This window comes from Phalangium opilio, unplaced genomic scaffold (assembly GCF_054372755.1).
Source record: "Phalangium opilio isolate 3A_F unplaced genomic scaffold, DU_Popi_V2 ptg000011l_1, whole genome shotgun sequence".
In the NCBI taxonomy this organism is placed as follows: domain Eukaryota; kingdom Metazoa; phylum Arthropoda; class Arachnida; order Opiliones; family Phalangiidae; genus Phalangium; species Phalangium opilio.
The window spans coordinates 9,933,395-10,052,493 of record NW_028324147.1 but is presented as its reverse complement, the minus strand read 5'-3'; the positions used below and the strand labels follow the sequence as shown (position 1 = coordinate 10,052,493).

The window sequence follows — 119,099 nt, the reverse complement described above, 5'->3', positions numbered from 1 at the left end:
GGCGGAGAAAAAAATCGGTTTAAGTTGGATGCGAGCTTTGACTAAAGCGAAGTTTACACGAGACACTTTGAAACCGTTTTAAACCGTTTTGGAATGTACAAAAAATAATATTAAGCTCATAAAACCAGAGATCTTTCACGAGAAAATGCAAATATTATTTTTAAAAAGTGTTAGGCCTTTCCAAAACGGTTGAAAACGGTTCCAAAGTGTCTCGTGTAAACGCAGCTTAAATAAAGCTTAGTTTCTATTAGTCCAAGATGCAAGCCTCTTCGACGGGACTAAGAGAAAAACATGGGGGGTAAAAATTTGACTTCCATCTCGCTTTTTAGCGCCAGCGCTATAGGCTAAAGGGATTTTTAGAGTGCGAAGAGGAAGGCGGCAATAATTCAACCACCCGTTGTACGTCCCGACTCCGAGGGTTGCGGCGGTTGCCTACTCCCGTTTTGTTACGTCGAAGCTAGTTACAACGCTAAGCCTAACCCACGTGGTCGTACCGCATTGCTAGGGTAAAAATGGCGAGCCGCCAGGCAAGAATGAAGCCAATACGCGCTAATCGCGATACAATAGGTCAAACGGCTAACCTTAAATTACGCGACAATTCACCATTTACCACTACAACTTAGAATCCTTCCCATAATTAATGCTAATAAAACCTTGGGAATTCCGTATTTTATCAACTAATAAACTAATTAAGTTTACCAAAATCATGGTTTTAAATTCAAATTAAATACAAAAATTACCCTACTTACGATCATAAAATATTGATGGAGAAAACCTTGAGTTTGGACGTTGGACGTTGAATGAAATTTCTATAACGTATTTCTTACGAGTTGTAGGAATCGACCGCCAGGGGGCAAAGTGGCGCACAAAGGAAAAATAGACAATAGACCTAATAGCGTCAATAGGCCAAAAAAGGCGTGAAAGCCATATTTTTTGGGAGAAGGAATGGGGAACGCGTCATGTTTCCGCCAATTCAAAACCTTGGAGAAAAGAAGTGAGATGGAGTTAATACATAATCCTCCCAGCGTTTCGGTAGGGTCGTGCGGTACAAAAACGCCAACGATGCCCCCTAAAAATCGCCTACAGAAGGTTAGCGGCGTGCGTTATAAACACTGGGAGACATTAATTGCCGCTGACAGCGTATCACCATTACAACTCCAGCTCACCTCTTTCCTCTCTGGTGTCATTTTTTGGCGTCACCAATATAATTAGTAGAAGACTCGATAAAAAGCACTTCATTTTATTTTTTACCCTCCCTTTAAAACATATATTGAAGATACGATTAATTTATATAGGTGGGTTGAGGTGTACGATCGAGTTCCTTTTAAGCTAAAACAAGATGGGCCAGCCCATAATTAAGCCACATCGTTTACGTACTCTCTCTATCCCTACTGTAAAAAATATGCTTCTAGTGAAATATCCCCAAATATACCGGTCAGGGGAATAATTTTTCAATGGATGCTTTGAAACGTGAATCACATGTCGCCAACGCCTTCAACAGGCTTCGGTCATTATGTAATCCAATTTCTGAAATCATTACCATGTTTACATTAGCAAAGATTCTCCAACGTTACCACATGCTGGTTGTATTGTTTGCTATTTCAACATTGGTTTCGTCTAACTTGTTATGAATTTTTTCGGTATTTGATTTAATTACTCGTATACAAGCCAAAGTAGAGGATCATATACTTCAATATCGTAATTGGTAGATAATATTTACGTTACGGCAAACCTTTTTGCAACATTTCGATGTTCGCATTCGTTTATCTACTGTATTTGCTTTTATTAGCGTTTGTATTTGATTTAATTACTCAAATTCAAGCAAACCTAGACCACATCATTTATAAACTCCATAGGAATAATTGTGACGGTCCAATAATTCTACGAAATTAAAAAGTAAATAATTCTACGAAATTAAAAAGTAAATAATTCTACGAAATTAAAAAGTAAATAATCCTAAGAAATTAAAAAGTAAATAATCCTAAGAAATTAAAATGTAAATAATTCTAAGAAATTAAAATGTAAATAATTCTAAGAAATTAAAATGTAAATAATTCTAAGAAATTAAAAAGTAAATAATTCTACGAAATTAAAAAGTAAATAATTCTACGAAATTAAAAAGTAAATAATTCTAAGATAGTAAAAAGTAAATAATTCTACGAAATTAAAAAGTAAATAATTCTACGAAATTTAAAAGTAAATGATTCTACGAAATTAAAAACTAAATAATTCTACGAAATTAAAAAGTAAATAATTCTAAGAAATTAAAAAGTAAATAATTCTACGAAATTCAAAAGTAAATAACTATACGACATTATAAAGTAAGCACAACCTGCATTTAGTAGGGAACAGTGTTCAAAAATGATTAAATAAAATGAAATTAAAATAAATTAGGTAATTATTAGGTAAAATATTACGCAAACGTCCTGATTTGGACTATAGTCGAAAAAAGAAACGATAAAGAGTGAAGTTTATCAATTGACTGAAATATCAGATATTGAATTTTTTATTTTAATACTTTTAATTAGTTTCAACTTTGATCGCTACCTATTTCAAGCAACGAATTTCTTTTCTTATTGATTTATTCCCTCACAATTATTTTAAAAAATACTTATCTCCGCTTTTTCAAGAATTCCATTTTCCGAAAACATTTTTTCATTAAATTAATTATTTCGAAGGTATTTCGTGTAAGTATAAACTAGACGGATAAAGTTTCTCTGGCTTGACAAATTTCCCAGTTTCCATCTCTCAACTATATATATATATATATATATATATATATATATATATATTTAAGTGCATATTTTGAGCTCGGTTTTGAGCGTATTTTCTTGCTCTGGTTTAAAAACATCAATAAATATTATCGAAGAAAAGAACAATGAGGTCAAGGGAGAAAAATACCTTTTTTAGAAAAACATGATCTATAAACAGAAAGGGCTAAAGAAAAATTTCCAACAGCAAAGAAATTAAAAATACCACAACAAGATGTTTTCATCGATTATTTGTTGTTAAAGCGACTGATATTCAAGGTAATATGACAAACAATAATTGATTATGTACGGATTAATTCATAAAATTCGAAATAATTTAATGACAAAATGTAGAGATGGCCGATACCCGGCTTAACCCGATATCGATCGATACAGGGGCAATCCGGAACCGATACCGATATTTACTCACTATGACCCAAAAACCCGATACTTTAACCGATACCGATATTTTCAGTAGGACAGTTCCATTTACACATGTATCAAAAATACTAGGAAATAATTTAAAGAGTAATTTCAATGTTTAGAGGAATTTCCAAAATAATTAGCCATATCGTAGTATACGATAGGCTCTTAGTTTGACCCGAGCCGTCCGTAGTAGTAGTAGTAGTAGTAGTGGCCGGGGTTGTCGCTTCGTTATCGTCAGATTTTAGCTTAAAAGGAACTTTATATTACCACAACCCACCCATAGGGGTTACTGGGCTCGGTTAGAGATTTAATTTTAATTAAAATTTTTTCAGGTCAGACCCGGGAATCGAACCCGGGTCGCTGGCGTAGTAGACAGCCATTCTACCAATGAACCATAGAGACTTGATAGAAACCTTGAGTTTTTTATTATTTATTCTTATCTCTAAAATGTCGGGTTGATGTGGGATGTATACCTCTTAATCTGTGGGGTCGGAAACTTTTGAATTTTTATCTGTGGGGTCGGATACTTATGAATTTGTATGTTTGGGGTTTTTATATTTATTTTCTTTTTATGTATGTGCTAATTAAATAGATAACGATTTTCCCCGTTTTCTACCGCGCTCCTCATGCGTCCTCATGTGTTTCGTTCTCGTTCGGTAGCTATCGTCATCTATGTTATGTTTGACTGGAACGTTTTGGCGGTTAATTCAAATGTGGGTTTAGATAGAGCTAACATAGTGTTAAATGAGCGTTATGCGTTTGATCATTTTAGCATTGCTAAAGGTAATTCATGGGGATAATCACTAAAATGCGTAATCACTATAACTAAACTTTCTCTTTCAAAAGTTTCTGGGCATAAGTCCTTGTTAGAAATTTATAAGATGCGATAAGTGTGCATCGGCATAAGTCTATGTTGTAAACTCATCGAGGGGATTATCACTAAAAACTATCTGTTCTTCGATTCGCCGGAATATCAGAATTACAGCATAAGTAAATTTATACGGTTATAATTTAATCACTGTTTAGAGTAGGGAATCGAGGGGCTATTCACTCTGATTTTATGCACGGTAAATCATTTAAGCATTGAAAAAGATAGTGCTATTCACTCATTAGGGTAAGGTATAGAGGGGTTATCCACTCATTAGGGTAGGGTATAGAGGGGCTATTCACTCGTACGATATGGCTACTATTACGAGCCCTTGGGCCGTCTTGTTTAACTAGTATATGCTGAGAGGCCCTTTTATCCTTATACTTCTAGTAACTGTTAGTTGGTTTACCTTTGAAGTATTGAAAGCAAAACATAAAACTAATTCAACATTTAAAAAATATTTGCGAAATTAACTTTTAGTTTTTTCTTGTCATTTCAAAACATGGTGATATAAAATATTTCTTTGTATTTTTATCAACAGTTTCATAGCTATTTTTGCTTAATAGTTATTAGATAAACTAAATTCAGGTACTTTTTATATAAATGAGAACTCACCACGATTGCCATTCATAGAAATAAGATATTATCACCATCAATACATTACAGAAAGAACTAAAAATGTCATATAGCGCATTTTAAACGAGTATCGGTGTAGTATCAAATTAAACCAACCGATCCGATACCATCCTGAAACCCCGAGCATCAGTGCCGATACCGATATGGTATCGGTATCGGTTCATTAAAATGTTTTCGGAAAATTTAATTTTCTTTGAAAAGCGGAGATAAGTACTTTTTCAAATAATTGAGAGGGAATAAATCGATTGTTAACGCGTCATTTGCGGCATAACAGAGGATGGCTAGCACATCCGAACCGTGACGTACTCCATTTATCATTTTGACATTTTAAAAATGACTTTATTGACAACGATTTTTATTTTGGCCAATGGCGCCCAATGTTTATCGTTTTGAATAGGTGACATAGTTAAATGATAATGATTGGCGAAACCCCAAAACCAAGCTATTCTTATTCTTACGATTTAAAAATCCCTAGAATGAATAGCTTTTTAAATTCTGACAATATCGATTAATATCATTCAAAACTCTTATGCCGCATCGGTGGAATTGATGATATAAAAATGAAAAATCTGTCAATATTGTGTATAAAAGGATATTGGTTTTACGTTATTAGCCACATTGTATGATGAACATCTACGATGTGGGATTTAGTTTGACCTGCGATGTTGTTGTTGTCGGTGGGGGCGGAGGAGGCGTTGTAGTAGTGTCAGAATATCCCACCTTTGGCACATTGGCAGTACAAAATGTTTCGTTCGTCATTGAAGGGAGAGTGAATGGGAAAGAATTGGGGTGAGGTGATATTTTAAGAGGAAGGGTATTCTAATAATAAGTATTAGCATTGCATTTAATTGTACTAGTAAGGTTAAGCATTGTTGAATTGTGTTTACGGTTTACTCGATATATTTAAAGCGAGAAAGAGGATTATATTAATGCCTTAATTTTAAATCCAAGCTTTAATACTCCCTTTAAAATTTCTGTCAGCCGTCGACAATAAGGGTTTCACGCTTTCAATCCCGCTCCCCTATTTCAACATTCAAAGAAATCAAGGGAAATTTTAAAAGCAAAGGAAATATATACTGCTGTTATTTTTAGAATGGTCTTAAGACGGAATTTATTATTGGAAGTTACATAAATGGAAAAACATTTGTAGCAAAGGAAAATATGTACTAGCTTGTGAACCCGGGATATTACAATTAAAACATAACTAAACTTATTGAAATAACACTTATGGCCAATCATTTTACCACTGTATAGAGAATTTTAAATACCAAGCGCATCGAGAGGCTAATCACTGTAAAATATAGCGCAGGGAGAGGCTAATCACTCAAATTTTCGTATTTCTATGAAGTTAGAATTACGGGTTCTGGTACAGTTAATAGTAGCGCATCGAGGGGCTATTCACTCAAATTTTCTGTACGCCTGTTTAGTACGGTACGATGTTGCTACTATTACGAGCACAGCCCTTTGATCGTCTTGTTTGTTTACCTATCTTAGGCACAAGGCAAAAGAGAAAATATCGACTTTTCGGGATATATGTCATACTATAGAAAGTATGATCGATCTACTTACGTCAAGAAATCTAAGCTAAATTTTCTTTACACAAAATTTATCAAACCATTGAAAAATATTTGCCAGAAAATATAGATTCGCATTCTTTGTTCAAGTATAATAGTATTTTCTATGAACATATTGTTACGAATCCATAATTACTTACGCTAGACGATTTTTCGTTAGTTGAAGTTGAAAACTTTTCATTCACTAGGGGAGTTGATGGTACATCAGGAGACGATTTCAGATGCATCTCCGTTAGTTAACCTTTTGCGTCAGAGTTATTAGGCACCCATCTTCGACTAACGAAAAATGGTTAAGTCCAACTGGAAAACTATCGCCCGAAATAAAGGGCCCGTTTGTCCTTCTTTTCCAACTAAGAAGCATAAATATAGAATTGCTCCCTTAAAAATTATTCAACTAATCTTCGCCTTAGTTTGTTTAGTCGGATTTCTAACTCAAATATGGATGTTTAGCGAGCTATATTTCCAATACCCTGTTCGTATGGAAATAGAAACTGATTTCTTAACTGGTCCAGAAATACCCGCTATTACAGTTTGCAATTCAAATGGGTGAATATCTATTTACTTAATTATAGTTTAGCCAGGGATAGATTTAATTTTAGGAGTAGGAATGGAGAAAGGTTAGTATTTACTTCAGTCCGACTCATAGCCCCTCCCTCCAACACTTAACGAAACGTTTAAATTATCTTATTGGCTCACTTAAACTACGCTTTGATGACGTTGCTGACGGGGACGGCGAAAAATACGTAATTCCTCTGTCGTTTCGACCCAACTCTTCTTTCATACTCTTCCGTCCCGGGAAGGGGGTCCGGGACTATGACGCGCGCCCAGATTACTCTGTTTTGCATTCCTACTTCTAAAATTAAATCTATCCCTGGTTTAGCATAAAATACGTTAATCGTAAGACATTGTTATATAGCTTCAGAAAGAGCAAAATTTGTGGCTTCGTAGTTAAAAAATGTCCTGAATTAACCAGAGAGAACTATCACAAGGTAAGAATAGCCATTTATGACGGTTTTATAAATAATAGCTCTGATAATCTTCGTAGCTCAGATCATTTCGATTGGGACTTTACAAAACGACAACATTCGCCCAAAAACTGAAAGCTGGACACCAATATAGACAATTAGTGGCCCAATGCACTCCAATGAATGTTTGCTTGTAAATAATTTTAAATATTTTCCAATAATGCAATGTCAGTTATTTTTGAAAAATACCTTTTCGAAGTTTGAAAGATCCAATGATGTCTTATTCGTTCTACACTGGAAATTGTTTCACAATAAACGGAAACTTCACGGGCAGAGAATATGGTTCTGTTGTCAAGGAGACCTCAGCTGGTGGTTTATTTATCGATGTTAAACCAAATGGTAACTGTTTATATACAGAACACAAAAAATCTACGTTAAGGCGCTAAAGGCCCAATGAAATGGAAGGACAATCTTTTTCAATAAAGTTGAAGTAAAAAAGTTGTTTCTAGAGATGGCCCATACCCGGCTTAACCCGATACCGATCGACACCGGCGCAATCAGGAAGCGATACCGATTATTTACTCACTAAGATCTAAAAACCCGATACTTCAACCGATGCCGATATTTTTAGTAGGACAGTGCCATTAACATATGTATTAAAAACATTAGGAAATAATTTAAATAGTAATTTCATGAATTATACTACTAAGAGCAATGTTTAGAGGTATTTCCAAAATAATATCACGGCTTGTCTTTTTTACGCTGAGAGGCCCTTATCCTTATACTTCTAGTAACTGTTAGTTAATTTATCATTGAAATATTGAAAGCAAAAAACTAAATTAATTGAAAACTTGAAAAATATTTGCGAAACAAACTTTTAATTTTTTTGTCATTGCAAAATGTGGTAATATAAAGTATTTATTTTTATTAACAATTTTATAGCTATTTTTGCTTTATGTTATTCGATAAACTAAATTCAGGTACTTTTTATACAGGGTGTTTCTGAAAAGTCCATCACAAATTAAGGGGCGTGTTTATGGGACCAAACTGAGCGGAAAGTACCAAAGAACATGGGGTGTACAACATTTTGTTACGGAGATATGGCCTTCCAAACATTCGCCCCTAAAACAAGGAAATATCCAAAAATGAGGAGTAACACTTAAGACCGACTAACCAGCTTGTTTAAAATTACTAGACAATTTCAATAGCCTTTAATCGAACAATTGATTTCTACCTTTACTAATCAGAAGCGTATAAATGAGTAGAAGTATGCCTACGGTGGTAATGTAAAATTAATCCCAAGTGACATGATGTTTCAAGATCTTCCCAGCACCAAGTAAAATGGTTCTGATTGAAGGGACTTTTATTAGCACAGCGTAAACAACGTTATTTTCAGGAATTAGTCCAAATGTCCACGGGCGGCATTACAAAAACGAGGCAGTCTTTCGAATGATACTTGGACATGTTGGAAGATCCCTGGCTTGTTCCTGTTATCTCAAACCGTAAAAAGCTACGCAAATCTTCATCATCACGGACAACACTCTTGTACGTTAGGTATGACCTTGAGAAAACCTAAAAGGACATCTCGAATGTATTTGAAAAACCCATCTCCAATTAAGGGGCGTGTTGTTTGTTTCCAACAGAGTAAACTCGCCCAGAGAACAATTACAATGCAGAGCCACGTTTCGGCGTTAATGGCCCACAAAGGTGGTCCCAAACAAAAGAACAAACTTTAATTTGTTTCGTTCAGTAAGTGTTTCATGTGTCATAGATAAAACGCCATGATTAATGCACGAAGAAAATGAATTTATTGACAAGTTTTAACATTTAATTGCAACTAGTTACAAAAATTGTTCAAAGTGTTCACCACCCGCGTTAAGGCACACATTAGCACGTCTTACAAATGATTCCCTTACACGTTGAAAAATGCCTGGAGTTTCGCGAATTGTTTGACAGCCGTGAATTATTCGTCGACGTAGCTCTTCAACATCGGGCACTTCAGTCTGATAAACTAAGTCTTTCAGGTGGCCCCAAAGAAAGAAATCACAAGGGTTCAGATCGGGTGATCGAGCAGGCCACTCCACAGGTCCACCTCGACTTAACCACCGCAAAGGGAAGGTCGCGTTAAGATAATTTCGGACCGCGATGCTGAAATGTGGTGGTGCACCATCGTGCATGAACCACATTCTGTTTACCAAACCTAAGGGTACGTCTTCGAGTAGTTCCGGTAAATCGTCCCGTAAGAACTGCAAGTAAGCCACACCGTTTAACCTGGGCTCTAGGAAATTTGGCCCAATTAAATTGTCACCCACAATACCACACCACACGTTTAAACTGAATTGTACTTGGTGACTTCTAACGCAAGTTGCGTGGGGGTTTAGCTGGGACCATTGATGTTTATTATGTAAGTTAATAATACCATCCCGTGAAAAGTTAGCTTCGTCAGTAACCAACAAATCCCGTGGGAAATCGATATCGTTTACTTTAGCCAGAAACCACTGACAAAACGCCGTGCGTCGTGGGTAGTCCGCTGGATTCAAACCTTGAACTTTTTGAACATGGAAAGGATGAAACCGGTGGCTTCTGAGGATTTTCCACACGAGCGTGTGGTTTACGCCTAATCGGCGACCAACTTGGCGGGTACTTGATTCAGGCTCGTCCTCGAAAATGGTGAGAACTTCGTCTTCTACGGCCTCTGGGATGGCTCTCGCTCTAGGTTGAGGTCCAGCCGGTTGGATTCGTCCATCTTGCCTCAAACGTCTGTCCACAGCCTCGAACGTCAGTCGATTTGGTAGTCGCCTCTGCGGAAATCTTTCCTGATACAAGCGTACAGCTGCAGCGGCATTCCCCTCGGCTAGTCCATACATTAGGTGCATATCCGCATATTCGGCATTTGTGAAGAAAGGCATTGTAACAGACTTCGTTGAATTATGAGTTTAATAAAACAAACACATGTACGTGAAACCTCTTTTATTCCTTTCTTAAAAAACATAGTGCTCTGTTTTAGTGCTCTGTTTTTTAAGAATAGGCGAAGTTCTCACTATTTTCGAGGACGATCCAAAAACAAGCAGCCGCCAATTGGTTTGCTGATTAAGAAAAAACCACACGCAACTTGCGTTAGAATTCACAAAGTACAATTCAGCTTAAACGTGTGGTGTAGTATTGTGGGTGACAATTTAATTGGGCCATATTTCCTAGAGCCCAGGTTAAACGGTGTGGCTTACTTGTAGTTCTTACGGGACGATTTACCAGAACTACTCGAAGACGTACCCTTAGGTTTAATAAACAGAATGTGGTTCATGCACGATGGTGCACCACCACATTTCAGCATCGCGGTCCGAAAACTTGTCAATAACATTTTCTTTGTGCATTAATCATGGCGTTTTATCTATGACACATGAAACACTTACTGAACGAAACAAATTAAAGTTTGTTCTTTTGTTTGGGACCACCTTTGTGGGCCATTAACGCCGAAACGTGGCTCTGCATTGTAATTGTTCTCTGGGCGAGTTTACTCTGTTGGAAACAAACAACACGCCCCTTAATTGGAGATGGGTTTTTCAAATACATTCGAGATGTCCTTTTAGGTTTTCTCAAGGTCATACCTAACGTACAAGAGTGTTGTCCGTGATGATGAAGATTTGCGTAGCTTTTTACGGTTTGAGATAACAGGAACAAGCCAGGGATCTTCCAACATGTCCAAGTATCATTCGAAAGACTGCCTCGTTTTTGTAATGCCGCCCGTGGACATTTGGACTAATTCCTGAAAATAACGTTGTTTACGCTGTGCTAATAAAAGTCCCTTCAATCAGAACCATTTTACTTGGTGCTGGGAAGATCTTGAAACATCATGTCACTTGGGATTAATTTTACATTACCACCGTAGGCATACTTCTACTCATTTATACGCTTCTGATTAGTAAAGGTAGAAATCAATTGTTCGATTAAAGGCTATTGAAATTGTCTAGTAATTTTAAACAAGCTGGTTAGTCGGTCTTAAGTGTTATTCCTCATTTTTGGATATTTCCTTGTTTTAGGGGCGAATGTTTGGAAGGCCATATCTCCGTAACAAAATGTTGTACACCCCATGTTCTTTGGTACTTTCCGCTCAGTTTGGTCCCATAAACACGCCCCTTAATTTGTGATGGACTTTTCAGAAACACCCTGTATAAATGAGAACTCATCAGGATTGAGTCGATTGACATTCATAGAAATAGGAAATTATCACCATCAATACATTACTGAAAGACCTAAAAATGTCCTGTTTCACCATAAAACTCCTTTTAAACGAGTATCGGTAAAGTATCATAATAAACCAACCGATCCGATACTATCAGGAAACCCTGAGTATCATTGCCGATACCGATATGGTATCGGTACCGGTTCATCCCCAGATGTTTCATAAAAAAGTTCTTCAAGATGTACACACAGAATGGCCAGTAATAAGGAGTAGTTGACGGGTCTCTCAACTTCCCATCGAAAACTACTAGATGTTCGATTCTTTTTAATATCTTAGTGCTGACGTTATCATTCAACACCGAGAGTGAAGAATATCTAAGTGAGGAGGAAGATAGCGTCAAAGTTCAAATTCACAATGGTTACGATATTCCAATGCACATTGAAACCGCGTTTCAACTCGATAAGGGATTTTTCTATCAAATGTACATAACAAAGGTAATTTTAACTCAACACTAAGGGCCGCGAGCCTCTTTATATAGCTCGTCATTTTCGGCCTGGCGTTGAAAGTTGTGAAAATGCAATAGACCATTTCGACAGTAAAAAAAGGATTATACATAAAAAAAATCCAGTTTTAGGCAGCGATTAATCGTCTTTTGACATTTATAATATTAATAAAATACAATTTTCCAGATAACTAACAAGTATTTGCCACCGCCTTACGCTACAAGATGTTACGATTATCGAAAAGCTTTTGCGGAAAATGGCTGGAATGGGCCACTATCCTCTCAGGTACTGTTTTATAAAAAGTTACATTATAAAAGAATTACAATTAATCCTTTGCAGGCTTGTGTCTATCACTGCATTCACAAAACTACCAGAAATTGCGGCTACAACACCATTATGAGAGCCAATTACCCTGTTTTGGTCGAAGACTTGCAACTCGTTTTGTCGCAGTTGGATGAAAAAATGAATGCCTCAGTTCGTAATTGCCGGAGTGTGAAAATCGATCCCGTTTGCGAGGCTTGCGCAGCCGAATGTCCTCGACCTTGCGAGTGAGTTTTATTTGAAATCATCTCTCTCTCTCTCTTTGTAATTTTAAACTTATAATAACATGTTTTAAGGTATTCTTATTTTACATCCGAGATTCAAAAACAGATTTTCAAAGCTAGAGCGGCCCCTATGGTAAGAGTTAATATTTTCATTAATAAAATTACGAACTCTAGAGGCAGGTACCTGAACTCTTATTACGAAAATTGTTTTCGGTTTCACTCCTTTTAGTAGTGGTCGGCATTTGGAAAGGATAATATCTGTTTGTTTTATCTTTATTCATAATTTGAAATTATCCACGGGAAGTCTATGATTAATGCAATGTAATTACGAATAATTATCTGATTATTATTCATGAATAACTGATTAACCAAAATTCTGTGGATTATCTTGTCCAAACGCCGACCACTACCATTTAGTCCAAATAAAATGAAATCAATATAGGCGAAACCTAGAATTAATTTGGATAAGTTGAATTTTTCAAGAATGATACGACTGTAGTTAAACAAAATCGCAAAACCGCCCATCATTCCGAGCGCCCCTCCCACTGTTACATGATCGGAACGATATGGGATAGAAAGGAAAATCAGCACCCCTCTGTCATGTTACAATACTGTACATTTTATTACACTATGAGGAATATGCAGCTCAAATTATTTAAATAGAATTAGCCGTTTAGTGATTAGCCTCCATAAGCGTTACCTGAAACGGTCTCCCTCTAAATAACTAGCCAATTAACACGTAAGGTGGAATCGGTGTACATTCATGGACACGTAGCCCATAATACCGTATAACAAGTCACGAAAATTCTTTCGTATTAGCTAGGTGTGGTTGTGGTTATATGCTAACGTAGTATTATAGGCTTTCTAAATCGCTAAAACCAGAAGCGCATGACATACGAAGTGATTTTCTATTATGCATAACATAGCGGCCGTCTTATACGGAAAGCTTTTACCATCAAGGGGGGGAAAATGTCAGCCCCTTTCCAACACTATTTTTCCTCTCGCGCCGAGAAATCCAAGCGGGTGGGGTTCGGGTGGCGTTTGTAGGAGCAGCCAAAACATTTCAGCCAATAGGCGTATCTCACCGCCTAGAAATAGTTCCCCTTATTCTCGCCAGACGGCAACCCTAATAAATCGATGCAGTTTTTGTCAGTATCCCCCCATAGGTGGCTAGTGCCGACTCAAATAAAAATCTTTCCGTATGAGACGGGTCTACCAAAGAGTCTAGAAAATCACTTCGTATGTCATGCGCTTCTGCTAAAACCAAAAACGGATTTATGTACTAAGAACGTCGGATCATAGCTTTAGCCTCTGGTACCATCCTCGCATACAATATTGAGACACTTCGTCTGCTTATATTTTGACTCCACCCACAAATTTTGTATATAGCGACTTCTAGTGGTCGAAAAAGTCATTGTCATCTCTATTTTCGTGGTAAACAATTTTTTTTCGAAATTGCGCCGGTAGTAAAAAAGCAAATTGGACAACAATGCGATATGCGATATAACTCCCGATTTAGTGGAATTAGGTTTTTATGTTAAGAATATATTTAATTGATGTTTCTTTAAATATTTTCTTTGAGTATCTGGATTTTCTTTCTTTGTACAAAAATTATTATTGTAGTACATTTATAAGTTGTTATTATTATTTACTTTACTTATGCAGTATCTCTATTTAAAGCCCAAAATATAAGAGAATAATGCCGATAGATGGCGAGCGCGAGTTTTGAAATTATAAGCCACTCCCATCACAACATACAAAGTAGTCGAGGGTGGGTAGGGAATTTGCTACGTTCAACGTTCTTCCTACATAAATCCAATTTTGCTAAAACGAGATGGTCCAATAGTTGGTGTATATGAAGTTCTAATAAGTAGGCTATTACTCTAAGAATTATATTTACAATTAATATTTAAAAAATAATCAGTATAAGACGTCCATTACTAAAATTATTTTAAGGAAATGTTACGTACATAAAACAAATATAGACCAAATGTTGTAATAGGCAACCTGATAAGAAAAACAATGTAGCCTATTTTACATCTACTAGATATCTATCGTTATCTCCCACCAACCGAGTCAACCTAGAGACGAGTCAACCTCGGGACGATAGGCATTCCAGTTCCACTCCTCGGCCTGAACACAACTATTGTACGCGAATACTGTCTCGAATATTCAAACAATAAACTGTTAGTCTTAGCAAGAATTAATTCACTATAAGAATGCCTAAGTCACTCGATTTTACGCTTCTACTCTTACGCCGGTGTTGGTGGACAAGTAAGCCCCGCCCCTTTCATGTCCGTCATTGCTCTGCGCATTCCTATTGGATCCCGTGGGGATAGGTCATACAGACGCAAATGACGTATTCCGACTAGATAAAAAACCTCGAGCAAAGTAAACAAAAAAAGGAGGCTGCCAGCGGTGCTGAAACGGTACGCGAATGGTTTTTAATTGCCATCAACAAGTTAGTTAAATGTTTTGAACCTAACTTAATGGATTTTGAATACATGTCTCTACGTGAAAATTGTTCTTTCTATAATTGTTTCTAAATCAAATCAAGTGTACTATACTTATGATTTCGTGAGTTCCAAAAAACCAAACCAAGGCTTAACGAGAAGGGAAAAGAGATAGCTGGTGGAAAATAATGTGTAAGATAAAATATTAAGTCCCGCCTCCGTTTTCAGCCTCCCCCCCCCCACCCATGAGGGGGGATTGTCGACTATCACGCGCGCACCGGACGCCTTTTTAGGCCTTCTTATAGTAAATTCCTTCTTGGTCTTAGTTAAATCTGTTGGTTCACTTATTGCACAAGAACACAACAGGAAACAACTTAGATAAAAGCTTTTAAAGAAAGAATCATTGGTGTTGAGGTTCCATATACATTTATTTTTAGTACACGATTTGTAAGGCCATGTTTCAAGGTACATTGGAAATGGTGAGGAACAAGAATACACGAGCTAAACGAAATTTGTATATACTGTGGTGATACTATAGTTAAGAGAATAAGTTAACCTAAGCCGTTACTATCTGTCAGATAATTCGAGATAAGTGAATGGAAGTGTATTCCCGTCATTCATAACGCTGACTGTTAAGTGGATATGGTTAAATGGAATGCGATTATGCGTAATATTAGACGACCGTTCGTTCAAGTCGATGGTAAAGTTCAACTCAATCAGTCATAGGCACATTATCCCCGCAGTTTATTTTTTGTTGCAGGGTCCCTTACGTTAGCATCACGAAATAATAATAATAATAATAATAATAATAGACTTTTATTATGGATCAATCTTTAAGTCGAAACTTGTTTACAAAGATGTCCAGAGGGACTTAAGTTAAAAATAAAGTGGTGTAGTATAACGAGAATAAATAGTAAATATATGAATATATAAATGTATAAAAGTGGTATAAAATCACTAGGTGTTAGAGTTCGATCAACCTTGGTTCGATGATGTATGTAGTTAAGATGGTCATTGGTTAAGATAGAGTCTCGTTTATGTATCCTTTGATTCTGTTTTTAAAGAGAGTTATTGACGTTAGTGATTTCATATTATTATCGAGGGAGTTCCATTGCGAGACTCCATTAAATTTGGTACTTTTGGTTCGGAATCTCGTTGTGAAAGATTCCACGAAAAAGTTATTCGTATTTCTGGTTCGATGATTGTGTTCTGGTTCAGAGAACCAGTTTAGGACACTCGGTGGAGCTTGGTTATGTTTTATGCGGTACACGAAGGCTAATAAATTCTGTAGGTACGTCTGTCTTGGAGAGTCTATCTTCGAGTTTTCTATGAAAAACGAAAATGATTGCGTTACAGAAAACCGATACTAGAAAATTATATTTAATAGGTGGTTCCTAAAGTTATTTATGTTCAAATTTTACTGTTTCGTTTTCTTGGAAACCGGTAATCGTGTTTCCTGAAATTCACGATCAACTAAGGAAATAGTAGGACGTGTTGTTCATAGCGATCAGTGAAGCAAACCAGTCACTCGTACTCTGACATAACCAAATTCTTAGGTAACTGCACTGAACGAGCCTACGTTACGATCACGAAAATAGTAAAACAACCTGTGAGGTTCCAAAACAATTTTATGAATCATCTATGAAACATTCATATATAACCATGAGTGAATCATATACTAGCTCCCTATAAGTTACTCAGCCACACTGGCCTAATGTATCCAGCATTTTCTTCCCGCCAAAAATGTGTTACCTATATGCGACCCCCAGTAAGAGAAAATAACACTACTCTCGGCGCTTGCGTATTTCCGGTAAAAGGGGATCAACCAATGAAACTTTGAACTGAAAGGTAGTTAGTATAAGCAGACGACGTTTAAGAAACGTTTTGATTGCTTGCGGACGGTTCACAGTCGTATTTTATCTTTGAAATTATTTTAATGGATTAAGGTTGGCGCAATAGGAATTTTTATTTTTTCGCATTAAAATGGCAGAATTTTGGATATTTTTTGACAAAGCCCAAATGAAAACTGCTCATTTAAATTCAGAGCGTTGCCTACGGAATAAGAATTTTTATTCCGTAGGCGACGTTCAGAGCATGTTCAGAGGCAGGAACTATTTATGGTGAGATAACCAAACTTTATCAAAAAATAACAAAAACAACAACTTAATAGTTATCTCGAAAACCATAATAAACTTTTTAATAATGGGTCTAAAGAACTAATAGAAAAACTTAAAGAAAGGCCCAACCCGTTTTTAACGAAGCCTGTTGTGAGACCCAAATTATTTTTAAATAAGCAAAAGAATGAATGTGACGCAAAGAAACCAAAACCTCCAAAACCGTTAATACCATTTGGAACTATCGTCACTTTCAAGTTCACGATATATTAATTTCAAAGCCCTAAAAGAGGGCGCCGACTACTATCACTTTCACCCGCCTCCCCTCCTCTCGACTACTATTCGGAAGAAAATGCTGGATACATTAGGCCAGTGTGACTGAGTAACTTATAGGGAGCTAGTATATGATTCACTCATGATATAACCAAACACTCAAAGTTATTACTGAGTGGCAACTTTCCTAGGTTAATCTTCTACTCCTCTTGCTGTTCTCGCTCTAGAACTGAGGATGCTGATAATATAAAAACCAAAAATTTAGAGTTAAGTAGCGCAATGACAAAAGATCAAACGTGCGATCTTGTTAGAAGGGCTGTTGTGGTAAATAGGCCTACAATAAATTGAAACTTCATATGTTAGAATATTCTCTACAACATCTCACATGTAAGATCATAACCCTCTAAAGACAATGGACGTAAACTCTTTATTTATAATGAAAATGAGTATGAGTATGAAAAATTTTAAATCCGGATTAAGATGTGGAGGGGTAAATGCATACTCGCGAAATCTGTTTCATCCCCCTCGCCTATTCACCACGTACCTAAGATAGTTTGTGATATTGCGTGTGAAGAAATAGTGCGGTTTTATTTTAGATTAGCTGCTTTTGTCTGAGGCTAACCGTGGCCACTGCAGTTTATCGCCCCAATTTAATTTGATGATATTCATGATTGTATTAATTTAGTTTGATATTATTGATATTATTTACTAATATTAAAACGTTTTAGCTTATAATGACAACCCAGGGCCTAAGTTTAAACGAAATTCAAAAGGATTTTAACGAAGAGCTTTTTGAATTGAATGATGATTTCAAGAACATCTGCGGCATTTTTTTATTTAATTTCGGCGTGCTAACGTTTTAAACAAACTTGAACGTCGTTCAAACGCGAAAATAACACTAAAGAAAATAAAACAAAGCGCGGAGGTCCGAGGTTGTGACTCTTTTCCCTGAGACCCTGGAGATACGCCTATGCCAAATTCTCCCGTTTGGTGGCGTACGAGTGTTATTTTCGGGAAGAATGACATCATCAACTACAAATCTGATTGGCTGATACCATTTTAAACACCTGTCGCGCGCTTGAGCGTCTCGAAATGCATGTCAAGCTAAGGCAAAGGCAGCCTGGAAAATATGGCAGTCCGACACTTTCCCCTATTAATTTTTGGTATTACTATCATGAGATCCACCGACACGCGAATTACTAGCATGAGATCTACGGACAAGCGTATTACTAGCATCAGATCTAAAAACCTGTGTATTACGAGCATGAGATCCACCGACACGCGAATTACTAGCATGAGATCTACGGACAAGCGTATTACTAGCATCAGATCTAAAAACCTGTGTATTACGAGCATAAGATCTATAAACACGTGTATTACTATCATGAGATCCACCGACACGCGAATTACCAGCATGAGGTCTACGGACAAGCGTATTACTAGCATGGGATCTATAAACACGTGTATTACGAGCATAAGATCTATAAACATGTGCATTACGAGCATGAGATCTATAAACACGTGCATTACGAGCATGAGATCTATAAACACGTGTATTACGAGCATAAGATCTATAAACATGTGCATTACGAGCATGAGATCTATAAACACGTGTATTACGAGCATAAGATCTATAAACATGTGCATTACGAGCATGAGATCTATAAACACGTGCATTACGAGCATGAGATCTATAAACACGTGCATTACGAGCATGAGATCTATAAACACGTGCATTACGAGCATGAGATCTATAAACACGTGCATTACGAGCATGGGATCTATAAACACGTGTATTACGAGCATGAGATCTATAAACACGTGCATTACGAGCATGAGATCTATAAACACGAGCATTACGAGCATGAGATCTATAAACATGTGCATTACGAGCATAAGATCTATAAACATGTGCATTACGAGCATGAGATCTAAAAGCATGTGTATTACTAGCATGAGATCTATAAACATGTGTATTACTAGCATGATATCTAAAGGCATGTGTATTACTAGCATGAAATCTATAAACATGTGTATTACTAGCATGAGATCTAAAAACATGTGTATTACGAGCATGAGATCTATAAGCATGTGTATTACTTGCTTCAGATCTACGGACACGAGTATTACTATCATGAGATCTACTAGCCTGCAATCTATTTACAAACTATTGTTGAAGTTCGAATTTTTGTTGCATTGGGATTGTGAAATTCTTCCTCGTTGGACGTTGATTCGGATTTTGCCTACCTGCCCCAACAATAACATTAACTATACAATATAAAAATGCACAAAATTTTTCAGTTTGTATCGGAAATTTGGACAGGCAATGAATCCTCTAAGTAAGTAAATTTCCTTATGAAAATTTATTTTATAAATTGGACATTGGATCATAATTTTTAAACATTGTTCAAATCAAGACGTTGTAATCACAATATGATGCCAAATTTAAAAAATATATATAATAAAACAGCTGAAAAAAAAATAAAAAGCCAATGAAAATTTTCAAAAGAATGTGATCTTCTGAAATCGCAATTAAATCTCAATTTGGTGTTTTTTTTTAAGATTTGATCAATTCCTGATCCAATGTTCATCCATGTGTTTGGTTAAACTTTTTTAAAAACATAGTCAAATTAAATCCGTACTAGGCATATTAGTATTCCTGCCACAGATGTTAGACTAAGGATCGTCTACAAAACTCTGGAACATCGAGTTTATGTCGTCAACCCTCAATTTCAGCCTGTTGAAATATTTTCTTTCATCGGAGGCTATTTAGGAGTATGGCTTGGAGTTTCTCTTTGGTCTTTCCCCGTAGAATGTTTTCGCATTTACCACTGGCTTAAAGAAACCAAGCACGGTTGAAGGTGGCCAATAAACCCTTTAATGTTGGAAGATTAATAATACCAGGAATTTATACCCCTCCTTGGAACGCTGAGATGCGTGGCGTAAAAGAAAGTAAGGGTCTAATCTCGCTCTAAGCGGGGATCTAGGCCAATAGGTGCCAGGACGTTACCTATTTTAAAGTCATCTAATTGGGTTATAGAAACTCCTAAGGTAGCTTCAAAGCATATTATACCTCCTGTTGTTGCCATGGCGAAAGAGATTTTCGTATGACACTGTTGTTGCCATGGCGAAAGAGATTTTCATATGACACTTGTTGCCATGGCGACAGAGATTTTCGTATGGCACTGTTGTTGCCATGGTGAAAGAGATTTTCGTATGACACTGTTGTTGCCATGGCGAAAGAGATTTTCGTATGACACTGTTGTTGCCATGGCGACAGAGATTTTCGTATGACACAACATTTTTCATAAAAAATGGATGCCTCCAATGAGTCCAAAGGGGAGCCGTTGAATGATATTTCTTTAGTTTCTAGTGAATTCCCCTCGTTGATAATAAAAAACAAGGTGTGCAAATTAAAATTTTACCGTTGTTAATTTTCACAAGAGTGATAACTTATGGAAAGGGTTAAACTGGTCGATAAGTTATCGCTAGCTTTATAACTAAAGACGGTAAAATTTAACTTGACCACCTTGTGTTTTAGCACGATGGGAATTCACGAGACATCCGCCGCTTTTCGTTCAAGGTTTGATGACACCTATGACTAATCACCTATTTAGATATCACGCTACCATAGACGGAACGAGGTTGGTACCAACCCTTTAGACGATAGTTATCACTAGCGATAACTCGCTTAAAAAGTTTGAGAATTGCCCCCTTTTTCTAATTACCGTATACACAGAGCAGTCACAGCCATCCTTCTAAAAAATACAATCAAAACAATCCCGACCGAGAAACGTTGCCTGCAGTAGTACAGTTTCTACTGTTGGGGCAAAATGCAGCATAACCACTTCTCGTGACACGATAAACGACTTTTTAATACGTTGTTTCGCCCATCCCCTTTCTACCCAGACATCACTTCAGAGACTGGCCTATTTGTGCCTTCCAACGATGGGTATGACTTCCTAATAATACAGTATACTACTTTTTAAATGATACGATGTATAATGTTTAACTACTTGATTTTTGCCTTGATCATGCACTCAAGATTACAGTTTATAGCTGTAGGAGAAATGAATTGAACCCTTCAACAATATAACACATTTCAAATATTATTTCAATAATGCACATTAATCTAAGATCTGAAAGACACCAGAAAAATAATTATGTAGTAACTATATCCATATTTCGTTGTGTAAAAATATGCTAAAAAGTGTGTAACATTGAGCCATAAACTAAAATGCCCAGCATGCACGAAGAATAAAATAAACCCTGCTTCAATCTAAGATTCATATATATAAAAAACTTTTAATGCTCGATATGTAGTATTAATGAGAGCAAGCTAGGGTCGTGAACCAGGTGCTTGAACCATTGCCGGAATAGTTTATCCAAAATTTTTTCCTTGTTACTTCTCCAGTGTAGTTGTATGTCAATTAAGTGTTTTCTTTTCAAACTATGACGTGCTATTTTAGTCCCTAAAGTAAGAAAAGCAAGACTTAAGCTAGGTTCCCACTTGACGGAAACCAACAACCGAAAACTTTAGCGCTCGAGGAAATACTACTGTCGGCCGTTGAAAAATGAGAGCGGCATGGGAGTCATGACACAATGAACTTTCAAAATCAGAGTGAAATTTATGTCGTAAGACTATATTTTGTACTTCTTCATTAGCCGAAATTAACATACGTTTGCTAAATTATGTTCATTATATAATTTAATAGCTTCAAAAAAGTCCATCTTATGACTTTCGAATATTGTCCTACAAGTAGCAATTAAATTAAGTTACAATTACGTTCGAAGAGAAATGCGTGAATGTTCACAAATTAAAATTTCCTTCCTGACAGATTGTCGAGGCAAATCATTTCAACTAGGCTCACTACAGAAACATTTAATATAAACGCGTGGCATCAATATTCCTTAATTGACAGGACAAGCGACCTTCATAAACACTACATTCTTCATCAAAATAAAAAATCTCATATTTTTATACGCCTCTGCTTTTGCCTTTTTATCGAGTTTGCCTGCGCAGAACTATAACGGGTATTCATTCTCGCTTGGGCAATAATTGAAATTACAGAGAAGATTACTTGAAATTAAAGGATCGTTATAAGTAATCTGCCGTGCTTGTGTACGCCGACACCATGTTCGCCAACCTCCACGTTTCCTGGTAAGAATATGAAGTATATTTACAATCTGGCTTCAATAAAAAGATTTCAATCTGCGAACTCACCGTAATTGTCGCATAGTTTATGGGAGTTTCATTCGTGTACCTGTGATAATTGAGGTATTTTTAAAATCAGCAAGTTATATTATAGATTTATAATTTTAAATCGTACCTGTATTTAAAATAGCGATCATTGCCAAGATATTCAAATTCATTTTTTGCCATCTCTCAATTTTCAACTGATAAATAAAATCTCCTTGGTGAAATTAACAATATCCAATCCGTTATGTCATGAATTTATTTATTAACATGAATATATATGTGTATCATTAGCCTTTCTATCATGTTATTCAGGGATGGGAGGGACCTTTCTATTACATACGCGTTTAACGTCATCGCGGTAGCCAATCAAAATCGAGACACCTGGAAGTTCGAACAGCAGACGACCAGTTTAACAAAATTGTATGAGGGATACAATTATCCGTTAGGTTCACCAAACTGCGTCAACTGAATATTAAAAATGATCGCCAATACGTGAATAAATATCTCAACACGATGTCCGAAAGTGATAGTGATCTTTTAAAGGAAATTATATTAAGTGCCTGCAATGTTTTTCCTAATCTGAAACTGAAAACTGTTGGTAAAGTGCTAAGCCTTGGCCATTATGAAAATTAATGTAACGGTTGAAAGTAAACTACTAACATTTTAAATCGTGAGAATTGATGATGCTGGTTTTTTTCTGCTGTTGGAGGTAAAATTAATGCGGTAGTTGATCAATTTACAAGCATAATTAGCCTTCCGCGTGACAAGAGCTTTAGCTTTAAAAACAAACCGACAGAAATCCTCTGACGTCACTCAAACTAAGCCCCTCCCATCCCTGAATATGTAGTTTAACTAGTCAATGCAGATATATATTCATGTTAATAAATAAATTCATGGTTATGTCAAATCTAGAATACGCTTACTTCTACATTCGAAAGTTTATAAAGAATATTTAGCGCGACTATAAGAGTTAGATAATATAAGAAGGATGACACTCTGTTTCCACTTAATACATTAGTTTTGCAACATGATTCTTCCCTGGCTCACCCATTTTGTTTGCTCTCCTGCTCAACAAACTTCAGATGGGCATCGTACCGTGAGGTAAAGTTTATAACAGTTTGGTACTAAATCCTCAGCAATCAACCCACAAACCTTGATTGTCCTAACTTGTGACAAAAATTCACTAACGCGACGTGGCAAATAGTTAAGCGCTTATGGAGTAATGATGAGGGAACTATTTATCGCGTATGAGATTTGGTTTAGTTACCTTGCTCCAAATTATGTGATGTTGGAAAGAATCAAGTTACAATTACCACGTTTTCTGGTACTCTTCTTTAGAAGACATGTATTATATACTTCTGCTTATATATAACATTTCGCGAACATGTGTTGCACGAAACGTAACAACAGGGCAATCTTCAAATAACAGCGTGCTTTCTGGTTTATGTCATTGAATCGGAACTATGTATTACAAATTCGTTTGGTTCGAGACCCTTCTTGGAAAATGGTAGGCTGAAGAATTAGTAAACACAAAATCACCCTTTATTGCGGAAGGTTCGAAGTAGGAGCTGACCGTTCAATTAGTTTTTCCGAAATACGAAACTTTTAATGACTTTAGTTTGTAAGCGATCGTAAGCTCGTGACGCTATTTCTAAGATTATGCACGTCAAAAGCAAACATACAAGGAATTACGTAAATTGCTTGTGAAGAAAAGCAATTACGGTACATTGTGGATACGCATTATTATTATCAAATTATATACTTAGCTTTAATTGTTCTTTTTTAGTTTCAAAACAATTACTTACTTACTTCATGCTCTAGTAAATATATTTATTAGAAGCAATTTATCGCTAAGCCTAAACTGTTTCTTATACCAGGAAAGCATACACCCAATAAGAATCATTGCGTACACGTTTTCTCAACGTTCTTTGCAGATTATGTATGACGAATTTTACCTCGCGAATATTCTATCTCGTTGCACCAGGCACCTTGCACGCGCCTAGGAACTCGTCACACTCGTATTCCAAACCAACCAATTAAAAGCTTCAGAGTTATGAGGGGTGATGGATAGTACTCAAGCCCGGTCCGTAAAATCCGTATAAAAAGTAACATGGGAGGTATGGGGACAATGATACCTCAGCTGTATTATACTTAGAATAGAGTGGCACTGAGAGGGAGTTACGGGGACTTGGCGTCAATATTGGTAGTCTTAAATCGCTGAAATGTATGACCTGAGCTGACGACTTCCAATATGGTCGCCAAAAACGAGGTAACAGATAGGAGAGTTTGACGTCACGAGAAAGTTCATAGTAGCAGACTATTTACTAGTGCATATTGATATGGTATAATTTAATGTTGTTGTTTAATGATGTTAAGTGGAGCTTCGCTGTAAATTGGTTTCCATCTCGCAAAGTAAACAACACCTCCTGACTAAATGCAGAGAAGTGAAAACCGACTCACTCAACTCATTGTAAAATCACATTTGCGAAATCACTTCACACACGATAAACACCAAGGATATAAGGTGTCCAATTAAGTAGCTGACAAAGATCACAAGTCCTTCATTCAAATAAAAGACGACTTCCTTTTCCTTAAATGGTTGCCATATGAAACGGTTATATTTTAATTTAGGTTTTATGGACTGCTCATGGAAAAACGATGCCGTTTCAAATATTCGATACAATCTAGATATAAATTCTCAGTGTGAGATATGATTTCAATCATTTGTTAAAAATTTAAGGAGAAACCAGTTAAAAACCAACTAAATGGAGATCACCTAAATTTCAGCATGGAAACTTATCAAAAACATTCATCTCTTGGAGCTAGAGCTATTCTCTATTCCGAAAACGAGTGAAAGTGTACCATTAAATGAGTGAAAGTGTACCATTAAATGAGTGAAAGTGTACCATTAAATGAGCGAAAGTGTACCATTAAATGCGCGAAAGTGTACCATTAAATGAGTGAAAGTGTACCATTAAATGAGTGAAAGTGTACCATTAAATGAGTGAAAGTGTACCATTAAATGAGTGAAAGTGTACCATTAAATGAGTGAAAGTGTACCATTAAATGAGTGGAAGTGTACCATTAAATGAGTGAAAGTGTACCATTAAACGAGTGGAAGTGTACCATTAAACGAGTGAAAGTGTACCATTAAACGAGTGAAAGTGTACCATTAAATGAGTGAAAGTGTACCATTAAATGAGTGAAAGTGTACCATTAAATGAGTGAAAGTGTACCATTAAATGAGCGAAAGTGTACCATTAAATGAGTGGAAGTGTACCATTAAATGAGTGGAAGTGTACCATTAAATGAGTGGAAGTGTACCATTAAATGAGTGGAAGTGTACCATTAAATGAGTGGAAGTGTACCATTAAATGAGTGGAAGTGTGCTAAAGCGGGTTAAGTGAAGCTTATTCAAAGTCACTTCTGCTAGATAAAGGTTCAGTAACTTTCTTAGATTGAAAGATATTGAAATTGTTCTTCTAATCAAACTGGGAAGGCATGTCGCAGATCCCATTTTCTTTTTTAATTTCCACTCGATTGAACTTACTAGAGTTGATTTTATATACATTTTCAAAGTTTCAAAAGTGGACGTGTTACGTCCATCGTTGATTTCCGATATAATTATCCTCTAACCAATAACAGCGCAAGCCGATTTAGCAGATTGCACTAACACACTTACCCAGCATTTAATATTTCAGCACAGTTGCTTGAAACCCTGTGACTAATTGGGATGGCCATAAAAGTTTCAAGCACAGTTTCTTTCCCAAAATACATCTTTTCAGTTTTAGTGAAGAATGGAAATGTCATTTCATCTGGATTGATGTTGTAATCAAAAGGGTCGCAAAACGTTTTGACAAATTTCGAGGATTTAGTGTGAACTTCTTCAACTTCAAAAAGGAACGTATAATTTCCCTTTAGATCGAATGCTTTATCGTAGACCTTTCTTCTGACATCTCTTTCTTGGAAACTCTGAAAAAAAATTAGAAATATAATTCAAACTGGTGAGTTGCGATTATTGCCAGGTGTCAATTGAGATGTATTGCAAACGAGGCCCCTTTGACGAGGCTGTGATGGTTGAAAGTTCTCGCGTTAACAACTGTCGTGCGGATCAAACAACAATACTTTTAGATATTCAGTAGAATAATGTGCTTCTCTGAAAATGGGTATCAGGTCTTTCTTAGCTACGACATCTTCGAGGCTGTCGATGGTGTCCCATTCCATAGGAAAGTCCGATTGCATATCGCTCATAAAAGCAAATGATACGTAGACAACGCATATCAGCCATAAGGCGTAAATGAATCTGCTCAGACTTCTTCCCATTCGCAGAGAACTTTCTGAATAATTAATGAAATGTTTATTTAGTTAACGAGAAACTTGTCTAAGTTTAATTCAACAATATTAACTGAGGAAAATCACCTTGGAGAAAAATGTTAGGTAAAAGTTTCCATAGCATGTTCAAAATTAAATATCTAAAGTTGTTGGAACGCTTTCTTCTTTTAGCTTGATATGTTAACTTTCTACGTCTTCCATCATGTACCAAATGTATATACTTTTCAATTGCCAAAAGCATCGAGACCATCAGATACAGAAACACAACAAAAGTGCACACCTAATGTAAAACATAAGGCAAAACTGCCATAAGTGTTCGTTAAAAGTCGTAAGAGAAAGCCGCGCAGTTGAACTTCGACATGTGACAACTGAACGGAGTATACATGAACCAGTTAATTAACGTTAAATAATCATTGGTTTTCATTCCATTCTTGTCTCGTTCAAGATGTAATCATGGAACTAACTAACGCTTTAGTTAGTTAGTTCCATGATGTAATGAACCAAATCTAAATATAAACTTACACCCGAATCGATTGAGAAAAGTTTGGCATTGAGAGTGGCATCAATTGGTTTTGGATTAGTGCTTAGAAGGGTAATTTTTTCGACGTAGAAAAAGCTTGTAAATCTTCTGTCACGTAACTTCTCCTCAGTTACAGCGGTACCGTGAACCAACATATCGTAACCCTGCAAATTGGAACCATTTAAAACATTTTAAGAGGAAGTAGACTAATGATGTATATGTATAAATATTTCTACGGATACGTTAGTATCTATACATATCCATGGTCTAATCTCTTCAATCCTGTATCGCTTTTGGGGTAAGATACCCAAAAGTTCAAAGGGCTGTGAAATGACCCTGCTCTATGATCTTTAACATCATCTCAGCTTTCTTACGAATCTACCTCTTCTCCTAGTTGATTTAACCATTTTCCCCACGATTCACCTATGTCGGCTTCGTAATGCAATGCAACACTATCGGCAAACAAAAAAGAGAAACACGATATTATGAACAGTTTTCGTTAAAGATTTTTGTTTTGTAAATTATTATTTCAAGGGTATATAGTAGTAGCAGGAATGTATGGAAGGGTTAAACAAGGGAGTTTTCGGAAAATTTTCATTGCCAACACAGGTCACAGAATAAAGCATTGCCCTTGTAACTCCTATCAAAAACGAATTTATGTAGGAAGAACGTTGAACTTAGCAAATTCGCTACCCATCAAAGTATGCGAGTATGGTACCAGAGGCTGAAACTATGATCCGACGTTCTTAGTACATAAATCCGTTTTTGCTCCTATATATTAAACTACAGGTTACATTCATAAATCATCGGGTTTGGATTATAACAAAGTCTCGAACAATAATTAAATATTATACTACATAGACACTTTGTGATATTTACCTTGTGTTACAGCGTTTAAATAAATGAAGAATTCTCTCAACCCACAATTTATACTCCGGTGCATTATCATAGTTATTCTGCAAGTTATTTGAAATGTTATCTCCGAATTCATCATTAAATGGTTTTGTTCTTAATCATTATTTATTATTACCGCATTTATAGCTATTTTCGTAAATGTAGAATAATTATAAATAGCCTTCATGACGTGTAAAAATCCAAATTTTACAGTGATCTAGAATTTGAAATAATACAGTAAAACATTTCGTTTCTACCAACTAAATTGGACTTATTCACCTATTATTATTCATATATTGCCAAAAGCGGATAAGGCTTGACACGGGATAAGGCTTTTGGATATTACGTACAGACCACGTTTCAGACTAATATGATAACTCTTCCAGAATGATGTGGACGCACGAAGCATTCGTGGCTTATTCTGAATTGTTGGATTCCTTCAGCGCAAAGCGATATACCTTAAGGGATACACCGGATTAGAATTGTTCTTTTTCTAATCGAAAGAGCTCCAAAGATAATGATTATATCAATTGAAACCATGTTTTCATGTACAATATCAAAGAACATGCAAGCAATTAAGTTTCCATAATGTAATGAACACTACGCGTGGGGCTTATCCGCGAAGCACCAAGGACTACCCCCTTTGAACAAAGCCGTCAGGTGTTACTTGCAGTCAATTAGGGGTACATCGCAGTGCTTTGCGGAGAACTGTGGCAAAAAAGGCAAACTTTGAACAAGCGCTGATATCGCTAATTAAATCATTTCAATTTTGGCCGTTTTTTAGCACATCGTTTGATGTACATCTAACGATGGGGATATTAGTTTGGCTTGGTCTGAAGAAGAAGATGCTAAAGAAGTATCGTTCGTCTTTTTTAAAGGGAGAGTGAAAAAGGAATTTTTGATTTTCAAAGGGTGGAGATTATGATTTTTCTATAACAATGCAATGCGAAAGTATTTAATGTTAATGAACGCACTTGGAATGAAAGGGATAAATTGGGTTAAGGTGATATTTTTCATTAATTGGTGATTTTAAAGGGGGAAAGGCTTATGATCCATCTCTAACAGTACAATGCGGATGCAGTGTGAAAATATTAATGAACAAACAGTAATATCTGTAGTCTTTTATGAACACGCAAATTTATCATATTGCCTCACCTAAAACGAGAAATTTCATTCTCTCATACATCAAGCCATGACTTTTCTAAGAATCCGAACTTTCTATACAATTAAAAGTTCGGGGTCTACACAAAGAATGAACTCAAGTTGGGTGTTTTACCGATTTTTTTCTCTTTCAAACGCTTCTGGTCATAAGTCCATGTTATAAATTTATAAGACGCGATGCGTCCGCATAAGTCTATTTTGTCAACTCATCGAGAGGCTAAACTGGTCTAAAACTAACAAATTTATAAAATGCGATAAGTGTGCGTTGGCATAAGTTTATGTTGTAAAGTTAAATGAGCGTTATGCGTTTGATCATTTTAGCATTGCTAAATATAACTCATCGAGGGGATAATCACTATAATTAAACTTTCTCCTTCAAAAGGTTCAGGGCCTAAGTCCATGTTAGAAATTTATAAGATACGATAAGTGTGCATCGGCATAAATCTATGTTGTAAACTCATGTATACTAATGAATATCTTTTTTTACGATTGCGTACTAACTACAGTGTTTCACAAGTGAAACGTTCTCGATTGCTGGAGCCTTACAAACGATGGGGCTCTAATCTGGCCGGGGCCATCTTGTTGTGTTACATTTTGATGCCCTTCGTTTGCGCCGAAATATCGTTTCCATCTTTGATACAGTCACGAAAATTCAATTTAATCCTAAATGTTCATGTAACATTTTGTGTTCTGAACTTTTGCAGCTGGTCAAATGCAACTTAGTTTTGATTTAAGCTTGTTAATGTTTATGACGTCAGTATAAATTTCAACGCAAAGAGGTTCAACGTCAATATTGACATTTCAACACGAACGGAGTCAGCGTCAATATATATAAGAAATTGAACCGTACTTATAAAGGTAAAGATAACATTATAGGAAATTGATATTATGACTATCAATGATTTAACACTGTGGATTGATTCGCTAAAATTGTAGCTTATTTGTGAAAAAATCCATAACACCATGAAACTTTAAATATTCAGTTCAAATAGGTAAGCTACGTTTTCAAACAAATGTGCTTATAGTGTGCTTTTCTATTAAGAAAAATTACCACAAATATTTCCTTTAAATGCACAAACCGGATCTGATGGTATAATTCCATGTGGGAGACGCAGATTTGAATTCATTCCACGTTAATAATTAAAGTATTTAATTAAACTTTAAACGTACCTACAAACTGCCGTCTCACTTAGGAACCAGCCTGTTCCGACTTGCCCTTAAAAATATCGACGTGTGACAATATCACGTGACAATGAGAACAATGGCAAAAACGTGTTGGTTTCTTATTTACAGACTCTCGTGTCCGGAAATGTTTATTTGGTCAGTAAGTCGATATTGACAATACGGCCATAAGTATATAATTTATTCTATAAGTCACCGAAAAGTTATAGAATCTATATGGGACTCTCAAATCCTTAGAACAAATGATATACAGATTACAGAGATATATTGGATATCTGCCTGTGTGTAGTTTTTGTTCTTGTCATTAATTGTGTTGATATGGGGTACAAATATCGATATTTTAAAAAGTATCGAAATAGCAAATCGATACTTGTAGCATGTCGATAAAAGTAGCGTTGTTCTGATTCTTAACGTCAGAGATCTCATAAAAAGTACCAAAAAAATCTGACCGACATATATGCCCAGCGAACATGTCAAGGTTTTAACACTGTGTAGTTAAAAAAGGATGAAAATGACACCCGCTGATATTGATAGAAATTACCAAGTTTTGGTTGAGAGTACTCTATCGAAGATGAACGTCAAGTAAATAGCCAGAATTTAAATTGACTCGCAAATATTAACTGGTTTTTTATTTATTTAGTTATACTGGTGTATTGACGGAAAGTGAAATGGATTATAGTCAAAGTTTACGGACCTGGAAAAGGCACTAGCGTACTTGGAATATTGTTAAGAGAAGTATGCCTTCGTTCGTTGAGACGGAAAACTAAACCTAATCATTCAGTTAATTGATTTAGGAGGATAACATACCATTCACTGGAGTCATTGAAACCTTCGACTATCTCGACTTCACAAACGTGGCACTGGTATATGAATGGGTTATCGTTAGTTCCGCTCAGCCTGTGGGTTACCAATCAACAGCGTCATTTCTCAGTGTCTTTGACGCAAAAGTAAGCGCACGAGGCTTAATTACGAGCTAAACCTTCTTGTTATGTCATACGTCCTTCAAGACATTTCGCTTAAGCGTCCGTTCAGCTGGGAAAAATAAAACTTCTAACCCCTTCCGCTTCTAAGTAGAAGCAAAATTCGTATTTTTTATTCTCTCTGCGCGTGGGCGAAATTTGTTTATAGTTCTATCGTAATCGTTTCGTGACCTATCGTTTCCGCCTCAATTTACAGTCGTCTCACGAGTGGCTGGTTTTTGGCCTAATTGGAAATCTATAATACGTTGGTTAGTATCAGTTAGTATTATAAAAAAACGTCTTGGTTTGGACCAAGGCCGAAAAAACAAACGATATGTCTGAGGTTTATCAGTTGACTGAAGTTTCAGATATTGCAATTTCTTTTTAAATTACTTTTATTCCTTTAATCCTTAATCAATATTTAATTCAATCAACTTATTTTTACTGTTAATCGATCTATTCCCTCTAAATTAATTTCAAAAATTACATATCTACGCTTTTTCAAGAATAATTCCATTTTCCGAAAACATTTTATCATGAAATTAATTATTTTGAAGGGAGTACGTGTTGGGTGACGAATATTGAATATTTGAAATATTATACGAAGTGTCTAAAAAGAGCAAGCGATCTTTGATATAACTCGAAAGGAAAATGTAAATATTTGATAGTGGATGCATATATTGGGGACGCGAATTTATACATTTAACTTCGAATATCGAAATGTTACATTTTTTTGTCGCGACTATGAAGGAAAGGTTGCACTGCAGTTTCCCTCTCCGAACTTCAAAGCTTCTTGGCCATAACTCAATCTAGATTTGGAACGTCATCACCCCTTACTACATTGTTGGCGTTACTTGTACACAGGCCCGTAGCCAGAAAAGTTACGCAGAGGGGGCAGTATCTTTCTGTGAGGGGGCATGGCAAATGGAATTTTTTTTATAGAATAACATAAATATCAAAATGTCAGACAATAAATATTTAAGCAGGTATTTCATTATTGACACTCATTTAACATTTGAAAATCAAACTTTTTTTAAAAAGTTTAAAAATAAATAAATTGTTAATAAACAATTCTAAATCTAAATTTCTAGTCAGATCTTTTTCGTAGGCTAGGGAAGTTAAGTTTCACTTTCTTTCAAGTGACATAGCTCGTCGTTAAAGTGAAAATACGCCAGTAGGGCAGGAAAAGTTTGCCTCGCAACTTCGCAAGTCGCTGTTGAGGCGTCAAATGTAAGTCTGTACCCCGAGGGGTCGGTCATTCATGAACTCCCGTACGCTACCCGTGAAATCCAACTTAAGAAATCCGAAATCAATGCTGATTTCGAAATCAAATAAAAAATCCGAAATCAGCAAAGAAATCACAAAACATTAAAGAAATCATAAAATCAGAAAAAAAAACAAAAAATCAACAAAGAAATCACGAAATCAACATAAAAATCACGAAATCAGAAGCGAAATCACAAAATTAGAAACAAAATCAGTAAAGAAATCGTGAAATCCATTACAAAATTCACGAAATCCAAAATCCAAAGAAATCGCAAAATCCGTCGAAATCACGGGAAAAATCTCAAAATTCGATGAAATTCATTGGATTTTATCGAATTCTGAAATCAAACGAAATCCGACGGAATCCGAAGAAATCAAATTGGATTTCAAAATCCCGAACACTTTTTCCAAAACGTCCGACCCCTCACTGTACCCCGACATAATATTTTGGTCCTGGATGACAAAACCAGCGATATATATCAAGGATAACCACAAAAAGCTAAAAATTCCAGTGTATCAGGGATACATATCAAAAGTGAATTTAAAACATACAAATGAATCAGGGATATATCAAGTAAAAAAATCCAAGTGTATCAGGAATATACACAAGTAAAGACAATAAAGTCTAAAATATGTTGATATACATTCTAAATAGCTTGAATATTTGTGTATCAAAATGAAAATATTCATTACAGGGGCAAAGTTAGTTTGATAAGAAGGCATTGGAAAATTTTGAGGGGGCATTTAGGGGCAAACCGAAATCTTATTTGAGGGGGCAGGATATATTTTTGAGGGGGCATTGCCCCCTGGTGCCCCCCCCCCCGTGGCTACGGGCCTGCTTGTACACCGGTTACGTATTACGCGGAATGATTTTATCAGGCGTAGAGACCATTTCCGAAAACACACAGGGGCGAGGAGACCATTGGGGTATTCTTCCTTGCACCAAGGGCCATCGTCAGACGGTGCCAAAGTTCACTACAGGCGGGAGGAAAGTCAACTCGCACTGCCTCTAGCGGTGCTTCTAGGCGAGAGGGAGAAGACCCCAATGGCGGCATCGCCCCAGTGTTTTAGTTTCTCCTTATGTAATTTGTGTACGATCGGTCCATGGCAGTTCTGGTAAGGTATGATGTGTTCAACCATTTTATTTCCTCAGGAAATAACAAGTCATCGGAACTGAGAAGTATTTCTTTTTATGTAAACTTTACCCTTTCCTTTGGTTATATTTACACCGATATCATATTTTTCCAGTGCATAAAAGGAGAGCTACCTACTAAAAGAAACAAGACAGGACCGAGGTTGTTGCTTTGTCTTAAGTAGACAACATAAGTTTATAAATTAGTTTGAGCAAAATAAATTCTTTATCATAATTTCTTGACATCAGTCTTCCCAGCAACTTACAACAGATTTAAACTTTTTTGGTGCAAACTTGAAAATTTGTCAAGGCAACAAGAATTAAAACTGTGCTTCCAACTTAGTAATCATCGACACGAAATCCCTTCAAAATAATTAATTTCATGATAAAATGTTTTCGGAAAATGGAATTATTCTTGAAAAAGCGTAGATGTGTAATTTTTGAAATTAATTTAGAGGGAATAGATCGATTAACAGTAAAAATAAGTTGATTGAATTAAATATTGATTAAGGATTAAAGGAATAAAAGTAATTTAAAAAGAAATTGCAATATCTGAAACTTCAGTCAACTGATAAACCTCAGACATATCGTTTGTTTTTTCGGCCTTGGTCCAAACCAAGACGTTTTTTTATAATATCTGTCCCTTCAGTCTTAATGTAATTAAAATTTGAATAATTTCATGTTTTTTGTACCGACATACATTTGGGGTTGATCTATTTCTAATAGCTTAAAGAAGTACTTAAGTATAGTTAATTATATGAACTCATATCCAATAACATAGTTTTCGAAAAGCATATAATGTTGTACTTTATATATGAAGTTAGTTCAAAAATGACAGTATTTGAAATGTAGAATAAATTTTTTTATTTGTTGTGTACACTCTAAACATATATCAATGAGAATTTTTGAGGAAATGCATCATGAGTAGAAGAGCTTGAAGACGATGTCTATATAAGCATATTGTGTTGTACTTTATTTATGAAAAGTTTAAAAACGACGGTATTTGAAATATGGAAGAAAAATATTTGTTTCGTACACTGTATACATATACAGTGTTGTCGAGATCAGACCAACAGCTTCCTTTATGTACAACCCCCAATACTGCCAACGGGTGATGTCGTGCTAAATTATACAGGGTGTAAATAAATGTTTAGAATTCATGTTTTATTGTATTTAAGTGACAACGAGTGGCAAGATACACAAAGAATACAGGAGAATATGCGTGAATGCAACAAAATATTTTAAAGCACAGTCCTACGATTAGTCTTAGAACCTGGGCCTCAAATTGCAACCTCTAAACTGTTTAGTAAACAACTCAACGTAAATATTCGAAGTGTCTACCATTGTGGTTGAGGCACTCTTCCAGATGACTGTCCGTGTCTTGCATTACATTTGCAACCACTAAACTCATGACGCATGGCAAGACTAATGGTATTGCCGTCTTAGGTACTTCTCGTCCGTTAAGGCTTGATGTAGGGGGATATGATTATGCCTGTAGTAATGCCCTTGTAAACTGGCACGAACAGTAGAATGGCTTAGTGCAACTTCTTGTTCCACCGCTCTACTACAAGCATGAGATTGGCTTCAAAACTTTCTACGATGTCAAAGTCTGTATCCTCATTACAGACTATACAGTCTCTTCTACGTTCACGATCTTGCACTATCGAAATGACGAAAGTCCTCGCACCCAAATGTCGGTGTGGAGACCGTTCGGCATAAAGCACTACCTTTAGTTGAACCAGAGAGAATTTTACACATGTGTAAAATTCTCTATGGTTGAATGTTACCGCGACCTTCACCCAAAATAAACTTGCTGCCCAATTTTTCCTGGTTAGAATAAGTTGGCATTTTGCTAGGAAACGAGACCAACTACTGTAATTCTACTACTTAGCGACACTGAAAGCCCCTTTATATCTAAAAAGACCGGAAGTTCCTCAAAGTTGAGTTTTCAAAGATTGTCAGCTTGAGCAGCAGGTCATAGTATGTATAGTGGTGAAGGTCGCTTTAACATTCGACACGTGACACCACGGTATGTTTGGTCCTCCAATGTCCTGACCCTATAGGTCCAAACAATTACCATCCAGTTTTTCGGCTCAGCGTTGCGGTATTACCGGTCCCATTTGAAATACAATTTCTGTAGTGTTACAATTTTAACAATACGCCTGTTAAAAAGGCACAAATACCGAAAAAAGAAACCATTGTAATAAAGGTTGGCCCCCTAACCTTAAACTATGAACAAAATAAAGAAAACATAAAGGTTTCTTTGGGAATGACTTTGAAGCAGAAGGTCCGAGTTGTCTGAGGAACCGAGAAAAAAGGCCGTAGTGAAAACTAATCGTCGTTACGTAGCAGTTAGGACCGAATTTAATTAGTTAGTCTCGTCTTTTAGCAAAATGCCAGTGTATTCAAACCAGGGAAAATTGAACATGATGTTTACGAGGATTACCCAAAACGGCAAAACCTTTGCGTGAACTAATTGAAGCCGATCCATTATTTTTAGAAAGGTACTGTTCTCTGACGAGGCTATTTAAGGATGGTACCTTAAACCTTCATAACGTGCATTTTTGGGAGGGCATTCTTGGAAACCAAATTATCGGACCCTTTTTCTTGATAAGAAAATCTCTGAAGGCATTTACTTGGACTTCCTGCGTCATGAGTTCGTTGCTTGTAAAGTAATTGAAAGACATGGACAGATGAAGAGTGCCTGCACCACAATGGTAATCACATTGAACATTTACGTTGACGTTGATGTGTACCAAACGGATTCGATTAGAGGTTGTAATTTGAGGCCCAAATTCCAAGACTTATCGTAAGACTGTGCTTTAAAATTTTCTGTTGCTCCCCCCACTTGACTGGTATGCTAGGTGGTATTTCAGTAGAAGAAAATTTATTGAATTAGGGATAGCGAGAGATGGCTAGTGATATGGCTTAGTTATGGGCTAGACGCCCTTGTTTTATTGGCAACATTATTACATTGAATGTTGCCAGATTAAATTGTTGCTGGTGATTTGGCGAACTATGCTAATGATATATTAAAATTTAAATGGAAAAGTTTCATTTTGACACATTCCTTACCCTAAAATTTTGTGTTTGGAGCCTATTAATGCATTATAGTGATAATGTAATTAATTTTAGTGTTAAATAGGAAAACATTTAGGCTGAAAGAACAACTGGCGTAGTTTAATCTTATTTTGTTATTTCAGTTAAGGGTTATCTATAGTTACCCAAAAAAAACCTGTTGTTTTCGATTAATTTTAATTAAATATGATCATTAAGTTGAAATTAACGGCTTATCTTCTTTTACTAGTGTTATTTCAGTTTATTATACGAGTTTGAACAAGAAATTCTGCAAACTTTAGAGGAGTGACTGTTTGACTCTTGCAGAACAATCACTACTTTGCCCCAAAACTTTTAAATATCACGCCTTTTCAATGGCTCTCTTTTCAAAATGGGGAAAAAAGCTTTTAAATGACAATTTAATTAATCGTAAGAATTAAACAGGAAAATGGAGGCTGGGTGAAAGATTTGTTAGTTTAATTATAAGGTATCCATGAATTTACCCAAAACACGAATCTTTCACATTCTGGGAGCACTGCCGTGCTCCCAGCCAAGTCGAGCACTGACATCCTTTTCTCGAAGCAACTCGTGGCACTTTTAAGCCCACTGTAACTTCGTGATGGGTATAGGTGAAAGTCTGAAATTTTGCTTGCCGCGAGGACTGTCAATCCTAGCTATTGTTTCCAAATTTCAAGTTCCTACCCTATATGCTTTTCGAAATATCGCAGGTGAAATTTACCTTATTTTGTCACTCACTCACTCACTCACCGATCATCAAAATTCTAAGGTACTTCTAGAGGAGATAGAAACTTAAAATTCAGGATTTAGTTTTCATTTATTTTATAAAGCACAGAAAAATTAAAACATCCCGAATTTTTTATAAAATTGTTCTTTAGTTCTTTATTTTAAAACTAGATGGCGCTGCCGTCTTTTCAACAGAAATAGTGTGTGTTCTTGATGAAAGGACGTAATGGTCCAAAGTTAACCGAAAGTTAAATATATATTAAAGCTAATAGGAGTAGTAGTTTAATAGAAATGTGTCGTAACTGATGCTACATTCTTTTATTAGGATATCGCGTACAATCTTTATTGCATATTCTCTGCGGGTCGAAAGGGGTAATTCAGCGTAAATATGGACAAACGTTAGCGATTATATTGGCAAACGAAGTACCACGAGAGGGTCTTGATTTAATATAACTACCGAAGTATAACGAGAGGGTCTACAAAAAGAAGTGAGATCCTAAGAAAAACATTAACATGTACAAAAATGGGCCAAGCCTCGCTTCGTGCCCTCTCCGCCGTAAAAGTTCTGAAATCCCATGTAGAGCCAAGTCTGCCTTTTGGTCTCATTCAATCGCCAATTGAACAATTATGTTATAAATTAAGTACTTTTCCTAATTAATAACCAATATTCTTTGACTCTATCATTATTATACATCTTTGTTCGTATCAAAAATATCGTGACTTGGCAAGCGCAGGTGTACATAAGGTTATGCATAACTCGCCTTATAAACTTGTAAATAGGGTTATGCATAACTCACCATATAATTTGTACATAGGGTTGTGCATGACTCATCTTATAAACTTGTACATATCCCCTCGACCATAAACGATTTAGTGAATATCCCTTCGACTTCCTTTTAATATTACTTACTTGCGATTGCCAAGTCACGATATTTTTGATACGAACAAAGATGTATAATAATGATAGAGTCAAAGAAGATTGGTTATTAATTAGGAAAAGGACTTAATTTATAACATAATTGTTCAATTGGCGATTGAATGAGAACAAAAGGCAGACTTGGCTCTACATGGGATCTCAGAACTTTTTAGGGCGGAGAGGGCACGAAGCGAGGCTTGGCCCATTTTTGTACATGTTAATGTTTTTCTTAGGTTAATTATACTTGATTGAGTTTAATTTAACGGCTTATCTTGTTTATCTTGTGTGGATTTATTTTATAATAAAAGTTTCAATAAAATATTAACTTAAATTGCAATTACCCTAAAATTTTAATGTATGCGCTTTTGATGTATTTTAATGATCATTTAGATTAATTTGAAAGTGAAATAGGAAACTACTGTGGCTGTACGAAAAACTTGTGATGTTTTAATCTTAATTTGAGCGTGGTTCGTGGGAGTGGATTAAGCTTAAAATTTATTTGAATTTTTTACCCTATTTGCAATGTTTAGTGCAGTTTAATATTTTTGCCATATATTCATCATTATGGTACCCTAAACTTTTGGGTAGTTTAAACAGTTTATTTAAAAGTTATTTGAGCTTTTATCCAAAAATGTATATTTTGGTTTAATTTCACGTTAATTATATTTAATTGAGTTAAAATTAACGTAGGATTGTGTTTTGGCAGTGTACATTTAGGCTATAAAATGAGTTTAAATGTATACTTCACCTTAATTGCAATTTTTAGTGGAGTTTTCGATTCTTATTTTACCCTAAACTTTTGAATTTCGCGCCTATTAAGGTGCTTTCGAGATAATTTAAATTAGCTTAAGTGTGAAAGAGAAAACATGGGGCTTTACCAACGGCTTGGTTAGATACAATCTTAATCAAGGACATCATTTAAGAGTTATCTGAGTTTTCATCCAAAAAAAAAATGTACATTCGGGGTTTAATTTCACGTTAATTACACTTAATTACGTTGAAATTAACTTGTCGTCAGTGCTCATTAAGCTTATAAAATGACTTTTAATAAATAATTCACCTTAACTCTAATGTTTAGAGGAGTTTTTTATTATTTCCAACACATTGCGTTAAATTTTTATCATATCCTGTGCTAGGTTTGTGGTAAAGATTATCTATACAATATGTTAATGAATGATGTTATTCTATAGTTTAGCTTGAATACCAGTAATTAAATCAAATACCTATACAATTCATAGCAATTTAAACCAATAAACAAACGGCAACGTGGACTGTGGAAATAGCAAACAACGTAACCCTCCGTTTCTAACGTGGTTACGTTGAGAGAATCTGTGATGTAAACATGAAAATTATTTGACTAATTAAATTATATAACGACACTGTCCTCCTGGATTAACCAGCACCACTGTTACTTATGAATTAAACAATCCACTGTTGGTAACAAATAGTTTATAAAATGATAACGTAACATCACAGTATAACTGATCCAATAGGACCAAAATTGTTTTAACGAATAATCTGGTCCTCTACATTGGTTTAGTTTTAAGGAATTATATCACACACCTTCACAATTAGTAGCATTTTAGTGAGATTAACAAATAATGAAACCGCGTATACCTGTCCTCAAATGAGAATGTTGAGTGAACTGCGCTAACCAGTAACCTATACACCACTCTTTTAACTGCCGTAGGAAAACACATTGAACATTTTGTGATCTTTCCTGTAATATTTTGAAGTTGAATTCTTCACAGGGTGAAAACACTACCGTTGATTTCTAAACCATTAACAAATAATGAAACCCAGTATACCTCATACGTAACTCTCCGTTTCCAACGTGGTTACGTTGAGAGAATCTGTGCTGATGTAAACATGGAAATTCCTCTACATTGGTTTAGTTTAAGGAAATATATCACACACCTTCACAATTAGTAGCATTTTGGTGAGATTAACAAATAATGAAACCCTGTATACCTCAGTCCTCATATATTTGTTTGTAGCAGGAAACGAAGCAGACTGCGTATTTTTGGAATACAGAGCTGGAAATGAGCTTTTTTTATCTTGAAAGGGGAAAGACTATATAAATACTATATTACATAGACAAACTAAAATACAACTTAAGCCTTGACCGTAAAGAACGTTCAAAAACTTACTTTAAATGATATAAAAACCTCTGTTAACTGTAATTATTTACCTGAATTACTTTTCTAGACGAAAATTCGACCTGATAACGACCTATTTCTTATTAAGGGTGCTACAGTTAATTAGAAAATACATATAAAGGTGCTCAAGCTCGGATGAAATAGTAAAGTAATCTGTCAGCGTCTACTGCTAGATAGTCTGACTCAAAAGTAATTTTGACGTACTTTCAGAATTAACTAAAATTAACATACTTAGAGTTAATTGATTTAAATTAAACTAGCCGATAGCACACCTTGAATACATAATTGTTAAATTAAGAGTATTCCGAAAAGTAACTTCGCTCTAGTTTTTCAGTTAGAGGTGGCTAAATATCACGAAAAACCCCATGTTAATCTCCATAGGAAAAATGGTAAAAGCATGTGAATTTTGCTTTAACGTTACAAAAGAGTATCAAGTCATATCTACAAGAGCCTACCGGCCCTGTAGAATTTACTCGTAACCATGGTGTAATATATTGATGGCAAGCGGAGCACGAGGACATCCTTAAACTTATTTTAATAATCTTATTTTTAGTATACTATGAGACCTTTCTTAGAGAAAGCTAGTGCATTGCGAGTTAAGGTTTCGTCTATAAATTAATCGATTTCTTAATTGGACTCCAGCAAAATTATACTTTCAAAAACACGTGGAAAAATTCGAATATTTTCTGCAACAGGTGCTTTCGTATTATTATCTACGTTCGTACCTGACCACGCGTTGTAGAAAATTACATAGCGTCGAGAAGCTATTCACTAATGACAATTTTCGTTCAGTGGGGATTTTCATTGGTTATTTTACAGGGATTTAGATTTAAGGGCTAGATAGAGGTTACGTGTCGTCATCTTAGTACCATTAAGTTGGCACGTCGAGGGGCTACTCACTAAATAACATTGGCGATTTTAATTGAATTGAGATTATGGATCATTTAGAGGTTCAGTCTAATCATTTTAGAGCGTCGAGGAGCTACTCACAAATGAAAATTTCGTTCATTGTTGACTTTCATTGACTATTTTAAAATGGAAGGGAATTAAATGTTGCGTCTGCATTATGGGTATTCATCGAGGGGCTACTCACTAAAACCTTGTTGGAGGTTTTATACGGAATTATAAATAACACCGGAAGGCGCTCTTTCATTTCATCAGTGTTACCAGATGAACTTTCGCTATAATGTGTGCTAGCATGGTACCAGAAGCCCATATCGTCAATGAATTCTTGCTAGTAGCCGCTGTAGTTTCAGTTACTTTTACAATAATTTGGGAATGCAAGTAATTATACACTCATGCTAATATCAGCATTGCCACAAAATGTAATGAAATTGTAATTTATAATAATATTCCATTAACTACTAATATATTATGTAGATGGAGAAGCTTACTGCATCGATCAATTTTGAATTTCGGCTCGATAAAGTTGAAGTTAGAAATGTGAACGTTAAAGTAGCCTTTAAAAACTGTATTTACCAAGTAAATTAGCACTTTAAATTACTGTTTTCTCGATAATTTGTAGTTATTTTTGTTGTTGCTGTTTATTATTTCATACTACTCTTAGGTGGCAGATCTTTCGCATCAAAGGCGTCATACTCACGCAATTGTAACTTATGGAAATGTTACAGACAATGTCAAGCTACAGAGTTGGTTCACTCGATGAGAGTTGAGCGATTTGAGTGCGGCTTTCATAGGCACAAGTAATTTTAGACAGCCACTCGAAAATGTAGAAACAGGACCAAATAAAATTGACGCTCAACTGAACGTTAAATCCTCCGAGTAAAATTGGACAGCGTTTCCCCTCGTGAACTCGATTACTAAAAGGCGAGACATATCTAGGAGGATATAAGGGTGAAGGAGTCTTCGACTGCCCGTTTTCCATTGAAACGCGCTTACAGATTATCGTCCGTTCTGGGAGATTCGTAGCCGCGCACCTTGTTCCGCGCTCATCGTCATCGGGCGTCGTCTGTTCGTTTGTTTTAATTTTTGTTAAAGGCGCTGCATTTTTTAGTGCTTTAACGGAACATTTATCATTATTTTATTTTTTATTACCTCTCCGTGTGACGTAGTCCAGGAGAGGTTCTGTAACGGCCGTGTCTGTGTGTGTGTCTGTCTGTCTGTCTGTCCGTTGTTACACCCACGTGACCGTGTTCGCAGTTTGCGTATCGGAGCAAACGTGTTCGCCATTTCCGAACTGCTTTCACAGTCACGGAAATGGCTCCTCTACTTGAGTTCTCACACCACCATTTTCTGGTCTTTGTCCATCCCACACGGACACTAGCCTGTTCTTAGTGGCTTCTAATCACCACCATCTTCTGGTCTTCGTCCATTCCACTTGGACACCAGTCTGTACATACTGGCTTCTAATCACCACCATCTTCTGTTCTTTGTCAATCCCACATTGACACCCGTCTCCACTTACACTGGCTTCTAACACCACCATCCACTGGTCTTCCGTCTATTCCACATAGACACCAATCTGTATCATTGGCTTCTACTTACTCCATTATCATCGTTTGGTTTTAGGATATACGCGACGATCAGCTAGGGTTACAAGAAACGTCTAGCCTCCCTAAGGTAGGATCGCTACCAAAGGTTTTCGCAATTGCGCTTTTTCCTTACTATTATCATAGCTATTATAATGGAAACGAATCGTATATATACCCCAAAATTTCAAGAATGCGGGAAGAGGGGTACCCTTCACTTTAAACGTCAATATTAGCAAAGTTTGAGAAGATAATAGGTATAACTTTATATAAAACGATTTAACTATTATTAATGTTAATTATTGAAGATTAAAATAATTAAAAATAATTATATTTATTTAAATATTAAAGATAAACCTCTCGTGCAAAGAGAGAGATTATCATTGCCTCCTATATCTACCAAGGCCCGTGCATGCGATATATTTCCTTCATTGCCTCCTATATCTATCAAGGCCCATGCATTGTGATATATTTCATTCATTGCCTCCTATATCTATCAAGGCACGTGCATTGTGATATATTTCATTCATTGCCTCCTATATCTATCATTGCGATATATTTTTCAAAACAACAACAAAAATGGGAAACTCCTCTCAGAAACATAATAATTTCTTTTCTCTGTATATGAAATGAAAATATGGATAATATTGCGCTCCTTTAATGGTATGAATCCTTGCCTGTCTATTAATATTTTACGTAGGAGTAATACGTTTTTTGCGAAGTTTAGAGAGGATAAACATAAGCGAGATTGTTTCGGAAAAAAAAACTGCTTCCACTAATGGGTTTTTACTCCTTGTTACTGTTGTATAGAGTAATCATGATAAAAGCTTAAAAAATTACGAGAGGACAGACCTTTTTTATCCTCATTCAAAAATATTTTTTGGTGCTAAGATTGCTTTAAAAAAATCCAAACGGTTAGGCGTTGGTAAAAAAGACAATTGATATTTTTCAGATCTAATGAGATAACGCCCACCTAGTTGAAAATTGCCCTTTTTTATCCGCGGGAGCCATTCTTAATGAGAATTTCGATGCTAGTAGGTTGTCAATTAAACTACCGGTATATTATTATTGTTGTTGGAAATTGGATATTAAGTCAAATTAAGTGGTTGTAAAGAGCCAGCAGGTTTTTGCCACTTCTTTTTGTGAGTATTTGAATTTTGTATGTAAAATGGAGGAAGATAATGTTGAGAGTAAGGATGAAATGTGGAAGCGCAAAGCGCGGGAAAGGATGAGGGCAAAAAGGTCGACGTTTTCATTGGATACTTAAGTTTATATAATCTTCTCGACACGGAGAGGTAATATTTTCGTTTTCCCAACTTGTTAATAGTAAATTATGGTTCTTAGATAAAACTGAAGTAAAGGTAACGGTTTTTTACTCTTTCCCAACACCAAAAACTCTACTAGATAAGTGTTTAAAGTGGATTAAAGCCTGAGGGTCGAATTAACGCCCGATAAAATTAAAAAATATCTCTACATGTGCAGTGAACACGTAAAATAGGCGGCGTTGCTTCAAAGGCCTAAGCTAGCATGAAAAACCCGGTATTTTTTGAATTGGATTTGCGTGGTCACGTGATGCGCGTAACCAATGTAACTAGGTGCGCCTGCACGAATCTCCCATCGGAGAGGCCGAAACCTGAGCTCTACGAACGGGCAGTCGAAGACTCCTTCACCCCTATATCCTCCTAGGACATATGTGGCTAGCTTCTGCGTTTATTGGAATGCTAAAAAAACAATTAAAGTAGTGTTTTTCGAGAGGTATTTTTTATTCGACACCACATCAATGGATTTTTTAATCATTCTCATATTTTATAGAGTGTCTATAGACCAAGTTGCTCAATATAGGCCAAAAAAGACGTCAAGGTATTTTATGGGTGGAAAATGAATGGGTTATTGGCTAAGTGGCTCCTGCAATAAAATCAGCTAATTGGAATCATCGTGTAGCCATTTTCTCAACGTATCTAGGTTGATTTTGCGCGAAAAGATAGACGAATTTAACCTAGCGAATAATCTATCACGTTGCGCCTTGCAAGCGCCTAGGAATTCGCGTCGCTACCAAACAACGAAACCACAGTTAGAAAGACGTCATGATTATGAGGCGTAACGAAGTGCTTGAACCCGCCCACAAAACCTGCATAGAAATTAACATGGAAGATATGGGGGCACACATATTCTTATTAACTGTATTTATTATTGGTGGCACTATTAGTACAACTCATTGGTGAATCTGATTCTATGAACCATAGCCCACTCGATCAAGCGCTCAGCTACGAGGTTGATCGAGTGGGCTATGCATGAACAAAATGAACCATGCGGACATAAACCGAAGCGTATGAAGAAAGACATAAAAATAACATTGAAAAGTAGAGCGCTTATTGGTCGACCATAGAAGCTTGAGAGAAAGCGAGTTTTGTCGTCGTTAACATCATTTCCACACTCTTAATCAAAGATTACATTTTGTACCATTTTACATTAAGGCCCGTTCAGACGACACTCTTTTTCTCGCTACGCTCGCTGTGCTGAGCTCATCAGATTTTCTGGCTTCACCAGCCTCTAGAAAATGCACTGTTCACACGACCAAAATTTTCTCATTCTTGATCTCGGCAAAGCGAGAAAAAAAGTTGAAAAAATTCAACTTTTTTTCTCTCTTTGCTCGGCACAGCCAATAGAGTGCTTCCGAAATGACGTCATTCTTTTTTGTGTAGTCTGCTACTCTGTGGAAATGTGTTTTCTTCGGTTTCACTAGTCCGAATCCCTTGAAATTTTACTGATAAGTATATTGAAGGATTTTAAATTATCGTGCAAAGTTTTAAAACGATTAGTTGTTTTCCAAAAAATTCATTAAAGTTTTATTTATGCATAATTAAAACCTTATTTTAAGAAAAGAACTATTAGTTTTAAAACTTTGCACGATAATTTATAACCCTTCGATATATATCTCATTAAAATTTCAAGGGATTCGAACCAGCGAAACCGAAGAAAACACATTTCCACATAGAAGCAGACTACACAACAAAGAATGACGTCATTTCGGAAGCACTCTATTGCCTGTGCCGAGCAAAGAGAGAAAAAAACTTGAATTTTTTCAACTTTTTTTTCTCGCTTTGCCGAGATCAAGAATGAGAAAATTTTGGTCGTGTGAACAGTGCATTTTCTAGAGGCTGGTGAAGCCAGAAAATCTGATGAGCTCAGCACAGCGAGCGTAGCGAGAAAAAGAGTGTCGTCTGAACGGGCCTTTAAAGCCCTCTTACCTTTGGGTCCACAATAGTAGCTTATAGTTTCTTGGCATTTTAATTCACTCTTGTAGATGAATACTTTGGCAGCTAGAACTAACCCTTATCCGGCAAAACCCGTAACGCAAATTAACACGGTGTTCATATTGAGGTTACGCTACGCGTTGAGTTTCTAATGTGGGATATCTTGTACGAGAAGCTAAATTTTATACTCGCAAAATACTGTTAACATTGTCGTGACAAAAGACGATTTTGTTAATCGGGTTGAATCTTTATGCCATTTTATTTTGAATAACGGCCTTGCGCTTATGAAGTGCTCAGACAGGTCGTTTTGGCGTTTTAATAGGATGGTATTAGTATTCAAACAGGAGCGTTATAGACGTTCAAATAAGAACTTTTTGGCGCTCAAGCGAGATTGTTTTGATGCTCGGACAGAGAGTTAAGACGCAGAGAGGGGTTCATTTATTCCCCTTTTTTAGTCTCTCTCAACCTATTTCCCCTTTTTTATGGACAACAAAGGAAGAGTGTGTAGGCTTACAATATTTTTTTAAGCGTATAAATTAAGACTATATTATTAAGTAAATAATATTTATTCTCATTAAAAGCATAGGCTCTAATATCTAAGATGATTTTCCAATTCTCATTTTAAAATGCATTGACTTATTTCATTATAATTTCCTCTATTTTTGTAAGGAAGATTATAAATATGAATATTATATTTTGAATTTTTACGTACGGCATTAAGTTTTGTGAGAGATTAAGTTTGCTCGGTATACCGATATCAGGTGTGAGGGGGGGGGTTCAATGCTGTTCCCTTTATATACCAGATGTTCCCAAGCTGATCATTTTTGAAGTCTGTTTCAAATGCCATTTTTTCAACAACTGATTTAAATACGGATATTTCTCTTAACTTTCAAGTTTAACGTAAATGACTTTAAAGTATGTCTTATTCCCATTATATAAAAACGTCTGGGTTTGGACCAAGGCCGAAAAAACAAACGATATGTGTGAGGTTTATCAATTGACTGAAGTTTCAGATATTGAAATTTTTTCTAGTTATTTTTATACACTCAATCCTTAATCAATATTTAATTCAATCAACTGATTTTACTGTTAATCGACCTAGTCCCTCTAAATTAATTGAAAAAATTACATATCTACGCTTTTTCAAGAACAATTACATTTTCCGAAAACATTTTATCGTGAAATTAATTTATCATGTTGAGGATACAGTATTGAATATTTGAAATGTTCTACTGGATGTCTAAAAAAAGCAAGCGAACTTTGGCATAACTCGAATGGAAAATGTAAATATTTGATCGTGGATGCCAAACAAGGGTGTTGCGCGAATTTATACATTTAATTTCATATATCGAAATGCTACATTTCTATTGTCGCCTCTTTGATGGTAAAGTTGCACTGGAACTTCCTTTTCCGTACTTAAGAATTTCTTGGTCATAACTCAGTCTATGGTAATATTGGCTGAGTGTGTTGCGACGGCTCAGATGACCCATACACTGAAACCACTGGTGATTATAAAATGCCATATATTGGGAAAATAGAGGAAGGGAGGGGGTGTTGGAGTTAAATGTGACCTTCTTGGCATAACTAGTAATGAATGATTTGTTTAACCATATTATTTCCGCGGGAAATGAATATAACAAGTCTGAGAAGTATTCTGAGAGAGCGATTGCTCTCTTAGATAAGACTTCATACTGCTCTTAATGTATAAGGAGGGTTTTTTGTTTGGATGTAGTTTTTTTTGTATTGTATTAATTGTTTTGAAAAACATCCACTGAACTAAAATTCGGACCCTTAATATGTGGTTAAAATTTCAAAGAGATCCCTCCATTAGTTTTTTTTATAGAAAATAATGTTGCTAAGGGTGGTTTTCATTTCCATAAAAAAATTAAGACATTTTGGCAAAAAAAGGGAAATTTTCCCATAGGAATAACATGGGAAATGTTTGCTGTGATGGCCAAATTGACTCGAGCATTTTTTGAAGACTATTTATTCGATAGGTCTGAAAATGGGTTTAAATGAAAGGTTGAACATTAAACTGGTGCCTTTCGAAGTTTTATTGAAAACAATTAATATTAAGTATTACTTTTTGTACTTTTAAGCACATGCTTAAACTTACGACCTTTTATTCTGTTGGACTTACGCTGTTTTACCTCTAATAGAAAGACTGAGCGAAGATTTTTGTTTACACAACGAGTGTGGCTGTGTCGAGCTTAAGGCGAATTTGTAACTTTTCACATAAAAGAAGGGGTTAATTCGTCCTCATTTTATTTTAATTTCGTAAGTTAAACCTTATTATAATTTAATACAAAAGAATTTAAATTTAGGATTTAGCCGATAATTTTTAAATTCACTGATTTCACTAAGCCTTGGTCAAAATTTAAATACAGCTGATTGTATGTAGAGAGTCGACTAGAGACCAATTGGCCGTGTTGCGTTCGTTTTAAGGTGTTTCACCTGGTGCCATCGGCCAACGATAGCCGCTAATTAGGTAATTTGTTTTAAATAAATCAATTTTTGTTGTTTAAACTACGCACAAGGGTTCGTTCCCTGCTTTCTCGACTGGTGCCACCAGCGGCCAGCCAAGTGCCAACGGTTACCGCTACGAAGATACGTTTTTTACTGGTAAAATAAATGATGGATTCAATCACACTATCACTAAATCCTGTCACCAAATCAACCAATATTTTTAATTCAGGTCCTTCCAATCATTTGTATTAGGTAACAATTGTATTATTAATTATTTTGCGCCAATTCTAACGTTGCCTAAGAAAACAGTAAACAATGGCCAGATTGCCAACGATAAACGCTACAAAGATTATATCTGGTGCAACCGGCAAACGATAACCCCTGCTTAGATCATTTTGAATGTTTCATTAGTGGTAAAATAATTGATAGATTAAATCACACGATCACTAAACCCTGTCAACAAACCAACCAATATTTTTTATTCCGGCTCTTCCAATAATTTTTATTAGGTAACATTTAAATTTTTATTATTTATTAGTGCCATCGACCAACAATAACCGCTAATTAGAATAATTTTTTTTTTAAATTAGACAAATTTTTGTTGTTTAAGATTAATGCAAACTCTACACATAGGTTTGTTACCTGGTTTCTAAACTGGTGCCAAGGGTAAAAACAAACCATAAGTAACATATAACACTAGAAAAGTGTCCATCCATTTCCTACTCTGACTTTGGTATTGCAAATTAGTTTAATGTTTAATCTCCTCGAAAAAGGGGTGCGGAAACTTGTAGGTACTTGTAGGTACTTGTGGGTGCTTGTAGGTACTTGTGGGTGCTTGTAGGTACTTGTGGGTGCTTGTAGGTACTTGTGGGTACCTGTTGGTGCTTGTGGGTACTTGTAGGTACTTGTGGGTACCTGTTGGTGCTTGTAGGTACTTGTGGGTACCTGTTGGTGCTTGTAGGTACCTGTTGGTGCTTGTAGGTACTTGTGGGTGTTTGTAGGTACTTGTGGGTGTTTGTAGGTACTTGTGGGTGTTTGTAGGTACTTGTGGGTGTTTGTAGGTACTTGTGGGTGTTTGTAGGTACTTGTGGGTGTTTGTAGGTACTTGTGGGTGTTTGTGGGTACTTGTGGGTGTTTGTAGGTACTTCTGGGTGTTTGTAGGTACTTGTGGGTGTTTGTAGGTACTTGTGGGTGTTTGTAGGTACTTGTGGGTGTTTGTAGGTACTTGTGGGTGTTTGTGGGTACTTGTGGGTGTTTGTGGGTACTTGTGGGTGTTTGTGGGTACTTGTGGGTGTTTGTGGGTACTTGTGGGTGTTTGTGGGTACTTGTGGGTGTTTGTGGGTACTTGTGGGTGTTTGTAGGTACTTGTGGGTGTTTGTAGGTACTTGTGGGTGTTTGTAGGTACTTGTGGGTGTTTGTAGGTACTTGTGGGTGTTTGTAGGTACTTGTGGGTGTTTGTAGGTACTTGTGGGTGTTTGTAGGTACTTGTGGGTGTTTGTAGGTACTTGTGGGTGTTTGTAGGTACTTGTGGGTGTTTGTAGGTACTTGTGGGTGTTTGTGGGTACTTGTGGGTGTTTGTGGGTACTTGTGGGTGTTTGTGGGTACTTGTGGGTGTTTGTGGGTACTTGCCCCGGGTGTTTGTGGGTACTTGCCCCGGGTGTTTGTGGGTACTTGCCCCGGGTGTTTGTGGGTACTTGCCCCGGGTGTTTGTGGGTACTTGCCCCGGGTGTTTGTGGGTACTTGCCCCGGGTGTTTGTGGGTACTTGCCCCGGGTGTTTGTGGGTTCTTGCCCCGGGTGTTTGTGGGTTCTTGCCCCGGGTGTTTGTGGGTTCTTGCCCCGGGTGTTTGTGGGTTCTTGCCCCGGGTGCTTGTGGGTACTTACCCAAACTTTTAATGATTTACGTTTCTTTTGAAGTATCATTATAAATAAATGTCTGATTGAGCTAAAGTTATGGTCCCCTTTATGGTCCCCTTTATAATTATATATGTTTCTGCTTAGTGCAGATTTTGAAAATGTAAAACTGTTTCTTAACATCCTTAATTAAAATGAAGACTGAAGGAACAGATATTAATCAAAAATGTCTTGATTAGAATCAAGTCCTAAAAAGTATCGATAAGACTGAGCTTATCACTTGACTGAAGGATCAGATATTAATTTTTCTTTTTAATTGAAACTTAAAGGCATGCTTAAGAAAAAACAACGTTCCATTACCGTTTTCCGTTGAAATAACTTATTTTACAGGCAATCAATTTCAAAAATTTACTTATCTCGGGTTTTCGGGCACAATTCCATTCCCCCAAAACATTTTATCATTACATTAATTACTTTTTAGAGATAACGTGTCAAAATAAGCTTTAAAACAATAAAAAACTGAATGAGCGGTCTGTTTAGCCATGACCAAAACCTTCAAGTGTTGCTAATGTTAGAAAGTGGATTTTCCCACTTCCATTTTAAAAATTTGCCGCATTTCCCACACCCCCTCTTTTTACAGTCATATTTATCTGGACTATTTTATCATACTAAGTTTAATATGGAATATCACTCCGCATGGTTTTGACAATATGTACAAATGCTATAGAGCTTTAAAATTCTCAAAATATGCTTTCTTTTTTTTCAGTGCCAAACTTAAAATCACCGAATTTATTTCAAAATGTCGCTTGAAATTATTAAACCGGATAAAATTTTCGAAAATGCACTAATTTTAACTGTGCAGTTAAAATTAGTGCATTTTCGAAAATTTTGCACTATTAACCCTTGAACAGGAAAATTCCGACATTTGATTGATCTCGGAAAAATATTACTTTTTCCCCACAGAGCCTAAAACCAAACCTAAATTTCCCACGATGTGGGAAATTACCCACACATTGGCAACACTGCTTTAAAAACTTACAACAAGCACCCTTTCGAGACATATTCTGAACAAATTAGTGCTTAACACGCTAATAGTACGACCACGGAGAATTTATGTAAACTGTAGTTGAAATATATTCATGTGCGACCTGCGGCACTGAATGGTCTCTAACCATTGTTTGAAACTAGAGAGAAAAATAGTGAGCAGCATTAATCATGTCCTGAGCTATGACAATGAACAGTATGACTGTTGACTGAAGTACACTAGACATTACATCATTTTGCATAACCACGAGTAAAAATCTAACTGTCCCTACTTAATTTTCCGCCATTGTTTTAAAACTTATCCACTGCGAAGCATGCAGGGCACAAATGGGGGAACCTTTTAAAACTCAATGTCATACACGTACTCTCTCAAAAGTAATTAATGTAATGATAAAATGTTTTGGGGGAATGGAATTGTGCCCGAAAACCCGAGATAAGTAAATTTTTGAAATTGATTGCCTGTAAAATAAGTTATTTCAACGGAAAACGGTAATGGAACGTTGTTTTTTCTTAAGCATGCCTTTAAGTTTCAATTAAAAAGAAAAATTAATATCTGATCCTTCAGTCAAGTGATAAGCTCAGTCTTATCGATACTTTTTAGGACTTGATTCTAATCAAGACATTTTTGATTAATTTCTGTTTATGTGATCTTTACCCTTTACCACACAGGATAAACTTTGTTGCTTTGTCTTAAGTAGACGACATTCACTCTAAACGACAGTCTTATCAACAACTTAAAACAGATTTAAACTTATTTTGGTGCAAACTTGAAAATTTGTCAAGCCAGCAACAATTAAAACTATGTCGGTCAAGATGCTCACAAGTTAGTGAGCATCGACACGAAATCCCTTCAAAATAATTAATTTCATGATAAAATGTTTTCGGAAAATGTAATTGTTCTTGAAAAAGCGTAGATATGTAATTTTTTCAATTAATTTAGAGGGACTAGGTCGATTAACAGTAAAATCAGTTGATTGAATTAAATATTGATTAAGGATTGAGTGTATAAAAATATCTAGAAAAAATTTCAATATCTGAAACTTCAGTCAATTGATAAACCTCACACATATCGTTTGTTTTTTCGGCCTTGGTCCAAACCAAGACGTTTTTATATAATATCTGTCGCTTCAGTCTTAATGTAATTAAATTTTGAGTAATTATGTTTTCTTTACCGCTTATTATTATGTCCAAATACGATGGTCAAAACATGCATCTAGCAGGGCCCGAACGTTGCACCTTCCGCGTGTTAGGCGGACGAGATAACCACTACACTACACATACCAGGTAATACTGAGATTCCTAAGTGATCTAGCTTATTATTATGTCCAATCACGATGGTCAAAACATGTATCTACCAGGGCTCGAACCTGGGACCTTCCGAGTGTAAAGCGGACGTGATAACCACTACACCATAGTTACTTGGTCATTTTGAGTTTTCGAAGAGCTCTAGCATTATTATTATGTCCAATCACGATGGTCGAAACAAGTACTTCTGTAATTAACTAATATTAACATACTTAGACTTAATTGTTTCTGATTAGACTAGCCGATCGCACACCCTGAATACTTAATTGTTAAATTAAGAGTATTCCGAAAAGTAACTTCGCTCTAGTTTTTCAGTTAGAGGTGGTTAAATATCTCGAAAAACCCCATGTTAATCTCCATAGGAAAATTGGTAAAAGCATGTGAATTTTGCTTTAACGTTACAAAAGAGTATCAAGTCATATCTACAAGGGCCTACCGGCCCTGTAGAATAGTGGCAACTAATCGAGGAAGAGCAGATAAATCTCTTGTGGCTAAAAAGAAGCGGTTCTTGTTACGGTTTAATGAAAGTGAAATAGCAAAATTGTGCTAGATGTTAATATAAATAAACTAACTAGGAATAATTTGGAAAATAGTATAATCATTCAAAAGGAGGCAATAGCCCCTTCCAAAAAGTTTGACTGCCTTGTGCATCTTGTTGTTTAAGTTCTTTGCGCATGCGCACTTAGAGCTAAAAAACGTCATATCTGGGTTGTAAACCAGGCTATGCGGGGAAACTACTTCCTGTTTGTAGGAAGAACTGAACTGACTCCGACTAAGAACATTTTTTCAAAACTTTTTGGAAGGGGCTATTTGATAATAATTTGAGAGCAATAACAGGCGCAGCTTTAGTGAAACGTCGCTCCTATGGGCTGCTAGATATTTTCAATTCTGTGTAGGTTGCTAAAAGTTGGCATGAGCTACTTTGAGGTCGGCCCTTTTGTACATTTTTAATTGGTTCCTGCCTTTGGTAAGGAAAAATTGTACTGTAGATTATTAGGCAGCATGTTAGGGCAGGCAATGGAACTGTGTTTAACTTTAGCATTAAGTACTGGAAATAAATATTTACTTGCACTTGCGAAATGAATGGTGAAGTTACGTCTAGTCAGTTATTTTAGCCATGGTAAATGCAGTTAATGAGAATACAGTAATTTAAATTAGGGTCAATATTTTTATAAAAAAAGCCACTTCTTTATATAATAATTTCTAGCTGTTACCCGCGGTGTCGCTGGCGTGTAATAAGAACTTCCATCAAAATGATACAAAGAATGGGTAGATTTTACTGATGGCTAATATTTTTGTAGCACCCAAGGAGCGAAGGCACTCGGCGTTGTCCGTCAGCCCGTCGGGACATTTTTTATTACTTTTCATACGGACATTATCAAATAAAGAAGAGTTTTAAGGTTTTTGGCCGCCATTTAAAAAGATGGCAAGAAATCGAACCCTTAAGACCATTCTATAGGTTAAAGGAAACGAGTGTACTAAATATTAGTGAAATCGGTTGAAACGTTTCTAACCTACTACAGTATTATAATCTTCCATGTTTAATTTCAAACGCTGTTTTAAGGGGTTTTTTTCACACCGAATTTACGCCTTAAATTGGCCGAAAAAACTTAAGGAAATAAAACTCTTCTTTGGCTGTTTTTACTGTGTAAAAAAGTGTTTTCTTAAATTACACCCTTTTTTATCACTTCCATTTCGCTAAATATTAATTCTCCACCAAAACTAAACAATAGATGAATGAAAAAAAAGTATTGATATATTTTGCAAATTATTGTATGGTTCTGGACTACCCCGTAGCTGAATCTGAAGGATCTTTGTAGCTAATCCGAATCTTGGTTTGGAGATATGAAAGACCTACTTGTTTACTCTTTCACCCTAAGAAAAATTGCTACACCTTTCTGTGACATATATCACGCAAAGAAGTAAAAATTCGGAATTTTACGAAAATACTCATGTGAAATGTGCCCTATTCGCAAAGCCCTATCAGAAACGTGTCAGGTAAATGACGTATTACCTTTTATTGCGTCCTTGAGAATAGATAGAGGAAGAACGAACGATTAACGGATAACGTGCAATCTTATCTTGGTTTGGCTCCGAGAGGCACATTTATACAAATTTTTTCTCATATCGATTATACTTAATACCAAATTTATAATATTAAATATACTTAATCCTATATAACTATTAAATTTTGAGTTATGCGAATTCTGGATTTCAGAAACTTATTGTTTCGCAAGAGATTGCCTGCCAATAAAAACTCGTTCTTATACAGTTTATTTTTCAAAACTTGTAACCAAAGTGATTAGCCCCATTCCTATCGTTACTTTCGACGTCTTGGTTTTAACTAAGAGTGACTTTATTCTATCTAGATAAAACTTCATTTTTGTGAAAGCATAATTGTTGGAACGCCAGAAAAACAACAGGTAAGATTCATTGAATTGCTTTGTCAGAATCCGAGGAAAACCGCTATAAACGTTTCGCGGTTGTAGGTGTTTCAGGGAGAAATCTGATAACATGAGTGAGAACACGGGTTTAATTTATATTATTATAAAATTTAAATAGGTTGAATTACTTGATAATGTTAAAATTAATAAGCTTATAAGCTAGTTCGATTGATATTTCAAAATCTGTAGCTTGCCACTCACGTTTGCCCCACAGAGCCTAACGGCTCAAGCTTTTAAACTCAACAGGGCTGCATCATAACTTTTAAGGAGGTCGCAATAGTTTATTTCAACCGCATTTAATATTTCGCAAACTATATACTTGTTTTGTTACATTCTACTGAAAAGTCAGGATTGGCAAGTTTTTGCCAGTGGTGGAAGAAACCGCAGTTTTAACCAGTTTAAAACCGGGTGTCAAAATAGTTTTTCAGCGGTTTTCTCCACTAAGGATGGTCTTTTTCCTTCTAATATTCATGTCAAACATTTGACTAATTATTCCTTAAACAGCATTTAAAGTTTTATTTCTGCTACCAAATGCTTAATAGAAAGACACCTGGCACATTTGATTACTAAAAATTTAATATAGCAATAAATATTTCAAATATAAATATATAAAATAATACTATGGTTAATTATGTAACATAACATTAAAAAACATCACCAAAATCATTTAAAACTCGCTATAGTCTTCCGCTTCGCAATCATAAAATAACTTTTTTTTTCTGGTTTTTTTTTTTGGCCAACTTGGGCCGGAAAGTACTTCAACCCAAAAAATATTTCGAAGTTTTTATACTACAAACTCTTTTATTTTCTTAATCAATCTTAATCCTAAATTAATTTAGTACATTTCATATTTCTTCCCTCTAGAAACATAAAATGGTATTCATTATAAGTTAATAAAGTTTCCTCGTCTTTTGGTCCAACACCAGTGAAAAACTCTCGACAAAACTATCAATGGACACATTCAGATTGTTACTAGGATTAGAGAACATACACGAGGCGTCAAGAAACGGCAACAAAAATAGAGTAAAAGCCATATTGGTCTTAAGGATAGACCCCAACACGAGAAATGAAAATTTCGAAACTCCTTTGCATCTCGCTTCCCATTTTGGACATTTGGAGGTCGCTCAATTGTTGCTTGATAAAGGCTCCAAAATTGATGAAGAAGATAAACTTGGAAGGACAGCTTTATTCCAGGCTACTCATAATGGGCATTTGGATGTGGTTCGATTGTTGCTCAAAAATAGAGCAAACGTTAATCGAGCAGATAAATATGGCGGCACTCCCTTATGTAGGGCTTCGAAAATGGGACAAGCTGTTTTGGTTGGACTGTTACTTCAAAAAGGTGCGCGAGTTAATCTGGAAAATAAATATGACGGGACACCCTTAACTGCGGCTTCCCGCTTTGGACATGAGGATGTGGTCGTATTATTGCTCAAATATGGGGCTTCAGTTAATACGGTCATCGAATATGGGGCTTCAGTTAATACGGTCATCGAATATCCCTTCACACCATTGCGGGAGGCGACAGTTTCTGGTCATTTCAATGTCGTAAAACTGTTGATTGAAATGGGGGCTGACGTTAATTGCGCGGATTTCAAGGGTAGAACGCCATTAATGGAGGCTTGCGCAGAAAGAAATTTCAATATCATCAGGCTGTTGCTAGCTAACGACGCTGATATTCGCGCCGTTGACAAGGATGGTCAAACCGCTTTCGAAATGGGTGACTATCTAGTACGAGAATTACTTACGCAACACAACAGAGAAAAAGCCCGCTTGGCTATCTCTGAAAGTCTTGAGCCATTTTCAACCGAAGAGGTAAATAAAGAACCGTCAGATAAAGATATTTCAAAACTGAAAGACTACGTATTGGAACTGAGTGAAGAAGTAAACATCGTGCAAGCGAAACTTGATTCCTTTTATATAGAAAAGGAGAAATCAGACAGACAGAAGATGGAAGACATCGAATGGCTCAAGTTAGAAAGATCGGAAATATTGGTCCGACTCAATATATTGTCGGAAATCAAAACCGGGGCGTCGGGAAAGAATATATCTGAAATTGAGGACTTAGATCAATCCATGGCCAAATTGACCGAGACTTTAACCAATCGGAATCAACGAATTGCATCTCTTTTGGATGAGAAACATAGCTACGCTCTGGAAATGGAAGCGGAAATGGAGATGATGAAAGCTCGATTGGTGGATGTCATCACTGAGAGGGACGCCGAATTAGCCAGACTGAACGGTGTCATTAGCGAACTAGAGAATAAGGTCCAAGAATTGACCAATTCCAATGAAGAACTGGTCAGTTCCGTTCGCGGTCGAGACATAGAGATTGAAAGACTACGTCAGCAAATCAATCAATTGAAGATAGAGATTAAATTTTCAAACACCTTAGCACCGATTCAAGTTATCAACTACAACGCTGCACCCAACGCGGGGCAAGCAATCATCAACGTTGGCTAAGTCATCTAATTTTAATTAAGTACTGAATAAAGGTACATACGTTTGGGCTTCAACAAAGTGTTTAGCATGGTAGAAACAAAGCGTGTAAAAATAATTACGTTTTGATGAAAAGAGCTGTGCTAATTAGCTGACAACTAATTGAATTATAATTAGCAATTAGGTAAATATATAGGAACTAATTAATTACCCAATTAGCAATTAGACATAGAAACTAATTATATTCAATTAGAAATTAGACATTTATTTATGAAAATAATTAATTAGAATTTCTAATTAATTACTTGTCTAATTAAGGTTAAAAAAACCATAAGTATACATAAGTTTAAAAGTGCCCATGGATTTAGTACTTTGGTAATGCAAAGTTTAATGTTTCAATGCCATTGAAAAACGGGTACGGAAGCCGTGAATTATTCTCGAAAAATGAGACAAGCCTCGAGCCTTTCGTCATGTTAAAATTTGTCTCATTTCTTCATTTTCTTGCCACAGTTCCTATAATGGACTCCTGAGTAGTAAATCCATGGGCACTGCTATTAATTCGAGAAGGAAAAACAGTCGCAATTTCGAAATGGGGCAGTTACGATTTACGAAATTTTCTACTAGTACTAGTATTATGTCATGTTTTGAGGAGCTGTAAAATTTAGAGTAGCACTAAGGCCATCGATATAATAAGGCCTTTTTCATATTCAAATAGATGAATCAAGAGAAAATTCCTCGATTTTTAGTTTTTACTACAAAATGTCGTAACAGATTAATTGAAAATCCAATTGACTAATTAGTTAATCCTAAATCTAATTAAATTTTAATTAGATAATTACCTTTCCGATTCATACTAATTAATTAGATTTACTTCTCAATTAGCACTAAGGTAATTAAAATTTAATTACCATTGTCAATTAGTAAATGTTGCTAATTAATTAGAAATTCAATTAGCTAACTAATTAATTAGCACAGACTCACTTTTGACAAATATTAAATCTCTTTGTAACTGCAAAATTAATTTGACTTAAATAAAAGAAAGCAATGCAATATGGTTGTCAAGGATCCAGAAACCTAGTTAACAAAAAAAAACTACTTAAACATTGATCGTGCGGTCTGTAGTATTGTGAATTGGCAGTAAGGAAACATTTTGAAAATTCAGCTTCTCCTTCAGTAGCGCTTATTTCTGAAGGTGAGTAAGTTTGGCGGGATGTATGTTCGAAGATTTATCCTGAGTCAATTGCAAAACTGTACAGACTCCGTTATTTTCTTCAATCCCAAGACGTTACTATTCTAGATCTTTGAAGGGTAGTTTTAAACCGTATTATTTGTTCAGCTTCAAAGCTAATAGACGTTTTGATTGTTACAGTGTTTGGAATCTCTTCGAACCTACCCATCCTCCACTTAAGTGCCTTACTTTGTAATTATTGTTTTTTAGCGGCCTTTAATTTGCAAACTTGGCACTAATCCCTGAGACTACAGCATTTTAACATTACACAAAGCCGAGTGAGCTGAAGCATGGCTGAAGATATTCGGATAAACTTGTTAGTTTGAATGTTGTTGAACTTCGCCATAATTGGTATAGTTTGACGCTGGGATTATCCACTTAAAACGTCAAGGAGGCTATTTACCTTGCACAGAAAAATCAACGTTTAGGTTTAAAGCACATCCATTTATATTAAACATGTTGAAAATCTAAACTCTTAAATTTGAAGGGCGAAAACTAAACACCAATGGGTTTAATAGCTAAACAGATAAAAACTAAACACAACATCGCAATGAAAGCCTTTGAAAACACGTTTAAAATTTAAACATGTAGTAAAGTGGGCATAAACCGAAACGCCAGGGTTTAAACGTGTTCAAAACAGTCTCTATAGGTGTATAGGATATAAAAATACTGACGTAATGTGGTTGACTAGTGCGCCTGAGGAAGAATATAGAATCTTTCATTCTGTGCATCGGTTTTAACCCCTTCTCAAGCCGAGAAGCCCTGCTCCAGAAATTTGGGAACGGGGTCCATTCATTCGCTGGTGCTTGACGCGTCGAAAGGCAGAATTCTCACACCAAAAGCCAGATTAAGGCTTCGCCCATATTTGGTAAGTAAATAGAATTTAACTATTATATTAGTAAGGCAAATAATGTAACTGGGTTTAAATTTGGGTTCTAACTATTACGACAGACTATATTTCCATTCGAATTGTAATTTTAGACAAGCTGGAAAAACCAAAATTTACCTCTCCGAGTCAAGAGGTCTACTACTTCAAAGTTATTTACCTAGATATAGAATTATTACTCTTTTTTTTTTTAAGTTAAAATTTACGAATTATTGAAGCAGTATTCCAAGCATTGCGAATATACAGTAAAGCAGACGACATTTTACATCCAATAAGAATAAATCTTGGACACACGGAAATCAGTCAATGGGGAAAAGAACAGGAAATGTATATAATTTTTTTAAGTGTTTGTAAAGGCCCAACTGTCTACGCTTCAGTCGTTTACCCTATATTCTCATAGCTACATTCACAACTGGTTTGCAGTATAAACACTACTGTCTCGTTTCACCTCAACGATATTATTAGTTTGCCAACATACTTACTTGTGGTAAGACGCATTGAAAGTCAATGCGCACCATAACAAGAATGAAAACCTCGATGCTGTAACCCGATAACGATTAGACCTTTCACTGACCTAATTGCCACCATGATGCTTTCTTCTATTATAAAATCTAAATCTGATTTTTAAACGTGTATTTAACTTTCGGCTCACTCTGAACCGTTAATGTCCCTTCATTACAGACACGAAAATCAGAACCCCCAAAGTTTACTTCACCTCTGGTCTCAATAATTTACTCTTCGGTTCACTAAGCCTATTACGCACACTACTTGATTTATCCGACAGAGTCCAGATCATAGCTTTCTTCATGAAATTACTAAACCAAGGATTATTCTATATACAGATATAGTATAGCTTAAGTAATATATAAACAGCCATTTCAAGTAATAATATTAAAAAATATCCTTGGAATATCAAAATGAAACAGAGCTTTAAAGCTACAAAAGTACTAAATGCATCGTAATTACGAAAAATATTTCCACATATTCACTTTACATAATGGAAAAAGTGAATATTAAGGTTCTGTAGGATTTCTTTACACATCAAAACAAAGCGAACTGCTAACGCAGCGCACTAGTGTAACAACGGACGGACACACACAGACAAAAAACATAGACTGCTTTTTAACTCTTTCCGTATTAATTTTGAATTGAGAAACAAGATAATCTTTAATATTAAAATAAATATAATTAATATTTAATATTTTCTTCGTTAGTTGTTCGCCTTATTGAGCATTACATCGTTTTAAAAAAGAACGATTAAACATTCTTGAGAAACTTGACTGATATTGACGTTTAAAATGAAGCATACTCCTGTTGCTTCGCCTTGCTCCAATAGGTAGTATATAAAGGATTCGAATCGCAGCTGTAGATAAGAACATCGCAATTGCGTGAACCTTTGGAGGAAGACCCCGCCATTGGAAGGCTAGACGTTTCTCGTAACCCTAGCCGATCGCCACGAACCTCTTAAAAATGAAGATGGAGTAGAAGCCAGTGTCCATGTGGGATGGACAAAAGACCAGATGATGGTGGTGTTTAGAAGCCAGTATGTACAGTACAGACTGGTGTCCATGTGGAATGGACAAAAGCCCAGAAGATGGTGGTGTTTAGAAGCCAGTATATACAGACTGGTGTCCATGTGGGATGGACAATGACCAGAAGATGGTGGTGTGTAGAAGCCAGACTGTACAGACTGGTGTCCATGTGGGATGGACAAATGACCAAAGAATGTTGTTGTTAGACACCCAATGTAGTAATAGCCATTGTAAGTGGAATACAATTTTCCAAATTTCCTGGAACTGTAAATGCAGTCCGGAATTTGAGAACACGTTTGCTCCGATTTGCAAACTACGAACGCGGTCCCCAGGGGTGTAACAACGGACGGACAGACAGACAGGCAGACAGACAGACACACACGTCGAAATTAGAACCTCTCCGTGACATACGTCACTCGGAGAGGTAGAAAGTGTTGCTCATTAAACGGTTTGGCTCAAGCTAAAATTGCCTTCAAAAATTGTTTCAGTGTTATTTTCGGTGTGAATTGTAAGTTTAGAACAGTGGTTTTGTAATTATAAACAATCAATATATATCATTTGTACTATAATATATCTATTCTTTTGACTTAGTCGAAGTTTTCCTATAGTTAAGGGCCAAATTTATCAAAATTTAGCACTTTTATCGAAATAAAATTTATAGACAGCGAAATTGTGGAGCTCGCTTTGTATTTTTAAACAAACTTTACACATTTTGTTTTTCTTTTGAAGGTAAAATCCGATTTTTTTTGGAGATTTTTCTACATAGTTTAAGCTAAAATAGGATTGCATATCAGCTAATAACCATTTTTAATACTATATTTCCAATAAAAGCACACTTTTTCTCCTATAAAATCCTCTAATTCATATTTCCCTATAAGTAATTAAAATGTTTGGCTTAGCTCTGTAAAATAATGTGCTTATAAACTTTAATTAATTAAAATAGTGTGTTAAATGTATATAATTTCTGTGCATAACTTTGGTTTAATAATTGTTGTATATAATTTCTGTTTAATCTATTTTTGTATCTAAATTCTCTTGTGCATGGCCATGCAAACTTGTAAAAATTGTAACAAAAAGAAACCTTTTAGAGTGGTTTAGAAATCCAGGTGCGGCCACCGACGTTGTGGCGTCGGGGCTTGTCGAAATAGATAAAAAGAGGTGATAACGTGTCACGGGCTGAGCTTACTGCCCTAAGGGTAAGGAAGGGTTAAAATCGGTGCAGTATAGAAGCCTGCATGATTCCAAGAAAACCAAAAAAAGAGGGAAACCTTTAGAATAGAATAAGTATTCGAACATTGAGCATCGAGCGTCCGAGCTGTTAAGAAGTAAAAATATAAGAGCGAGCTAAACAAAATAAATGAAACGTGCGAGCATTAACTAAAAAGTCTAAGAGCAAATTAGTGCAAAATAACAATTAAATAAGAACCGAGCTTAATAAAAGTAATTATGTGCAGAGCAAAAGTGTGCTTTATTTAACCTAAACATACACTTCAAAGGAGAGCTGGCGTTGGTAATGTTTCAGTCCGTTACCATCGTTTCCCACATAAAAATAACTTCGGTAGAACCAGGGACCGGCGATATGAACTTAATTTCGCTACAAGCTCCCTGGTGTTGCCTTGAGCTCCAGTCCTCCCCCAGGGAAAAATAATGATCGGCGCCCCTGCCGCTAATTACTGTAAGTGAGCACGTATCAATAAAAGAGTTTACTGTAACGCTACCTTACTTCAAACTCTAACAAAGTTTTTTTTTAGGTTATGCAAGTTCGAGTTTACTCCGCCTCTTTGCTGTTTATTTCAACTTTTGTTGATAATAATAGAACTGTAACCGTACTCTGTTTTCGAAAAACCGCACTTAAGTTATGATATATTTTACCTCTGACGGAATTAAGATAGGTAATTTTGATAAGAGTTTGGCAAAGATTACGATTAAATTATTCATAAACAGTAAACACAGAAGCAGTTTTCAAGCCGTATGAGACGTATATCGATTCTGTTCTAACGAAGTAAGTGTATGTCACTCGACCAGCGCTAGCAAACACGTCTGAAATGAAGAAGGGTTATCGCTAGCAAGTAACCACGTCTGAAATCAAGAAGGGTCAGTGTTTTTCACATTTTACCAGTTCTTATTTAAGAATCGTAAGTATTTATGTTTTTACAAAAATATATCTAAAAGGATTATAAATGGAGAAATATTTTGGAACCATTTATACCGGGTAATCCTCGGCGGAGATCCGTCTTGATTGGTATTACCAAAAGTAATATAAGAAACCTCCCTACGGGAGGGAAGTATACAAGACGCCATAGGCATAACGTTAAAACACGTGAGACATCCTCGAACCGCCAAATACCATATTCAGGCACTATTGCTCATGGACAAGGTACGGCAGATATTAGTCCTTTGATATGGTCGTTGGAAAGGGAAAGAGGAAAAAGCGCTTCAAACTAGTGTAGTCTGCTTATAGTACAGTCATTTTAGCCCAAAAATAGAGGGAACCCTGAACAAATTGAAACAAAGCTGAAAATTTCAGATCTTGTAGATTTTGGGCGCTCTTTAACGTGGTGTGGTCTCCCACACTCTCCCATTGGAGGAATTTCTGCCATATTGGAAAATGGCGGACAAAATCGAGAAAACGTTTAATAACTCCGGTTCTACTTAACCGATTAACACGTAATTAGGCTTCAATTGTAGATCACCTTCAAACACATAATTCACCCCTAAGATATTTTGTCCTACAACTAACCGGAAGTTCACAATATGACTCTGAAGATTAGCCTCATGTAAAAATGGGAATTTAAAGCATTTTATGGTTTCTATATTCAGAATACATTTCCAAAATCGAGAAAAAGTTTAATAACTCTGGTTCAACTAACCCGATTAACAAGTTATTAGGCTTCAATTGTAGATTACTTTCAAACACATAATTCATCCTAAGATATGTTGTCCTACAACTAACCGGAAGTTCACAATCCAGCCCGAAAGGTAAGGCAAATCTAATTTTTGAGCATTTCGAAACGGTTTCGAGCGAAATAAATGCAAAGAGGGTTTTAAACCTAAAATATATTATTCCCATTATATTTTTACCACTTTAAGTGACGATGACGTCACGGAGAGGTATTATACTGGACGTGTGTGTGGGGGGGGGGTGTCTGTCTGTCTGTGTGTCGGTCACCGCGTCCGCAGTTGGCAAATCGGAGCAAACGTGTTCGCAGTAATTTTTGGCTTCTACTCCCAAGAAGTGCATGGCGATCGGCTAGGGTTACGAGAAACGTCTAGCCTCCCAATTGCAGGGCTTCAACCAAAGGTTCATGCAATTGCGGATTTCTTATCATTTATTGTGAATCAATCGCCTTATATACCCTAAATTTCCAAAAATTGTTAAAGAGGCATACGCTAGAATTCAAACGTCAACATAGCTATGTTTAAAATTATTTTAGGAATTAAGTTTCTTAAAACGACTTCAGTAGAATTACGATAAACTACTGACGATTAAAGTAATTAACATCAATTATATTTTCTTAATTATTTAAGAATAACCTCTTAATTGCGTCTCGTATCAGAGAGGTTTATTTTTTGTTTACCAACTTGTATATTAGTATATTTATCAATATTGGTTAAGCTTAAGTTTAATCATAGTCCTCTACTTGAGGTTGAGCCTCAAAATCTCTATGTTCATTTCAACAAGATACTCCCTTGCATTGTCTACAAATTGAAGAACAGACTGGACCAGTTTTACGGCATTCACATTTCAAGTCACAGACTTCCTTGCATTTACGAGGGATCATCTGCAGAAGCTCAGCTGGAGCAGGTTGTAGAGTGGTAACGATTGGTTTAGGCTGCTTCCAAGCCACGTTTGAACTTGGTGATAAACTTTATTTGGATGCTGCTTTCCTGCCGCACTTGTTGGATTAACCGTTTATGGTTTTTGGATAGCCGATACGGGAAGGGTCACACCCGTATCCAATGTCAATCGTACCGAGATTGGTCATTGGTGGTGCGTAGGGCGGTTACCAATAATTCAACGGGGTATTGGCTGGCTGACATAGCTAAACACGAAAGCCTTTCATTGTACAGTCTTAAGAAAACCCCAGAAGTTGAATGTTTGTACTCCAATGGTCGCCCGAGTCACTCCTATTCCTAGCTCGCACGGGCGCACTACCAACAGCCCTGCGAAACTCTCAAATATTTGGAGAGAATCCGACCTGCCCTCTGTGCAACGATACGGCGGAAGCTATAGCCCACGTATTGACGACATGTCCAGCGTTTAATGAAATACGTGATACGGTCGAATTTTCAACCTCTGAAATGACTAATATGGAACAGTTTCTTGGTTTTACTCAACCCTTGAAATTTGATTTTATTGACTGTGCTAAAAATATACTATTGTGTTGGTATAATTTCCGTTCCCGCAAAACTACGGTCTAATTATTGATGTTGAGAGGGTTTCCCAGTTGTTTGTTCATTGTACGCGATTTTTTTATTTTTAGTTTTTAAACCTGTAACATGAAACGTTTATTAATTTTGATACCGTTCTCGCGAACCATTGTTCCTCCCTGATCTAAAAGGGATCCATTTGTAGTAATGGAGAGAAAATAAATATTCATTCATTCATTCATTCATTCGGAAGAGAAGCTAATTCAAAAGCTCAATTCCATAATCTTCATTTAAAGTATACACTTGGTTATGTCAACTTTGTTTCACACGCTTTAACTCAACTTTAGCCGTATTGACAAGTGTGGGCGAACAATGGTATATATTAAAACATTAAGTTTTATGATGGTACAAAGGCTGTTTTACCCTCTCCCGTACTATACATTATAGCTCTTGTAAGAAAAGAAACAAAATTTGTCAGTAATAGAAACTATATGTTTAATTTTGGAAACGTATTCTGAAAATAGAAACCATAAATGCTTTAAATCCCCATTTTTTATATGAGGCTAATCTTCAGGGTCAGATTGTGAACTTCCGGTCAGTTGTAGGACAAAATATCTTAGGGGGTGAATTATGTGTTTGAAGGTGATCTACAATTGAAGCCTAATTACGAGTTAATCGGTTAAGTAGAACCGGAGTTATTAAACGTTTTCTCGATTTTGTCCGCCATTTTCCAATATTGCGGAAATTCCTCCAATGGGAGAATGTGGGAGACCACACCACGTTAAAGAGCGCCCAAAAATCTATAAGATCTGAAATTTTCAGCTTTGTTTCAATTTGTTCAAGGTTAAAACCTATTTTTCCTGTACTATTAGCATAAATTCATGCTATTAGCCGTAAAGAAATAGAAGATTCCTGATTTTGCTAATAAATATTCACATACGGTTAATTCGAAACGAAAATCTAGTTTGTTGTGAAGCCAAGAAGAAGATGAAAATTATGAATATAAGAACAAAATTTCGAGATAGATAATAACACCATTTTAAAATCTATGTATAGTGTTAGTCATATACCTTGGCAAGGTAAGGGCTTAATTCAAATTTTATGCAAAGACCTATGAAAATCCTATAATCGAGTCACTGCCTGTTTATTAATGATTGATTATCATCAAAATCTAAAAATGCTGCATGAATTATTTCATTGGAAAAGTTAATTTAAAATTACAATGAGTCTGTGAAATTGACTCAACTTAAGCAGCCGACGCAATCGCGAGATCAGAGAATGTATTCCTACGCTCTACGCGGCGCGGCCCTATTTTTTAAACTTTGTTTAGGGCCGTATAAGAGCGCGGGGACATTCGCGGTACGAGGATGTATAGAGTAATTTCGGTTGTGAGGGGGAGTGAACTGTGTATCCCCTACGTTAGGGGCAACTTTGTACTAGAGAATACTATTTGCCCCCGGAAGGGAAGGGGAGGGGGGATATAACTAAGGTAAGAGATAGAGGGTTATGACGTTGCCGTATATGGGAAAGAAATTACTCTATCGGGAAAAATTCACCTTTGTATACTTTCCTCCCGAAGGGAGGTTTCTTATATTACTTTTGGTATTACACATAAAAAATATGTAAGGAATTTAAAGGCCCTTGTGTAACGTTGGAATATAGATGCCTTACTAATCTCAAAAGCGCATAGATCAGAAAGTGAAGAACATTAAACCTTTCCAGCCTTTAGCAACGGTATTCGTGTAAAATGAGAAGCAAGGGGGACACAAATGGGTGGTTGGTGAGCCTCGTTTTCAACTACCAATCGAATCAGAGATATATTAGGTCAACGTTAATGTCACGTGACAAGCGGAAAGTAGTTCGCGATGGTAGCGGCTCCTGGGATAGTGGGGAATACTATTGAGAAATCGGCTGCTTAACTAGGCTTAACGGTTGTTTTTAGCGCTCTTTCGGTTCAATCGTCGTGGAATTTTCAAGTTTCGTTAAGTTGAATTTTGATATTGTTTTTCATGCATTCTATTGCACATTTAAGTTTTCCGTCTTTATCAATCAGGAAAAAGTCATCGTTTTCGTAGCTTTCTAAAATGTTTGCTAAATTCAAATCTGACATTTTGACAAATGTGCCGATTCCCGACTACCTAAATGACTAGATTATATTAAGCCTTGGAATTAAACTATAGCAGACGACATGAAAATAAAGAAATAAGTGAACTATATTTTCGAGCCAACTTACGCATGTACCTTGTGTAAAACTACGCGAAAGTAACTCTCCGCCGCGGCATAAGACCAACTCTTCCCGTCGCTCTGTAAGGGGGACGGAAATCTTGAATCGACTATGGGGGAACTAATTTTTCACGTTGCGGTTTAGGCTTCTCGTTCTTCACTTTCTGGTTATCTATGCGCTTTTGCTAATCTTGGTTATTTTCCGTGCTCGATGGCTTCTTGCTGGTTTTCGAGATTTTCCATCGTTCTTAAAAACCCACACCTTAGGAGCGAAAGGCTAACTAGAGCTTTTGAATAGAGATAGAAAAACAAGTCGGGAAAGCCAAAATATTACCTCTCCGAGTGGAGATGACTATCACTACCCTTTAAACAACCTAAATATATGCATCTATCGCTTTTTTTAATTCTTTGCAAGTGCAGGAATTCAATTTTAAAATAGTCAATTGTTCAAGCCTTTTCAATATCTCTCAATTGCTGTGGAAACTCTACTCTCTCGCTATACCTCAACCGTATTCTTAGTCTACCAGTATGATTTGTAACATTTGTCCATATCAAAGCTGAATCATACCTCGCCACACAAAAAGCAAATGTCCCCAAAACATGGAAGCCACAACCCAATCACACATAAGCTAGGCTCCCACTTAACCAAAATAATTATTAAACAGTTAAATACTCACAAAGATTGGCAAAATCAATCTCCTTCAGTAATACGTAGCGCTTAAATATATTATTTTCCGAACAAAATTAATCGAGCAAATTTAACGCTTAACTTCTTCTCTTGAAATTCTATCAAAGAGTGATTCAACTGTTTAAAAAAAGGTTTTTTTCGCAAATAGGGCGCTATCATATCAACCGCAATTCCGTCATATTTAAAAAATATACATTGCCAACACTTTTTTAGACACAATAGTGGAAGTTTTAGTCTCATTTAAAACATGTAAAACAATTATCTCATCTACAAATAGCTTACACATGTCTTTTTTACCAATACCTAGCCGTTTGGATTTTTCTAAAGCAATCTTAGCACCAAAATATTTTTTGATACAAAATAAATGTTCTATATTCTTCATTTTTGAAAATATATTTTTAAGCGTTTATAATGATTACTCTCTACACCTACACTAATCTTGCACAAACAAGGAGAATAAATCCACTAGTGGAAGCGGTGTTTTTATTGAAAATATATATTTTTAAGGGTTTATTATGATTACGCTCTACAGCTACACTAATCTTACACAAACAAGGAGTACTATAAACCCACTACTGGAAGCGGTATTTTTATTCAAACGTAAAACAATTTCGCTTAAGTTTATCATCTCTAGACATCGGTAAAAATGTCTCTATCACTCCTAGGTAACTGTATGCAGAGGATTTTACGGCATTGTAACTCAAATTCATCTGATTATGTTTTAACAAGGTTAAATCTAACTGGGAGTAAGATGAAAGGAGTAGAAGCTTATCTGTCTTAGGAAATATGAAATTTTAATTCTCAGTTCGTTAAATCATAAGTTTATAACGAAAAAACGCGGAAGGGGAAACCGAGCAGACCAAAGCGATTTTTGGGGGTAGAAGGCTAGGAGCGCCATCTGTCGTCCGTGCCAAAGTTGAACTTCCTCTCGAAACGCAATGAGAAAGTGTATAAAATAATGCCATCAGCCATTTAACTGCGTCGATATATTTAACGACCTGACCCATGACATGCCCTTAACACTGGCTTCTATGAATCCTATTTATTCTTGGATGCTAGGAAACTTGGTAGACGTAACAGTCTGTACCAAGTACCCAAGCATCCTTCTGTAAACGCCTGGCAACATTGTGGTACGCATGATACAACTAAAATATGGGATGTGTATTTATCTTTCGACTCACTCAATCGCTTCAACACTTACAGAGAGACGAAGTATTGAAATCCATATTATGTAGTGAAATTAAAGGTTGCGTTTACGCTATATATAAATGTAGTAAAGCTGAATTAAAAAGTAAACACCAAATTTGAAATGTTAATATCAAAAGATGTTCTTGGAATATTGAGATGAAACAGAGCTTTATAGCTACACAACTACTAAAAGAATCGTAATGCCGAAAAATATTAAAAATATTTCCATTTAATATTCTGCAAAAAGGAAATGTTATCGTTTTGTAAGAGATCTTATCATCCTACTCGCTTTATATTAACTTTGATATGCGTGTAGTGTTTCGATTCAGATGTAATCTTCATTACTCGTTCTATATAAACTCTCACTTGTGTCACTTCAAAGAAATAAGTTTATCTTAAATAATTAATTAAATATAAATGATATTAATTATTTTAATCGCCAGTAAATAACTTTAAAAATAGTTAAATCGTTTTAAATATCCTATTATCTTTCGAAACTTTGCTAATATTGACGTTTAAAGTGAAGGGTACCCCTCTTGCCCGCTTTCTTCAAATTTTGGGGTATATATACGATTCGTTTCCATTATAATAATAGATAAAAATGCATTCGCGTGAACCGATGGTGGAAGCCCTGCCATTGGGAGGCTAGACGTTTCTCGTAACCCTAGCCGATCGCCGCGTATATCTTGAAACCAATACTAGATAAAACGCATTCGCGTGAACCGATGGCGGAAGCCCTGCCATTGGGAGGCTAGACGTTTCTCGTAACCCTAGCCGATCGCCGCGTATATCTTGAAACCAAACGATGACGAAGGAAAAGAAGCCAGAATGGACTGACTGGCGTCCATGTGGAATGGACAAAGACCTGAAGATGGTGGTGCATAGAAGCTGGTGTCAATGTGGAATTGACGAAGAACAGAAGATGGTGGTGCATAGAAGCTGGTGTCAATGTGGAATTGACGAAGAACAGAAGATGGTGGTGCATAGAAGCTGGTGTCAAGGGGAAATTGACGAAGAACAGAAGATGCTTGTGCTTGTAAGCTAGCAAGTACAGACTAGTGTCCATGTGGGATGGACAAAGACTAGCAGATTGTGGTCCTTAGAAGCCAGTTAGTAAAGACTGGTGTTGGTAGATGAATGGCCAAATTTCCGTGAACCGCGAACGCGTTCCGGAAATCGGGTATTTGTTTGCTCCGATTTGTAAACTGCGAACGCGGTCACGTGGGGTCTGACAGACAGACACACAGACACACAGACACGGCCGGTGTAATACCTCTCCGTGACATACGTCACTCGGAGAGGTAAAAACTGATGTTATCGTAAACACCGGGAGCAAGGGACTTTACCTTGTGAGCCCTTGCTACCCTTTTTATCGGAGCCTCCGAAGTGAACTAGGCCCATGCATGTCAAATTTTATGTGGGACAATATACAGTTTGTTAAGGAAAATATTTTCATCATATATGTGTATTAGATGGCGCTTTTATTCGGTTGGGACAGGGGTCTTCCTTAAATTATCGTTGATATTTTAGGGGTCAGTCATAAAATTTTTATGATAGAGAAACGTTTCATCCTAAAATTAACGAAAATGTTTTTGGGGCTATTCACTTTTTATTGAATCTTTTGGTCAGATTGTATGGATGACAACAAAATAAGTTATTACAATTAAAATAATTCAGAAAGAGTAATAAAAAGGTAAACTTACAATCCGCGACCTTGGTCCAAATACTTAAGCAGTCGACAGGGTCACGGGGTTGAACTTTGTTTATTTTACGGTACTATAAGCGTCCCCAAGCGTAAAACCACGGCGAACTAAATTGGTTAAAAAAATATTCTCGCTTCGCCACACGCATGGGCCTAGTTCATTTCGGAGGCTCCGTTTTAATATATTCTCGAGATTTAGTTTGGCTCTCCTACAAGAGAGTCGCAATAAAGTGTACTATTTTAAAACTTACCCCAACCGGCTTGATTTTATTTAAACTTAGTCAAAAATAAGTTAAAACTTTGTAGCTCGTTAATTAATTAGCTGTGGGCTCAAAAACCTTATCGACCGCTATACTTGACGAATGAATTTAGACCACCCTTTACCAGATGATAATACAGACTAGAAGAAATCTAGTTGACGCAATGTTTTGAATTGTTTAACGAGCTAAATTAATCTTTATTGGTGTGATAGAGTTCGTCCATAAACTACTTCACGCAAATAAAGGCTTTATCTGAGCCCCTCGTCCCCCCAGATCACACTTCGTCACGTTTTCTCAGACCCCCTCCCCACAATGCACTATGATTTGTCTTCATTTATAAATTTAATTTGATTAATTTAAAAAAAGACCATTTCTTCTTGAGTGATATGGGTTCCACTCAGAAATATTTTTCTTGGCTTGAAATTCAAAGTTCACTTCCGTTTTCAGCTTTTACAAATATCGTTAGCCTCTGATTGAGCTTTAGAACTTTAATGTCTGGATGTGCTTTTTTTAACCTTCCAAAATACATCCATAAAGCTTATAAGGTCTGAAATTTTCAGCTTTGTTTCAATTTGTTTTGGGTTAAAACCTATTTTTCCTGTACTATTAGTTAAAGGGCACAATTAATAGTTTTCGACATTGTCACACGAAAACCTTAGGCTAATCGATCTTGGGATTCTGATTTCAAAAATCCGAAACCATTTCAATCGGAAGGAGGATCCGATTCATCCTCGCTAATGCTAGTGGCGACTAAAAAGTGGCTTTAGGGAGCTGACACTACTCGTACTCTACATTAAGAAGTCCTTACGCGAAGGTGTAGCGAGTTTAAGCAATGATGAAATATAAATTTGGTCAAATTATTGTAGAAATCGTTCCCACGGTGGACTCTGTATCTTTTCTTCTATAATAAAAGAAAGCCACTTGGCCTCTAACTGACTTCGTAATAAAATTAATGTTAAGTGTGACGTCGCGCATCGAAGAACCCCTCCCCCCCTTGTCACGGACCGTCACAAACTTACAAACCCCTCCCCCATAAGAGTGTAACGTAGTTTATGGACAAAAACGCATTCTTTAGACTTGATATTAAGTTACAATAAAATCAAAACTATTTCATTAAGGTTAATAACCACTTTTCTTAAATTAAATACTCTTTCCAGAAGTAAAAAAATGACTTTTTATAAGGATGAATTTTATCTTAAGATGTTTAAAACTATCCTATAAGTTAAAAGTAAGTGTTTATATGGTTAATTTTACAATTCTCTAAGTTGAAATTGACTCTTCTATAAGTTTGAAAATTTCTTTCTCTAAGCTTGAAAATTTTAAATGTCTAAGTTTTAAAAATTATCCTATAAGCTGTAAATATTTTCTTTCTCTTAGTTTGAAAAATTTCCTTCTCTAAGCTGGAAAAATTTCTTTCTCTAAGCTTGAAAAATTTCTTTCAAACGACTCTCTAATTTGAAAAACCACAATCAACAGGCAGGAAAATGAGCCTTGATGTAATGTTAACGCACATCAGATTCTCTGCCCGTTATAGCCCCTTTTTAAAAGTTTGGGGAAAAATAGTCTAGTGTTAGACCACCTTGCTGTCTTAAGACGAACATCCGGTGTGTGGTTCCAGTTCCAAAGACGTTAGATATGACTTCAAATAAAAGGAGTTTGGTGGACTGCTAAATTTGAAGCCTATCTATAACGTGTTTGCGTCCACATAACGCCCGGATGTTCCGTATTAACTCTAATTCAAGTAGATGATTTTGCGCCCTTTTGAAAAGGATCTATTGGAAATTTTAAAAACTCAAAGGTGCGTGAGCATAGACGAGTGAGCGAAGAATTAATGAATTCCATCTCTACTTCCCCCCGGCAACATATTTTCGAATAAAAACGTTTTAAAGGGAGGGTGAATAGGAAAATGAAGTAATTTTTTTTAATCGATTTTTCTACTAATCATAAGACCAATCTGCACTGTGAAACAACGAGGAAATATCTCGGAATGATTTTAAAATTCAAATTACTTGCGATTTCATGGATAATCTTAAATTTGCACCTTCGACCAACCGCGTAACGCCCTGCCTTTTTGTTAACAAAATTCTCAGTGGCACGAGATGTAGAGTGACTATATATCTCGCGCTAGTATTGTCACATGGCTCTCAATTTTTATCAAATCTCGCTAAATTTTATTCCATATAGAGCGCGTCTCGTAAATATTGTTAACAAGAAGGCAGGGCTTTACGCTAATGGTCAGATGTGCTGATTTCAAATTATGCGTGAAATCTGAAACTAATTTCAATTTTAAAATCATTCGGAGATATTTTTCTCTATGTTACACTGGGCAGATTACTGTTATAATTACCAGAAGAATCGATAAAAAATCATTTGATTTTCCTTTTCGCCCTCCCTTTAATGGGTCATTCATTTAACGCGCTCTATGATAGAGCATTTAAATATTAAGTGTAATCCCTTTTTTACAGTCAAAGGTGGATTGTGCTCACCTATTAAGCTTGGTGAGACCAGGGATAGATAGACTTTTTTAAGACGGAATAAACAATGTTTGGCCTTTACTTCAGTCCGACTCATAGACGAGTATATAGTCCCTTCCTTCAACACGTAACCAAAAAATTTAATTATCTTATTGGCTCACAAAAACTACGTATTGGTGACGTTGCTGACGGGGAGGGCCAAAAATACGTAATTCCTGTTTACCTCGGTCGCCATGACTACGACCCCTCTTGCGTTGTACCATAGCCCACTCGATCACGCGCGTCACGACGCAAGCTGCTCGCGCTATAGCTATAGAGCGCGGATCGAGTGGGCTATGGTTGTACAGATAAGCATCTTCACCGGGGTTCAAAATGGAGCCGTCTAAATGCGAGGGTCCAGGTAATTATTCGGGAATTGTTTTTAATAGCAATTAAGAAGGTTGTTAGTGAATTTGGTGCCGGTGTTTTGGATTTGGAGTACATCTGTAAAGGTGAAAAGTCTTCGCTAATTCTTTCTTAAGCCAATAATTTCTACTATCCTCATGATTTTGTAAACGAATTTGATGAAGTTAACCAAGGCTTAGTGAATGGTCAGGAGATTTGTGAGCTTAGTGTTTGGTTAAAACCTGTTCGTGCTGTAATATCTATGAAGACTTTTATTCAATTCTAACTCACTTTTTTCTTGGGCCTTCCCCGTTTTTTTATCAGTTGCAAGCCCTATGTCTTGTGTAACTTCCATTTTTAAACAATGTTATGTCAAAAATTACAATCCGAGCCCATTCCAACTTGGCAGACGAATGAGCAGACGACGGGCAGACGACGTTTACTTGACCCGGATATACATACAACGTCATAACGAAAATAAGACCCGCCTCTTCTTTCATACCCCTCCGTCACGGGTAAGGGGGTCGTGGACTAGGACGCGCACCCGAATAACCCTGTTACCCATTCCGTCTTAAAAAAGTCTATCTATCCCTGGTGAGACTGGTTCCGTAATTTTAATAACTCAGCTTAATTTTAAAGGGTATGAGAAGCTTCGTTGGAAAAACCTCTAATTTATATATCAAAAGATAGAATTAATTTCTGTGAATTCAAAAATATCAAGCTTTTAACTCTCCGATTTCTGGTAATTTGGCAATATGCATTTGAAAATGATTCATTTGAAATTATTTGAAATCTACTTTTAAGAAAGGCTAAAACGTTCCCCGTAGACTGACGTCACAAATATATTTTTCACGTGAGATGGTGCCACTCTCTCCGCTATCAGACCCAGAGTTTAGACTGGCGAGAAGCTCGAGACGCGATTCGGGCTTGGAAGAGGGAAGTACTGGAATGGAAAATACGATACCTCTAACATAAGCCGTACGTACCCAGGCGCGGGACAGGAGGGGGGCGAATTTGGTTGAACGTCAGTCTGTAGCGGCACCTAGTGTTGAAATTTATTCTTATTTTGTGAAATTCGTCTGCTTTTTTCAGTTTCGAAAAAAATAAATTCAGTGACGGGCGGGCCGCGGGAGGCACGGTTTAGGCTCTTCCAAAGTTTAGCAACGCGCAATTCGCAACCGTAACGGTTTTTATTATTTTGACTCTGTTTAGTTATGGGGAAGTACTGCTGTTACATTAATTGTAATAGTGACTTCCGATATCATAAAAATATAAATAAAGAGTACTTCCCTCTTCCAAGCCTGAACGTTCGCCATAAAAATAAAAGTACTTTTACTTCAAAATTACTCTTAAAGGTGGCAGCACTATATGACGTTCAACCAATTGCGCAATTCCGTGTCCCGAGCTTGGGTACCGCAAGATTTCCCTTCCAGTTACTTCCCTCTTCCAAGATTCGGGTTCCCGCGATTTTTTTCCTCACGTCATAGTGATGTCATCAAACGGGGGAACAAGCTCGCCAAGACAAAATTATTGATATATCGAAACTGAGTTTTCGTGATTTTTCCATGGATTTTAAAAATAGAAAATTTGATTCAATTATATACTTGATATTTTGAAAGTAGAGACTTGAAAGTGTAACATAATACCACTTTCGTTGGAAAATAAGATATTAAATTGAAAATTCCCACTCCCTTCAAAGTTGAACACTAGAAATTCACTGGTTCGCCAGAGTATCTGTGTCGTAAACATAATGGGCACAAAGGAAATAGCTTCACTTTATGGTATCGGATAATACTTACGACATATTATTGACTCTTGCAATATATTGAAATAACAAAACTAGCATGGCCTCTATGACCTTTACGTTTACCATTTCCTGTACACAAAAAGATAAAAAGGTTTTGACCACCAGATGTTATACCGCCTTACGCGTTTGGTTCGTAACAAATTAAAAAACTTGAAATCGTGTTTAATTAACCTACCGCTCAGAAACGGACATTGAGTTCATTTGTGTTATTGTAACTAGACCTGTAAAATCTTCAATTCAGTAACTTCAGGTTAAATTCGGATAAGAAATTGCTAACTCACATTTTTAAAAAATAGGTTACTCTTGAACCTTTCTGTAGACAACTCGTTTGTACAAAACAACAAAGCCAATGTAATCAAAGCTTGCTAGAGTTCATAAGTTTCGTTTCGTGGTTGATGCAGCTACAATTGAGTAGCTAGCCTTAATTCTTTTTTAATGAAATCCCTAAGCTTAAACTAATGGAGAGCTATGTTTAGTTTACTCAAGGGCTGTATAGTTTCCCGTACAAAAATTTTAAGCTGTAATTCATCTGCATACGCGCTTTTTTATTGCTACCACGCTGTAATATGTATACATTAAGGCTACATTTTCTGCAGCTCGAAAAACGCGAAAATTTCACAGCAATTCCAGAACTGCAAATTGTCTGCCGTTTCTACATTTTCTGTTTATTAACTGTTAATTGTCTGTACGTGCAGAAATATGCAGCGCGATTCTGCAAACGCGATGCAAAAGTAGAAATAACAGCTGCTAGTTTAAAACTATAATTTGACCACAGTTATAGACATGTTACAGTTCTGCAAAAGTGATGAAAAAGTAGAAATACCAGCTGCTAGTTTAAAACTGCAACTTGACCACATTTATAGAGATGTTACAGGCCTGCAAATGTGATGGAAAAGTAGAAATCCAGCTGCCAATTTAAAACTGTAATTTGACCATATTTATAGACATGTTACAGGTCTGCAAAACTTATGGAAAAGTAGAAATACCAGATGCTAGTTTAAAACTGTAATTTGACTACATTTACAGACATGTTACAAGTCTGAAAAAGTGATGCAAAAGTACAATTCCAGCTGCCAATTTAAAACTGTAATTTGACTATATTTATTGACATGTTACAAGTCTGAAAAAGTGATGCAAAAGTAGAATTCCAGCTGCCAATTTAAAACTGTAATTTGACTATATTTATTGACATGTTACAGGTCTGCAAAAGTGATGAAAAAGTAGAAATACCAGCTGCTAGTTTAAAACTGTAATTTGACCATATTTATAGACAGGTAACAGGTCTGCAAAAGTGATGGAAAAGTAGACATCCAGCTGCCAATTTAAAACTGTAATTTGACCATATTTATAGACATTTTACAGGTCTGCAAAACTTATGGAAAAGTAGAAATACCAGATGCTAGTTTAAAACTGTAATTTGACTACATTTATAGACATGTTACAAGTCTGAAAAAGTGATGCAAAAGTAGAAATCCAGCTGCCAATTTAAAACTGTAATTTGACCATTTTTATAGACATGTTACAGGCCTGCAAATGTGATCGAAAAGTAGAAATCTAGCTTAAAATTTAAAACTGTAGCTATTCCACATTTATATACATATTGCAGGTATTCAATTAAGTAAAATGTTTTACTTTTGAATACCTGTAATATGGCTCTAAATGTGGTCAAATTACAGTTTTAAATTAAAAGCTGGATTTCTACTTTTCCATCACTCTTTCAGACCTGTGACATGTCTATAAATATGGTCAAATTACAGTTCTAAATTAGCAGTTACATTTCTACTTTTCCATCACTTTTGCAGACCTGTACCATGTCTATAAATGTGGTCAAATTGCAGTTTTAAATTAGCAGCTGGATTTCGACTTTTCTATCACGTTTGCAGACCTGTAACATGTCTATTATAATGGTCAAATTACAGTTCTAAATTAGCAGCTGGATTTCTACATTTCCATCACTTTTGCAGACCTGTAACTTGTCTATAAAAACGGATAAATTGCAGTTTTAAACTAGCAGCTGGTATTTCTACTTTTGCATAGCGTTTACAGAATTGCGCTTCATATTTCTGCCAGGCAGTTAACAGTTAACAAACAGAAAATGTAAAAACGGCAGTAAATTTGCAGTTCTAGAAATGCTGTCAATTTTTCCCGTTTTTTGAGCTGCAGAAAATGTAGCCTTAATGTATACATATTACAGCGTGGTAGCGATAAAAAAGCGTCTATGCAGATGAATTACAGCTTAATATTTTTGTAAGGGATGAGTACAAGTTCGGAATCCAAAATAAACCTCTCCAAGTCTAGACGCAATTTAGAGGCTATTTTTAAATATTTAAATAAATATAATTGATATTTATTAATTTAATCGTCATTAATTTACCTTAATTCTAGTTAAATCGTTTTAAGAAACTTTATACCTAAAATCATTTTAAACATAGCTATTGTTGATGTTTGAACTCAAGCGTAAGCCTCTTAAGCAATTTTGGAAAGTTGGTATATAAGGCGACTGATTAACAATAATAAATTAGAAAACACGCAATTGCGTGAATCTTTGGTGGAAGCCTTGCCATTTGGAAGCTATCATTTCTCGTAGCCTTAGGCGATCGTCGCATACACTTCAACCCTGACGACGATAGTGGAGTAGAAACCAATGTATCTCTCTACGAACACGCTTGCTCCGATTTGCCAACGGCGAACGCGGTGACAGGCACACAAAAAGACACGTAAGGCTCGTTTTCATAGGCGCGAGTTGCGTGAAAATTTCGAGCGAAAGCGGAAACGTTCGAAAAAAATACATTACCGCGCGTATTCAAGCTCGTGAAGCGTAAGCGTTTTCGAATTTTCTAGCTTCTATGAAAACGAGCCTGTACAGTGTTATACCTCTCCGTGACGACATCCTCACTCGGAGAGGTAAAAATTTATTAATTTTAAAAATTGAAAATCCAAAATTTCAGCACTACAAAGTATCTGAAACGCGCCTGCAATGATCCTGAAAAGTATCTGAAACGCGCCTGCAATTTTCCTACAAAGTATATGAAACGCGCCTACAATGATCCTAAAAATTATCTGAAAAGCACCTGCCCTTATCCTAAAAAGTATCTGAAACGCGCCTGCAATGATCCTAAAAATTATCTGAAAAGCACCTGCCCTTATCCTAAAAATTATCTGAAACGCGCCTGCAATAACCCTGCAAAATATCTGAAACGCGCCTGCAATGACCCTGCAAAGTATCTGAAACGCGCCTGCAATGACCCTGCAAAGTATCTGAAACGCGCCTGCCATGGTCCTGCAAAGTATCTGATACGAGCCTTCAATTATCCTAAAAATATCTGAAAAGCACCTGCAATTATCCTACAAAGTATCTGAAACGCGCCTGTAATTATCCTACAAAGTATATGAAAAACGCCTGCAATTATCCTACAAAGTATCTGAAAACCACCTGCCATTATCCTAAAAAGTATCTGAAACGCGCCTGCAATGATCCTGAAAAGTATCTGAAACGCGCCTGCAATGATCCTAAAAAGTATCTGAAACGCGCCTGCAATTGCAATTATCGTAAAAAGTATATGAAAAGCGCCTGTAATTATCCTACAAAGTATCTGAAACGCGCCTGCAATGATCCTGAAAAGTATCTGAAACGCGCCTGCAATTTTCCTACAAAGTATATGAAACGCGCCTGCAATGATCCTAAAAATTATCTGAAAAGCACCTGCCCATATCCTAAAAAGTATCTGAAACGCGCCTCAATGATCCTGAAAAGTATCTGAAACGCGCCTGCAATGATCCTAAAAAGTATCTGAAAAGCACCTGCATTTATCCTGCAAAGTATCTGACATGCGCCTGCAACTATCCTAAAAATTATCTGACATGCGCCTGCAACTATCCTAAAAATTATCTGAAAAGCACCTGCAATTATCCTACTATGTATCTGAAACGCGCCTGTAATTATTGTACAAAGTATCTGAAACGCGCCTGCAATGATCCTACAAAGTATCTGAAACGCGCCTGCAATGATCCTACAAAGTATCTGAAACGCGCCTGCAATGATCCCGAAAAGTATACAGGGTGTTTGTGAAAGGTCCATCAATAATGAAAGGGCGTATTTATTGGGTCATTTTGAGTCGAAAATGTTCTATGACATTTTGCCGTCCGGGCCACTGTTTTCAAGTTATGATTGGAGTAATTTACGGATGACCCCTTAAATTTAATTAAGAAATTGAAAGACAGCGCTAATTTGATGAAGGGGTCATCCCTAAAATATTCAAATCATAACTCGAAAACCGTGGCTCGGACGGCAAAATGTCATAGAACATTTTCGACTCAAAATGGCCCAATAAATACGCCCTTTCATTATTGATGGACTTTTCACAAACACCCTGTATGAAACGCGCCTGTAATGGTCCTGGAAATTATATGAAACGCGCCTGCAATTATCCTACAAATTATCTGAAACACGCCTGCAATTATCCTACAACTTAGCAATTTCCGACTGTAACATGCATACAAAATATCTGAAAGGTACCTGTAATGAGCCTACAAACATCCTGATTTCTTACGGGAGTTACTATTTCCCCTCTGTTTTCTAGCTGAAAGGTAGCTCTTTTATGACTCTGGAGTAGCTAAATTTTGTATACTGAGTTTTCCAACGGAAGATATTTTTTCTGCAAAACGTCTAAAATGTTCTGCATTGCTCTCTGGAATGCATCTTAATTTTTGTCTGAAGTTTTTTCAGGTTTATTCCAGTATTATTCCAGAATATTCCAGTTTAATTGCAATATATTGCAGATTCCAAAAAATCTACTTAACAGACAAAATGCAGCCGTAAATTTTTGTACGGGTTGGTACGATTGAAAAGTATTTTTGGATACATTACCATTAAAACATAACAAAAAATAGTTTGTGCAAAATTGCCCTCGAAATCAAATGAAGAGTCCTAAGGCGGTCTTTTTAAAGAGTACGTCAACGCGTTTTTAGAGTATAAAACCCTTGCTAGTGGCTTCCCTGCCGATTGCTTAACACAATATGATAAAGAAAATTACGTTAGGAACTACAAAGTCTTTGAGGCAATAAAGCTATGAAATTTAGAAAAACCAAGGTTTAAGATGCCTCAGTAAACTAATGTTAAACTCATTTTGGGGTAATTTGGACAAAATACTATAGATACACCTCGACCGATATCATAAAGGACCCTAAAACTCTGACAAAGAGATAAAGTCTCTTGACTTTAAATGACAATACCACTTCTGTCAAGTCATCAGACATCACAGAGAATGAGATAGTCCATAAGAATACTATTGTATAGCTTTCTATACTACGACTATAGCCCACCTTCATCTATTGAAACATCTTCATATCGTAGGTGAACTTTGTTTTACATGGATACCGATAGTTTAGTGTACATGTCACCAGATAGCATCCTTATACAACCCACCGGCGATTATCTTGAATTTAAAAAATAATTATAGCCATACGAAAATTTTAATTAAAAATTGATTACTTTGTTCTAATTCATTTTTTCTATCAGACTGCAAATCTAATCATCGATGAAGTCAGCTCTAACAGAAAACTAAATTTTACAAATCATTTTGAATTTCTCAAATTTAAACGTTATTCTTCATTTTCAGAAATTATTATCGCTTACAATTTTACCGCGATAAATGTTAATTGCTGAAATATTCCTCTTTGTAACGTGATGCGGGTTGGAAAAGAACCCTTTTCGTTCGAATGAAAACAAAAATTGTTAGTTGCCACGCGGAAAGTATATTTTCCATATAAATGGTAGAAAGTAAAAGCTTATGACAATTACGGGCCTTTTTACGCCATAAAACTGTTTCTGCGAAATTTCTTGTGTCCACTCATTTTCGATCATTATCTCTGCGAGATACAACAGCTGGGTACCGTAAAACAAGAGTAATTGAAACAATTATCATTAATATAGAATTGCGCCGAACATGTTGAACATTGCTAAAGCGAAAATAGCACCAATTTCACAGTACAAGATTCATCAAATGCATATATTTAAAAACAAAAAGTGAGGGTGTAAGTCAAGGAATAAAATACTTAATGGTTTAATATGGTAAAACTCGCGAATCACTAGTAGCGCTAGTGCGAAGGCTATCCGCATTACATTTACCACGTTTGCATCACCAAGAACCAAAAATATTCTCCCCGAAGCCACAAAAGTAGAAATATTTTCGCCGGATAGCAGTAAAAGAAAACGTAATTTTAAAGAGCTCTTATTTTTTGAAATTATTGCGAAACCTTATTTTCTTATGAAACCCCACAGTTCAAACTGATATCTTCCCATTGCGCAGAATTCCATTAGACCAAATTCCCATTAGACCGAATCCTGCCAATGTTTTTAATGAATTTAGCCCAACGGCGGGTTTGGTATTTATAATTCAACGGACGCTATCTGTCGAATTAAGCGACCCCAAAATGCTATGTAGTTTAATTTCTATTAATGTCGTGTTTTAATGAAGGCGTTTTAAATCCATTTTCACTGCCTTGGAAACACCACTATTTGGTTAAGTTAGGTTAGTAATATTTTATAAATCACTTCACAATGTTACGCCCTTTCCAAAATATTGATGTTTATCTTCATTGACTTCTCAAATAATATGCCTTTTGCAAAAAAATTACTGTTAGCAGGAGTTCATAATAACCTGAAGTAGGAAACTGGTTAAAAAGCCCGTAACAACAAAGTTTCGCCGTATAGCTCAGCCGATTCATACACCGCTTAACTCCCAAAGAAATAGTTACCCCATTTTTTAGCGCCCACGCGCATTAACTTACACACTTCCGGTTTAGCACTATTTTTATCTTGTGATTTTGGGAGCGAAAATGGCTCACGTCTGCTTCTGTCGGAACGGTGTAAAGTAAGCCTTGGCTAAGAAGTTGGCTTTTAGTCGGGGTTTCTAGTTTTCTACAAAACATTTAAACGATCGTCAATGATGTTTTTTTATGATATGTGTGAGTGAGAATTCCGTGGTTAAATTAAAACGGTTTGGACAAATTTATTCCCAGTATCTTTAATATAAGAATTGCAACGTGTTTCAACGTCCACCATATCGCCATTTTTCTTTTCGACGGAGATCCCAGCCAACGGAAGTTTTGGAACGAAAACCAAGGAGCATAGATACCACTACGATATACTGTAAGGTTGTATGTCCCAGTGGCGGCGCCAGGATATTCTTCGGTGTAGGCTAAATATTTTTCACAATTATGGGCCCCCTTAACTGTTATAAAGAACTCAATGTTTGAATCGTTTGTGTGTATTTATTATCTTAACTCAAAGCCGGCACCTACGATGGCGAAGAAATTTTTATAGCCACAATTTTTGTAACCGTGCGTGAACTACGTCATGCAAAAGAAAGCATTTTCTGGCCCCCCTTCCCCCCCAGATCACGCTTGATCACGATTTCTCAGACCCCTCCCCTAAAACAACGTCACATTTTTAACCCGGCCTCTAACGCACTATGACTTGAAAATGGCTCACGTCTGCTTCTGTCGGAACGGTGTAAATTAAGCCTTGGCTAAGAAGTTGGCTTTTAGTCGGGGTTTCTAGTTTTCTACAAAACATTTAAACGATCGTCAATGATGTTTTTTTATGATATGTGTGAGTGAGAATTCCGTGGTTAAATTAAAACGGTTTGGACAAATTTATTCCCAGTATATGACTTCATTTACAAATCTAATTAGATAAATTTGAAAAGAGAACCTTTTTTTCTTGAGTGATATGGCGTTCCACTTAAATATTTTCGTCAGCTTGAAATTCAAAAGTTGTCTTCCGTTTATCCTCTGAGTCTGAGCTTCAGAACTTTAATTTCGGGATGTGCTCTTCTATAAGCTTCAAAACATTTTCCATAAAGCTTAGTTAAAGAGGCACACTTTTGTAGGTTTCGACATTGTTACACGAAAACCTTAGTCTAATCGAGCTTGGGATTCAGATTTTAAAAATGTGCGAAAGATCAATCAGAAGGGCGATCAGATTCATCCTCACTTAAGCATGGTTTTCACTTTGCCGATAAAAACTACTTTGCAGGTGGACGTCAAACGTCAGATTCGTTTTTTACGTTGTCTCCCAGCGTTATAGTGTTTTCAATTAACGTAGTTCCCGCAAATAATGGAACCAAGGCTTACCAGATAAACTGAACATTGCACCAATTACGGTTCATCTATAGTCTTTCTTTTTTGGACTTTGTAATCTTTGTGCACCATATCATAAAGATTTGGATGGTTCCTAACCTCTTCAATAAAACTTTCAGCAATTAACTTTAGGCATTATCAGGGATTTGTACTAGTAACTGGCTCGATTAGGAACTAAATAAATAAAACATGGCGGACCGCGGACGTCCTCTTCCGAACCACGCGTGGTCGAAAAAGACGTCAAGACTCAAGCTTCTTGCTGATTGGCTCGCGCAGAGCGTTAACGTTGAACTCGGCCGAAAGAATCGAAAGTTAATATCGCCACACTCAACGTAATTTCGGTCCAGCGTAACTATGTAATTTATTTCGGTTGTCGTTTGACGTCGGGCGAAAAGTCGTGATTTACGCCAAGTGAAAACCATGCTTTATGATAATGACGTATAAACAGTGACATAAGAGGGTATAAGCTGAAACTACGGGTACTCTCTATTTAGCAGTCCTTACGCGTACGTGTAGCTACCTAAGTTCTGCAGTGAACTGGTCTGTTTGTTTTAAATTGGCTATGTACACGTACGCGTAAGTAGGAAATCATTGCTTAAATTTTCTACCATTTAAGCGATGATAGAATAAAAATTTTAATAAATTATCGTAGTGGTCGTTCCCAGGAAGAATGTTGTGTTTTTTCTTTTATAACGAAGGAGAACCAACCGGCATCTTACTGACTTCGTAACAAAATTAATGTTAAATGTGACGTCACCCATCGAAGAACCCCTTCCTCTCCCTTTGTCACGGACTGTCAAAAATTTGGAAACCCCTCCCACTATGAGTGTGACGTAGTTTATGGACGATCCTTAGACATTAGAAGTCAGCCTTTATCTTGACGCGTAATTTTTCAAATCCTTTTTGTCTGAAGAATCTTATAATCTACCCTATTTCGTGTCCATAACACCCAGTGAGCTATATTCCAATGGGTCACGATTTCAATGCATAGAGAGGTGGTGGCCAGCCCCTATTCCACAGCTAACCGACAGCGCCCTATACAAATTATTACCATTAACCTCAACAAGTTTTGATGGAAAGGAGAAACCTGGTAGTACTGCGAAGGAAAACTCCTTTAACAAGTGAGCAGAGAACTTGCAAACTCTACGCGGAAGGGTTTGTACCCCGGCTTTTCACCCGATGACACAGTCCGGGATCGAACCCAGGACCCTCTTGCTGCGAGCCGAAAGTGCTAACCACTTCACCACCCCAATTAGAAAAAAAAAGTTTTAATAATTTCTCTTCTCAAAATTAGGGAGAAAGACCTATAATTAAAAACAATCATGGTTTTGACTTATTTCAATTTAAGTTTTTCCCAGAACTCCAGTTTGTCTTGCCACTCGTGTGGTCAATTTTTACTGGGGTAAGATTCGAAATAGGCTAGAAAATGAAATAGCGGTCAAGCTAGTCTTTTTGTACAAGTATTTGAATAGTAATGTCAATAAGAATAACTCTGTAGAAATTATCTAATAGCTGCTTAGATGTCATGATTATTTTGCTTTTGGTTAATTTTGACTCAAAAGTTTTCATGTTGGTAATTTACTAACTAGTAGTTCTATAAAAATAAAAAAATATATAAAAAATAAAATAAATCAATAAAAAATCAAATAAATCAATAAAAATCAAATAAATAAATAAAAAATCAAATAAATCTATACAAAATCAAAAAAATCCGAAATAAAAAAAATCTATTTTCTGGATTTTCTGAAAAAAATCCAAAAAATCGACAACCCTGGTTTTGTGCAATTGAAAACTATTTTTAACAAAAAGAAAAATATTTTTCTGCAAAATTACTCTCGATATTAAATGAAGAGTCCTTTAGGCAATTGGAGTTCAAATGTGTAAGGAAAGATGATCTTGAAACACGGCTGCAATAACGTCACAAGCTTTTAAACCATTTCACTAATATTACAATCGGGCGTTATATCCGAGATATTTTTTCCGGTTGAATATGCCACATTTTTTGAAATAACACCTCGAAAAGTAACAAAAATGTCCTATAACAGGCAAAGCCGAGTCTCTTTCTGTTAAAAACAAAGATATTTTCAATCTTTAGTGCCTCGCTACGATGTTAAAGAATACGTCAATACGAAAAATAAGGCATTAGCAATATTGTGTGCGAATTTTGAAAGTTAACAATATTCCTTTAATCCAAATATTATATTATGGTAATTTAAAAAGGCGTTTTAGACAATTAAAGGAAACGAACAATATTACATTATTTCTCGAAAACATAACTTGCAGAGCGATCGGTATTTATTCAAAGCGGCATATTTTTTTTTTGAACTTTACAAAAACGAAGTGCTGATCTTGCCATTGGTACACTACATTATCGCCGAAGGAAACGAAGAGTATTGCATTATTTTTCGAGAACATATCTTTTAGTGGTATTTTTAAACATCGTGATTTATTCAAAGCAGAATATTTTTTCTTTGCTTTGAGGTTTGTAAAACGATAAATTACTAAATAACGAAAGGGGATATATAAGATGTAAAATAAGCGACACGGCAGCATCTGCTGTACTGTACGTAAGAAAGGTATTTGATCTTGACAATGGTACGCAACATTAACGCCGAAGGATGTCGTTTCGAGCAGTTGAAAATTCAATAAGCGTTAATGGTATTGTAGTGCGTGTAAATGAGCTCCAGCCCTTTCAACTCGGCTTATTCAACTAATGTCGATTAAAAGGTCACTTAAGCCATGTTAACACTTACAGGGAAACTATTTCAAAGCTATTCAATAGGCTTTCACACACAACTAAATGGAGAACTTAATTGAAAATACGGTTTCTTGAAGTTGCTTGGCGAACCAACGTGAAGTAGGTTTGGAGGTTAGTTTTAATTTTTAGAAGTATGAATAGTCTTCAGTATAGAGTTCCACCTGTGTGAACCTATCTTTCTTTACTAAGGCTGGCTGATTTCTGACTAGATTGATGTTTGCGGTCCCTTAATTTCATTTTGTTTCGCCTCTATGCTTTTAATCAAAAGTCAATGTTAGGAGTTTGGAGATTTCCCATATTTTTCCCGTGAAGTCATTTTTGTTTTTACGGGAAAAGGAAGCGTTGGAAAACCTTACACCTTGTTGTAGTATTGTTAACTTATATAATATTGTATTGGGCTCGTTTTTCTTGGTACTATTTGCGCTGTCGCTGAACCAGTCCTGAAAATATAAGGGTTCGTCATTTCATTATTTATTACATCCCTTAAAGTTGTAAATAAAAAATAGATTTGCTTCGATGACAGCAAAAGCAGCTTTATCCCTCATAGAGTATAAAAATAGGCCAAAAATTAGAAAGCCTAGGTTGTTTTCTTAATTGAGATTGGAATATTTTTAATTCAACGTTGTTTTAATTGTGAATTCTAACAGATTTCAGGATTCAAAGTTGTTGTTTCAAAGGATTCCCAAAGGCTGTAGAATTTAATTATAACTTATTAAGTATGTTCAAAGCACATGTCAAATAGGGCAGCCATATAAATCTTCATACTCAATAGTTGATTAAATAAAGTATTTGGTCTTGCTGAACTTGTTAAAAAATAAGAAATCGTCATCACCGTTGCGAGCGATTTTGCGCGTGCCGCGATTGTTAAGCCATGGATCGAGCCATGGATATAGAATGAGTGTGAGAAAAATTTTTTTCACACTATCTTATTGCATGAAAACAAATTTCCTCACGCGCATTCTTTCCATGATCTTACGAATTTGAGCGCGAGCCTCAATTCTCCAGACTAGAAACGTCACTCGTGACTATTTGTTATAATTTTCAATTAGCTCCTCCTACTTTACAATACCCTTCCAATGGGACGGGGTAGGAAAGAAGAGGTTGGTTTTATCAAAAGCCGTCAAGCTTCACACACAAAGCTGATGAATCTAACAGTATTAATTGTTGAAAATGGATGGACGCAAGATATTTCGTAAACAATGTTTTATGGCGTAACAAGACCAGTATTATCATAAGCTTTTACTTTCTACCATATATATAGAAAAGAATACTTTCCAAGTGGTAACTAACAATTTTCAAGCATAGAGAAAGAAATTTTCAAGCTTAGAGAAAGAAATTTTCAAGCTTAGAGAATGAAATTTTCAAGCTTAGAGAAAGAAATTTTCAAGCATAGAGAAAGAAATTTTTGAAGCTTAGAGAAAGAAATTTTTCAAGCTTAGAGAAGGAAATTTTTCAAGCTTAGAGAAGGAATTTTTTCAAGCTTAGAGAAGGAACTTTTTCAAACTAAGAGAAAGAAATATTTCAAGCTTTTAGAAAGATAATTTCGAGATAATTTTTAAAACTTAGAGACTTAAAATTTTCAAGCTTAGAGAAAGAAAATATTTCAAGCTTTTAGAAGAGTCAATTTCAACTTAGAGAACTGTAAAATTAACCAAATAAACACTTACTTTTGAATTATAGGATAGTTTTAAACATCTTAAGATAAAATTCATCCTTATAAAAAGTAATTTTTTACTTCTGGAAAGAGTATTAAACTTAAGAAAAGTGGTTATTAACCTCAATGAAATAGTTTTGACTTTATTGAAAATTAATATCAAGCCTAAAGAAAGCGTTTTTTTTAACTTACAGAAAGAGTTTGATACTTCTATATATAATAAATTTTCAATAATTGTGTCGTGAATGGCGTGCGTGAACCACATTCGTTGATGCAATCTTAATGGTAGGTCGTTCAGTAGGTCTGGTAAATCATTTTGTAGGAAGTTCAAATACGCCTCGCCATTTAGTCTTGGTTGTAGAAAGACGGGTCCAATCAAATTATCGCCGACAATCCCGCACCATACGTTTAGACTAAACTGTACTTGGTATGACCTTACGCTAGTAGCGTGGGGTTTTTGTTGCCTCCACTCATGATGATTATGCAAGTTCAGTATGCCGTCACGGGAAAAATTGGACTCGTCAGACACTAACAGAGTTCGTGGGAATTCTAAGTCGATCACCCGGGCCATAAACCACTGACAAAATCCTAGTCGTCTCGGATAGTCTGCTTCGTTTAACGACTGAATCTTCTGCAAATGATATGGATGGTACTGGTGTCCGCGAAGGATCTTCCAAACAAGAACATGGTTGACGCCCAATTGGCGACCAACCCTCCTGGTGCTGGTTTGAAGGATCGTCCTCGATAATAGTAAGTTCTTCGTCGCGAACGTCTCGTGCTTGGGGTCCGGCGGGTTGTAATTTGCCGGTTTCCCTTAAGCGTCTGTCAACAGCCGTGAATGTTTGGCGATTTGGTAGTTCTCGTCGAGGGAACATCTCTTGGTACAAGCGCCTAGCTTGCCGCTTAAAAATAAATGTATACATTTATTTTTAAACGGGAAGCCAATTGGGCGTCAACCATGTTCTTGTTTGGAAGATCCTTCTCGGACACCAGTACCATCCATATCATTTGCAGAAGATTCAGTCGTTAAACGAAGCAGACTATCCGAGACGACTAGGATTTTGTCAGTGGTTTATGGCCCGGGTGATCGACTTAGAATTCCCACGAACTCTGTTAGTGTCTGACGAGTCCAATTTTTCCCGTGACGGCATACTGAACTTGCATAATCATCATGAGTGGAGGCAACAAAAACCCCACGCTACTAGCGTAAGGTCATACCAAGTACAGTTTAGTCTAAACGTATGGTGCGGGATTGTCGGCGATAATTTGATTGGACCCGTCTTTCTATAACCAAGACTAAATGGTGAGGCGTATTTGAACTTCCTACAAAATGATTTACCAGACCTACTGGACGACCTACCATTAAGATTGCATCAACGAATGTGGTTCATGCACGAAGGGGCGCCACCACATTTCAGTCGTCAAGTTAGAGCCCATCTTGATGCCACATTCCCCGGGACGTGGGTATGTCGAGGTGGACCTGTTGAGTGGCCAGCTCTCCGGATTTAAATCCGTGCGATTTTTTTCTTTGGGGACATCTCAAAGACTTGATCTACCGCACCGAAGTCCGTGATGTCCAAGACCCGAGACAACGCATAATTGACGGATGTGAGAGTATCCGAAACACGCCTGACATCTTTCACCGTGTTCGAGAATCCTGTGTTAATAAGAATTAAATGTGCCTGTGGTAATAAACATTAAAGGTATCTGTGTTAATAACAATTAAAAGTACCTGTGTTAATAACAATTAAAAGTACCTGTGTTAATGACCATTAAAACAACCTGTGTTAATGAAATGTAAACATGTTTCTTAGCGACAGCACACTTCTACACACAATCGCCCCCTTCTGTTTCCAAACTTTTAGTCTCTCACTTCTTTCGGTTGGCTTATGCAATTGAGCGTTTTATCGAAAACAAGATGAGCAAGCCATAATACAAGTTTCTCAATTTTGTTGATTTTGGGGCTACTTTTGAAAGCTCATAACTCTGAAATGGCGTAGTTTAGGTACATGGTTCTTAGGAATTTTTCACTCGGAGTGACTCCAAGAACACGCTACCTAAATTTGGCCAGACTTTTCAGAAACACCCTGTATGTTGACGGTACCTTTTAGCAGGAAGCAAACACCGCAGGAGCGGAGCCGCCAACAATCACCCCTAGAGGCAATGCGAATCGACAATCCCTCCCCCGTGTTGTGAACTCGCGCTTCGTCTGGCGTTGCCTCTTAATGCGATTGAAATAACTTAAGAAGGCGGCCTCCCTCCTGTGTGATGATTTCTCCCAAGTTATTAATTGGAAAGTTTATTGACGCGCTCTTCACTTCTAACACCATTACCTAAGAAATGTCTCTCTTTATTTTTATATTTTCAAGTTTCTCACACTTCTGGTATACCTTTGTATAGACCATTCCATTAATTGCTTGCACAGAAACCAATCCTAGGCAGGAGAAAAACCTCTTAGTTTCTTTCCCTTAAGACGCTATTCGAATTGCACTGTAAGAGGGTGGCCCCGCCCCTGTGGTGTTTCCTTCTCTTATGTAATTAAGCGTTTGTTCTTGATATTCTGGTATAGAAATACCTTGCACTATGAGCATATTCATGTATACTAATGAATATATTTTTTACGATTGCGTACTAACTACAGTGTTTCACAAGAAAAACGTTCTCGATTGCTGGAGCCTTACAAACGATGGGGCTCTAATCTGGCCGGGGGCATCTTGTTCTTATTGAATTCATACCAAGCTGAAAATTCAGCCAAACAGATTGATTCTGTATGATCTGGCCTTAAAGGGTAACGATCGATTAGGCCTTCCGAAAAAATATCTGTACTATCTTCTGCTAAATCATCAAGCTGACTCTTTGGCTTGAGAATATGAACTCGTTTCTCTGGCACATTTACACACATGGTAGCTCTACTAGACTTAGACACGGTTATCTGCAGGCATAAGTACGCCGCTTCTTGGGCGGAAATTTCATGACCAGTGAGAAATTTGTTGGCAATAACTTTTAGCCTATCTTTTACAGTAGAGCCCGCCTGCCTAGCGGCTCTCATAGCTTCCATAAGTAATTGGGATATACCATGCTGTAATTTTCCAATGTAAGCGATGACGTACATAATGCACGCGTAAGCATCAAGAACAAATTGAATGTCCATATTGGCTCTCCATATTCCAAGAATGTCTTTGTTGTAGGCATTCACTCTTACTTCCAGAGGAGATATCTTCAGGAGAATTCTTTTTTCTCTTAAGGTTTAACGTAACGCAATCAATATAGACCCGTTCCGTCATTTGAAGAGGCCGCAAAAACTCTTCAAATGTTTTAGGAGAATTTTCAGATGTCAGAGCCGCCATGGCTTTTTACACTTTCTTATATTCCAATACGATATGTTCACCGTACTCCTCTGTCCAATTTCTTAAAACAGGATCATGAACATATGTTCTCGGAATTGGAGGCCAGGGAATTCCAAAACGACATATAGTTTCTTCTCCCCGTTTCACCTTGCACGTTCTTGTGTGTTTGTTCGTTTGAAGAGGAACCAGGTTAACCAAATCTTCATTTTCTGATTTGGCGCAAGAAATGAAGCGCTCAACAAAAGTCTCGGCTACTTCAGTGTTTGAACCATTCGGTTTTAATTTTGTAGCGCCGGAAACCCAAATTACACTGTGCACGTGGGGTGACCCACGGTGTTGAAACTCAACTCTATAATAGTAGTCCACCACTAGTCCCTGATGTCCAATCTTGCTCCTAAAATACTTTAATAATGCTTGAAACCTATAATCAAAATATCTCGCGCATGTAATTGGGTCCTCCTGAATCAACTTGGCTTTATCTTTGAAAGCCATAGCTTCAATGTCTTGGTTATTCGTTATCCTTTTTCCAGCAGTTACCAACAACTCATTTATTAACTCAGGCCATCGGGTTTTGGCCGCGCTTACAGCCAGGAAAAACGTTGGAATTCCGAGTTGTCTGACCATAGCCAGAAGGTCCCTCGATTTTCGTTGCCAAAATACGAGAGAATTGCGAAGGGGCTCCAGTATTCTGAAACCATCGTCATGGTGAAGTAGCGATGCAATTCCACCTTCCAACCTCAGTGTCCCCGCTGTTAGTCCACGGCCGTCAGAACATTTAGTTTTGCGTAAACAAATTTGAATTGCTTGACTGACTTTCATGGTCTCAATCTTTAACCATTTAAAAAATAGATTGGTGACGTCGCTAGCGCACCTTGGGAATTGCTGTCTGAAGGCAGCAATTCCCATTTTACAATATCTTGATAGCTGCATTTACCTTAATGTCCCTTTTCTGCCCTCCATAAATTCGAGGAAAAGACAGTTCTTCGCAATCTTCATCGTATAGCAAAGACACGGGACGGCTACCTTCTCCTGGTGCAATGGTTATCGTGATATTAGTGTCCAATAAATCATCAGCTGATAATAGCAACGAATCTCTGGCTCCACAATTGACGCTTTCTTCTTCCTTTTCCTCAACCCATTCTTCGTCACTATCAATTTCCTGCACATTGACACTCTTGCCCACTTGCCCATCACCTTCGATTGAGGGAGTCTCGTACACTTGAGCGGCTTCACTTAGAGCAATATTTCTGTCGTTTTCGTTTACGACGAAATCAACCGTTTCTTGCACCAACGTGTTCATGATGTCCTCCGAAAGAGTGGTACAATGTTTCTTATAAAGTGGTGATTGCAGCAAAGCCTTAAGCGCGGCTAAAATAAGCTTAGGGCGCACAGTTTCAAACAAAAATGGGTTATTATACTGCATGCGACGCATTAATTTCACTTGTATTTTTAACAGTTGAGGCGTAGACAATTGGGCATTTTCAAACACATTAAGGTTATACCTCTCCTAAAGTTATACACTTCATTTCCTGTTGTTTTTCCAATTGACTATTTTCCATGTGTCCAAGACGTATCTTTAATGGGTGTAAAATGTGTTCTGCTCTACTGTATATTCGCTATGCTTGGAATACTGCTTTAATAATTCGTAATTTTTACTTCAAAAAAGGAGAAATAATTCTACATCAAGGTTAATAAGTTTGTGTTAGTAGTCCTCCTCTTGACTCGGAGAGGTAATATTTTGGTTTTTCCAAATTGTTCTATCAGCTATCAACGACTTTCTGTACTTTTTTTCCCCTTATAGGGCCTAATACTCAAACCTAGTTGTAAGTTTTTGATAGAAAATAAAATGCATACGCGTACTATTTTTATAATGATGCACATGTTTCGTGATAAAATTAAAGTAAGTTTCGTAAAAAAATAAGACAAGAATATTTTCCAAATAATTGATGTTTTATGATTGTTTCTTCAAAAGTAAAAATTTGAATATCTATTTCTACAGGCAATTATTTTTCTACACTTATCTTTCGCACTTTCCCGTCTTTGACTACAAAGACAGTTTTTACCTCTCCGAGTGACGTATGTCACGGAGAGGTATTACACCGGCCGTATCTGTGTGTCGGTGTGTCTGTGTGTCTGTCTGTGTGTCTGTCTGTCAGACCCCACGTGACCGCGTTCGCAGTTTGCGTATCGGAGCAAACGTGTTCCCAATTTCCGGACTGCATTGACAGTTCACGGAAATTTGGGTTTGTCTCCTCTGGCTATTCTACTTGAGTTCCAACACCACCAGCTTTGGTTTTTGTCCACTCCACATGGACTTCAAGATATACGCGGCGATCGGCTAGGGTTACGAGAAACGTCTAGCCTCCCAATGGCAGGGCTTCCACCATCGGTTCACGCGAATGCGTTTTTATCGTTTGGTTTTAAGATATACGCGGCGATCGGCTAGGGTTACGAGAAACGTCTAGCCTCCCAATGGTAGGGATTCCACCATCGGTTCACGCGAATGCGTCTTTATCGTTTGGTTTGAAGATATACGCGGCGATCGACTAGGGTTACGAGAAACGTCTAGCCTCCCAATGGCAGGGCTTCCACCAACGGTTCACGCGAATGCGTTTTTACCTCTCCGTGTGACGTAGTCCAGGAGAGGTTCTGTAACGGCCGTGTCTGTCTGTGTGTCTGTGTGTCTGTCTGTGTGTCTGTCTGTGTGTCTGTGTGTCTGTCTGTGTGTCTGTCTGTGTGTCTGTCTGTCCGTTGTTACACCCACGTGACCGCGTTCGCAGTTTGCGTATCGGAGCAAACGTGTTCGCCATTTCCGAACTGCTTTCACAGTCACGGAAATGGCTCCTCTACTTGAGTTCTCACACCACCAATCTTCTGGTCTTTGTCCATACCACACGGACACTAGTGTGTTCTTACTGGCTGCTAATCACCACCATCTTCTGGCCTTCGTCCATTCCACGTGTACACCAGTCTGTACATACTGGCTTCTAATCACCACCATCTTCTGTTCTTTGTCAATCCCACATTGACACCCGTCTGCACTTACACTGCCTTCTAACACCACCATCCACTGGTCTTCCGTCTATTCCACATAGACACCAATCTGTATCATTGGCTTCTACTCCATTATCATCGTTTGGTTTTAGGATATACGCGGCGATCAGCTAGGGTTACGAGAAACGTCTAGCCTCCCTAAGGTAGGATCGCTACCAAAGGTTTTCGCAATTGCGCTTTTTACCTCTCCGTGTGACGTAGTCCAGGAGAGGTTCTGTAACGGCCGTGTCTGTGTGTGTGTCTGTCTGTCTGTCTGTCTGTCTGTGTGTCTGTCTGTTGTTACACCCACGTGACCGCGTTCGCAGTTTGCGTATCGCAGCAAACGTGTTCGCCATTTCCTAACTGCTTTCACAGTCACGGAAATGGCTCCTGTACTTGAGTTCTCACACCACCATCTTCTGGTCTTTGTCCATCCCATGGACACCAGTCTGTTCTTACTGGCTTCTAACACCACCATCTTCTGGTCTTCGTCCATTCCACGTGGACACCAGTCTGTACATACTGGCTTCTAATCACCACCATCTTCTGTTCTTTGTCAATCCCACATTGACACCCGTCTGCACTTACACTGCCTTCTAACACCACCATCCACTGGTCTTCCGTCTATTCCACATAGACACCAATCTGTATCATTGGCTTCTACTCCATTATCATCGTTTGGTTTTAGGATATACGCGGCGATCAGCTAGGGTTACGAGAAACGTCTAGCCGCTCCCTAAGGTAGGATCGCTACCAAAGGTTTTCGCATTTGCGGTTTTTCCTTACTATTATAATGGAAACGAATCGTATATATACCCCAAAATTTGAAGAAAGCGGGAAGAGGGGTACCCTTCACTTTAAACGTCAATATTAGCAAAGTTTGAGAAGATAATAGGTATAACTTTATTTTAAACGATTTAACTATTATTAATGTTAATTATTGAAGATTAAAATAATTAAAAATAATTATATTTATTTAAATATTAAAGATAAACCTCTCGTGCAAAGAGAGAGATTATCATTGCCTCCTATATCTACCAAGGCCCGTGCATGCGATATATTTCCTTCATTGCCTCCTATATCTATCAAGGCCCGTGCATTGTGATATATTTCATTCATTGCATAAACATAAGCGAGATTGTTTTGGGAAAAAAATACTGCTTACACTAATGGGTTTATACTCCTTGTTACTGTTGTATAGAGTAATCATGAGAAAAGCTTTAAAAATTACGAGAGGACAGACCTTTTTTATCCTCATTCAAAAATATTTTTTGGTGATAAGATTGCTTTAAAAAATCCAAACGGTTAGGCATTGGTAAAAAAGACAAATGATATTTTTCAAATCTAATGAGATAACGCCCACCTAGTTGAAAATTGCCGTTTTTTATCCGCGGGAGTCATTCTTAATGAGAATTTCGATGCTAGTAGGTTGTCAATTAAACTACCGGTATATTATTGTTGTTGGAAATTGGATATTAAGTCAAATTAAGTGGTTGTAAAGAGCCAGCAGGTTTTTGCCACTTCTTTTTGTGAGTATTTGATTTTTATATGTAAAATGGAGGAAGAAAATGTTGAGAGTAAGGATGAAAAGCGGAAGCGCAAAGCGCGGGAAAGGATGAGGGCAAAAAGTTCGACGTTTTCATTGGATACTTAAGGTTATATAATCTTCTCGACACGGAGAGGTAATATTTTGGTTTTCCCGACTTGTTATCTATTATTATAATGGAAACGAATCGTATATATACCCCAAAATTTGAAGAAAGCGGGCAAGAGGGGTACCCTTCACTTTAAACGTCAATATTAGCAAAGTTTCGAAAGATAATAGGAACAACTTTATTTTAAACGATTTAACTATTTTTAAAGTTATTTACCGGCGATTAAGATAATTAATATCATTTATATTTAATTAATTATTTAAGATTAACTTATTTCTATGTAATGACACAAGTGAGAGTTTATATAGAACGAGTAATGAAAATTGCATCCGAATCGAAACACTACACGCACATCAAAGTTAATATAAAGCGAGTAGGATGATAAGATCTCTTACAAAACGATAACATTTCCTTTTTGCAGAATATTAAATGGAAATATTTTAAATATTTTTCGACATTACGATTCTTTTAGTAGTTGTGTAGCTATAAAGCTCTGTTTCATCTCAATATTCCAAGAACATCTTTTGATATTAACATTTCAAATTTGGTGTTTACTTTTTATTTCAGCTTTACTACATTTATATATAGTGTAAACGCAACTTTTAAGTTCACGTAATAAGGCTTTTAATACTTCGCCTCTCTATAAGCGTTGAAGCGATTGGGTCTATAAAATAAGATGCCCTAGATTTAAGCCAGAATTGACCTTGTTTCATGTCCTCTTACAAGAGGTGTTAACGGTTCAGAGTGAGCCGAAAGTTAAATACACACTTAAGTGATAGATATTAGGTGCTCATTAGAATTATGAGAATACACAAGGAAATGTCAAACGATTAAGCTTTACGCAATATCCCGCCAATTTGAGCTACGTATTTCCGGTTTTTCTCATTGGCTGGTGGAACCATGGACGAAGTAATACTGAAGAACCAATGGCGGCCCATTACTGCCCCCATTACTAAGCGACTAAACAACCAATGTAAAGCTTACTTCCCCCTTTTCAGCCCCAAAATGGAGCGGGTTATGAAAATGCGGAGTCAAATCCCGGCAAACGCTAGCGCCATCTAGACAATATAAGACTTTAGCTGCTTCCCTCGTTAGAACGTTGATTCCCCCACTATCTGGTTTGCTACTATCTACCGCTAGAAGGCGAATTAACAAGTATTTTTCAACTTTCTCCCTCTGCCATCCGTCCTTCAGTATTTTCTCGTCCATGGTGGACCTGTGTTTGGAAAGTAAATCCGTCTCGACTCGGAGAGGTTTATTTTGGTTTCCCAACTTGTTACCTCTCCGTGTGACGTAGTCCAGTAGAGGTTCTGTAACGGCCGTATCTGTGTGTGTGTCTGTCTGTCTGTCCGTTGTTACACCCACGTGACCGCGTTCGCAGTTTGCGTATCGGAGCAAACGTGTTCCCAATTTCCGGACCGCATTGACAGTTCACAGAAATTTGGAAAATTGTATTTCTCTCCGTTGGCTACTCTATATTTGAGTTCTCACACCACCATGTTTGGTCTTCGTCCATCCACCATGAACACCAGTCTGGTACTTTTCTGGCTTCCAAACACCACCATCTTCTATTCTATGTCAATCCCACATTGACACCAGTCTGCACTTACACTTGCTTCTAACACCACCATCCACTGGTCTTCCGTCAATTCCACATAGACACCCATCTGTATCATTGGCTTCTACTCCATTATCATCGTTTGGTTTTAGGATATACGCGGCGATCAGCTAGGGTTACGAGAAACGTCTAGCCTCCCTAAGGTGGGATCGGCCACCAAAGGTTTTTGCAATCGCGCTTTTTTCTTACTATTATAAGGGAAACGATTTCCATATATATACCAGAATTTTTAAAAAATCGGGTAAGAGGGGTACGCTTCAATTTAAACGTCAATATTAGCAATGTTTGAGAAGATAATAGGTATAACTTTATTTTAAACGATTTAACTATTATTAATGCTAATTATTGAAGATTAAAGTAATTAAAATAATTATATTTATTTAAATATTAAAGATAAACCTCTCGTGCAAAGAGAGAGATTAAGTCATTGCCTCCTATATCTACCAAGGCCCGTGCATGCGATATATTTCCTTCATTGCCTCCTATATCTATCAAGGCCCGTGCATTGTGATATATTTCATTCATTGCCTCCTATATCTATCAAGGCCCGTGCATTGCGATATATTTTTCAAAACAACAACCAAAATGGGAAGCTCCTCTCAGAAACATAATAATTTCTTTTCTCTGTATATGAAATGAAAATATGGATAATATTGCGCTCCTTCTTTAATGGTATGAATCCTTGCCTGTCTATTAATATTTTACGTAGGAGTAATACGTTTTTAGCGAAGTCTAGAGAGGATAAACATAAGCGAGATTGTTCCGGGAAAAAAAATACTGCTTCCACTAATGGGTTTATGCTCCTTGTTACTGTTGTATAGAGTAATCATGATAAAAGCTTAAAATATTACGAGAGGACAGACCTTTTTTATCCTCTTGTTTTAGTCTTAAGAGGAATATTAAACATTTATTTTGTATCAAAAAATATTTTTTGTAGCTAAGATTGCTTTAGAAAAATCCAAACGGTTGGGCATTGGTAAAAAAGACATGTGTAAGCAATTTGCAGAGATGATAATTGTTTTACATGTTTTAAATAAGACTGAAGCTTCCACTGTTGTGTTTATGCTCCTTGTTTGTTTGACTGAAAACCATCTAGGTGTAGATAACAGTCAGACCAAAAATTTCAAAAATATATATTTTAAATCTAATCAGATACAACCACCTAGTTGAAAATAGACCTTTTAATTTGCGGGAGCCATTCTTGAGAATTTTTCTTTGCTTGTAGGTACTCAATTTGTCTACCAGTAAATATTTGTGTGTGGAAGTTGGATATTAAGTCAAATTAAGTGGTTTTAAAGAGCTAGCAGGTTTTTGCCGCTTCTTTTTGTGAGTATTTGATTTTTGTATGTAAAACGGAGGAAGATAATGTTGAGAGTAAGGATGAAATGCGGAAGCGCAAAGCGCGGGAAAGGATGAGGGCAAAAAGGTCGACGTTTTCATTGGATACTTAAGGTTATATAATCTTCTCGACACGGAGAGGTAATATTTTGGTTTTCCCAACTTGTTGTGAATATATTACCGACAGGACGGTATTTGTTTTTTCAAAATATGAACCGGTAATTTCACATATCTCTAGGGCAACACAATTCTTTTCTAGTCGTTTTTACGAATTATAAAATTAACATGATTATTTCTTCCTAGCAGTTTTTACGAAATTGAAATGGATAACATTTTTCTTTACTCAACCCGATCTGTAAGTGTTCTACCAATCCAGGATTACTTATTGTAGCTTTGATAGATATGAAAATGTAAAAAATAGTTTTGTAATAGCTAGGGGTGTGCGGGTAGTGATTCATGGGATATCAAATCCGGTTCAAGTTTAAAATCTTTGCTTCTGGGGTATCGAGGTAATTGGGGCTTAGCCGAAAAATGGTTGTCGGGTAGCAGTTGGATATTAGAAGTTTTAAGGAATACCAAGAATTTATTTACTATAAGAATGCCTAAGTAGCGAGATTTTACGCTTCTACTCTTATGCCGGTGTTAGTGGACAAATAAGCCCCACCCCTTTCATGTCCGTCATTGCTCTGCGCTTTCCTATTGGATCCCGTGGGGATAGGTCATACACACGCTATTGACGTATTCCGAATAGAGAAAAAAATCTCGAGCAAAGTAAACAAAAAATGGAGGCTACCAGCGGTGCAGAAACGGTACGCGAATGGTTTTTAATTGCCATTAACAAGTTAGTTAAAGGTTTTGAACCTAACTTAATGGATTTTGAATACGTGTCTCTACGTGAAAATCGTTAGTTCTTTGATTGTTTCTAAATCGAATCAAGTGTACTATGCTTATGATTTCGTGAGTTCCAAAAACCAAACCAAGGCTTAACGAAAAGATAGATGGTGGAAAACATAGAGTAAGAGAAAATATTAAGCCCCGCCTCCGTTTCCAGCCTCCCCCACCCATGAGGGGGGATTGTCGACTATCACGCGCGCACCGGACGCCTTTTTAGGCATTCTTATAGTAAATAAATTCTTGGGAATACTTATCGGGTAAAATGATTATAATTTACATCTGCCAATTAAAGAAAAAATACCTTTAATAAACGAAATATTCAATGAAACTACTGAAAATTTCAAACTTGAAGCAGGGAGTAAGGAACGTTAGAGGGAGTTTTGATCTAATGCTAAAAAAACCGTCATACAGTGGCAAATGGTAAAGAAAGTGGGGGGTAGGAATTTTTACCTCCGTTCCTCAATTTTTGCTAACGCGCAGGCGCGAGTGACGTCGTTTACTACCGCCAGCAGAGAGAATTTAAAAATTCTCTCTGCAGCCAGCGCCAGCTTCCGCTTCCATCGACGGCTGCCCCACTCACTCTGTTCGACTCGCCGTCGAGATAACCGGGAAGCCCGGAAGGCGAATTTGCGGTATCGTTCGGTAGGCGTTATAAAATATTCAACGTTTTAAAGCTCAAGTTTCGAAATTTTTTGAGACATTTACCAAGTCTTCAACTAAATATTATAACATTTTCGTTAAATTTCAACATAAATATAGCTCTGAGAATAAAATTAGACACGAAAACTACACTAAGCCTTGGTTAGATATCATCGACTGAGGCCGAGCGGCGTATCTCGAGCCGCCGGCGGCCGGGCTTGCCGTAACGGCGAGAACAGAAAAATACCTCGTTAAAAACAGATGCACGACGGTTTTTTAATTTGACGCATGCGCGCGGACACCGCGTTGAGTCCCCGAGTCAGCACCAGAGAGAGACGATTTTAGCCACGAATCTAACGAACGCGCCTATTCACTTTAATACTCCCTCTAACGTTCCTTACTCCCTGCTTGTAGTAGGTTATTTCTCTGTTATTTTAGCTTTCTTTTTGTGTTGTTTCTTTAAAAAAATTAGTTTGACATCAAAAATAAAAAACTTTATGGCAGACACTATCGTCTAATCACATTGGATTAAAAAATATTCATCTCAACATAGGATTTTGGTACTGTAATTAAATGGGTGCGCGTGGGTGCGCAAGTGTTACCCGTGCTCCAGGGCTAAAAGAAAAACCGGGGTTTTATTTAAAAAAAAACCAGCCCGCCGGGTTGTATTGGGTTTATAGTTTTTTATCTGTAGCAATACCTGCACAACCCTAGTCCTAGCATTTTATATAAAGTAAAAGCGTTGTTGTTCCCAAACAAGAGTTTTTTTCTTCTTTTACAACTTTAGCATCACGATAAAAATAGGAAAACCAAAACATTTTGGAATGATAGACAAAACTTTTACATTCAGGACTACATTATGGATAAAATGTCCAACAACCATAACTTCAGGTACTGTAAATCTCTTTTATAAAAATCAAAGTTTTTGTGAGTTGAACCTAGTAGCACAGTCGACTTTCCAACTACGTTGTTGTTTCGAGGTTCAACCGACACTGACGAAAAAGCGTCTTTGAACTTTCCTTTATTCCATTGTAATGTCCTAGCCATAAAAGCTTCAACCCAACGGTTACGGAAATAAAGTTTGCTGACAGCAGAAACGGATTTATGTACTATGAACGTTGGATCATAGCTTTAGCCTCTGGTACCATCCTCGCATACTTTGAGAAACTTCGTCTGCTTATATTATGACTCCGCCCACAAAATTCGTATATAACGACTTATAGTGGACGAATACGTCATTATTATCTCTATTTTCGTGGTTAAATATTTTTTTACGAAATTGCCCCAGCCCAGTGGTAAAAAAGAAAATTGGTCAACAATGCGATATGCGATATAACTCCCGATTTAGTGGAATTAGGTTAAGAATATATTTGATGTTTCTTTAAATATCTGGTTTTTCTTTCTTTGTACTAAAATTATTATTGCAGTGCATTTATAAGTTATAATTATTATTTACTTGCCTTATGCAGTATCTATATTAAAGCCCAAAATATAAGAGAATAAGACCGATAGATGGCAAGCACCAGTTTCGAACTTTCGAAATTATAAGCAACTCCCATCAAAACATACAAAGTAGTCGAGGATGGGTAAGGAATTTGCTACGTTCAACGTTCTTCTTACATAAATCCGTTTTTGCTGACAGTGATACCGACCCTAACTGGGCAAACGCTTTTTTAATCTTCATCTTAAGTCGGATTTTTAAATTTTTAAAAGTGGTTTCATCAGCTTTTAAAGATCGGTTACATCAACATAAACACATAAAGCAAATGTCGAATCCTGTTACACCCTTAACATTCTGGGTGATCTTTACACACAAATTTCACTTTCCCAAAGGCAGGAGGCAATCTGAACTCGACCATGAGGGATGAGCTAAAACTAGCCTTTGCTAAGCTTAGAGGGCCAGTCAACTCCACCCCTAAATTAAGGGTGTATCTAGTGGCATTTGTTTAAACGAATCCCAAGCGAAGCCTTTCTTTAAACGTTGGTTTTATCGACTTCCAAAGATCGGTTTCGTCGACATTTAGGGATCGGTTTCGTCGACATTTAGAGATTGGTTTCGTCGATATTTAAAGGTTGTTTTCGTCGAGTTACAAAATGAGGGTTTCGTCGAGTTACAAAATGAGGGTTTCGTCGAGTTACAAAATGACGGTTTCGTCGAGTTACAAAATGACGGTTTCGTCGAGTTACAAAATGACGGTTTCGTCGAGTTACAAAATGACGGTTTCGTCGAGTTACAAAATGACGGTTTCGTCGACACTCACAGGAAGGATTCGTCAACTATTGAACTTCGGTTTCCTCGTTTGTTTAGATATTTTATTAATTTTCTTTCATCTTGGTAAAGGGCTGACTTACACGCAGTTTAATGAGTCGCTTACCTGTCTTGTGGCCGGCTAGCTTTTTTAATACGGTTTTACCGATCACTTAATAGTGGTCTTAGCAATCTTTTGATAGTAGGCTTACCAAAGAGACTTTTTATCGTGAACCAGAGTTGATAGTTTTAAACTTACTAGGCCTAGCCGATAACATTTTTAAAACCACTCGAAACTCGCCAAATCTTAATTTTTAAATCTAACCATAGAAAAGTAAATTTATTAGAAGGATTAAACTTCGTGTACTATTATAAAAAATACAATGCATCTTAAACATTGAAAAATCTCTCCGGTTAATTTAATAACTCAATCGATCAATGCCATTACAACATTTACTTCACGTAGCGAACCTTAAAAAGGAATTGTAAAAAAACTATAGAGTAGGAATGAAGTCATAAATGCCGAGATGATCATAAATCGAGATCTTAGCTATTCCAAATGGTCGGTAGGTAGTTGGAATTGGCCTTGGAACAAACCGTGTCTCAGATGGTAAGGAGTCTCAAAACCGACAGGATCCCTGATATCTTAAGCCGAGTTCTAAAAGTACTATCATCCCCATTCCTATTGTTAGGTCATCACCGCCGATATTAAACCAATGTAAGTAACTGGACTTGTATCAGAGTCGGAATTTAGACAAACGTCCAGCACGACTTGAACCTAAACCGACTAACCCACCTCGAAACGAATCAAAACGGAAGACCGCTCTCTGTACATAAGAAAGTTAAAATGTCTTGCTAATAATCACACAAAATATGAAAAATTCTTCTTTTTTACCTCTCCAATGGACATATCTGTGTGTGTCAACGCGTTCGCATATGGCAAATCGTAGCAAACGTGTTCACAGAAACCAATTTTTACCTCCCCGAGTGACGTATGTCACGGAGAGGTTCTAATTTCGACGTGTCTGTCTGTTGTTACACCCCAGGGGACAGCGTTCGCAGTTTGCAAATTGGAGCAAATGTGTTCTCAATTTCCGGACCGTATTTACAGTTCCCGGAAATTTGGAAAATTGTATTTCACTAACACTGGCTATTACTCCATTGTCGGCCACCATCATCTGGCCTTTTGTCCATCCCACATGAACACCAGTCTGTTCTTACTGGCTTCTAAACACCACCATCTCCTGGTCTTTTTGTCCATCCCACATTGACACCAGTCTGTACTTACTGGCTTCTAAACACCACCATCATCTGGTCTTATTGTCCATCCCACATGAACACCAGTCTGTACATACTGGCTTTTAAACACCACAATCATCTGGTCTTTGTCCATCCCACATGGACACCAGTCTGTACGTACTGGCTTCTAAACACCACCATCTTCTGGTCTTCTGTCCATACCACATGGACACCAGTCTGTACTTACTGGCTTCTACCTCCATCATCATCGTTAAGGTTAAGACATACGCGGCGATCGGCTAGGGATACGAGAAGTCGAGAAACGTCTAGCCTACCAAAAGTGGGGCTTCCACCAAAGTTTCACGCAATTGCGCTGTTCTTATCTATTGTTAAGATTTAAAACCTTTATATACTACCGATGTGAGTGAGGCGAAACAAGAGGCGTATCCTTCATTTCAAACGTCAAAATTAGTCAAGTCTCTCAAGAAGAATGTGTAATTATTCTTTTTCAAAATGACGTAACGCTCAATAAGGTGAATAACTAACGAAGAAAATATATAATATTAATTATATTTATTTTAGCAAAAGCGCATAGATCAGAAAGTGAAGAACATTAAACCTTTCCAGCCTTTAGCAACGGTATTCGTGTAAAATGAGAAGCAAGGGGGGACACAAATGGGTGGTTGGTGAGCCTCGTTTTCAACTACCAATCGAATCAGAGATATATTAGGTCATCGTTAATGTCACGTGACAAGCGGAAAGTAGTTCGCGATGGTAGCGGCTCCTGGGGATAGTGGGGAATACTATTGAGATATCGGCTGCTTAACTAGGCTTAAGGTGCCTTCAGAGAAAAAATAGCAAAATGACTGTTTTTGCCATCTCGCAAAATCCCGTTTTTCAGTTGAAGGTGATTATACACCGACCTGAAATTTTTAGCATTAAAATAACAAATATCCGCCTATAATTTGATATCTTTTTGGTTTTCATAGTTTAAATTTTATTGGTTTTATTTAAATTTTAAAATTGCCATTTTAAAGTTGAGGGGGTCTCAGTTAGAGGAGTTCATACTCTTCCCAAATGAAACGTTTCCATCGCAACAGGCATATAATTTACGAGCACAGGATAGGCTATCCATTGATCTATGTAAAAACTAAATCGGCCTTACCATTAAAATAACAATTTGTCTTAATCGATTTACTCAAAATATCTGATTCGGTATTTTTAAGATTAAAGCTAGAGCTTTTATCGCACAATAAAAAAAAATACATCATTGGATGGATCATGATTTACCGATAATTTTAAGCTCTCTTTTGTAATTTTGACATAAAAAATCATTGATCTGAACTCCTTCATAGATTTCTCGTAATACATTTCAGTGCTAAAACTTTAGGCAACTAGTTCGTATATTTTCCGTAGATGGCAGGATATAAGTAGTGATTTTTTTCAAGGGGGGTAACAAGAGGGGTCCGTAGTCTACAGACTGAAAGACGTTTACCAATTAAGGGATGTCGGCATCATGTCGCACGCACCGGCGCCTTAACCCACAGTACCCACCCCTCACAGTAAAGCACCCAAACTTTGGTGTCAGGTGGAAGAGAAAAAGACATACAAAGCACTTACCGGGAAGGGGGGGGAGAAAGAGGCGAATTTTGAAAGACCCTATGCACAATTATTGAAGAATAGGCGATATCTTCTTCTTCTATTTCCCGTCCCACTTTTGCAAGTAGAACAAGAAAAGGCTTATACAATATCACTAGTCATTTCTGAAAAGTGTAAAAACGGAGCTCCTTTCCTAAAATTTTCCTACTTTACCTAAAAACAAATGGCTAGAAAAAACGGAATCGTAATGAACAGTCGGAGCAAACGGGCTCAAAAAATTAAATCATTCCATCGAGATAAACGGGAAAAATTATTAATACAAACATCAGATTGTACTGAACTTATAAACTTACAAGTCCCAACCAACCATGTGAATGAAATGTTTACATTGTAAAAAATTATGGTGTATAAATAGTGCCATAATGGTGTTAGAACAATGTGCACTATTTGTACACCTTGACAAGGTGCTGAAATAGTACGAAAATAGTTCGGTATTTTAAAAACACCATTAGCTTAAACGAATGGTGTAGAAATGGGTTTATAAAACATAATTCTTTAAAAGGTGTGCAAATGATACCTTAATTAAATAAAATAACCCTATCGAATCCCCCATTAAATGGTGCTCAAATGGCATAGAATTAGTGCGATATTTTTTAAACACCATTCATTAAAAGGCGCATAAATGATACCTAAACGATATAAAATAACACCTTCGCAAGGCCCATATAAAAGTGTTCAAATAATGTGAAAATAGAGTAAGGATTTCCCACGTCTATCCGATTTTTCTGAAGGCCATTCAAATCAACACGTGAACACAAAATAAGATTTTATGGATAGTGGGGGGGGGAGGTGTTAGCTCTAGAATAGAGGCTCATTGGAAAAAAGTCTAGTTATTGAAATGCCCTAAAATAGGTTGGCGCCCCATACTAATAGTAATACATAAAGCACTTTACCCCGGGTGCGCGAACTTAGACGCGGGAAGGAGTAATGCCGACCATCTCTGCTTTCTCCCCTATCCCACTTTAGAAAGTCGAGCAAGAAAACAAACAGATACTATCGCTATAGGCGATTACAAAAAGTACGTTTCACCAGGTTGGGGGCGCGGATGTGAAGAAAGCCCGCGAGAAAAGTTTTGGTATAGGGAACTTTCTCTTTTGTTCGATTTCAGGGGTGGGGTCGGGCTCACTGATAATTCAAAGGGTTTCCACGAATTTCCTTTCTATACGATCCAACAACTTCGGGTGTCAGAACCCAGGAGCGTCGATGTTATAAACATAGGTTTTTCCTTCGCTGTAAAGAGCTCTGGTGGTCTCAACTTTAGTGGGACAAATTATAAAATAGTCAAATGTTTTGCAAAAACGGACCACTATTGCTATTATTGAGCCCCTAGCGGAAAAATTTGTAAACTTTTTTCTCTGAAGGCACCTTAACGGTTGTTCTTTAGCGCTCTTTCGGTTCAATCGTCGTGGAATTTTCAAGTTTCGTTAAGTTGAATTTTGATATTGTTTTTCATGCATTCTATTGCACCTTTAAGTTTTCCGTCTTTATCAATCAGGAAAAAGTCATCCTTTTCGTAGCTTTCTAAAATGTTTGCTAAATTCAAATCTGACATTTTGACAAATGTGCCGATTCCCGACTACCTAAATGACTAGATTATATTAAGCCTTGGAATTAAACTATAGCAGACGACATGAAAATAAAGAAATAAGTGAACTATATTTTCGAGCCAACTTACGCATGTACCTTGTGTAAAACTACGCGAAAGTAACTCTCCGCCGCGGCATAAGACCAACTCTTCCCGTCGCTCTGTAAGGGGGACGGAAATTTTTTATCGACTATGGGGGATCTCATTTTTCACGTTGCGGTTTAGGCTTCTCGTTCTTCACTTTCTGGTTATCTATGCGCTTTTGATTTTAGTATTTAAGATAATCTCTTTTCTCAACTCAAAATTAATACAGAAAGAGTTAAACAGCAGTCTATGTGTTTGTCTTAAAGCGTCCGTCCGTTGTTACACTAGTGCGCTGCGTTAGCCGTTCGCCTTGTGTTGATGTGTAAAGAAATTCTATAGAACCTTAATATTCCCTTTTTCTACAATATAAAGTGAATATGTGGAAATATTTTTCGTAATTATGATGCCTTTATTAGTTTTGTAGCTTGAAAGCTCTTTTTCATTTTGATTTTCCAAGGATATTATTTAATATTATTATTTGAAATGTGATGAAGTACACTAAGGGTTTTGATTTTCGTGTCTGTAATGAAGAGGCATTAACGGTTCAGAGTGAGCCGAAAGTACACGTATAAATAATAAGGTCTAGATTTTATAATAGAAGAAAGTACCATGGTGGCAATTCGAGGGTGAAACGAGACGATAGTGTTTACGCTGCTAAGCAGTTCTGAATGTAATAATGTGAATATAGGGTTAACAGTTGAGGTGTTGAGAATTGGGCCTTCAGAAATACATAAAGGTTATATCTCTCCAAAATTTTTGCACTCCATTTCCTGTTTTTTTCCCCATTGACTGATTTTCATGTGTCCAAGGCAAATCCTTATTGGATATAAAATGTCGTCTGCTTTACTGTATATTCGCTATGCTTGGAATACTGCTTAAATAATACGTAAGTTTTTACTAAAAAAAAGAAATAATTCTATATCTATGTTAATAAGTTTGTAGTAGTAGACCTCCTATTGACTCGGAGAGGTAAAATTTTGGTTTTTCCAACTTGTTGCCTTCTATTCCGATCGTTAGGATTAAAAAGTACGTGGCGATAGGGTAGGGTTACGAGTAACGTCTAGCCTATAAATTGCGGGTTTTCTTATCATTTAGACCCTAAATTAACAAAACTTATTATTATTTTTGTTTTTAATTTCTTTCTAGTTCTAAGTATATAACTCGAGAACAAGTTAAAAGTGGTTTATCACAATTGAAAGATTCAGTTGTAAATGGAAGTGAAGTAAACTACCTGGAAAAAGGAGTCAGGATTGGGGTAAGCTTGTACTCTTGTTTGTTCTGGACAGAACACCTTTGGCTACGAATAGAACTGTTGAGACGTGTCAAACGAAAGAAAGCTTAACTAAGGTCATTCACTGTAAAAAATACTATCAAGTACCAACGAAGATATTTTTTATGCATCCCCATAATATACCTTTGCCTAAAGATATTGTAATGTAAACTACCTCTTAAAGAGTGGATTTTTTAAGACAAAAAGCTATAGTGTGATATCGAAATAGGTATCATTTACAAACCAATCGGAATTATAATTCAAAATTTTGAAATGTACTTCTTATTTGAAAGTATAGTCGTCAGCAGAATAGGGTCATGGCCCACCTTTGGATTCTTGCTGTCGTAGTCGTAAGAACTTGCTTGATGTTTGCCAATAGTATCGCTAACGGGATGCGGTCGGTTAATATAGTGAACTTCCTTCCCAGAATGTACTCGCGGAAACGTATCACTCCGAAGACCAGAGATAGTGCTTCCTTCTCAATCTGGCTATAGTTCCTTTCAGATGAAGATAGGGTTCTTGAAGAAAATATGATGAGCCTTTCGGAAACGTCGGTGTCCATGTGCAGTTCCGTCTCCCACTTGTGGAAGCGTCTGGATCGTAGTGTATTAGTACTGTACATTAGGAGAAGCGAGGGTTTCTTGGGCTTCGAAAAATTACTTGTTAGCTTCGTCCCACAATCAAGGCTATTCCTTGCGACTAAGCTATACAGTGGATTTAGTAGGTCGAACATATAGGGTGCAAATTTAGAATAGTAAGTTACCAATCCGAGAATGGATTTTCCTTACGCTAGGTTTATAGGTGCTGGTGCTTCTCGTGTCGGGCGCAATTTCTTTTCCAAAGGTAAAAAACCTCTGGCATTCAGTTTGTTTCCCATATACTCAGCTGAATTGGCCACAAAAATACACTTCTCCTTGCGAAGTTTCAGCCCGGCTTGTTCCATCAGGCCGAGAACATCTTTCAGGTTTTTGTATTATTCCTCGTTGTCCACGCCCGTGATCAGCAAGTCATCTTTAAATGTCGCTACGTGTGGAATGTTGGTTAGCAGGTGCTCTACTTCCCCTTGAAAAACAGCGGGTGCCGATGATATTCTGAACGGTAGTTTTTTGTAGCGATGTAAACGTTTTGGAGTGGTAATGACAACCAGGTTCCGTGATTCTTCGTCCAGAACTGGTTGTAAGCGTTTCTTAGGTCCAATTTCGATTTTTTTTCTCCGTTGAGAGTAGCGAACAGCTTGTTTACTTTCCGTAAAGGATATTGCTCTATCTGTGCGGGCCTTGTTGACGGTCAACTTGAAATCCTTGCCGATTTGCATCTTTGGCTTTAAGTACTAGAACAATTGGCGCTGGGGTTTGGCCGTCTTGACTGGTTCTACGATGCCTACTTTCTGGAGCCTTTCTAGTTCCTCGTGAACCAACTATCGGACCTCGAACGGGACTGGTCTTGGTTTAACTAGTCTGAGTTCGTAATCCTGCCTTTCCTGTAGGTGCACTTAAACTCCCTTCAGTTGTCCAAAGCCGGGTGCGTGCCATGAGAATATTTCGTTGATTCTTGAGGTACTGGAAACGTTTGAAATCGAGGCGCTGTTGCAATATTTGGGCGGAGTTAGTTTAAAAGCGTCTCTAACATTTCTGCCACAAATACTTGGTATTGTCTTAGAAACCCGATGGCAGGAAGTGTCAAAACGACATCCTCAAAGGAAACTTCGACCGTGGTAGAACCCTCCTTTGCTACGGGCCTTGTAAATCGGTGTTGGTGAATGATCCTGTCAAAAGTCGATGCGTCTTGGAAAGTCTGACTGGTTAAGAGCTCGCAAATTTTGAAACGGGTGAAACTGATCTCCATGAGCATTCTCCAGACCGAAAAGTGGTTAACTTTAACCGTTGCGGTTATTTATAACGTTTTTAACATCGTGTAACGAATCTCAGTATTGTTTTTTAAGCACTTAGGGTCGGATTCTACTCAATGGATATTATGAAAAGTTAGCATTGAATCCGAACATAACTTAAGTGCATAACAACATTACTGATTGTAGTTTCACGAACTGAATGTAAAAACGGATGGTGTTATGAAATAGATAACAATCTTGTTGTTGAGATCGTCACAGTGTGATTTCGAACGTATGGTAATGAAATATGGCGTATACCAATGCAGAATATGCATGTTACGTGTGAAATGTCTCTGGGCAATTCAGTAGTGGCACAGAGACAATACCAGGAACAATATCCGGATCGTCGTTTACCGAACCGACGTACACCCGAGGCTTTTCAGAGGTGCTTGAGGAACATCTGGCAAGTACAACCCTACCACGTTCGGGATCAAGACGTTCCAGAAGGCACGTAAGACATTGAAGAAGGCGTGCTTACCATGTTCGATGAGAATCCCATTACAAGTACCAGACAAGTTGGACGATGATTAGAAGGTAATCACGTTTTAGTCTGGAGAATTCTCCGTGGACATCAGTTTCATCAAAATCACAAGGTGCAAGATCTAAACCGGCAGATTATCCATTAAGGATCGACTTTTGTCAGTGGTTTTTGGCTACAGTGGGAGTCAATTGACGTCCACACGTGCTTAGTAACAGATGAGGCTCATTTTTCGTGATATGGTATTTTAAATTTTTACAACCTAAACGAATCGCTGCAAGTAAACCCAGACGCAACTAGTGTTAGGAGTATGGTGCGGAATTGCACTAGGGATGTCAAAAACCGCCCGGTTTAACCGAAAACCGGTTTTTTCAATCCCGGAGCACCGGTTTTTTTCGGTTTTTTAATTCTTTGGTTTTAACCGGTTTTTTAAAATGAAAACCGAAAACCGAATCGGTTTTTTTTAATTCACAGAATTTAAAGTTTTTCATTTTCGTCACTTAATGTTACTTAGCTTCGGTTGGCTGCTAACAATCTACCACCATGGAGCAATATCAAAGGAGACATAGATACGTATAATGCAATTTTAATGGAACTTTCGTTCTCACTCCAAGAAAATTACTCCATCTATCGAGTAATTATTCATTGGCCTATTCTAGAATGCCAATGCAAAACGGCATTACTTAACACCTATTGGTACTAACTACTCTTTACTAATATTTGGTCTTTGAGTTTACGTTGGAGTATCGCATTTTTCAACATTTATCATAAACGACCGGATAAAAACCGGTTTTTTTGTCCAGTTTTTTGAATCGGTTAAACCGGCCATTTAAATTAACCGGTTAACCGAAAACCGGTTTTTTTCTGGGAAGTTGACATCCCTAAATTGCACCCATTTTCTAGGTCTCCATTTTCTTATATCCAGACTAAATGATGAGGCATATCTCACGTTTTTAAGAGACACTTTACACGAAATACTCGACGACATACCGTTAGCAAATTTCAGTCTTACAGTTAGGGAACATTTTAATGCTCCGTTCAATAGGCCTTTACATAAAATCTTTATGTTGCCGGGGGAAAAAGTAGAGACGAAGGCTATTCTTCCCTCCCGCGAAAAGAAAATGTTGCCGGGGGAAAAAGCAGAGATGAAGGGCGTTCGTACCCTCCCGCGAAATAATTTATAGAAAGGCCTATTTTAGGTGCATTGGGCAAGGAGGACCAGTTGCGTTGATTTAGCTTTACTTTACCAGTGTAGGCATACTTCTACCCGTTTAATAAACTTCTGCTGGGTAAAGATACAATAATGTTGTTTGATTGAATGCTATTAGAACTGTCTAATAATTCTAAAGAAGTTGATTTGGCTGAATACATTTTCGTCCAATTTTATTACTATTTCCTGGTTTTAGGGGCCATTTTTTGGAGGGCCATATCTTCGTTACTAAATGTTGCAGGCCTCATGTTCTTTGACACTTTAAAATCAGATTGACCCCAAAAAGACGCCCTTTAATTTATGGCTGACTAATCAGAAGTACCCTGTATAAAAAGTGTCAAATGCGATTTCGTCAGTTATTTTAAATGATGAAATTAGTTTACTTTTTGCTTCCAGATTATTCACACCTTTTTTATGTTTACGATGCCACAACCATCAACTGTGTTGAGCTATTATTTTATTCCACCGAGTCTTCATGCTAAAGTGGGAATATTAACTTGCGACCCAATTAAAAAAGGAGTCGTGACTCGTGAATCTGAAGAATTATCCGTTCAAGGATTGGACGATACAGTCTGGCTTGTTTTAGTTATAACTATAATTTTGATGGCATTCCTTTCAAGATTTTTCAAGGAGTTTTCATTTCCAAATGTTAAATCCAAATTTCAAAAATTTGCCAACGTACTTTGGTATTTCGTAGCAACCCTTCTTAGTGGTGATACATATTTTTAAACTTTTAAACTAAGTATTACAGACAAAAACTCTACAGGGCGTTCCAATAAAGGTGGTACAACGGGTTTTAAGGGTGACTTTGAATCGAAACTATTGTGTGACATTTTTTCGTCCATGCCACCAATTTACGAGTTATGATAAGGGTATTTTATGGATGGTCCTTTAAAAAAAATAACTTTGTCTTTAATTTTTTATATTAAATTTAAGATGTCATCCCTAAAACACTCTGATCATAAATTTTAAACGGTAGCCCGGATATTAAAATATAATAGACTTATGGTATTAGAATACATTCCCTCAAAATCGCTCATTGAAAACTTCGGTCCCACCACTCATTTTGGAACCCTGTATAATCCATGCTACTCTCAAGACGATATGTCTCTGCATTCTGTAATCCATTATCAAATATGTGATTGTTGAAAACGATAAATAATTTTTTGAAGCCACCTCTTTTACTTACAGGAAGTGATTTACAAACAATATATTTCGCTACCCGAATATTTGTTGGCACTTGGATTCTTCTTTCGAGTATCATAATGAGAGCTTATAATGGAAGCTTGAAAAGCGATCTCATTACAGACAGATCAAGATATATTGACTCAATTTGGGATCTTTTATCGAATAAAAAACTAACACCAATAACAGCACAGGGATCAGTGGCTTTATTTAAAGCAAAAGTGAGTTTCGGTTCTTAACTTCTTATAAACCTAAAAATAATCATACGCATCTCCATCGACATGGCTTTCATATAATGACAATTGAAACTATAACCCCCCAATCTTGAAAATTGTGTCTTTGACGTAAGATTTTGCAATTTTTTTCCGTGGAGAGTAAAAACACTTGTACAAAACCGGTCTTGAAGTTTAAAAGCCTTATTAAATTTTTCTTTCCAAAAGGAAATGCAGAAATTAAACGACGCCATGTTTACTAATTTGATGGAAAATTTTAAACCTATTCCTTCAAGAGAACTATCAAAAGTGTACGTCTGCGGTAAACACGCTATTATTCACGACGTTGATTATTTGATGTACCTTGTTTCCTGGCCACGATTTTCCTCTTGTTCATGTCACTTGGGGACTGAGAAATACTTTCCTACTTTCTACGCTATGTATTTTTACAAACATACGCCACGAAACGTTTTGGAAAACGCCAATTACATGTAAGTGCATAAATTATATTTTGCGGGACTAACTCTTATGGACTTACTTTAACCTCGCTTTTATCTCATTTGTGTGGTGCCCTCGAGGGTGCCCTGCACTTTTAAAGCATCTATAATTTCGAAAACAACCAGCTAGTAAACATTACCTTTTAAGGAAGCACAATAAAACCAGGGAAAATGGTAAAGGGTTTGAAGTAGAATGGCCGTTTGACTATTTTAATCGCCGGATGAAAGTTTGGCAAGTAATAGCAAACACAAAGTACTTCGCGTAAAATACTTATCACGGAAGTTCACAATCATTTCGAAAACCTTACATCGAGTCCCAATGGATCCTCTCGGCAACACCATGAGGACGCAAAAGAAATCAATGGCCACGAGGTAGATATCCCATTCGTGGCACGGCAATGAAGGTTATAGCTATAGACACCGCTTCTCGTCCTGACCATGTGCTAATGCGGGCGGTAAAAGAAACCAACAGTCAGAACTTAATCGCAATGATTTCCACCTTGATAGATAGATCGTCATACGTTCCTGCGTCCCTTAAATGTGCTGTCCTTATATATATTGCCAAAAACATCATTAATGCCCACCTTTCCGCAAAGGACTTCGTGCATCCCTCCCAACACAGTTTCCGTGCCCGTCGCTCTTGTTTAAGGCCTCTCACTCGTGGATCACATGGCTAGACTATGATGGGCCATTAGATGTCATCTACCTAGATTTGTCCAAAAGTGTTTGATACCATCCCCACTCTGAGCATTTCCGAGGGTCTCGTAAGTGCTGATATTTCCATTTTGGCACTCAGTTGGTTGGCCCTCGTTTGTGACTGGCCGCTTGCAGAGTCTTGTCGTTAAGGGTCATATCCCCCCGCCTTCGGTCCTTCACATTGGGGTTCTTCAAGGGCCTGTCTTGCGGCTGCTCCTCTTCGGAGTGTCCCTTAACTCGCTTCCGGCTTTAGTCAGAGATTAGGGTTGACATGTATGCCAAAAAGGGGTTTGAGGCGAAGTTCTTTGAACCGAAGCCTGCAGTTCCCATCCCCCATGGCATCCTTCGTCAAAGTATTCACTGCCGGATGTTTGCACTTCAACTGCAGCTCTGGCTCGACATGGATGGCAGGGACAAACCAAGGAGTTTGCCCCAGGTTCATCCAACACTAGGGCGAGAGAACTGCTTGCCCTCACCAAAATCCAAATCTGGCTGGTTACCAGTTTCTTCACTGGACACTGTCGGCTTAATAGAAACCTGCATTTAATGGACATCGTTGATGACCCGTTCTGCAGTGTGGCAAAGGAAACCTCCTCCCATATCCTCTGTACCTGTGACTACCTCGCGGCCCTGAGGTTTCAGCACTTTGATATGCATTCCATGGAACCTGACCAATTCTCCTCTGCCTCGGCTAATCGGGAAACGATAAGACTGTGTAGGCTGCGGATGAACAAATACATCCTTTCTGGCGGTAGTGGCAAAACGATTTGGAGAGTGACGCATCGCTCTCTCTTGCTTTGCAGAAAAGCGCCTTAAGACCCTCAATAGTATTAGTTTTACCAATTTAGTTTAAAAATTTGGTTTTGGGTTTAACTAAAAGGATTTTAGATATGATAAATTATGTTTCAGGCATAAAAAAATTATATTATGTATAACCATTCCTTTAATGAGAGATTGTACGTTGAGAAAGTATAAGCCCAGCCTCATTTTACGAAGCACGATACTTCGTCTATTACTTTTAAATTTGTATTATTTGATGTTTTAATCATGATGACGTTTATATTGATTACAGAATTTTGAGATATGTTGAAACAAGTCAACGCACAAGGAAGACAATCAAATCTAGATATCATACGAATAAGTTATTGATGAAGAGAAAGAACCAAGCAGTGTTTTCTACAATGCTTTTTGGAACACTTAAACCTCTTTTCAAAATATACCTTTATGGGCATTTATTAGCAATTGGTGCACTTGTCATTGAACTTTCTTTCGGATTTTAGTTTAAACGGTTCGAGTAAGTTTTAAAGTATAAACCTCCATTAACGCCATCGTGATTAGTTTAAGGGCTGGCTTTTATTATGTTCTCATTATTTTTATCAACTTCGATTCTTTGGTAGAAAAATAGAAAATGATTATTGTCAAAAACGGATTAATGTCATAAGAACCATCTTTCTTCATCATTGAGAAACTTCATCTGCTTATATTTTGGCTCCACCCACAAAATTTGTATATAACGATTTCTGGTGGTCCAAAATTTCATTCTTATCCCTATTATCCAAGTTAAATAATTCGTTCGGAAATTGTGCCAGTTGTAAAAGATCAAAGCGGATTACAATGCGATATAACTACCTATTTAGTGGAATTAAGTGTTAAAGTTAAGAATATATTTAATTGATGTTTCTTCAAAGAGCGGTTTACGATTGATATCACAGTATCTTTAAATTATTATAAAAATGGCGCTTAGCTGAATGGGTTGTTTGGTATGTTAAAAATAATAATATAAGTAATTGAAGACAAATTATTTATTTTCTTCACTATTTTTGTGTAGTACTACTTATTTAATTTAGAAGGATTATTTATAATGGTGGTTCTTTACCTACCTTAAGTATGTGCTTTTTCTTGCTTTGTACTAAATAAAAAAAATAAGTTATAATTGTACTAAAATCATTATTGCACGACCTAATAAATTACCTTTTCTCCTTTAGATGATTTTTTAATATAACTCGTCTAACGATAAAAAGCTTCAATGCAAAAAAAAAAATGGACCGCATGTCTAGTTTTCCGTGAAAAATAAAATCAAAATAGTAGGCCTAGTCATATTCAAGTCTTGTAACCTAACATAAGGGACCTGATTAGTTTATATGACTATTTTTAAAGATGCTTTATTGTTATAGCTCAACGTCAATTATTCAAAGTCCAAAAATTGTACAAACACTAAATTTTAGAAAGAATCATCATTGTTGCCATTTAATTAACATAATAATTTTAGCAGTAGTTTATAAATAAGAGAACAGGATGGGTATGAATTTGCCATGGAGATAACATGGGGTATTATACCCTGGAAGAAAATTAACATTGGGTATAAAAATTCGATGGTCTCGAATTTTTCCGAAGCGGCTGTTTGTGCACCTTGGACGGCACGGAGAGTACGTAAGTTTCTGAATCGGCTCTCTTGGACGGCGAAGAGAGGAGAGAGATACCTCTAGTATCGTTACGATGAGATGATTCTGCCTGCCTTTCACCCAAACGAGACAGTTGTCTGCGGTGATTGTGTTTTTTTGTTAATTAGGTAAATCGTAGTATAGAAGAGAAGAAAAAGAAATGTTTTTGGCGTGATGCAAAATTAAGTTAAATTTTGACTGTCTTTGCTTAGGTGTTTTTGAGGCCTACGGTTCCAAATTTTAAGTATTTGACATTTTGATAGTAGGCATATGCTAAAAATTGAAAATAAAAAAAAATCAATAATAACAAACTTTTTATCCTTGACAGAGTTTAGAAATGAAATTATTTATTATGTCGTTTTTATAGGCACTATATTAAGTTAGAAAATTTTTTTGGGGACTCATTCTATGTTCAAACTTCATTACAGTGTTACATAATGCATATGACTTAAAAATAACAATTTGCTAATCGCTTTATATAATT

At 36.8% G+C, this 119,099-nt stretch overlaps 3 protein-coding genes and 2 long non-coding RNA genes across 27 annotated transcripts; 3 read left to right on the top strand and 2 right to left on the bottom strand.

Annotated features, from left to right (window-relative positions):
• The first annotated feature begins 2,976 nt into the window (after positions 1-2,976).
• On the top strand, positions 2,977-22,035 carry LOC149712052 (uncharacterized). Of its 3 annotated transcripts, XM_089860608.1 has the most exons (7): positions 11,215-11,316; positions 11,377-11,893; positions 12,089-12,187; positions 12,242-12,450; positions 12,520-12,580; positions 19,589-19,626; positions 19,933-22,035. In XM_089860608.1, the coding sequence occupies exons 2-7, from the start codon at positions 11,831-11,833 to the stop codon at positions 20,144-20,146; spliced, it is 684 nt and encodes a 227-aa protein (XP_089716734.1). In that variant the 5' UTR covers positions 11,215-11,316; positions 11,377-11,830; the 3' UTR covers positions 20,147-22,035. The 3 variants fall into 3 exon arrangements, 2 of the variants coding, with proteins under 2 accessions (XP_089716735.1, XP_089716734.1); XM_089860609.1 differs by lacking the exons at positions 11,215-11,316; positions 11,377-11,893; positions 12,089-12,187; ... (2 more) ...; positions 19,589-19,626; positions 19,933-22,035 and adding exons at positions 2,977-6,800; positions 7,171-7,243; positions 7,300-7,412; positions 7,479-7,618; positions 7,729-8,122; XR_016377729.1 differs by lacking the exons at positions 11,215-11,316; positions 11,377-11,893; positions 12,089-12,187; positions 12,242-12,450; positions 12,520-12,580 and having other exon boundaries at positions 18,225-19,626; positions 19,933-19,979.
• Positions 15,696-16,166, bottom strand: LOC149712053 (uncharacterized). Its single transcript, XR_016375698.1, has 2 exons — positions 16,038-16,166; positions 15,696-15,952 (listed from the first exon to the last, which is right to left on the bottom strand). It is a non-coding gene; the product is annotated as an uncharacterized LOC149712053 (long non-coding RNA).
• Positions 22,036-34,773: 12,738 nt separating the features above from the next.
• Positions 34,774-41,251, bottom strand: LOC149712051 (uncharacterized). Of its 6 annotated transcripts, XR_016377723.1 has the most exons (5): positions 40,842-41,251; positions 40,622-40,707; positions 40,459-40,567; positions 37,494-40,370; positions 34,774-35,055 (listed from the first exon to the last, which is right to left on the bottom strand). It is a non-coding gene; the product is annotated as an uncharacterized LOC149712051 (long non-coding RNA). The 6 variants fall into 6 exon arrangements; XR_016377725.1 differs by lacking the exon at positions 34,774-35,055 and having other exon boundaries at positions 37,807-40,370; positions 40,801-41,251; XR_016377726.1 differs by lacking the exon at positions 34,774-35,055 and having other exon boundaries at positions 37,807-40,370; positions 40,459-40,531; positions 40,801-41,251.
• A 7,463-nt stretch (positions 41,252-48,714) lies between these two features.
• Positions 48,715-63,209, top strand: LOC149712050 (uncharacterized). 7 transcript variants are annotated; one of them, XM_089860596.1, is made up of 6 exons: positions 48,715-48,829; positions 48,940-49,040; positions 55,017-55,217; positions 55,589-55,642; positions 56,528-57,005; positions 57,263-63,209. In XM_089860596.1, the coding sequence occupies exons 5-6, from the start codon at positions 56,730-56,732 to the stop codon at positions 58,124-58,126; spliced, it is 1,140 nt and encodes a 379-aa protein (XP_089716722.1). In that variant the 5' UTR covers positions 48,715-48,829; positions 48,940-49,040; positions 55,017-55,217; positions 55,589-55,642; positions 56,528-56,729; the 3' UTR covers positions 58,127-63,209. The 7 variants fall into 7 exon arrangements, 6 of the variants coding, with proteins under 6 accessions (XP_089716722.1, XP_089716718.1, XP_089716719.1 ...); XM_089860592.1 differs by adding an exon at positions 52,584-53,198 and having other exon boundaries at positions 56,528-63,209; XM_089860593.1 differs by having other exon boundaries at positions 55,040-55,217; positions 56,528-63,209.
• LOC149712049 (uncharacterized) lies at positions 62,663-118,158 on the top strand. 10 transcript variants are annotated; one of them, XM_089860606.1, is made up of 12 exons: positions 63,284-63,423; positions 63,500-63,640; positions 63,693-63,842; positions 100,697-100,745; positions 102,711-102,814; positions 109,885-109,993; positions 113,981-114,296; positions 114,776-114,990; positions 115,210-115,472; positions 115,560-115,850; positions 115,986-116,889; positions 117,247-117,468. In XM_089860606.1, the coding sequence occupies exons 4-10, from the start codon at positions 100,713-100,715 to the stop codon at positions 115,606-115,608; spliced, it is 1,089 nt and encodes a 362-aa protein (XP_089716732.1). In that variant the 5' UTR covers positions 63,284-63,423; positions 63,500-63,640; positions 63,693-63,842; positions 100,697-100,712; the 3' UTR covers positions 115,609-115,850; positions 115,986-116,889; positions 117,247-117,468. The 10 variants fall into 10 exon arrangements, with proteins under 10 accessions (XP_089716726.1, XP_089716723.1, XP_089716725.1 ...); XM_089860604.1 differs by having other exon boundaries at positions 115,560-116,242; positions 116,563-116,889; XM_089860600.1 differs by lacking the exons at positions 115,560-115,850; positions 115,986-116,889 and adding an exon at positions 117,572-118,158 and having other exon boundaries at positions 62,663-63,423.
• The last annotated feature ends 941 nt before the right edge of the window (positions 118,159-119,099 follow it).

Excerpts from the sequence above, each read along its gene's own strand:
- LOC149712052 (XM_089860608.1), top strand. The coding sequence starts at position 11,831 with ATGCACATTGAAACCGCGTTTCAACTCGATAAGGGATTTTTCTATCAA. Across the intron at positions 11,894-12,088 it reads ATCAAATGTACATAACAAAG|ATAACTAACAAGTATTTGCC; the intron begins GTAATTTTAACT and ends ACAATTTTCCAG. Across the intron at positions 12,581-19,588 it reads AAGCTAGAGCGGCCCCTATG|TTTGTATCGGAAATTTGGAC; the intron begins GTAAGAGTTAAT and ends AAAATTTTTCAG.
- LOC149712049 (XM_089860600.1), top strand. The coding sequence starts at position 100,713 with ATGGATAACATTTTTCTTTACTCAACCCGATCT. Across the intron at positions 109,994-113,980 it reads AAAAAGGAGTCAGGATTGGG|ATTATTCACACCTTTTTTAT; the intron begins GTAAGCTTGTAC and ends TTTTGCTTCCAG. Across the intron at positions 114,297-114,775 it reads CGTAGCAACCCTTCTTAGTG|GAAGTGATTTACAAACAATA; the intron begins GTGATACATATT and ends TTTTACTTACAG.
- LOC149712050 (XM_089860594.1), top strand. The coding sequence starts at position 56,615 with ATGGACACATTCAGATTGTTACTAGGATTAGAGAACATACACGAGGCG.